Source organism: Chaetodon trifascialis, chromosome 8, assembly GCF_039877785.1.
Source record: "Chaetodon trifascialis isolate fChaTrf1 chromosome 8, fChaTrf1.hap1, whole genome shotgun sequence".
Classification (NCBI taxonomy): Eukaryota; Metazoa; Chordata; class Actinopteri; order Chaetodontiformes; family Chaetodontidae; genus Chaetodon; species Chaetodon trifascialis.
The window spans coordinates 30,069,625-30,213,803 of NC_092063.1; the positions used below are offsets into that span (position 1 = coordinate 30,069,625).

The 144,179-nt window shown below is 42.9% G+C and overlaps 1 pseudogene; it reads right to left on the reverse strand.

Annotated features, from left to right (window-relative positions):
* Positions 1 to 128,233: 128,233 nt before the first annotated feature.
* On the reverse strand, positions 128,234 to 130,109 carry LOC139334581 (uncharacterized; annotated as a pseudogene).
* Between the last annotated feature and the right edge of the window lie 14,070 nt (positions 130,110 to 144,179).

Sequence of the window (144,179 nt, forward strand, 5' to 3'; positions counted from 1 at the left end):
CAACAGCCAGCAGTTCAATGTCCGGGCAACAAATACGTTCCTTGATGTTAATGTGACCAGGATTACACCAACAGTTGTTGACTAGAACGGCGAGCCCCCCTCCTTTACGCTTACCGCTCTGCGTGCAGTCCCGGTCGGCCCGAACAGTCTGAAAGCCACTGATGGAGACGTTGTTGTCGGGTATGTCCGAATGCAACCATGTTTCCGAAAAACAGATCAGACTGCACTCCCGATACTCCCTTTGACTCCTGGCGAGTGTCAGCTCGTCCGCCTTGTTCGCCAGCGACCGCACATTGCCCATGATGAGAGAGGGGAGACACGGCTTATACCTCCTCTTCTCCGTAAACCTCTGTTGTCTCGACCCAGCTCTTTTCCTCCGCTGTTTCCGTCCTCCCCTGCATCCTCTGTGTGTTTTTCTCCAGATTTCAGCGGGGATCTCTGTTGTTCTAGCTGACAAGCCAGCCAGCCTCAGCGCGATCAGCTAATCTCTGGCGTAAACAATGCGCTGCACATCGGTGCTGTGTCCCAGTGAGAGTAGTATTTTCAAAGTGAAAAAACAAACCAGAACTTTCTCAGCCAGCATGTTTGGAGAGGGCACAGTTTCAAAATGACGGTCCTTACGTTGCAATATATTAATAATAAAGAATAGAGCAAAAGAATTGTAAAAACTCAGAAAAGAAACAGGAGCGACTGCAACAGGCTGCATGCGCGGTCGGCGCATGCGCACATGCAGTGGGACAAGATTGACAGAGATTGATAAGATAGAACTTTATTGATCCCACACCTAGGAAATTAAGTTGTTACAGCCAGCTACTATTCCAAGGCAAAAACAGTGGCACAAAAGGGTCGAGAGTCGCCATCGCCAAAATCTTGAAAAAAAAAAAAAAAAAAATTGGAATTTCCCCTTGTGGGACTAATAAAGGTATATTGAATTGAATCTCACTCTGAACTCAGTTCAAAACTTGAACCAGGCCAACCCCGCCAGGCATGAGGGTGCATGTTCTTCGGTTGTTTCAATTTCACCCTCTCCTTCTGACCTGGTTCCATGAATGTCAAACCTGATGGCCTCTCTCGGCAACACAATGCGGATAAAACTAGTCCTTAACCCAAACCCATCCTGTTCACTTCATGTATGGTGGTGGCTGTCAAGAGGGAAATCACATTTGTTGTCATTCCAACAGATATGGTCTCTTACAGAGGTCCACATTTCACCTCTTCAGTCTGGAAGGAGTTCTGCCGGGCACTGGGTTCATCAGTCAGTCTGTCATCAGGTCTCCATCCCCAGACCAATGGACAGTCGGAAAGTACAAATCAGGCCCTGGAATCAGCCTTAATTTGTGTCTCAGTCTCAAATCCCACTTCCTGGTCTACCAGTCTCCCATGGTTATAATACATTCACAATTGTCTCACTAGCTCTGCCACAGGCTTATCCCTATTTGAGGTTCCTCTCGGAGTACCTGCCCCCACTGTTCCCAGCCCAAGAAGAAGAGATCTCCATTCCATCAGCTCAGCTCCATCTCCACCACTGTCAGAGAATCTGGAAAAATCCTTGTGAGGCTTTTTCCGATCAGCAGTGAAAAAGCAGATCACTGTAGGGGAATTAACTTAATTTAATGTTGCATTCGTTGATAACCACCTTCCTCAGCTAAGAAGGATTGCAGAAATTAACTGCCATAACACTGATGAAATACTAACGAATGAACTTACAGTGAACCAGTCAGATAATCTGAACTGTAAACTATGGGTACCGGGATCGTTTATATTCAGCTCAAAAGGACATCGTCCGACCACGACTTGAATCAAAGCCTTATTTATTAAACACAACTATGGATAATGAATAATGCACCATGAATAGTATGACAGAAGATATAGGTGATATGGCATAAAGAAAGAGAAACTTACGGCAAAACAATGGCAGAATGAGTTTGGCAATAGTGAGAAGTAGTTTTAATGGGGAAAATGGGGACGGAAATGGAGAATTAATTTCTTGAATAAATGGTTGAGAGAATTTAGGTAAATTAACAGTATCATAACCTCACGGCCCAACTCTTATTCAAATCCGCTTAATGCATGCCTATTTGTCAGCAACGTTCCAGTAGAGGCCTACTCTGAACTGACACGAAGAGGCTCCAGTAGTCATCCATAACTTAATATGCTCGGAGGTCCAGTGGACGAACCAGTTGAGAGCTGATGTTGGACAGAGATGTTTCAGGAGCTGGAGCTCTACGGTGTCGGCAACAAGCAAGGAACAGCTTTGGATGGTTATCTGACCTGGACCAGTGGGTTAGCCGCAGGCTGCAGGTCTTTAGCTTGGTTGGTAATCGCAAAGCAAGACTTTAGATTTAACAATAATAAGATTGATAACCTCTTCGATGGCTAGTTGAAAAGTGTCTCCAAAATTATTACTTGACGAGAATTTTACAAAAAAAACGTGGCGAGTAAAAATTGAAGTTTTAAGGAGAGCAAACTAGAAAAATACATCTGTGAAGAATGAAATCAGTACAAGAGACTTAGAAAACGACAGAACAAAAAACACAGACAAAAGGACAACTAGACAAGAAGAAACAAAAGACAACTAAAAACTAACTGACAAACTAACTGAGTAACGCGCACTGAGTACCCGCTGCTACTGCAGACATTTAAATCTCGCTCCAGGGCGTGTCTAATCAATAGGCCATCGCTCACGCGCGTAGACACGCAATTTCATTTTATGAGGTGAGGAGTAACGAATGATTTACACGAGGGGCTCATCTGCTTCTCACTATGGTCAATCACATATATTTTGAATTGGATGATTTTCAATGGCATTTTAACACTGTTCCTAACACACATTAGGCAATTCTGATGAGTGGATGACAATATTCAACAATAATCAAGATAACAATCTCTAACACTCATCATAATATGACAACATTCAACAATAATCAGACAACAATTTCTAATACTCATCGGAATATGTATGTGATTGTTCAAGGTATAATTATCATAACATAGCAACGAAATAATAGAAAGGCAGACTACATTTGCCCGAAAAGATTATCATCATTATGACTACTCCTTAATAAATGTCTCATAAAGCACAATCAACTTAACTGCTATGAACTCCTAGATAGCAGGATGACTCCATGTTGGAACCTCAGACAAATTTTGTAAGAAAGTTAAAATCACAGCTTTGTCAATTTATAAGCTACAAACATGGGAAAAGCATTGATATTATACGCATTTCGGAATTTCCCCCCAAGGGACGAATAAAGGAATATTGAATTGAATTATGAGCTTAGTAATGTGAAAACATCCAGAGTTAAGTCAAATATAGAGATTCAGTTATCCTAGTATACTAGAAAACAAGGCACCCAGATCTACAAACAGTTTGTTTCAGGGCTGTCTAATTTACAACCCATCAGCATGATCTGGTTTGTGGATTCCCTGAGGCCTGGCCTTTGTTCTCCCGGCCAGTTTTATTGTCCGTATCTCCTATGGGCTATCACGAGGGAGCCTTAGAATCATCCTGACAAACATTGTGAGCAAGGTAATCTTTGATGTGAAGGTGTTGGTAATCCCATTTCCTTGAAAGAGTGTGGAGATGTCTCTGAGCCAGACATTCCACTGCATGAAAAAACACATTTTCAACCCGTAAATCCCCGCGAAGTTCGTTGATTTTCGGCGATTTACGGCAAGTTTACGGGGAACTTCGCCGGCTCCGAAAATTGTCGGAAACAAACCATCTGTCGGCGGGGGGTGTGGTTAATCGCGCCTTCGTGAAGGTGCGAATAGCTCTAATTAGCACGTGAATGCTACCGACTTTGATCTACTCAGGCTGGCCTGCTGACTTCACAAACAACCATTGGATGATTCCACAGGCATTTTAAAAGGAACCCATCATGTGATTGGATAGCAACTCCAATCACATGAGTGAGTGATCATGTGATTGGATAACAACTCTGCTGCTATTGGTCATCTGTGCGCCACAAATAATAATAATAATAATAAATACATATTAAATTCATTATATAATAAATTAATATATTAAAAATAGTTATTATATTGTTATATATATGTATATATAAAATATAAATGACATACATATTTTATTTGATTGATGATTCATTGATTTATTTGGCAATCCACCTTCTACATTACCACAAAGTAGAACACAAAGAACACAAGAATGAAATTGTGACACACATATTAACAAGGATCAACCAAGTAAAATCAGTGACTACTGGGGAAAAAAAGCAAGGAAATGTGCAGAGGGGTTCACTGATAAGAGTCTCTGGGTTGGGCCATGCCGCTGGTCCATGGTGCATAAAAAAGAGTCTAAGGCCTATGGAAATGCTTCTTTGCTGCCTCTGGGTCATACTGAGTTGGCGCCTGTCGCTTTGAAGGGGACTCGATGCGAAGCCTCTTGCGGTGTGTCGCCACATACTTTGGGTCGCTCTCCAGCCGCTCTTGCAGTGTCTGGCAGAGTTTGGAGAGCTAGGACACTCCTTCTTGCTTCCAGCAGCTGTAAATACAGGTATTAATATAATATTAGTACTGCTAAGAAACAATAACACATGATAACATATGTGAGCATGTTTGTCAAAAACAATGCAGATAATAAATAAAATTCAGCCCATTTTTACATTGTTGTGAAAATAAAGCGGCATTCATGGGACTCTTACCCACTTCCTTCTCTGTCTGCTGTGAGCTGAAATCTTCACAGCTGCTGCCTGACCTGAAAGAGCTGGCTGGGCATACCTGAAGCTCCTCCACACCATCTCATAATATGTCTTACAGGCTGCTGGAAGAAAACATATATTGGTTTGAAATAATTAAGACAGGCTTCAGTAAAAACAACAACAAGAAACAACAGAAAGGGTTTAAAAGACTGCTGTCCACACCATCCATGTCTGGACTCTCAGTTAAAGTCGCCATCAAATATGACGTCACCGTTTCGTTGTGGGATGAGTTTAGTCTGTAAAACACAAAAAGTACAGGTCATGCAACGTTTACGTTTACTTATATTCTGCAGAATATTTCCTGTGTATTTTATTAACTTACCCCTGCTCGGGTTCATATCGCCTGTCGTTTCCGTCACTATTGTGCAGACGTCGCACCTTTTCCTTTAAAATACAAAATACATTGTAATGTTAAATGTAACGTGAACGATTACCAAACGTTCGGAACGTAGTGCAATAAGAATAATAAAGGTTTGGCGCCCTAAAAACTGCACAATGTGGTACTAAATGCTAACGTTACTTACGTAACTTACGCATCCGTCTCTTCGTCTCTGCAGCTGCAGTTCGGGGCAGCTCCTCCAGAGCAAGCAGTCTGGCTTTTATCACGGTCATTCTCCTCGCCAACTGCGCGATCAGCTGCGTTAGCAGCTGAGACAATCCACTGAAGACGCTCAGCAGTTTCTTCTCTAAATTGTTTGGACTTTCTGGATATGGTCGCTCCGCAGCCAGGCCGTCCACTCGTCGCAGAGGAGTGCCTTCTGGGATGAACTGAAGACGACGTCTGGCCATTGTATGAACAGAGTTAAAGTTTAGCAGGACCCGAAACGTAACTGTTGTAATTCAAGCTCGATTCGCGTTCACAGGCGCGCCGAGGTTGTTTTCTGCCGACGTCATTGCTTCAGAGGAAGTGTCCAATCATATGCGAGGTCGCGCTCTCGCAATTTCTCACGAGACCATTTTTGTTGCGTAAATGAAAAACATGCTGTGATTTTGTTAGGTACTTTGATTTTCTGTTTTTGTACCTGAATATTTTATAAAACATGTAAACTTCTTTAATGTGACATCTTCGAAAAAAAAAAGAAAAGTTACTTTGGTGTATTCCCTTTTTATTCCTACTTAAAGAATCATCAGTGGACTGACCCTGCTGGAATTTTGCAAGATAATCACACAAGCATTGTTCATCTGGTGTTGTGGTGGCAAAATGCGAAAAATTGTGACCAGTGTCCAAGAACTGTAGATGCTTTAATTTTCACAATTTGATTCAGCAATTTAAGTGGAAAATTAAAGACCTTTGAGAGTCAGGACACTTATCCTGTATGTAACCTATAAAATTATTTAAACACACTTTTAAATGCTCATGAAAAAAAAATTCCACAAAAACACAAAATCCCATTTGCATTTGTATAGCTTTGCAGCATTTACATTTGCATTTTAACACCTCATGGTCACAGTGGCTGAGGGAGAACTTCCACGGCAATTTACAGTGACGGAAATTGACGGAAATGTGACTTTTCATGCAGTGTTCTGTCTCTCTCTGAAATAACCTCTACCTGTAAGCATTCCAGATGGTAAATAATTCTTAAAAGTTAGTCTGTTTTACAACTGCATTTCTCCTGAGAAATGCAGAGACGAAAAGAGAAGGTCAGTTAGAGGCCAGTTTTGCTACATCACTGATCACTACTGCAGAGAGTCTCCCGAGTACAAATCAGGTCAGAGAGTTTGGATTTCTTTTTAAAATACTCTCCTGAAAACTGATTCTAAGAAATTATCTCCCCACTTCTTGGGGCCCCGTACTGTTGACTTGATCATTAAGCACAGTTGCATTCAATCAAGAATCATCTACCTATACAGTGTATAAATACCAGGTTTCCAGCCAGTGTTCATTGAATCATCTGCCTACCTGTGTGGTAACAACCAAGAAAATAGTAGCTTTTGTTAGTTTACCTGCGACCTGCACTTCCTGGCCTTCCTTTCCTTTTATGCGTCTGTGCTCAGTTGCCAAATCCTCACCTGTCCTTGTCTGCACCCTGTCTGGTCTCAGTGAAGATACTGGGCCGGTCACTTCCTGTACTTGGTCACTCAGTCATTCTCTGTTTAGTCTGGATTCACTGATGACAAAGTCTCTCAATTTCCATTAAATTGTTAAACTTTCATCTGTCCATTAATCTACCAGTTCTGGGTCAGAATTTTTAGTTTTTCTCTGAGGTTTATAAGAGGATGTAAGGCCCTCTTGTGCCTTGTCTGTCTCCCTTTGTTTGTCCAGGTCCATGCTGTGACTACACCTGTCACTCAGCTTCTCCAGCCCCGCCTCCTCTCACACCTGCAAACCATCAACTCATTCACAGACAATCAGCAGTTGTATTTAAACCCGGCTGAGTCTGCCAGTATTCGTCGGATCGTCTGCTTCCCACAGTGGTACTCCGTCCGTTCCTCTGACTGACCGGTCATTTTGCTTTGCCTTACCTTCCACTCACCTGTGCATTCATCAGTACTCATCAGTGCTCCCTGCACACATACAACCAGCTCTCTTAATGGGCATGGTGTTAGCAAAAAAAATATTCTAAAAAATTGGAAAACACCAACTTCACCATGCTTCAAAAACTGGTTGCATGAATTGGTTTCAGTCATTCACTTTGAAAAACTGCGAAACAGTAATCTTAAATTTCAACTCAAATTGGAGAAAACATGGGGTCCCCTTCTGCAACATTTGTATCACATTTGTATTCATTGTTATCTTTCTTTTATTGCTTGCTGTTATTCTCTGTACAAAGATGTTTAAGGATTACCATGGAAGGCTTAATGTATATTTTCTGTACTCTTTGTCAAGAGTCACTATGGATTCTTCTTTTTTTTTCTGTACCCCTCCTCATCAGTAAGAAGTGTGTGTGTGTGTGTGTGTGTGTGTGTGTGTGTGTGTGTGTGTGTGTGTGTGTGTGTGTGTGTGTGTGTGTGTGTGTGTGTGTGTGTGTGTGTGTGTGTGTGTGTGTGTATATTGGTGACTGTGTTGGTTGGTTGGGGGGGGGGACTGAGAATGGGGTTGGGGACATGATTGTTTTCCTTTTTGTTACCACAAATCTGTTAATAAAAATAATTAAAAAAAAAAAAAAAACTTTCATCAGTCTCCTCTTCTATGTCTGAGCATGGTATTTTCAGTCCTATATGCATTTCCCACTCTCATTCTTGTTGTCTATGTTTAACTCAGACAGACATAGAATTATAGACTGTGATATAGCAATATACCAGATAATGGAAACGTAGGTTTGGACAACAAAAGTAATTAGGGAATTCTTTGATCATAACAATAACAAGAAAATTTAAAAAAAAAGAAAAAAAAAAGTAACAACTGATAAGAAAATGATTTGTCAGCCCTCCATTATTATATTGTTTACACAAACAATATGATCAGTGAGGAGATTTGAACTCGAAATGCCTTTGCTAAATTAAAAAATAAACGTTAGTTAGGCATAACAGAAGAACATAAAGAGTAGGAGAAACTTTCTTCAACATCATCTATGTTGTTGTGGAGATCCAGATGAGTCCTGCACCTACCTCCCACACAATTATAGAGCCTCTGCAAGAAGCCCCTGTGATATTATTTTCATAGTTAGAGATTCTCCTCTCATCTTAATTAAATAAAAGGCTGATAAAGGACACAGAGAAATATACTGACATTTCTTAGATGATTGAAAATATAATGCACAGGTCATATCTGCTGGAGTTCACTCTAGAATTTGTATGTCAGGAATAACAACTGCCAAATCGAAAAGTGAGCAGCTTTAAAGACAATAAATGAGGAAGCCCTGCTGTTTCCTGCAATATGCAAACACTATTCTATTGGCATCGTGTAGATAAAAAGCTGACACAAGCATCTGATTATTATGGTACTGATGACAGTTGTATTTTAAATGTATTTAGACTTTGCCATTATAGTTGTTTTTCCTACATATATGTCAACTGAGAGCATTTTAAGAGTGCATTTTTTGAATTATTTTGACAAAATATTAATAATAGACAAGACAAAAAGGAAACATTGCCCTAACTGAGATATTATTCATGAATAATAAAAAACTGAAGGAAAGCATAACTGATAGCATAAAAATATTTTCTTGACTTGAAAATAATCAGTATGAAGAATCAGTATGATACAGGAGCAGGAAAATTTCTGAATTTTTGATTTGTCAGAGGAACAAGTTGCACACAGTCCACATTCTTTTGTTTGTTTGCTTGTTTTTTATATTAGGGGCAGTGGGGCATTTTTCGGCAGGGGGGCATTTTTCGCATTTTTTGCAGTGTTGCAACACTGTTTGCAACACTGCAAAGATGTAGCATTAAGGGTAACAATTGCTATCAAAGTGCTCATCAGACCATATTTCTGCTGTCATCTTTTCTGGCATCTATTCTGCACAGACAGTTGCTAAAATTGCAATATATTGCATTCACTTAACATATGCTTTTGTCCAAAGCAACTTACTGTGTGCAAAGTTATATGTTTAGCTTTCTTTAATAAGCAGGTGGACAATGGTGAAGAGGTTTCTCTCCATGCTGACACTGTAAGAAAAACACCTCAGCACACTCACACATGCTTATCCGGCTGCTTACAGAGAAGCTTAACACTGGTTTCATGTAAACAATGTTTTCCTCTCTTCCACAAAACACAATTTACCCTTTTGACAGTGAACATGGACTTGATAATGAGAGCTATTTACACTGTTCAGAAAACTTCCGATTTTATCTGTTGCAGTTTCTAAAGGGCTCTTGAACTCTCAGTGTTTGTTGAGAGGAATAATGGCAGAGAGAACTGTGCCATGTTTAAGGCCTTCCTCAAGGTCTGCACTGGCTGTTTTTCAATTTGTCAATTTTTGCATCTTTATACACTATCTGAGCCCAAAACGTCAAATGTTGCTTGAAAAGTTACTTCCTCTGTTAGACCTTCATAAATTTTGTACCTTTTAGAGGGGAAACAAGTAGAGCATAAAGGACAAGGACAACCCCCTGCTTCTTTAAGGGGTTTAATTTCTGCCTGTTTCCATGGAAACTATCTCCTTGGTCTTTGCTCAAGCATTTACCTGACAGAGTTCCATTAGTAACTGTATCTTCTGCCTGCTAAGGAAATGCATGTGAGATCAGTGCATACAGGCCAGTAGACTAAAGTCAGACATTTTGCCACCTTAAAGTAATATCTTCAAGTTTCTGTAGACAGAGTCTTAATGCTTATGAAGAATGGTTTCTCTTATGCTGGGTAAAACCCCAGAGAAAGAGATGAAAAGTCTGTCAAGTGTCAAAACTAGACAGTCTGAAAGTGAAGTAAAAGTTATTGTTGTTATACAATAGAATTATGCACAACATATGTGTCTTATTTCCATTGATTTGCTGTCATTTATATTAATTTGCTTGGTAATAAAATGTTAGGTATGGTAAATGGCATGATTTGAATTGACAAGTTAAGTGTATTCAGTTGACTAAGAGGCTCCCACAGAGCAGATGCCGGACAAAAAATCCTCAGCATTTATTTGGGTCAACATCAACAATCTGCCTGGCTATACATGAATGTAGATATGATACTACAAGGAAAAACAAACAAATATCTTTAATAAGTAAAAATCATCTACATTCAGCATATGGATAAACTACGGAACCCTCCTGGTGTCAGGTGAGAAAAAAAAGTAAATCAGTGCTCACAGTACAAACCGTTACCATGGATTAGTAAACCGTTCTCACAGATTTCCAAACAGTGCCTGCTGATGCGTAAAACGGTGCCCACGGAAGCATAGAAGGAGAGTACCAGCTTGGCAAACGAGTGTCACCAAGCTTTAATTCCTTACTACACAATTAATATGGAGTTAGATCAGTCTCATAATAAATGCACGCAGAAGGATTCACAAATGTATATTGGGATTTATATATAAATGTCTCTCAACACACAAATATTTTTCAATGCACACACAAATATTTCTCATTCTATATAAATGTAAAAATAATCCACATATAAATTAATAAAGTTCACAAATGTATTTTTGATGCACACACAAATATAACTTGTTTTAAATATATATCACGGAAATCCACAAATATCTTTATCTAAAAACATTTGCAATTTTCATCTAAATCATATATGTATATTGTGACATTTATTCACGAACTGTCGAATCTGCATTTGCGAACCGCTCTCCATTTGTGAACTTCGCTGCATTTGTGTGTGAATGTTTTTGAGACTCCCCTGCCGTCTCTCGATCCACAAATGCATTTTTTTTAACAGGGAAGTATCTGTAGCCAATCAGATGTCGCCCTCTTTTCAGCCAATCACAAGAACGTGCCCCACATGGGGGTGGGATGTACTTTTCAGCCAATCATATGAACGCGCCCGCACAGCACTATAAATGCCTGCCACAGCCAAGGACAGGCCATTGTTGACCATGAACAAGGCGTGTGGCAGTGGTAATGCGGAAAGTGTAAGTGAAACATTATACAGGTTTACTTAGTTTTCCTAAGTTGTGAGGTTTCCCCATATAGTTAGAAAATTGTATGAAATATATAGTTACGTGGTTTAAGTGTGTATCTAGTTTCATGAGCTAGCGAGCTATTTAACCCTTTGTGAGATGCTAACCCTGTTTTGTTCAATGTTCAAGCCTCTGATTGTAAATGAAACATTGTTTAATAAAAAAAAAAAAAGCTAGCGAACTATCATAGCATCAGCTAGCAGCGTATGCTAGCGGGCTATGCTAGCGTTCCCGCATGCTAAAAAGGTTAAGTTAACATCTTGCAATCAAATTGAAGTTATAGTAAATATAATGACTGTTTGACAGGGTCTGTCGCCTCAAGCCGAGTAAGCAGCCCGGACTTTTGTCCAGTTATTGGCCCGGGAGCTGTCTGCCCCAACCACATCTTCACAGAGCAGCACATCAGTCAGGGCTGGAGGCAATGCTACAGGGCCTGTAAATTATGGTAGGGTGAGACAGGCCATGACAAAGTGATTAATTGTATTTATGCTGCTATAAGAACTTACAGTGTCCCATACTCTTGTTAGCATTTAGTACTGGTCTCTGTAACACTGCAGTCATTGTGGTTATATCTGTAATGAATAATTTTGGTATATTGTATACTTCTCAAATCATTTATATTTAAAATGAAGTAAACAATACAATAACAAAAACTTGCTGGTTTCCATTACAAATCCAATTCAATTCAATATACCTTTATTAGTCCCACAAGGGGAAATTCTAAATTACAGCAGCATCAGTAAGAAAAAATAGACGAGGTAGACAATCAGTAAGTATATACAAGTATAAATAAAAAAAAGTGTGATAGAAATAAGTGTCTCTAAATTAGAAATTGTGTTTGCAGACTGTTATGTACAGATACAGATAAATTATCAAGATGTACAGATACAGATAAGTTATCAAGATGAAAATTATAAATTGTGTTTGCAGGCTGTTATGTACAGGATGTATTGTACAGATTATTGCCCCAGTAAAATTTTGCTCAGGTTCTTGAACAAATAATTCACAAATAAATTTCAGATAAATGCACAGATTATTTCACCAGTTGTCATCCTGTCACTGATGGAGCTCCTCAGTGCAGTGAGTGTGTGTTGGAGGGGGTAGGAGTCATTGTCTGTCAGGGAGGACAGCTTGGCTGTCATCCTCCTCTCCCCCACCTCCTCCACCTGTTCCAGAGGACATCCCAGGACAGAGCTGGCCTTCCTGATGAGTTTGTCCAGCCTCTTCCTGTCAGCTGCTGTGATGCTGCTCCCCCAGCAGACTACACCATAGAACAAGGCAGAGGCCACAACAGAGTCATAGAAGGTCTTCAGGAGTGCCCCCTGCACCCCAAAAGACCTCAGCCTCCTGAGCAGATAGAGTCTGCTCAGGAGTCATTCCCATATCAGGCAGTTTCCCAGTATGTTTGCTAATGACCAGCCAAGAGGGAAAAGAAGGTTTTTGATCCCCCCACCTTGCATCGTGAAAACGACAGACTTTAAGGAAGGATTGCACAATGACTTTTTGTTAGCTGCCAGCTAAGAAGGCAATTTTAATTACTAATTAATGCTAAGTTTTCTGCTACTAATGTGACATAAGTATATTGGCCAGGTACGTTGCTATGTTTACTTACTGAAGCGCTAACCTCTAACCTCTCTATATCGTATTTTTGTGTGTATAGTTTTACTGGTGCAAGGAAATAAAAATAACAACAGTCTGTCTTATTTCCGCCTAAATTCATGTATTCTTATCATGTTTGTCTCATAAAGCACTTAACAAGTGTATATGTTTTCAATTCCATTTACATAAAACCAACATATGATTTATGAATCATGGTAAAAATGATGAATAACATTCATTTTGGCTATCTCATCATTTATAGATACAGGCTATTGGGAAACTCTTCACAATGATTTGCCATTTTTAAAAGGTGAGTCCCCAGAAAAATAATTTGGGTAATACTGGTCTAATGTTACTTGGATCATATAATGGCTGATGTTAGGCAGTTAATGATCCTTGGTTGTCTGTAAGCATTGTATAGCTTACTTGTTAGCTAGCCATGATGTCACATCTATAATGTCCCAAGTACTCATAACTAAAACATACTTAATCATGCATGCCAAGGCCAGGCCAACAGCTGGACAAATGTCCGGGCTGCTGCCTGACAGACCCTGTCAAACAGTCATTATATTTACTATAACTTCAATTTAATTGCAAGATGTTAACTTAACCTTTTTAGCATGCGGGAACGCTAGCATAGCCCGCTAGCATACGCTGCTAGCTGATGCTCGCTAGCTCATGAAACTAGATACACACTTAAACCACGTAACTATATATTTCATACAATTTTCTAACTATATGGGGAAACCTCACAACTTAGGAAAACTAAGTAAGTAAGTAAGTAAGTAAAACTAACCTGTATAATGTTTCATTTACACTTTCCGCATTACCACTGCCGCACGCCTTGTTCACGGTCAACGATGGCCTGTCCTTGGCTGTGGCAGGCATTTATAGTGCTGTGCGGACGCGTTCATATGATTGGCTGAAAAGTACATCCCACCCCCATGTGGGGCACGTTCTTGTGATTGGCTGAAAAGAGGGCGACATCTGATTGGCTACAGATACTTCCCTGTTAAAAAAAATGCATTTGTGGATCAAGAGATGGCAGGGGAGTCTCAAAAACATTCACACACAAATGCAGCGAAGTTCACAAATGGAGAGCGGTTCGCAAATGCAGATTCGTGAATAAATGTCACAATATACATAATGTCACAATATACATATATGATTTAGATGAAAATTGCAAATGTTTTTAGATAAAGATATTTGTGGATTTCCGTGATATATATTTAAAACAAGTTATATTTGTGTGTGCATCAAAAATACATTTGTGAACTTTATTAATTTATATGTGGATTATTTTTACATTTATATAGAATGAGAAATATTTGTGTGTGCATTGAAAAATATTTGTGTGTTGAGAGACATTTATATATAAATCCCAATATGCATTTGTGAATCCTTCTGCGTGCATTTATTAATTATGAGACTGATCTAACTCCATAAATTAAAGCCATGAAAAGTCTAATTCAAAACACAATAAAACATTAAATCAACCCTTAAATCGGGATAAATTGGACTTACTCGGATGTCGTTTCCCATTCCATGGTGACACTCATTTGCCAAGCCGGTACTGTTGTTATACGCATCCGTGGGCATGTTTTATGCATCAGCAGGCACCGTTTGTAAATCCATGGGTACAGATTGCAAATCTATGGGAATGGTTTGCAAACCAGTGGGTACGGTTTGCAAATCCATGGGTACAGATTGCAAATCTATGGGAATGGTTTGCAAACCAGTGGGTACGGTTTGCAAATCCATGGGAACGGTTTGGAAACTGTGTGCACGGATTTTCTTTTTTTTTTTCTCTCTTTTTTTTTTCTCACCAGACACCATGGGGGTTCCATAATAACTTAAACTAAACTACATAAAAAATAGTGATAGTGTTGGTCATGAACGAAGTGGCTCTTAGAGCCGGCTCTTTGAAGTGAACGATCAGAGCCAGCTCCTGTCTGGGAGCTGGACCTGGAGCCGCTTTTTTTTTTTGTTTTTTTCCCCACTTTTTTTCTGTTCAAGCCACATGTGATTGGTCAACAACATGATGTTGCCACACACACAGAACCGCGACAGACAAAACGCTGGAAAGGTGAGAAAATGAATGACCACAGGGAATGCAGAAAAATTTGACATAAAGTGTGTTTTGTACATTAGTAATTAATTTTACACATATTTTTACATTATTTAGGTAATAAATTAATTCAAGCCACAAAAATCTGAGGAGCCACTTGGGAGCCAAAAGAGCCAGCTTTTTCAAGAGAGCTGAGCTGTGAGAACTGGCTCTCTTAAAAGAGCCGGAAATCCCATCACTAATAATAAACAATCTTTCTGTAGGCACTCTACAGAAAGAATGTTTGTGAGATCAGTGTGAGCCCAAACCTGTTAACACATTGTGCCAGATTAAAACATTGTAAAACAATGTGTGCAGCTATTATCATGGCAAAATCTGTAAGGTGTCACAGGGTGACATGCAGTATGTGTGTGGGAGTGTATGGATGTGTGTGTGTGTGTGTGTGTGTGTGTGTGTGTGTGTGTGTGTGTGTGTGTGTGTGTGTGTGTGTGTGCGCCTTAATTGACACACATCCCTCTGGTGCGCAGCATAATTGTAATTTTTAATTGCAGACAGGAAACTAACCAGTCCCTTAGATCCTTCTCTCTTCGCCTTAGAGAACTGTTTCTTAGGTTGAAACTCAAAGATGATGCAGGCCTGGAACACAGTGACATCCTTTTGTGTGACCAATTATTTTGAGACTATGAGAAGGGCCCATTAGGCAAGAGCTGAGGCGTCCAGAAGGGAAACACCAAGCCCTGTCATTTGACGAGATAAAACTAGAAGCCCTTACATTAGAAGAAGAACAGGGTGATAGAACCTAGAACCTTCATGCTTAGTGGTAAATGGGCCTAATCCCCTTTATCAAAGGATGCTAATGACTGGAAACAAGAATTTCGTAGGGAGATACTAAAAAAGGTGAAAGAACAATTGACAGCAACAGCAAAGGTGCTTGTAAATGAGTTGCAAGCAGAGATAAATAGTCCTCCATGCCCTCCTGTACCCACATCTCGGCCTAGGGCCCATTCAGATGATTCTGGTAGGGCAAGGCAGAGATTCATGTAATTGTGGATGACCTTTGCGACCTCTGATATTTCACGGACACACTCTGCTCTGGCCTACTGACAGAAAAAGCCTGCTTGGCCTACCTACAGAAAAAAGCTGCTGGCAGCTAAAGCTAACTAGCACCAAGATGCCTCCTTTCACCTCAGATGACCTCTACAACTCCCAACTTCTGCAGCAGGTTGCAGTGTTGGAAACTACAGTTCAGCACCTGGAAATAAACGCAGAAGTGAACGGACCTTGTGGAAATGATCACTGCTGACTCAAAACAGTGGACTGGAGAATGCTAACATCCAGGTAATTAGCTCTGATACAGTTCCCACGAAACTAAAGGGCTGTGTACCGGATAATAAATCTGCCAGTATTAGTCCTCCCTGGAATGCTCTCGGGGCAAAGCCCAAGAGGAAATCAGCTTATATGGGGAGACCTCCAACAGGTAGAACCCAGCGCCCAGAGATCTGTGATGCGACAGGTTGGCCTGCATTATCATCCTCCTCAACACACTGGATGAAAAGCCACATTTCCGTCAATTTCCGTCACTGGAAATTGCCGTGGAAGTTCTCTCTCAGCCACTGTGACCATGAGGTGTTAAAATGCAAATGTAAATGCTGAAAAGCTATACAAATGCAAATTGGGATTTTGTGTGTGTGTGTGTGTGTGTGTGTGTGTGTGTGTGTTCTGTGCCTACAGAATACAAAGTTTTTTTTTTCATGAGGATTTAAAAGTGTGTTTAAATAATTTTATAGGTTACATACAGGATAAGTGTCCTGACTCTCAAAGGTCTTTAATTTTCCACTTAAATTGCTAAATCAAAATTGTGAAAATTAAAGCATCTACAGTTCTTGGACACTGGTCACAATTTTTCGCATTTTGCCACCACAACACCAGATGAACAATGCTTGTATGATTAGCTTGCAAAATTCCAGCAGGGTAAGTCCATTGATGATTCTTTAAGTAGGAATAAAAAGGGAATACAAAATTTTTTTTATTTTCGATGATGTCACTTTAAAGAAGTTTACATGTTTTATAAAATATTCAGGTACAAAAATAGAAAATCAATACAAAATCACAGCATGTTTTTCATTCTACGCAACAAAAATGGTCTCGCAAGAAATTCCGAGAGCGCGACCTCGCATATGATTGGACGCCTCCTCTGACGCAATGACGTCGGCAGAAAACGACTTCGGCGAGTCTGTGAACGTGAATCGAGCTTGGATTAGAACAGATACGTTTTAGGTCCTGCTAAACTTTAACTCTGTTCATGCAATGGCCGGACGTCGTCTTCGGTTCATCGCAGAAGGCACTGCTCTGCGACGAGTGGACGGCCTGGCTGCGGAGCGACCATATCCAGAAAGTCCAAACAATTTAGAGAAGAAACTGCTGAGCGTCTTCAGTGGATTGTCTCGGCTGCTAACGCAGCTGATGGCGCAGTTGGCGAGGAGAATGGCCGTGAAAAAAGCCAGACTGCTCGCTCTGGAGGAGCAGCCCTGACCGAACTGCAGCTGCGGAGACGAAGATACGGGTGCGTAAGTTACGTACGTAACGTTAGCATTTAGTACCACATTGTGCAGTTTTTAGGGCGCCAAACCTTTATTATTCTTATTGCACTACGTTCCGAACGTTTGGTAATTGTTCACGTTACATTTAACATTACAATGTATTTTGTATTTTAAAGGAAAAGGTGCGACGTCTGCACAATAGTGACGGACACGACAGGCGATACGAACCTGAGCAGGGGTAAGTTAATAAAATACACAGGAAATATTCTGCAGAATATAAGTAAACGTAAACGCATGACCTGTTTGTACTTTTTGCGTTTTACAGACTAAACTCGCCCCACAACGAAACGGTGACGTCATATTTGATGGCGATTTTAACTGGGAGTCCAGACATGGATGGTGTGGACAGCAGTCTTTTAAACCCTTTCTGTTGTTTCTTGTTGTTGTTTTTACTGAAGCCTGCCTTAATTATTTCAAACCAATATATATTTTCTTCCAGCGGCCTGTAAGACATATTATGAGATGGTGTGGAGGAGCTTCAGGTATGCCCAGCCAGCTCTTTCAGTTCAGGCAGCAACTGTGAAGATTTCAGCTCGCAGCAGACAAAGAAGGAAGCAGGTAAGAGTCCCATGAATGCCGTTTTATTTTCACAACAATGTAAAAATGGGCTGAATTTTATTTATTAGCTGCATTGTTTTTGACAAACATGCTCACATATGTTATCATGTGTTATTGTTTCTTAGCAGTATTAATATTATATTAACACCTGTATTTACAGCTGCTGGAAGCAAGAAGGAGTGTCCTAGCTCTTCAAACTCTGCCAGACACTGCAAGAGCGGCTGGAGAGCGACCCAAAGTATGTGGCGACACACCGCAAGAGGCTTCGCATCGAGTCCCCTTCAAAGCAACAGGCGCCAACTCAGTATGACCCAGAGGCAGCAAAGAAGCATTTCCATAGGCCTTAGACTCTTTTTCATGCACCATGGACGAGCGGCATGGCCCAACCCAGAGACTCTTATCAGTGAACCCCTCTGCACATTTCCTTGCTTTTTTTCCCCAGTAGTCATTGATTTTACTTGGTTGATCCTTGTTAATGTGTGTGTCACGATTTCATTAAAGACTTTTTTTCAAAATGTTTCTGTCAACTGTGTTCTTTGTGTTCTACTGTGTGGTAGTGTAGAAGGTGGATCGCCAAATAAATCAATGAATGAGGAGAATTGAATAATTTATTATATAGTATTTCATTTAATATGTATTTATTATTATTATTATTATTTGTGGTGCACAGATGACCAATAGCAGCAGAGTTGTCATCCAATCACATGATCACTCACTCACTGATTGTAGTTGCTAGCCAATCACATGATGGTTTCCTTTTAAAATGCCTGTGGAATCATCCAATGGTTGTTTGTGAAGTCAGCAGGCCAGCCTGAGTAGATCAATGTCGGTAGCATTCATGTGCTAATTAGAGCTATTCGCACCTTCGCGAAGGCGCGATTAACCACGCCCCCGGCCGACAGATGGTTCGTTTCCGACGATTTTCGGAGCCGGCGAAGTTCCCCGTAAACTTGCCGTAAATCGCCGAAAATCAACGAAATTCGCGGGGATTTACGGGTCGAAAATGTGGTTTTTCATGCAGTGACACCTATGCAGAGTAAGACACAGCCATGGATGAAAGCTAAAGGGAAAATGAGCAACAAAGCTCCCAAATCAGCTAGTGTGCAGTTACAAAATCGGTTTGCTCCACTACTGCAGGACCCTGGATGTCCAACTGATAACCTGGATAACTTCTCGGACTCACAGAGAAGGGTAAGGCCTGACAGGAAGTCAGAAGCTAGAAAGCTACAAGGAAAGCTACTGACTGGTCCTGAGACTCTGGTTGTTGGTGATTCTGCTATTAAAGATGTGGGACGAATGTACAGCAGAAACACAAAAGTGTTGTGCTTTCCTGATGATACAGTCTCCAACATGACCGACAGAATCCTCAGTATTGTTGCAGAAATTCCAACTTGAAATACCTTGTACTGCACACAGGGGCAAATGATATTGCGAAACGACAATCTGAAGTGCTCAAATGAGATTTAGGTAAACTGCTAAATGCAGTCAGCTCTATGAATGCTGAAGTCCTCTTCAGTGGTCCACATGTCCATGTGATGTGTATTTTATAGACAATTTTAACTTTTTCTGGGACTGCAGACGTTTTTTGAAAAAGAGACAGACTTTAGGAGTAAAGCTTTTTGCCTCCAACCTATCTTTCTTCCTGTGTCACACTGTTCCCACTCCCGAGGACAAGAGACAAGAGGAATCCAAACAAAAGCAGCAAATACCAAAACATGAAGGAGAACCGACTCTCCCCCCACCTGTATGCTCTAACCATGAGGGATGCCAGAGCAATAAAGGGATGCCTCATGTCCTCCACTAGGGGCCACTGCTCGTGAGGATTCACCGACTCCAACCACTAAAACTCCACCTAGGTCACCATCTCCAACTGCCCAAACTCCATCTAGCTCATCATCTTCACTGGGTATCCTATCACCCTCCTCCCCCCTGCTGCAGTTTACTGACCAAATGAGCAAATTTGTCAGCGCTGGCATCAGCCTTACTCCTCGCCCATCTGGGATCCTGTCCCCCCAAATTCCATCCCGTCCCCTACAACCACCCTGTCCCTCTCCACCACCACAGCGCCGACAGGCACCAGCTCCACCCCCTCCACAGCTTGATCTGAACCTACTCCAGTCCCCTTGTAAGAGCTCAGCACAGCCACCTATTTGTGTTGGTAACTGATGTGTCCGGGTTTCAGCTTTTAAGGCAAATGTTATGCCTGACTTTTCCAAGGAAAAGCCAGGGCCCATTGTGCCGGAAGCTGCATTGAGTCATGTCACAATAGGTAGGAGGAGAAGATCGGTCCATCTCTCCAGAAACATCACATCATCAACTTTAACATGTATTCCATGTCAGCCACAGTATGTTCTAAAATATGGGGATGTTGCACTTTTTAGCACATTTAACTTAGCTCTTTTAAATGTTAGGTCTTTGGCAGGTAAATCGTTCTTAATCAATGACTTTATTATCAAGTGACGGATGTTGCTCTTTCTGATCATTACTGTGTGTCATTTAAAATGGCAACACCTGCTGTTCTTAACAAAAGTGGAACAGAGGTAATCAAAAAGCGTTATATTAATGATAACACCTGCGCAGTCTTCACTCAGTCTTTTACACCATTACCAACACTGCCCTCAGCTTCAAATGATGATCTTATAAATAGTTTCAGTTGCAAAGTTATGACTATTATTGACTCCATCGCCCCAATTAAGACCAAAGTTTTGTCAGGAAGGAAAACGGCACCTTGGAGAAACACCACACTGGTCAAAGTCCAAGTCCAGAATTTTCTTCAGTTTAATGCAGATAAGACAAAAGTGATTACATTTGGCCCCAAAAATGAAAGGTCAAAGATCAGTGCTCACCTTAACTCCATGTCACTGACAACAACAGATACACACAACAGATCTTGGTGTAATTATTGATGATGACGGTGATTAGCAACCCGTTTAGTATTTTAATCGGATTTACGTGCGTTGCTGTGAGTGACATTGGACATACGTGTTTTTTAAATAATGCGTTCCAATGATGTCCGGTCATTTACGAGCCTCGAGTCTCCCGTTCATGTCCCACTAAATCCGTAAACTATTGATAGCAGGCTATCCTACATTTCCACATAGCACATTACCCTAATCTAAGATTTTTTTGGTATTTTGTGTTGAAACCAGATTAGTCCATATAGGCGAAGAGTCATCTAATACTGTATTAACGCACATGCATCAGTCTGACTCGGTTCAAGGAAATCACAGAGTTTATCGTCTATCGCTTCACTGCTGCTGACCCTCCTCTCTGCCTCAACTGCTCTACTGTATTTTACTTTTGCTATTGCACATAGCTCCTCTAACGTGAGAGACATGTCTAGCCTGAAAAGGAGAAAACGTGCACATAACAGACACATCAGACATCAATGAATACATCTCGGTCAGTAATCTAACGTAAACAACACTGTCATGGTTATAAAAAGTTTTTGAACGGCATCGCTCAATGCAAGGACAACATTAGCCTAGCGTTAGATGCTATAATAAGTCTGCCAAGTACTGACGGTATACAGTCTGTGTTTACGGACATGACAAATCATCTGATATACAGGCAACGCCAGAGGCGGGAGATACGCGCATTGATGGACACTTCTGACACCCAATGGAGATACGTGTTAAATATATGATGTAATAAAACGTCTTTCCATTGGTCACTTCATCCCCAATGCTACCTGTTGCTGGGGGAGAATGTGAATATTCATTAGCCAATGGAAAGTCAAAATCGTTAAAAGTGGAGATACGTGTTTTTTATCGGACAGCGACGATATATATATATATATATATATATATATATATATATATATATAATATATATATATATATATATATATATATATATATATATATATATATATGTGTGTGTGTGTGTGTGTGTGTGTGTGTGTGTGTGTGTGGCCAGCACATCATGAAGTGGGTGTGAGATGTTGTCCATAATAGTCTTTAGCTTATTAAGCATCCTCCTCTCTGACACCACCATCAGAGAGTCACACTCCATCCCCACAACGTCACTGGCCTTGCAGATCAGTCTGTTGGCGTCTGACATCCTCAGCCTGCTGCCCCAGCATAGAGAATAGCACTTGCCACCACAGACTCATAAAAAATCCTGAGCATAGTCCGGCAGATGTTGAAGGACCTCAGTCGCCTCAGGAAATAGAGACAACTCTGGCCCTTCCTGTAGAGAGCATCAGTGTTCTTTGCCCAGTCCAGTTTACTGTCAATATGTACCCCCAGGTACTTGAAATCCTCCACAATGTCCAAACCGACCACCTGGATGGAAACAGGGGTCACAGGTGCCTTGGTTCTCCTCAGGTCCACTACAAGTTCCTTAGTCTTTGCCACATTTAGTTGCAGATGGTTCTGCTCACACCATGTGACAAAGTTGTCCACAGCAGCCCTGTACTCATCCTCATTGCCCTTGCTGATACATCTAACTATCGCAGAGTCATCAGAAAACTTCTGAAGGTGACAGATCTCTGTGCAATAGTTGAAGTCCATGGTGTAGGGAGTGAAGAGGAAGGGAGAGAGAACAGTCTCCTGTGGGGCCCCAGTGTTGCTGACCACTCTGTCTGACACACAGTGTTGTCACCCAGTAGAGCTGGACGAATGGTGTTGAATGCACTGGAGAAGTCAAAAAACATGAGCCTCACAGTGCTCGCCGGCTTGTCCAGGTGGGTGTAGACACGGTTGAGCAGGTACATGATGTCGTCCTCAACTCCAAGTCGGGGCTGATATGTGAACTGGAGGGGGTCCAACAGTGGCGTGACCATGGGTCGGAGCTGCTCCAGGACGAGTCTCTCCAGAGTTTTCATAATGTGGGAGGTCAGTGCCACAGGTCTGTAGTCCTTTGAGGCCCTGGGCCGTGATGTCTTTGGCACAGGAACGAGGCACGATGTCTTTCACAGCATGGGGACCCTCTGGAGACTTAGGCTCAAGCTGAAGACGTGGTGAATAACTGCACACAGCTGGGGGGCACAGGCTTTGACACCATCAGGGCCTGGAGCCTTGTTTGAGTGAAGTTTCATCAGCTGTCTTTTCACCTGGTCAGTAGTGAAGCACACTGTGGAGGTGACAGGTGGGGGAGGTGTGGTGTGGTCCTCTGGTTGGTGAGTGAAGTTAGTCTGACAGTCTGAGAAGGTGTGAAGAAGGCTCACACAGGAAGATGGGGGGGTGTGAGAAGGAGGAGGAGTGGGGGGGGGGGGGAGTGGATGATGATGGTCGTCCAGGACAGACAGCAGAGGAGCCAGAGGAAGGATGAGCCAAGCCTGAAGTCTCAAATCTATTAAAAAACAGATTCAGTTCATTTGCCTTGTCAACGCTGCCTTCAACTCCTCTGCTGTTGTCCCAAAGCCAGTGATGGTCCTCATACCACTCTAGACCTCTCTCAAATTGTTGTGCTGGAGTTTCCACTCCAGCTTCTTCCTGTATTTCTCCTTAGCCTCCTCGATTTTCACCTTCAGTTCCTTCTGTATCGTTCTCACCGCCTCCCTGTTACCCGCTCTGAAAGCCCTCTTCTTCTGATTGAGGATGTCTTTGATGTCCTTTGTCACCCATGGCTTGTTGTTTGGATAACAACGGACAGTCCAGGCTGGGACAGTGGAGTCCACACAGAAAGTGATATAGTCTGTGATGCACTCTGTAAGCCTGTCATTGTCCTCCCCATGCGGCTCAGAGTGCCTGCCAGTCTGTCACCTCAAAACAGCCCTGCAGTGTCTTATATGTCTCCTCTGACCATCTCCTCACTGTCCTTGTAGTCGTAGGCTGACTCTTCACCAGAGGCACATAACAGGGAGTGAAGTGCACAAGATTGTGATCTGACCTGCCCAGAGGAGGGAGGGGGGAGCAGCTGTATGCATCCTTGACGTTAGCATACATTCCAGGGTTCTCTCCTCTCTTGTAGGACAGCTCACATACTGCGTGAAATTGGACAGTGTTGTTGCCATGGTGATGTGGTTGAAGTCACCCAAGATAACGATGAATGCACTCAGGTGTTAAGTTTGCAGACGGGCCAGGGTGGAGGGAATGACGTCACATGCCGCCATTGGGTTGGCAGGGGGGGATGTAAACAGCAACCATGATGGCATGTGAAACTCCCTGGGCAAATAATAAGGCCTGAGTCCAACAGCCAACAGTTCAATGTCCGGGCAACAAATACGTTCCTTGATGTTAATGTGACCAGGATTACACCAACGGTTGTTGACTAGAACGGCGAACCCCCCTCCTTTACGCTTACCGCTCTGGGTGCAATCCCGGTCGGCCCGAACAGTCTGAAAGCCACTGATGGAGACGTTGTCGTCGTGTATGTCCTGATACAGCCATGTTTCCGAAAAACAAATCAGACTGCACTCCCGGTACTCCCTTTGACTCCTGGCGAGTGCTGTTAGCTCGTCCGCCTTGTTTGCCAGCGATCCACATTGCCCATGATGAGAGAGGGGAGACATGGCTTATATCTCCTCTTCTCGATAAGCCTCTGTTGTCTCGACCCAGCTCTTTTCCTCCGCTGTTTCTGTCCTCCCCTGCATCCTCTGTGTGTTTTTCTCCAGATTTCAGCGGGGATCTCTGTTGTTCTGGCCGACAAGCCCACCGGCCTCAGCGTGATCAGCTGATCCCTGGCGTAAACAATGCGCTGCACATCGGTGCTGTGTCCCAATGAGAGTAATAATTTTAAAGTGAAAAAACAAACCAGAACTCTCTCAGCCAGCATGTTTGGAGAGGGCACAGCTTCAAAATGAAGTTGCAGATACTCACAAAGAATAAAGCAAAAGCCATTTGAAGCTTATTACCAAATCAGCCTACTCCCACCTGAAAAATGTAACCAGAATTAAGGGATGTCTGTCCAAAGAAGACATGGAAAAATGTTACGAGACGTTCTTAATAAAGGCCAGGAAATGCAGACACCAAGTAACCAAAAATTTATTGAACAAAGTATCAACGAAAATATCACCTGAACCAGGCAAAGCGCTGCAGCGGAGAGAACTCAAAATCACCTCTAGGGGAAAAGAGTATCAAAAATAAAACAGTCCAAAGGCAAACAAAAAACTACCAAAAATAGCAACGTAAGAAGAACGCAAAATCACCCGACAACTGGGGAATAGAAAATGCAGAACAAAAGGCGACTATGAAAAAACTCACAGTGATCAATACAGTAATGTCGGTAAAAGGCACTGGAGGCAAGAGGACCGGGACAAGAGTCGAGCAAAATAGCTTAGGAGCAAGGTGCATGCAACTGGTAGACAAAGAGTATAGCCTGGGGAAGAGCATGAGATGCCTTAAGACGCCGAGTTGATTAATGGATGACCTGCAGGTGTGTCTAATGATGCTCGCTCCAGGGTGATTTGGCTCCGCCTCCGCCCCGCTCCAACTTGCTGAGAGAGAGTGAAGGAAAAACAGAGTATCAGAGTATCAAGTATCAGAAAAATAAAACACATAATGAACCGAGACCACAGCCATCACAGAAAAAGTTGTTCATGAATTCATTTTCAGTAGGTTGGATTATTGCAATGGAGTTTTTACTGGCCTAAACAAAAAACCAATTAGGCAACTACAGCTGATTCAAAATGCTGCTGCACGAGTCCTTACAAAAAACAGAAAAATGGACCATATCACGCCAGTCCTCAGATCACTACATTGGCTTCCTGTGAGTCAAAGAATAGGCTTTAAAATCTTACTGTTGGTCTACAAAGCATTAAATGGTCTAGGACCAAAATATATTCTCGATTTATTAACCCCATATGAAGTATCCAGACCTCTCAGGTCATCAGGGACAGGTCTATTGTGTGTTCCCAGAATCAGAACCAAACAAAGTGAAGCAGCTTTCAGTTATTATGCTCAACCGTGGAACATTCTCCCTGCACACCTGAGGTCTGCACGAACTGTCAGCTCATTTAAATCAGGGTTGAAAACATTATTATTTGCTAAAGCTTTTACTTAAAGTAAATATATCTGCTCAATGATTTTAATCATTCTAAATGCTAAATTATTTTCTTTTACTGGCTTCTGCTTTTAATTTTCCTTTAAATGTATTTTATTTTATTTTGAGCTTTCTATTCTCTTCTAATTTCTTTTTTTCTTTCTTTCTTTCTTTCTTTCTTTCTTTCTTTCTTTCTTTCTTTCTTTTTCTCTCTTTCTTTGAAATGTCTGATTTTAAGGTATTTTTATGCTTCTGTAAAGCACTTTGAATTGCATGGTATATGAATTGTGCTATACAAATAAATTTGCCATTTGCCATTCAGAGCCCCGTCAAATAACCAAGAGTTTAAATGGGATCCACGTGGCTGCCCCATTTGCAATCAGTGTGTGGAATCTGGACATATTAGGCATCACTGCTCCCACAGAGAGGCGCCACAGAGTTTTTAGTTCTGCCAGCCACTGTGGGTCAAGTGGCTGGACCCCCCAAATGCGACCCTATCCACAAACTAGAAGAAGCCACCATTGCTAGACCTTGTCCTGTAGCAAAGATCAAAGAAGACAATGTAGATGTTAAATGTTTGGTAGACACTGGTTCACACGTCACATTATTTAGCGGTGGTTTATGTAAAGAACTCTTTGAAGATAAACAACGGAGACCTCCCATGGTTGACCTTATAGGCTGCCAACAGACTTAAAATTCCTTACGTTGGCTATATGATTGCAGATTTCAATGTTGGGGTGGTAACAGTGCCGTCATGTGGGATTGTCATAGTGAAGGATGACTGTTTGGGGGAGCAGAAAGCCCTTCTGGGGATAAATGTGATCTGGGGCTGTTGGGACAAAATGTTTAAAAACAGAGGTGGACTCTGCCCCAATCCTCAGGTATGAAATTTTGGAAAAGAGTGGAAAAATGTGTTTGCAGACTGCAGGAGGATCCAAGCTGATGAGGCTAAAGAACAGTGGGAAGGCACCGCCTGGGTTGCCTGCCGGTATGCCGTGACTGTTCTGGCCCAGAGTGAGGCCCTGCTGTGGGCCAGGGTGTCAGCACAATCGGACCTTGAGAACCCCTGGTCGGTGTCCTGGTGGAGCCTTTTGGGGGAGACATAGGAGTTGAGGTATCCAGGGCCCTAGTAACAGTAAAAGGGGAGAGGGTTCCTGTGCGGGTGCATAATGTTAACCCTTACCCAGTCTACCTGTATAAACTCCAAAAGTTAGCAACAGTCTCTGTTGTGGACCCATTGAGTCTGAGGGAGGGCACTAATGTCTCCCTCATGGAAGTGAGTCCGGGGGTGGTAGAGGTGGGGGTCATCCAGGCTGGTCAGGGGCAGGACCCAGTGGGGACGAACAAGTGGACCAGTCCTTTACCCCAGGGGAACCAACTGAGTAAGGAGCAACAACATCAGTTTAACCAACTCTTGACTAAGTGGCAACATATACTGCTTTTTCTGCCCATGACTGCACTGACATTGCTACACATCACATTCCTACAGGTGACACTGCCCCTATCTGAGAGAGGTTTAGACCGCTGCCCCCTACCCTCTACAAGGAGATGCGCACCCTGTTACAAGGTATGCTAGATAAAGGTGTTATCAAAGAGAGCTGTAGCCGCTGGGCTGCACCAGTTGTCCTAGTGCAAAAGAAATGTGGCGCCAGGCGGTTCTGTGTGGATTACCGCATGCTGAATAATGTGACACACAAGGATGCTTTCCCGCTCCCATGCATCGAGGACAACGTTTACAACCCCACTTGGCCTCTTCCAGATTGAACGGATGCTGTTGGGGCTGTGTAATGCACCAGCAACAGCCAGAGACTGATGCAAAGGTGTTTGGGTAATCAATTAACTGAATCAGCTCTGGTTTATCTTGATGATGTGGTCATTTTTTTTCCCCCTGATTTTGCAACACATCTGCACCACCTGGAGGCAGTGTTCCAGTTCATGGCACATTATGGCTTGAAGCCCAGACCAGAAAAGTGCCAATTCCTTCAGAAGGAAGTGAAGTTCCTGGGACACGTGGTGAGTCGACAAGGTGTTTCACCTGACCCGGAGAAAGTGACAGCAGTCCAAGAATGGAGCCCACCAACCACATCAAAGTAGGCAAACTCCTTTTTGGGGTTTGTGGGGCATTATTGGCGCTTTATTAAGGACTTTTCTAAGATTGCTAAGCCCCTTCATGAACTTTTGGTGGGTAGAAGCCGCAGGCAAAGGGGTGGGTCACTGTCCATTAACTGGGCTAATGAGTGTGAGATGGCCTTCCAATTGTTAAAACAAAAACTGCTTAAAGCACCAATACTGGCCTATGCTGATTTCACGTGCCCCTTCACCCTTTATACCGATGCTAGCCATTTAGGTTTGGGGGCGGTCCTAGCACAAGAACAAGATGGCCAAGAAAAAGTCATAGCCTATGCCAGCCGCAGCCTTCATCCTGCAGAACGCAATGACTCTAACTGCAGTTCATTTAAGCTTGAATTGAACAATGAAATGGGCCATTGTGGAAAAGTTTAAGGACTATCTTTGGGGTGCCAAAGTGACTGTGGTAACTGACAATAACTCACTGCACTTGCAGACTGCAAAACTGGCAGCTGTTGGCGGGCTGCAAAACAAAGGTGGGCTGCTCAGTTCGCAAATTTTGATTACACCATAAAGTACAGACCAGGAAGGGACCACACTAATGCAGATGTACTGTCCAGGATGCCTGTCTCACACCCAGAACAGGGCTCAGCAGAACCGGTACCTGAAGAAGGATTGCTGGTCAGTCTAGTGGTGCTGTACCTACAAGCTGGGGTGGGACCCGAGTCACTGGAAGGAGCTGCAAGGGAAGGATGACACACTCCAACTTGTGAGGGAGTACCTCCACAGAGGTTGGTTACCTAGAGGCCCTGAACGTGTTAAACTCCCCGAAACAGTAAATACATTTTTGAATTATTGGAGGCGGCTGTACATGAGAGATGGTGTGGTATGCCGCAATGGAAAAGACTCGCTAACTCATGAGACTCTCCATCAGGTGGTTGTACCTGCAGATCAAGGCCCTGTGGGAGGCCTACCACTTTGGAGCGGGCCATCAAGGTGTGGAAAGGATGATGTCGCTTCTCCGGAGGAGGTTCTACTGGTCAGGTATGGAGGAGGCTGTTGTCAAACCTGCCCCCGGTGTGTATTGCGAAAGGCTAAGTCAGATACTTGGGCCCCATTAGTCCCCATTGTGCCCAAAGCACCATTAAACCTTGTCTCCATGGATTTCCTAACCCTGAGCCATCCCACTGACCGTTATCAGAACAATTTAGTGATAACAGACCTATTCACTAAATATGCCTGGGCTATTCCCACTACTGACCGAACGGCCACTGTCACTGCCTGCGCCCTGTGGAACCATGTGATACAGCCTTTCAGCTGTCCAGAGCCTTTTGACTCAGATCAAGGCCCCAATTTTGAGTCAAAAGTGATGTCAGAACTGTGCAACCTTTGTAAGAGTCATACCACTCCTTACCATCCCCAGGGCAATGGGGTGTGTGAACGATTTAACCAGACCCTGTTAAATTTGCTTGGCACTCTAGAAGCAGAGACGCATAACAAATGGCCTGAATACTTACCTGGATTAGTCCATGCCTACAATAACAGTATTCGTATTTCCACAGGGTATGCACCAACGTACCTAATGTTCGGCCACCATGCAAGGCTGTTGATTCAGATGGTGATCGTCATAACAGGGGCACAAGCAGTGACCGCTACTACCGAGTGGGTTGTAAGGCACGCAGAACAGCTGTCATATGCTTACAGCAAGACATCTGAAAACCTCAAAAAGGCAGCAGAGAAAAATAAGAGACTGTATGATAAAACTACTCGAGATGCCCCACTGCTTCCAGGTGAACGGGTCCTAGTACTGGACTACAGAAGACAAGGCAAAGAGAAGCTGAGTGGCCTGTGGGTAAATCAAGCCTATGTGGTAGTTGGGCACCAGCATGCAAGCTTCCCTGTCTACAAGATCAGACCAGAGGGGAAGGACGGGCCCGAGCACATTCTCCACCGCAACCACCTCCACCCCTGCCTATCACAGGGTGACGTGCAGTATGTGTGTGGGAGTGTATGGATGTGTGTGTGTGTGTGCGTGCTTTAATTCACACACACCCCTCTGGTGCGCAGCATAATCGTAATTAGGTCACAGGTGTGGGTAGTTTGGGGCCCTTCTCCTTGCACCTATTTGGACGGCGGCAGACAGGCAGCAGGGGGTGAGAGAACTGGAGAGCGGCGAAGCAGAAAGCGTGCGGACACGCTGAGAGGGATACTGTCGGCCAGACGCTAGTCAGATGTCTGTTACAACGGAACGACATCTTGTCCCAGGTTCAGGGACAGTGTAAGAGAAGCGATTCAGACAGACCTGCTGCCAGAGCCAAAGGAGCTGTTGCTGCAGTGCCAGGAGCCCAAGTCGCCAGCACGTCGAGAAGACAACGGAGGCGCACGGTGCGAGAGGGGGAAGCCTTGTAGTAGTTGATTTAATTTTAATTGAATGATTTGTTTTATTTGATTTAATTCCCATTGTATGGGATCTTTGATTTGTTTTGTTGTTTTGTATATTCGTTTCCCCACCCAAAAGTGCTAGTTGTACGTAAATCAGCCTTAACTGTTGAAGACTGGTAGGTTGTTGATTACCCTGATGGATGTTTCATTATTCTTTTTGTAAAGTGATTGGCTGCAGCTGTACTGGCATCCACCTGATCCACCATTCTGGGAACCAGGGGCAAACTGTTAGACTCTCGTCTAGACCAAATCCTCCAGCATATCTTTTCATCTATTGTTTTAGATTTTATAATAAAGGAATATATTTTTATATCTTTTAAAGGTCTCCCCTAGTGTTTGTTGTTGGTTGTGGTCGCTCCTCAACAGAAACCAGTGTTTTTTCTTACACACTGCCACAGTCATTCCACTCGGCGGTGACACAACCACTGTTTAAATGACAATATAATAAGTAAGCCTGACCAATACAGAATATTTTTGGGTCCAACAGTCTACTGGACTTTTTTTTTTTGTCTACATATACACCTAAATCATGACGGTACAATAATTTGCCAGTTCATCAGCTGAGTTTTACAACAATGAGAAGAACTCCCACAAACTATCTTACTTGTTAGGACCTGGCAGTCTGTCTCACCCTTGTGTTTCCTCTTCCCTTTTCCCAGTGTGGTTTTGTCTGTCTGTCTCCCCCTGTCTGTGCAGCTGGGTGTGTCTGCACCTGGCCAGCTCCGCCTACCCTGAGCACACCGACAGCTCATCAGGCTTATTATGCACAGTTTAAAAGGAGAGAGCTCTCTCCTAGTTGTCGCCTTTCCAGGCCTGGTTGCAATTCATTATTGTGAGTACTTTCTCGTTCCATCCTGAGTGTGCTAATGTGTTTTCTTTGTGCCACCACTAAAGGTGTGTTTCTTTGTTTCAGTTGCCACTTCATCTGCCACTTCCACGTGTGCCTTGCCTCAGACCAGTCGTTACGGAGCTCTGTTAGAGTGCATTTTTTGTTATCCGTTGTTGTTTTCACTCCTTTTGAGTGCGCGTTTCGTTATTAATACATTTTTGTTCTTTTACCTGTCTTCTCTCTGGTCTGCATCATTGGGTTCTGTTAAAAGCCTTGTGAAAACGATTACATTACTTGCTGCTGAAATATTTTTGGGGGGGCTGTACTGTGGACTGTAAAAGTGATCAAACAAATATTTCAGCAGTAAGAGTTTTTGAGTTGATGCCTCCAATACACTTGTCACACATTCAGAGAGTGCAGAGATTAAATAAATAAATAAATAAATTAATAAATAAATAAATAAAAAATCAGTTTGACTTTATAATTTTCAACTTTCGAAATAAATAAAATTCTTATTTTGTAAAAGAAAATTCCAACCCTAACCTTTTGTTTAATATCTAATCCTGAAACAAAAGCTTTTTATTATTTTGTAAACATGATCAGGCTTGATACAGAGCCAACAGGCTGACAAGCGCAGAGTAGTTTCGTTCAGTAAGCATAATTCAAAAGGAATGCCTTAATTTAGTTAACATTACAATATAAAGCAAATAAATCCACTGTTATAAACAAGTTAGAACCAATGTCCATGTTAACACACTGTAACAGTTTTCAGTGGCTTCAGGGTAGTTCAATTGTAAAATATGTTAGCCCAGGCAAGGTGTAAAGTGCTTGAGGTAAGTTTTGGAAAACTTATCGGGCTGTACTGAATGGTTTGAAAACTCATTCGTAACTCTGAAGTTCAAATTCTCAATCAACATTGCACATCACAGGGCTTTGCAGAGTGTTGTGTGGGAAGGAAGAGGATCAGGCGAAGTGGAGAGACAGATCCTGGCAGCTGCTGAGACACAGGAACTCTGGAGGAGGTGTCTGCCATAGGATCATCATCATTGGAGCCCCTCAGGGATCTGTGTGCTTCTTCCTATACACCAACCACTGCGCCTCAGCAGATCAATCTGTTAAACTCCTAAAGTTCGTAAATGACACGATGGTCATGGCTATCATCATACATCAACAACACTATAGGAAACACATCAAACACGAGAAGCCATTTAGCATATCGCAACCCAGAAAAGCTCAACAGCACAACAAGCACAACAATAACAAAGCCTTAGCCAGGCCAAATGAACCTATGAGAAGCATTTGGAGCCCTGCCTCTATTACAGTCCCAGAGCTGAAAAAATAACAAGATGCATCAGTGAACATACAGCCTGTGTGTCTGTCTGTGGCTGTCAACAATGGATTTCAGAGGCTAGTAAACATGTTGGAGCCAGAGTATACATTTCCATGAAGGCCACACTTTAACTGCACAGTAATAGTAGTTCTGTACCAAGACACAAAAGCTGAAGTGACACAGAGCCTGCTAGGGGACAGAGTTCAGCAGGGTAACAGCTCTGGGGAAGAAGCTGTTCCTGTGCTGCGGGAACGGAGGCTCCTGAACCTCCTACCAGATGGGAGGTCCATGGTTGGAATGGGAGATGTCTCTGTTGATGCTGCATGCCCTAGCTGGGCACCAGCAATGTACTGGCCAGTTTTCACCACCTGTTGCAGGGCTTTCTACTCGGAGGCTGTACAGCTGCTGTACCATACTGAGAGGCAGTTGGTCAGGATGCTCTTGATGGTTAACTTTCTTCAGTCTCTTCAGGACGTAGAGGCGCTGTTGAGCCTTCTTTGTCAGGGTGGAGGAGTTGAGGGTCCAGGAGAAGTCCTCGGAGATACAGATGCCCAGGAACTTGAAGAACATTCTACTTCTGCACCGTCGATGTAATTGGGGGTGTGACTGCAGCTTTTAGTTTTCCTGTAGTCCATGATGAGCTCCTCGGTCTTCTTGCCGTTGAGGGTCAGGTTATTCTCACCACACTGCCAGCTGCTGAACCTCATCCCTGTAGGCTGACTCGTCGTTGTTAATCACGCCTATCCCTGTGGTGTCATCTACAACTTAATGTTGGAGTTGGAGCCATGCACAGGCACGCAGTCATGGGTGAAGAGGGAGTAGAGGAGAGGGCTCAGCACACAGTCCTGTGGGACGCCGTTGTTCAGGGTCAGAGTGGCAGAGGTGTGGTTGTCTAACCTAACAGCATTCTCACGTAGGTATTCAGGGTAGGTGTTCAGGGTAGAGTGCAGTGCCATGGAGATGGCATGCTCCGTTGACCTGTTTGGGCAGTAGGTACGCCCACTGCAGCTGACTGCTTTGGTACTGGCATGATGGTGGTGGTCTTGAGGCACATGGGGACTGCTGTCAGTGACAGGTTGAAGATGTCAGACCCCAGCAAGTTGTTCTGCACAGGCCTTGAGCATGCGGCCAGGTATGCTGTCAAGGCTACAAGCCTTATGTTTATCCTTATAAGTGCAGTGTTGCACTAATCATGGAGGATGGAATTCAGGAGCTTTGAGAGTTGATTGCAAAGTTAAAAGCCGATAATGAGCGGTTGCAGAAGGGACAAGCTAGCTCTAGTGCTCAACCATCTACCAGGCACCTGCTGCTCCCTCCGCCTCTAGTCTCCCTGTAGCACAGAGACTCATTTTCGCCTAGAGATAGGAAGTGTCCCATCTGAGTGAGTAGATGGAGGAGGTGCAAGCATGTATGAGGGCTTGGCATTTATCCTGGTCCAACCAGACATTTTTCCTGTTTGACCACCTAGAGGGAGAAGCCAGAGATAAGATCAAGTATCGCTCTGCCACGGAGAGAGAGGCCCCTGTTAGAATACCAGCCCAAGGCCAGAGGGCACCCAAGCAAGGTGGCTCTGTGTATACTGTTGTGCCAGTAGACGGCCAGCCCAAGGCCAGACAAATTATGGCCTGATCATTACTTGCTTGTTGATAATCATCCTTTAGGGAAGATTATCAGGAAGCACCCAACACATTTTCATTGCTATGCAGATGATACCCAGCTATATTTATCAATGAAGCCAGAGGAATCCAGTCAGTTCACTAGACTACAAGCGTGTCTTCAAGACATAAAGACCTGGATGGCCTACAATTTGCTGATGCTGAACTTGGACAAAAACTGAAGTTATAGTACTAGGCCCTAAGCATCTTAGAAAGTCACTTTCTGATGACAAAGCAGTTATGGGTGGTATTGCGCTGGCTCGAGGCCAGCACCACTGTAAAGAATCTGGGAGTTATCTTTGATCAGGATATGTCCTTTCACTCCCATGTAAAACAAATTTCAAGGTCAGCTTTTTTCACCTATGTAACATTGCAAAAATCAGCCATGTTTTGTCTCAAAATGATGCAGGAAAAACTAGTCCATGCACGCGGAACTTCCAGGCTGGATTATTGCAATTCCTTACTATCAGGCTGCCCAAATTCATTGCTGAATATTCTCCAGTTGCTCCAGAACGCTGCAGCATGTGTTCTGACAAAAACGAGGGAGATCAAATTTCTCCGATATTAGCGACTCTGCACTGGCTCCCTATAAAGTTTAGAATAGAATTTAAAATTCTCCTCCTTACTTACAAAGTCATAAATGGTCAGCCACCTTCTTATCTTAAAGAGCTCATAGTACTTTATTGCCCCCCTCGAACACAGCGTTCCCAGAATGCAGGCCTACTTATGGTTCCTAATGTCTCCAAGAGCAGAACAGGAGCCAGAGCATTTAGCTATCAAGCTCCTCTCCTGTGGAACCATCTTCCAGTCTTTGTCTGGGAGACAGAACCTGTCTCTAGATTTAAGAGTAGGCTTAAAGCTTTGCTTTTTGATAAAGCTTATAGTTAGGGCTGGCTCAGGCCTACTTATGCTGCTATAGGATTAGACTGTCAGGGGACCTCCAAAGATACACTGAGCTCCTCTGTCCTTCTCTCCCTCTCCATCTGCACATTTTCATGTCCTATCACGGCGTGTTACTAACTTAGCTCCTTCCCCAGAGTCTCTGTGCTTTGCCATCTCACAGGTCACCATGGATAGTGGCTGAATCTGGATTGTGGATTACAGCTGCATCTCCTGCCATGGCCCTGCCTGACATCCACTGCAACTGCTACTACTGTTATGACATTCACTGTCATTGTTACTGTGATTGCATTTCTGTCTGTCTCTCTGTGTGTGTGTCTGTCTCTCTCTCTCTCTTGCTCTCTCTCTCTCTCACCGAACCGGTCGAGGCAGATTGCCGCCCACCCAGAGCCTGGTTCTGCCTGAGGTTTCTACCTGTTAAAAGGAAGTTTTTCCTCGCCACTGTCGCCAAGTGCTTGCTCTTGTTGGGTCTCGGTAGATAAAAGAGCTCGGCCTGTACCAGCTCTATATGGAAAGTGTCCTGAGACAACTTCTGTTATGATTCAGCACTATCCAAATAAAATTGAATTGAATTGAATTGAATTGAATTGAACTGAATTGAATTGAATTGAATTGAATTGAATTGAATTGAATTGAATTGAATTGAATTGAACTGACAAGTTTGCATGTTCCCCTGGGGTATCCTATTCAAGAAGATCACGACCTGACCAATGGTGACAAAGGAGAACTGGGTCGATATGTGTTCATCCAGGGGCTCAGCGAACAACAAAAAGGCAAACTAGTGAGTCGTGATGAGCCCTCCAAACTATCAGAACTGGTTGACTTCACCATTAAACTTGATAACTGTCTCTGAAAGACGGTCGGAGAGATCTGCCTGCGTCCTCAGCCAGTTTACTCCACGCACCAGCCGACCTCCACCTCCCAAACCTTTGGTGATGATGAACCCATGCAGTTGGGGAGAGCTTGTTTGACACCTGCTGAGCACCTCCGCAGGATCCGGGCAGGTGAATGCATGTACTGTGGCCAAATATTTAAAATTTAATATCTGGTTATTCCATTTGACCAAAGAGTCAGGCTCGTCAGTAGATTTGGGGTACTGACAAGCCTGAACTCACCAATTTATCATTCCCCTAACAAACACAAATTCCAAGGGCTGAAGACAACCTGCTGGACGAGCAGTTAGCAACACAGGCTGGCTGCATTTTGGAGGCACTGGAGAAACCCATAAGAGCTTACGATGTAAATGGCAAGATCTTTATGGAGGTAATACACTGCACCACTCCTATTCATTAGTCTCCATCTTCACGACACTGGACCTGCGTAATGCTTACCACCTAGTCCGCATAAGAGAGGGGAACGAGTGTAAGACGTCATTCAACACTCACTTGGGACACTTTGAGTATCTGGTAATGCCTTTTGGGCTCACCAATGCCCCAGCCATTTTCCAGGCTATCATCAATGATGTGATCAGGGACTTCCTGAATAGATTTGTCTTTGTCTGTTTCGATTCTCATTTCTCATTTTCATCCTCATTTTCTCTCGTTCAGCAGAAGAACATGAAACCCATGTCCACAGGTGCTCGCCCGCTTGCTGGATAATAAACTATTTGTGAAAGGTGAGAAGCGTGATTTTCATGCTCAAATTGTGTCTTTCCTCAGTTTCGCCATTCTCCTGAATGATGCCTAAAGCCTGAAAACTGACCCCGAGAAGGCGAGGGCAGTGAAGCAGTGGCCTGTCCCGGAGACCCATAAGGAGTTGCAACAATTTCTGGGGTTCGTGAACTTCTATCAGCGCTTTGTCTGGGACTATAGTAAGATTGAAGCCCATTGACAAACTAACTAACTTCTTCTAAATGCTGAAGGAGCTTTTCACCTCAGCTCTGGTGCTTGTACAACCCAGTCTTAACAAACAATTCATTGACTGCGCTTATATGCGGTCAAGTAACCCTTTCATAACCGGAATATCAACAATAACCCGGTTGCGCACTGCCATGTAAACACCAATAATCCTTTTGAAAAACCGGAATATGCTCATATGACCCCTGGGTTACTCCTTTTCTAACCCGAATATTTGGTCATGTATACGCCTATCGGAATATCCCCATCGAACAGAACATTAATTTGTGTTCTGTGCATGTTCTATTCGCAGGTCTTTTGAGTGCAGGTAGCATGGATATGGATGGCACAGCTCCAGCTCCATTTCCTATTTCTTCACGTTCTCGCCTTCCATTAATGAAGAAAGTGAGACAGAATAGTGTCAAGTACTGGCGGTGGGTCAGTACTAGCACCAAAGCGCAAACGAAAGTGACTGCTACCGGCTGTTCATTATCTGCTGTACTGCTGTTGTTGTTGTATTTGGATACAGGAAGAAGAAGCTGAAAGGACGCCCATTGCGTCATGACATTCTCCATGCGTCGACATGTTGTCCATGCGTCGTTGTTTTGATCGGGATGTCCCAATTGATTACAATTACCATGTATACAGGAATAACCCTGTTTGCTCACACATGTAAACAGGTTATTCCAAATGTTTCATAAACCAGAATATTGACCATAACCTGAATATTGACTGTATGTAAACTTACTGTATGTCACTGTTGAGGTGGATGCTTCGGATACCAGGGTGGGGACAGGTCATCCTTATGCCTTCTTCTCTTGTTGTCTCTCCCCTCAGAACGCATCTACAACGTGGGAGTTGTGGCTGTTAAACTGCCATTGAAGGAATGGAGACACTGGCTTGAGGGAGCTGAGCAGGCTTTCACTGTCTGGACAGATCATAAGAACCTTTTATATATCAAGTCAGCCAAGAGACTATGGGGTATGGGGTGGTACATGTGCTCACATCCATGACATCCTGTGTAATATGATGCAGTTTTTACTGTTGCTTATTTTCCTTTGTACTGTGCAATTGTACAAACACTATTATAAATATTTGATCATGTGTAATTCAATATTTTTTAGCCAACAGTATTTTTTTCAGGTTCAATTCAATATCAGCAACAGTATTCTTATAATGTACATATACTGTATATCATTGGTTTTTATCTTTATTCTGTATTCTTTTTGTCTTCATTTTTCTGTGCCTCTTATTTGTCCTCTCTGTAACAATTTAATTTCCCCAGCGTGGGATTAATAAAGTTTTATTAATCCCATGCAGGAGATGAAGAAGACGAACAGGTCAAACAAGAGACCCGTGTCCCGTGTGAAAATGAAAGTCAAGGTTGACTAATTTCAATGTATTTAACACACATATTTTAACCCAATGGTCCTCCTAAACCAAACCAAGTAGTTTTGTTGCCTAAATCTAATCAACCAATTTTGTGTCTTAAACTTAACTAAGCAGTTTTAGTGCCAAAACCCAACGAAGTACTTTTGGTGCCCAAATCTAACCATTTCATAACATTAACCATATGATGACAAAGGTGTGTCATAAACTGTAGGTCACTTTGGAAATCGTTGGCAATGGACCAATTCAGTGCTTTAAATGAGGATTTTTTTTTTGTTTAATCTATATTTGTGTGTTTTGGGGTTTTTTTTGTTTTGTTTTGCAATCCCAATCAGTGCTAGTCTCCTGCAATATTTTCTATATGTGACCACTATGGAACATGTGATAGCTCCTATGCCAGGGCAAAGGGGAAAAGGCTAGTTAGTTAGTTACTGTACCTGTGAATTTTCTGTTAAACTAATTACATGTGCTTACAATCGCACTAAGACCACCTGAAAAGATTCTTTTGTGAAACAAAGCCCTGATCAATAATGTGGACAGGGCAATAACAAAACACAACTACAACATTGTCAAATTATGAGACAAAACAAACAAAAAAAGTTACACAGGGAAATATGAGCAAGTAACTGTTGAAAGTTTTGCACTGAAAGGATGTACAAACATGTTGTGATTTAAATTTGACTTATAATCAACTCAACAGTGAACATAGCCTGAAAGGCTCAACAAACACCTGAGGTCAGCCCAGTTACCAGAATAAAAAGGTGACATATTTCTGCAAACAATGGATGTATTACATTTTTATGTTTCATGTGTATCATAGCAACATTCCATGCAGGTATGTGAGCTGAATTTCTCATCAAGAGGAGAAGGGAATGCTGATGGCGTGACAGCTAAGTGAGATGGCTGCAAGTAGCAGACCATGCTTCAAAACCAACAAATAACAATATTTTTTAACAGTAACCACATATTTTTTAATTAGACATTAGGACATTTCCAGCCATGTTTGTGTGCTGGTATTTGATGCTCTGGGGATGAGAATGGGCTGTCTGTCCAAGTATTTTTTTATGCCTAAACCTAACCACATACTAAACGCAGTATTGTCAAGACATACAATTGAAAATTGAAATGTAAAAAAACATGAAATTTGAACATTTCTGCAACATAGGAATATACAAATTTGTCAAATGAATTGTGCAAATTAAACATATATAATGCCAACATTTATTCTGGCATTGGGTTGTTGTATAATTCAAATGATGGAAGCACTTAAATAATGCTATAGAACATCATTTGGAGTTCCTGACCAAAGTTCAGAGAAATGAACACCACAGGCTAAAAGAGCCTGACAAAGGTTGATTTAGATTTATTCCATTAAGTGCCTGAAATGTTGAAAATTAATATTGCAATAATTATCAGTGCATCACATTTACATTAAACTTATGTTATACTCGTAGTCAAATGGTATTCAAATTCTGGTTGAATGAAACTTATTTAGACCTAAAAACTATGAATCATGCATCTTCATGGGACACAGTTGTGACCTGTGTGTTGCATGCAAATGTATCATGCCCAAATGTGTGATTTGTAGCCCAAAGCAGTGTCAGTTTTCTCAGTAGCTTTATATTTTTTTAAGTAGTATGAAAACAAACTTGGTTTAAGGTTGATGTTTGTAATTTGTCCAGACAATTTGGCCTGTTTTCAGAGAGGTTTAGGAACCTGATAGAAGGAGAATAACATACAAGGTTTATAGCCTAATCTTCAACTGACATGCCTGGTTTTCATTGGACAGTAACGAGAGCAGCTTGACCTTCAGAGCAGAGGATGATGGTGTTTGAACGCAGTACTCTGACACGATATCAACCACTGACTGCAGAGCTGATGTAAAGACCATTTACTTTACACAGTCATTACATTTTAATTCAAAACTGATTAAATGAAACTGTGTCCTTCCCTTAATGTAGTCCTTAACTCGTGACTGTGAAAATGCGTCATGCATTGATCTTTTATTATGCTATGCATGACGCTTTGGAGGCATTGTTTTGTTTCTCAGGCTAGAAACTGGATTTAATCCTTGCTCATAGTGTGTTTTTCAATATTACCAAAGTATAGGGATATTCTATTGGCTGAATTTGACAGATTTCTAAACCTAGTCAATCAGACCTGCGAGCTGCTCAGACTGCCGTTAAAGCTCACTCTCTAGATGTTATCTGAAGACAGAGGGCAGGAAAGAGGTTGATACACACAACGATAAATTCTGCTCAGTCTACATTGTTAAAATACAGAAATGAATCAAATAAAATGATTATTTTAATCATGCATTCCCTTGCCCACAAGTTAAGCATAACTTAACCGAACACCCCCCACCCAACCACCCCGTTACCTTTTGCTTTTCACTAGCCGTGAGATAGAATTTCCACTTCACACGTCAATCGAAACACTGCCAACATACATAATACCAGTTAGGACAATTCTGTTCAAAATCTATACACAACACATAGCACATCAGTAGGCCCATATCCACAGCATGGGAGAAAAGACCGGGATGACGGGGGTCTATATTGACTGGACCACCTTCATATTCGATCACTAATGTCAAGTCAGCGGAGAGACAGAAACAGTACAGCTGCGTTCCAATACGGACAAGATTCTGCCAGCTCCCTGAATATTGTCCCAGCTGAGAGTCAAAATAATTAAAACATGCTGTGCAGCAAAACAGATTCATTGTTAAACAACCAGAATATGCTTGGTAGAAAACCCAGCTGTTGGTAACAGGACGGTCACATGGTGACCGTGCTGTGGCTGTACAGACAGCCTGCAACCATTAAAATCTGTGTGTAGAGCTTCAATGACCTCTGCTGGGCAAACACCGCAATATGGTCACGGATGCTGCCTTAAAGTGCTGCTCAGAACCTTCCACTTTACAGTCCATGCATTATAGGCTTTTAACCTGAAAACAAATGTAATTATTTCTGCAACATCAGAGTGATAAGCTATTTGAATTACATGTTTGTTTGTTTTTTAAAAAAAGTCTTTTTTTTCTGCTTTCCATGAAATAAACTTGTTGGCAATGAACTTCACCTTGCATGGAAAGTGGATGAGAGCAGGTAGTAGGATGCAGTGACAACAAGCTGTGGTCAAGACAGGCAGTTTCCAACAGCATACTGTGTATTTGCAATCTGCAGATAGACATACTTGGTCTCACAGTCTCGATAGTCATAGTCATAAACTCTTACACTTACATACTGTTAGATCAGATCTTGACTTAATAAAATATTATCGTACAAATCCGTTCAGTCTGACTCCATGTTGTCTCAGTTATGATCTTTTGAAAACGTCTGGAAATAAACGCAGAAGTGAATGGACCTTGTGGAAATGACAGCACTTTGCTGTTGACTCAAAACAGCGGACTGGAGAATGCTAAAATCCAGCTAATTAGCTCTGATACAGTGCCCATGAAACTAAAAGGCTGTGTACCGGGTAATAAATCTGCCAGTATCAGTCCTCCCTGAAATGCTCTGCTGATATGGGGAGACGTCCAACAGGTAGAACCCAGCGCCCAGAAATCTGTGATGCGACAGGCTGACCTGCGTTATCATCCTCCTCAACACCTGTGCAGTGTAAGACACAGCCGTGGATGAAAGCTAAAGGGTAGATGAGCAACAAAGCTCCCAAACCAGCTTGTGTGCAGTTACAAAATCGGTTTGCTCCACTACTGCAGGACCCTGGATGTCCAACTGAAAACCTGGATAACTTCTTGGACTCACAGAGAAGGGTAAGGCCTGACAGAAAGTCAGAAGATAGGAAGCTACAAGGAAAGCTACAGACTGGTCCTTAGACTCTGGTTGTTGGTGAGTCTGCTATTAAAGATGTGGGAAGCATGTACAGCAGAAACAAAAAAGTGTTGTGCTTTCCTGATGATACAGTCTCCAACATGATTGACAGAATCCTCAGTATTGTTGCGGAAATTCCAACTTTGACATACCTTGTACTGCACACAGGGGCAAATAATATTGCGAAACAACAATCTGAAGTGCTCAAACAAGATTTAGGTAAACTGCTAAATGCAGTGAGCTCTCTAAATGGAGTGGACCTTTACCACCAGTCAGAGGAGGAGAGAGATTCAGCAGATCGTTGGCAGTAAACAGATGGCTTTCAACTGTATGTGATGTCCACTCAGTGCATTTTAACAATTTTAACTTTTTCTGGGACCGCAGACATTTCTTCAAAGGAGACAGACTTTCACTAAACAAGTCAGGAGTAAAACTGATTGCCTCCAACCTATCTTTCTTCCTGTGTCACACTGTTCCCACTCCGAAGGACAAGAGACATGAGGAATCCAAACAAAAGCAGCAAACACCAAAACATGAAGGAGAATCGACTCTCCCCCCGCCTGTATGCTCTAACCATGTCCTCCACCAGGGGCCACTGCACGTGAGGATTCACCGACTCCAACCACTAAAACTCCACCTAGGTCACCATCTCCAACCACTAAAACTCCACGTAGGTCACCATCTCCAACTGCCCAAACTCCGTCAAGCTCATCATCTTCACTGGGTATCCCATCACCCTCCTCCCCCCTGCTGGAGTTTACTTACCAAATGAGCAAATTTGTCAGCGCTGACACATGGACTCCTCGCCCATCTGGGATCCTGTCCCCCCAAATTCCACCCCACCCTGTCCCCCTCCACCACCACAGCGCCAATGGGAACCATGTCCACCCCCTCCACAGCTTGATCTGAACCTACTCCAGTGCCCTAGTAGTGGCAGTGCTGAACGTGCGCTCGCTTTTAAACAAAACCTTTTTAATGAATGATGTGATTTTAGATTATAAATTAGACTGTCTTCTTTTAACCGAGACATGGCTTGGCACTGACGCATCTGTTGTTCTCACCGAGGATTCCCCACCAAATTTTTTTTTTTTTTTTTTTTTTCTTATAGAGGGGGGAGAAAAGGAGGTGGAACTGCATCAATTGTAAACAACACACTGACTTTTACTGCAGTGTCTTTTTACAGTTTCACATCATTTGAGCATCATGCCTTTGTTTTTAGCAATTCTTTGCATAACTGTATATAGACCACCCCACCACTCTAGCTCTCTTATCAGTGAATTTTCAGATCTTTTATCCATCATTCACACCTCTTATAACAGGATTTTAATAACTGGTGATTTTAATCTACATGTTGATGACACCTCGAACCCAATGTCCAGAGAATTCTTAAATCTTTTAAACTGTCTAGATTTTAAGCAGCACGTCACAGAGCCAACTCACAACAGGGGACACACCCTGGACCTGGTCATAACCCATGGCCTGTCCATTGGTGTGTCCTCTGTTGTTGACCTGGCTGTGTCTGACCACTACTGCGTGTTTTTTAACATCACTAGTTTTAACCAGCGCGAGACCCCAGTGAGAACAGTGAGGAGGCGCTACCTGACTTCTGAAGTGGCTGCAAATTTTATTGAGATTTTACAGAGTTCTCCTGCTGAAATTTTACCAGCACCCTGTGATTTTATCGTTGATAATTTTAACAGCAAACTGAAGTCCACTCTTGACTCACTAGCTCCACTTTTAAACAAAACAATCACAAGAAAACCTACACCCCCGTGGAGAAACAAGGACGAAATACACAAACTGAAAAGACAATGCAGGAGTACTGAGAGGGGATGGAGGAAGTTAGCAGTCCACCTCGAAGCTCTGCGGCTACAACTCAAAATCTACAATATAGCAGTTAAACAGGCAAGAATTTCTCATTTTTCACAACTCATCATAAACCACAAAAACAATCCCCGGTTCCTCTTCTCCACCTTTGATATTTTACCTAGCACAAATTTTAATTAAGTTCTTAATATGCCATCTGACGCTCTTTGTGAGAACTTTGCAGACCACTTCAGAACCAAGATCAAGGACATCAGATCCAGTCTTTTATCCCAACAAGTTTTATCTGTTAACACACCTGAATTGTTGTTCTTGCCTGAGGAAATACTGGAGAGTTTTGCCCTTGTTGATGCAAGGACACTTGGTCGAGTATTCTCCCAAGTAAACCCAACAACTTGCCTTTAAGATCCAATTCCCACATCACTTTTAAAATCATTTTATGGATTCTTCAAGGAACAGCTTTTAAACATTATGAATTGCTCTCTTCAGACAGGCGTCTTCCCCACTGCTTTTAAAACAGCTGTGGTGAAGCCCCTTCTGAAGAAGAGCAATTTAGACCCCAATGTTCAACATCAGTCTGGTTTTAGGATGCACCACAGTACCGAGACAGTACTTTTAAAGATTTTAAATGACATCAGGTGGAATTTAGATAACAAGAAACTCACAGTCTTGGTTCTACTGGATATAAGCGCCGCCTTTGATACAGTAGACCATCACATTTTATTCACTAGACTCAGACAGCTGGTTGGTCTCTCTGGTACTATTTTAACTGGTTCCACTCTTATCTCTCAGACCGATGTTTTTATGTAAGTATGGATACCTGTTCCTCAGGAACCCATGAAATTAAGTGTGGGGTCCCCTAAGGCTCAATTTTAAGTCCAGTCCTTTTTAATCTTTACATGCTTCCTCTTGGAGACGTCATCAGGAGACATGGCATCAGTTTCCATAGCTACGCTGATGATACACAGCTGTACATTGCTGTGTCTCCTGATGACACCGGGCCAATAGATACCCTTTTTAACTGCATTTTAGATATCAAGTCATGGATGGCAGGGAATTTCCTACAGCTCAACCAGGACAAAACATAGGTTTTAGTTATAGGTCCTGAAGGCCAGACTGAGAAACCTTTACCAAAACTACAAGATTTTAAACCAACACAATCTGTAAAAAAACTGGGCGTGATTTTTGACTCTGAGCTGACTTTTATCCCACATATCAAAAATATAACAGAGATAGGCTTTTATCACCTTAAGAACATAGCCAGAGTCTGCCCGTTTCTCTCTCAGGCCAGCACAGAGGTGCTAATGCATGCTTTTATTTCCTGTCGTTTAGATTACTGTAATGCCCTGATCTCTGGTCTTCCCAAAAAAATTATTTCAAATCTCCAATTACTGCAAAACCCAGCCTGCTGACGAGGACCAGAGGGTGGGCCCACATTATGCCAGTTTTACAGTCACTGTATTGGCTCCCTGTCTGCTTCAGGATCGATTTTAAGGTTCTTTTACTAGTTTTTAAATGTCTTAATGGCCTTGCACCCTCTTATTTATGTAACTTGCTTTTACCATATCAACCCTCGCGGTCCCTGAGGTCCTCCAGCACCGGCCTTTTATCCATACCAAAAGCCAGAACAAAAACCCACGGTGAGGCGGCATTTAGCCACTATGCTCCTCGCCTGTGGAACAGCCTGCCGGAGAGCCTCAGGACTGCAGAGACCGTTGATATTTTTAAGAGAAGGTTAAAAACGCACCTTCTTAATCAGGCTTTTTAAGTGACCGTTAAATTCTTCTTATGTTTTATCATTTATCTGATGTTGATGCCTTTTAGTTTGTTGTTTCATATTTTGTATTATTTTATCATATTTTATCTTTTAACTGTTTCATTTATTTTTTAACTCTGGTGTTTCCTCAGGGGGGTCCTCCACACTGGGAGCTGTGTCTGGTCTGCTGCCAGTGCCGTCCTCGGGGCCCTTTGGCCCGGCTTGTGGGGGGGCTCCCTACCTCGGTGTGGGGGTCCGCCAGTCTGTCAGGGTCGGGGAGCCCGGGTGACCAGCGCTCCCTGTGCTCATAGTCCATGATGAATCCTCTCGGTGTGGACGGCCCCAAAGGTGGCATTATCCTCAATCCTCAGTGTACTGCCATGTCTCGTTACTCGTTGCTCTGCTTCATTACTCATTACTCTTTTGACCATTTGACCTGTCTGTGTGTGTGTGTGTGTGTGTGTGTGTGTGTGTGTGTGTGTGTGTGTGTGTGTGTCTGTGTGTGCACATGTATCTCAGGGTGTGTGTTAGTACATACAAAGGGTGGGAGGGATGGTTTTTTAATGTTGTTCTGTTTTTATTTATATTGTTTTTAACCCTTGTAAAGCACTTTGTGTTGCATTTCATTATGTATGAAAAGTGCTATATAAATAAAGATTGATTGATTGATTGATTGATTGATTGATTGATTGATTGATTGATTGATAATAGATAGTTGATAGCCAGATATTTGTCTTGATAACTGATGTGTCCTGGGTCCAGCTTTTAAGGCAAATGTTATGCCTGACTTTTCCAAGGAAAAGCCAGGGCCCGTTGTGCTGGAAGCTTCATTGATACATGTCTCAATAGGTAGGAGGAGAAGATCTGTCCATCTCTCCAGAAACATCACATCATCAAATTTAACATGTATTCCATGTCAGCCACAGTATGTTCTAAAACGTGGGGATGTTGGACTTTTTAGCACATTTAAGTTAGCTCTTTTAAACGTTAGGTCTTTGGCAGGCAAATCATTCTTAATCAATGACTTTATCATCAAGCACAAGCTTGATTTTATGTTTTTCACTGAAGCTTGGTTAAGACAAGATAACAGTGCAGCAGTTCTCAATGAGTCAGGCCCTCTGAATTTTAGTTTCAGAAGTGAAGTAAGAATGCATAAGAGAGGAGGTGGAGTCGCCATTTTGTTTAATGATAGCATGCAATGCAAGAAAGTCTCTTATAGTCAGTTTGAATCTTTTGAATATGTTGCCATTCAATCAAAGTCTTCCTATCGATCAGTCTTCGTAACCATCTTTAAACCCCCCAAAATACTCTGTTGTTGCTGTCTGTTGTTTGTATTGATTTTGACTATGTTGTATTAGTGGGTGACTTCAACATTCATGTTGATAATCTCAAAGATGGATGTGCTAAAGAACTTTTAAACATTATGGATCATTTTGGTTTATGTCAGCCATCCATCTTCTCCCGCTTCATCCGGGGCCAGGTCGCGGCGGCAGCAGTCTGAGCAGGGACGCCCAAACTTCCCTCTCCCCGGACACTTCCTCTAGCTCTTCCGGGGGGATCCCAAGGCGTTCCCAGGCCAGCCGAGCGACATAGTCACTCCAGCGTGTCCTGGGTCTTCCCCGGGGGCTCCAGTGGGGCATGCCTGGAACACCTCCCTAGGGAGGTGTCCAGGATTCCATGTCGCCATAGCCAGAGTTGTCCAGGGTTTGGGTCGTCGGGGCACCCGCCCATGACTGCCACTCATAACACAATGCACCAGCCCCTTCTGATCCTTCCTGCGGGTGGTGGGCCTATGGGAAGGCGCACTGGATGAAAAGTCACATTTCCGTCAATTTCCGTCACTGAAAATTGCCGTGGAAGTTCTCTCTCAGCCACTGTGACCATGAGGTGTTAAAATGCAAATGTAAATGCTGCAAAGCTATACAAATGCAAATTGGGAATTTTTTTGTGTGTGTGTGTGTGTGTGTGTGTGTGTGTGTGTGTGTGTGTGTGTGTGTGTGTGTGTGTGTGTGTGTGTTCTGTGCCTACAGAATACAAAGGGTTTTTTTTTTTCATGAGGATTTAAAAGTGTGTTTAAATAATTTTATAGGTTACATACAGGATAAGTGTCCTGGCTCTCAAAGGTCTTTTTTTTTCCATTTTTCCAATTTTCCACTTAAATTGCTAAATCAAAATTGTGAAAATTAAAGTATCTACAGTTCTTGGACACTGGTCACAATTTTTCACTGATGATTCTTTAAGTAGGAATAAAAAGGGAACACACCAAAGTAACTTTTCTTTTTTTTATTTTTCGATGATGTCACTTTAAAGAAGTTTACATGTTTTATAAAATATTCAGGTACAAAAATAAAAAATCAAAGTACCTAACAAAATCACAGCATGTTTTTCATTTATGCAACAAAAATGGTCTCGCGTGAAATTCCGAGAGTGCGACCTCGCATATGATTGGACGCCTCCTCTGACGCAATGACGTCGGCAGAAAACGACCTCGGCGCGTCTGTGAACGCGAATTGAGCTTGGATTACAACAGTTACGTTTCGGGTCCTGCTAAACTTTAACTCTGTTCATAAATGGCCGGACGTCGTCTTCAGTTCATCCCAGAAGGCATTCCTCTGCGACGAGCGGACGGCCTGGCTGCGGAGCGACCATATCCAGAAAGTCCAAACAATTTAGAGAAGAAACTGCTGAGCGTCTTCAGTGGATTGTCTCGGCTGCTAACGCAGCTGATCGCGCAGTTGGCGAGGAGAATGACCGTGATAAAAGCCAGACTGCTCGCTCTGGAGGAGCAGCCCCGACCGAACTACAGCTGCGGAGACGAAGAGACGGGTGCGTAAGTTACGTAAGTAACGTTAGCATTTAGTACCACATTGTGCAGTTTTTAGGGCGCCAAACCTTTATTATTCTTATTGCACTACGTTCCGTACGTTTGGTAGCCGTTCACGTTACATTTAACATTACAATGTATTTTGTATTTTAAAGGAAAAGGTGCGACGTCTGCACAATAGTGACGGAAACGACAGGCGATATGAACCTGAGCAGGGGTAAGTTAATAAAATACACAAGAAATATTCTGCAGAATATAAGTAAACGTAAACGTTGCATGACCTGTACTTTTTGTGTTTTACAGACTAAACTCATCCCACAACGAAACGGTGACGTCATATTTGATGGCGACTTTAACTGGGAGTCCAGACATGGATGGTGTGGACAGCAGTCTTTTAAACCCTTTCTGTTGTTTCTTGTTGTTGTTTTTACTGAAGCCTGTCTTAATTATTTCAAACCAATATATATTTTCTTCCAGCGGCCTGTAAGACATATTATGAGATGGTGTGGAGGAGCCTCAGGTATGCCCAGGCAGCTCTTTCAGTTCAGGCAGCAGCTGTGAAGATTTCAGCTCGCAGCAGACAGAGAAGGAAGCAGGTAAGAGTCCCATGAATGCTGCTTTATTTTCACAACAATGTAAAAATGGGCTGAATTTTATTTATTAGCTGCATTGTTTTTGACAAACATGGTCACATATGTTATCATGTGTTATTGTTTCTTAGCAGTACTAATATTATATTAATACCTGTATTTACAGCTGCTGGAAGCAAGAAGGAGTGTCCTAGCTCTCCAAACTCTGCCAGACACTGCAAGATCGGCTGGAGAGCGACCCAAAGTATGTGGCGACACACCGCAAGAGGCTTCGCATCGAGTCCCCTTCAAAGCGACAGGCGCCAACTCAGTATGACCCAGAGGCAGCAAAGAAGCATTTCCAGAGGCCTTAGACTCTTTTTCATGCACCATGGACCAGCGGCATGGCCCAACCCAGAGACTCTTATCAGTGAACCCCTCTGCACATTTCCTTGCTTTTTTTCCCCAGTAGTCACTGATTTTACTTGGTTGATCCTTGTTAATGTGTGTCACAATTTCATTAAAGACTTTTTTCAAAATGTTTCTGTCAGCTGTGTTCTTTGTGTTCTACTGTGTGGTAGTGTAGAAGGTGGATCGCCAAATAAATCAATGAATCATCAATCAAATAATATATATATCATTTATATTTTATATGTACATAAATATAACAATATAATAACTATTTTTAATATATTAATTTATTATATAGTATTTAATTTAATATGTATTTATTATTACTATTACTAGTATTATTATTATTGTTATTATTATTATTATTATTATTATTATTATTTGTGGCGCACAGCAGCAGAGTTGTCATCCAATCACATGATCACTCACTCATGTGATTGGAGTTGCTATCCAATCAAATGATGGTTTCCTTTTAAAATACTTGTGGAATCATCCAATGGTTGTTTGTGAAGTCAGCAGGCCAGCCTGAGTAGATCAACGTCGGTAGCATTCATGTGCTAATTAGAGCTATTCCCACCTTCGCGAATGCGCAATTAACCACGCCCCCCGCCGACAGATGGTTCGTTTCCGACGATATTCGGAGCCGGCGAAGTTCCCCGTAAACTTGCCGTAAATCGCCGAAAATCAACGAACTTCGTGGGGATTTACGGGTCGAAAATGTGGTTTTTCATGCAGTGGCGGGCCCAGGTCGCTCCTTCGGGCTGTGCCCGGCCGGGTCCCATGGGCAAAGCCATCAAAGCCAGCAGGCACTTGCCTGCGAGCCCCAACCCCAGGCCTGGCTCCAGGGTGGGGCCCCGGTGACGTCAATCCGGACGACGTGTGCTTCCTTGTTTGATTCTCTATCTCAGCACGTAACACATTCAACACATAACAAAGGGCATTTATTAGATTTGGTTATTTCCAAAGGGCTTAATATCTCTGAGGTTGTGGTGACGGATGTTGCTCTTTCTGATCACCACTGTGTGTCATTTAAAATGGCAACACCTGCTATTCTTAACAAAAGTGGAACAGAGGTAATCAAAAAGTGTTATATTAATGATAACACCTGCGCAGTCTTCACTCAGTCTTTTACATTATCACCAACACTGCCCTCAGCTTCAACTGATGACCTTGTAAATAGTTATGACTATTATTGACTCCATTGCCCCAATTAAGACCAAAGTTTTGTCAGGAAGGAAAACAGAATTTTGGAGAAACACCACACTGGTCAAAGTCCAGAAAAGAGTCTGCAGACAGGCAGAGCGCAGGTGGCGAAAAACCAAACTCCAGGTTCATTATGAGATTTACAAAAACAGTCTCCACACCTATAACCATGAACTAAAGAAGGCAAACCAAGCATTCTTCTCAGAGATTATCAACAGAAACTGTAATAATGCCCACACTTTGTTTTCTGTTGTGGATAGACTGACAAACCCCACAGCATCAGTCCCTCCTGAACTGCTATTCAATAAGACATGCAATGATTTTGCAGCCTTTTTTACAAATGAAATTTCAAGGATAAGACAAACAGTGTGCAGCTTCAGCTCAGGCAAAATGATAAGTCCATCTGTGCCTTCTTGTTCTCCAGTTAATCTAGCACCCTCTAGCAGCCTCATACAAGGCTGACAGAAACTGTATCACAGTTAAAATCCACAACATGCTGCCTTGATACTCTGCCATTTTAAAAAATGTTTTTCATTGCATAGCTCCAGATGTGTTGCAAATAATAAATATTCTCTTCAGTCCGGTCAGTTTCCCCAGGCCTTGAAAACTGCAGTAATGAAACCTCTCCTAAAAAAGACTAATCTGGATGCTTCAGTGATAAGTAACTACAGGCCAATATCAAATCTTACCTTTCTAGGAAAAAATGTTGAAAGGGTTGTTTTCCAACAAATGCATGCATTGCTGAACAATCTTTTTAATGCATTTCAGTCTGGATTTTGTCCACATCACAGCACTGTGACTGTACTTATCAAAGTTTTAAATGACACACCATACATCTGAATAATGATGCTTCCAAAACCTCAGTCTAAGTATTATTAGATCTCAGTGCTGCCTTTCATACAGTTGATCATGACATACTTCTTGACAGACTGGAAAAGTGGGTGGGACTTACTGGCACTGTACTACACTGGTTCAAATCCTATTTACAAGATAGAGACTATTTTGTGTCAATTGGTGAGCATGTGTCTGAACGCAAAAAGATAATGTGTGGGATGCCCCAAGGGTCTATTCTCGGACCACTTCTTTTCAATATCTACATGTTGCCCCCATCTCAGATTATGGAGCATCTAATATTTCTTATCATACTTACACAGATGATTCACAACTTTATATTTCTGTGTCATCACATGACTACAGTCCCTTACTTTCACTGAGTGAGTGTATTCATCAAGTCAGTGAGTGGATGTGCCAGAATTTTCTTCAGCTTAATGCAGATAAGACAGAAGTGATTATATTTGGCCCCAAAAATGAAAGGTCAAAGATCAGTGCTCACCTTAACTCCATGTCACTGACAACAACAGATAAAGCCAGAAATCTTGGTGTAATTATTGATTCTGACCTGAATTTTACCAACCATTTAAAGCTCATTACCAAATCAGCCTACTACCACCTGAAAAATAAAACCAGAATTAAGGGATGTCTGTCCAAACAAGACATGGAAAAACTTGTTCATGCATTCATATTCAGTAGGTTGGACTATTGCAATGGAGTCTTTACTGGCCTAAACAAACAAAAAACAAACAAAAAAATTAGGCAACTACAGCTGATTCAAAATGCTGCTGCACGAGTCCTTACAAACACCAGAAAAATGGACCATATCACAACAGTCCTCAGATCACTACATTGGCTTCCTGTGAGTCAAAGAATAGACTTTAAAATCTTACTGTTGGTCTACAAAGCATTAAATGGTCTAGGACCAAAATATATTCTAGATTTATTAACCCCATATGAGGTATCCAGGGTGCTGTCACGGTTGCCTGGAGACAGACATCACACACCGGCGCTGCTCACAACACCCATGCCTTTTAAAAATGTCCACTACACCCGATACTCCACCACGTCCTCAAAAGAGAAAACGCTTGCAAAAGTACTGATGTGAGTGGGAAAAGGCACATCCTTGGCTGGACAGCGTCAGTGGAGATGATTACTCTTACACTATTGTGGTTTGATTCATTGTCTAGGATGTTGAGTTTTTAAAGTTGAATGAATGATCATTTATTTAATATACAGCATTATTAGCCAATATAAATGGCCATTTAAAGAACAAATCATACTAATGGATTAAGAGTTAATGAATTAATATTGTTAAGAGAAAACGTATATTTTTTAAATATACATTTCCTAGACTAAAAATGTTTGTAGAGCTTTCTGTGTAATCTATGTCAAAATGTTTATATTTTTGAGGAATACAGTGTTCAGTGACGTGATGACCTCATCTGACCTATCTCATTAACTAGGTTAATTCATTGTGCAATAACTAAGTTGTGTGCATATGGCATATGTGTGCAATTTTCCTCATTGTATGTTAATAATAATTACTAATTATACTAATAATTATAATTAATAATTACGGCTTTATGTAGCCTAATTAATAGCACTTTATATGCAACAATGTTGCACAATAAAGAATGTGTTCACTGGTAATAAGGCATTTCAAGCTTTAAGTATGACTAATTGCTTTCTTGATCACCCCTTTACTAAAAACAGTGGCACAAAATAAGACATACCACTGCTGCGGGCGCCCCACCCCGCGGGAGTCAGCCCGTGGTGGTCATGGCCCCAAGGGGCTGTGGTGGGCATCCCTTATTTTCATTTCTGAAAGGTGGCAACCCTAGCTGGAGTTACGCATCCTTTTAGTAAATTTCCAACAAAAGCCCACTTTAAAAAACATGTGGAAGACTGATGGAAATAACAACCCATATATAAATGTATGACTCAATGTCAGTTTTATAACTAAGTTCAGGAACAAAAACCAAGCCCCAAACACATCCTACCCTGCCTTTCTTTCTTCCCTCAACCCTCATCCTGATGTATTGTTATTCATTATCTATGCTCTCCTTCATCCATAATATGCATTAAAACTTTGTAAATCTGTATTTTATCAACGTGGTCCTTTTGAGTGAAATTAACCCTTAAAAGATTTCGTGGCCATTTGGTTTTTTACTCTCAAGCCATTTTGGCTGTGTTGAATGAATATAGCCATGAATATGCCAAAGGATATTCATTTTTAAGACATTTTAGAATTTTCATCTCAGTTTCTTAAATTAGCCTAAAATGGCTAAGCTACACGAAAACTGACACATTTTATACTAGGGACAAAAAAATGCCCCATTGAAAACCATTGAAAATGCCTTTTTTGATCCCACATTTATCTTAACATAAACAAATGTATTCCTATATGTTAGGATTTCATTTTGGTCTACTATCTTTAAATTTAAAATTTTTAAATTTGTCCACCAGGTGGCGCTACTTTTAACCCCTTCAAAGCATGCAGCAAAATTTCACACTTTTTACTATTTTCTGTGAGGGTGCTTTGCCACTGAAATGATAAGTGTATGTCGCTTTGATGTTGGATAATGGTGTGTGTGTGTGTGTGTGTGTGTGTGTGTGTGTGTGTGTGCAAAACTTCAAAAGTCTTTTCTCTTAGAAGGCCACACTTTGCATTCTAAACTAATTCAACAATAAAAACAATGACTAGCTTGTTTTGGTTCTCGCTCAGGTTGTTTATGCAGGAGCACTGCAGCCATGGTTGTAAGTAAGAACAGTAGTGCGGGAGTAGTCATTATGGAGGTGGCAAGACATTACAGCACAGGAGGCTCTGGAAGTTATCATTCACTCTGAGTGTGAGGATGGCTCCTCATCCACCTCCGAGGACTCTGAGGCTGACACGGAGGAGGCCTCAGAGGTAGAAACAGTACAGCTGGAGTCCAATCTAGACTCATCTGAAGAGGAGGCCTCAGAGGCAGAAACAGACCAGCTAGAGTCCAACTCCGACTCATCTGAAGCCTCATCTGAAGCCTCATCTGAATATGAGAGTGGAGGGGAGATGGATGAAGCAGCAGCAGGACGGACTTCAAAAAATGGAAAAATGTTTTGGTCTCCAACAAACACTGAAACGCTCTACTACGTCCCAGCCGCCACAGGTTTGATCCTGGGACCTACACACTATTCCGGCGCCCGAATCAGTGACCCGACGTCCAGCTTTGCACTGCTGCTGATGGATGAAATCCTGCAGCATATTGTAGCCATGACAAATCTGCATGGGAGACGCTCAATCACAGACTGGTGAGATGTGGACACAAAGGAACTGCAGGCTTATGTGGGGCTGCTCATTTTGGCCGGTGTTTACAGCTCAAAAAAATGAATCAACCCTCAGCCTCTGGAGTGAGAAATCAGGACGGAGCATTTTCTGGGCTACGATGTCCCACAAGAGGTTTCACCACATTTCACATCACAACACCTATGTCCTGTGAACATCAATCGAGCCAACCTGGCAGCAGCAGAAACCATACAGGAGGAGGCTCTTCATTGAAGAGGTGGGAGAAATGCTGGTGATGGTGGTGGTGGTGCCCCCAGGGGCAGGGCTTGTGGACAGGCAAGACAGGCAGTTGCTTGGAGCTCCCAGGGGGGGCCCCAGCCACTAGGGGGGCCTGCCACTTATTTACAACAAAGATTGATAGGCCTGTGCTCTCAGGGTCCTCTGTTGGTTCCTGGACCTCACTTTGAGAACCACTAATGCATTTTTTCAGTATTCATCTCAAATGTCCCAAAAATTGTCCATTTATGTGTGCAAAAAACAAATTTTTGCAACGAGCACAGGTGGGGTGGGGTGGGGGCCCCAGGGATTTCTTGCTTGGAGCTGCAAGAGACCCTAGCAACACCACTGGGTGGACCCACACATCAGCTGCTGAAGGAATAGTCACAAATCTGCAAGGTGCTGCTGCAGGCCCCTCTCTCATGAGTAAATGTGAGGGCAGGACGCAGTGCGACTTTTGCACGGACAAAAAGAGACGAGTTGGCAGCACCTGCTGCAAATGTGGGAAGTGTGCATGCAAGGACCACAGTCTGTCCATTTGCAGCCTCTGCTCACCTGACCTGGACTCTCACACTCATACACATATGCTCTTTCTTTCTCTTTCTGTCTCTTTCTCTCGCTCTCTCTTTCGCTCTCTTTCTCTCTGTCGCTCTCTCTTGCCCTCTCTCTCTCACTCTCTCTCTCTTTTGCCCTCTCCCCATCCCCAACAACATACCTAAATGTTCCACGTTTCTATTTCAAAGTTCATCTTTCAGTGTTCATCATTCAATGTTCATTTTTCAGTGTTCATCATTCAGTGTTCATCTTTCTCAAATACATTTTTTTCTGGTTCAAACTGATCTTGTACACAGACAGGGTAATAAGCATTTAGTGGCAAAAAAAACCTTTTACTTGAGGTAGAAGACGGCCTACTGCAAATCATCATATATCATTACAGGCTAAGATTATTAAGTTTAATCTGCCACTGCAGAAAAAGTAATGATGCATCGAAATCAGTGTTGCTGCCAATCACTGACCCATCTCAGGGCCTAATCATAATAATAATCAAATACTCCTTGAAATGTATTTTATGGAAATTATTTTTGTGGGTTGTTTTTTTTTTCAATAAAAAACAGAGGAAATATGTAAACATACTGGCATTTAAAGGGTTAAGATCCCCAAAATATAATTAATATTTGATATGTATATTTCAGGCTGAAGTAGTTTTAAAAGATTGAATCGTTTAAAGGGGAAAAATATATGAATATATAATATTTTTACAGCAGTTTTTGAGAAGGTGGCATGTTTTGTCCTTAGGATAAAATGCGTTCGTTTTTTAAGGATCTTTTAAGGGTTAAGTTTTCTATCTAAATTCAGGACCATAGACCACACCCTGAACTCATCCCCTTCAACTCTGTCTTTCGTCCATCATTACACTCCATCCATCCATCCACAGCTGAGATCTCTCCTTTCATTCTCTCATGCCTCATCTCTCTTCCCGTACTCCATCATCCCTCTACCTTCATCCCTCCATCTCTCCTCCCCTCACCCCTCATCCGCTCATCCCTCATCCCTACATCCCTCACCCCTCATCCATTCATTGCTCTCTCCTTTCATCCCTTCATCTCTCCTTCCCTACACCCTGCCTTCCCTTCATCCCTTGACCCTCATCCTAATGTATTATCATTCATCATCTATGCTCTCTTGTATCAATAATAGGCACTCTGGCCAAAACATTCTATAACCAAAGGCCAAGCAAATGTGAGTCTATTATAAGTGAAGTCTGGCCATTGTTAACAGTCAAGTTGTTAGGGCAAGGTCTGTTGGCCTGCAAATCAACCATCTATCCTGCAAGTGGGTGATGGCACTGTATTGATACTGATGTTATTCATTTTATATATATAAGCATATGTGGTTTTAACTACTAAAATTCCTAAGACGTTCTTGTCAGATGATGACAAAATCAAATTGTTAAATTTCCAATTTGAATTGGATGAAATGTACTTGAGAAAAGCAACAAGGGATTTTTTTTAAGATTGGGAAAATGGGCAAAAGAGGGTGAGAGAAATTCAGCTTACCCTCATAGCAGAGACAGCCAGAGGGAGACTTTATTCGTTGAGCTAGCATATACACCGTGTTCCGAATATTATGCAAATTGAATTTAACTGTCATAAACATTTTATTTTTTGTTTTTCAATTAATCTCATGGATGGTATTGTGTCTTAGGGCTCTTTGGATCATTGAAATCATTCTCAGACACCTGTGATAAAAAGATTGCCAGGGGAGCCCAATCAAAGGAAAACTGCTTAACAAGGACGTTCCACATTATTAAGCAGGCCACAGGTTTCAAGCAATATGGGAAAGGAAAGGATCTCGCTGCTGCTGAAAAGCATCAAATAGTGTAATACCTTGGACAAGGTATGAAAGATATTAGATATTTCATTAAAAACTTAAGTGTGATCATCATACTGTGAAGAGATTTGTGGCTGATTCAGAGAACAGATGGGTTCATGCAGATAAAGGCATAATGAGAAAGGTTTCTGCCAGACAAATTCCTTGGATTAGGAGAGCAGCTGCTAAAGTGCCATTACAAAGCAGCAAACAGGTATTTGAAGCCACTGGTGCCTCCGGAGTCTCGCTAACCTCAAGGTGTAGGATCCTCCAGAGATTTCAACAGATTAGTTGTGCATAAACCTACTATTCGGCCACCTCTAAACAATGCTCACAAGCAGAAATGTTTGCAGTGGGCTCAGAAATACACTAAGACTAATTTTCAAACAGTCTTGTTTACTGATGAGTGCTGTGCAACCCTGGATGGTCCAGATGGATGGAGTAGTGGATGGTTGGTGGATGGCCACCATGTCTCAACAAGGCTGCAACGTCAGCAAGGAGGTGGCATGTTTTGGCCCGGAATCATGGGGAGAGAGCTGGTAGGCCACTTTAGGGTCCCTGAAGCTGTGAAAATGGCCTTGGTAAAGTATGTAGAGTTTCTGACTGACCACTTTCTTCCGTGATACAAAAAGAAGTACCGTGTCTTCCGTAACCCAAAACCCAAAAGGAGTTGCAGTGATTTCTGGGGTTCGTGAACTTCTATCAAAGGCTATAGGTCCAGGACTATAGTAAAATTGCTGCCCCATTGACCAAGCTAACTTCTACCAAAGTGAAGTTTAGCTGGTCAGACGAGGGAGACAGAGACAGGCTTTTCACCTCAGCCCCGGTACTTGTACAGCCCTACCCCAACAAGCAATTCATTGTAGAGGTGAATGCCTCGGATACTGGGGTAGGGGCAGTGCTGTCCCAACGGGCGGGTGCATAGAACTGCTTGCACCCCTGTGCTTTTTTTCCTCTTGTCTCTTCCCCGCAGAACAAAACTACAACGTGAGAAACCGGGAACTGTTGGTTGCGAAACTTGCATTGGAAGAGTGCAGACACTGGTTGGAGGGGACTGAACAGCCCTTCATTTAATCGACGGATCATAAAAACCTGGCATATGTCAAGACAGTGAAATGGTTGAACTCCAGACAAGGCAGGTGGACCCTGTTTTTTAGCAGATTCAACTTCTCTGACTTACAGACCGGGATCCCGAAACACAAAATCCAATGCCTTCTCTCATCAGTTCTCTCTGTCTGACACCCCACCCCAAATGCCATCCTGTCTGTTGATCGGGTAGTGTCAGCCCTCATCTAGGTAATTGAGCACCCTGACCCAGGGAACGGACCAGCTAATAGTCTTTTTGTCCACACACACTGCACACTTCATTCCCCTCCACAGACTTCCATCTGCTTTTGAGACTACTGAATTATTGACTGCATGTTATTCGGCTACATGGTATCCCCACAGACATTGTTTCTGACTGTGGTCCCCAATTTATATCTCAAGTCTGGAAGGCTTTTGCCAAGGCCTTGGGGGCCACAGTCAGTTTAACCTCTGGTTATCATCCCCAGTCCGATGCCCAGACAGAGAGAACTAATCAGGACCTGGAGACCACCCTGTGTTGTTCCCCTATGGCCCCACCCCCCTGTGGCTAACTGGAGCTCTCTCAACCCATGGATAGATTACTCGCACAACTAACTCCCCTCCTCCACCAGTACTCTCTCCCTTCGAGTGAGTATCTCCAGTCGTTTGCCAGCTGCTGTCTCAGTATTTTTGTACATCTTGGAAGAGGCTTTTCCTTTTACCACTCACGTGTGCGTCTTTCTTTTTAGTGCCTACCATCCACGTCCAGCGTTTGTTCTACCTCAACCCACCTCATGGTGTTTGTTTGTTAGTTCCACTCATTGTGAGGGCGTTTTGAGTTTACTTAGTTCCACTTGTTTCAAGCATGTCTTTTGTTAGTTTTTCCACTCCTTATGAGTGCGCCTTTTGTTTCTCAGTGTTAATAAACTGTTTTCTTTTCTAACTCTTGTCTCTGGTCTGTATCTTGAGTCCAACCACAAAGCCTAACAGCATTAGCCAAGATGCGAGTCCCTGCACAAAAGTTCAAGACAAAAACAATGGCAGTATTATTATTTCTGAAAAAATGACAAGTAAAATGGCTGTGAGGCATGTACTGATGTTAATGAGCATTCTGATGTGGGTGACAGGCAACCTGAGACAGGAGAAGCCAGAGATGGAAAGACTGCTGAGAACACCAAAGATGTTAAATGTGAGAGACATCAGAAAGTGACTCATTCACTTTGCAAGGAAGCCGGAGCCCATGAATCAGATGAGCATGATGCAAACACACATACCAACCCATGCCAGACTGGATATTGTGCTAGCATTGTCAAATAAGCCCACTCATGCTCTGTTTTTTTCTAATGAGACATGTGATGCCAAATGTAAAAAGAGAGAACTCCTTACCAGGTGGAGATGGGAAGTGATCTGATCCATTCTAACTGAACTGGGAGTAGGTGAAAAACAATGTGAAGCAGTAGTGTTAATAGACAGAACTTGGCTGTGTGGCCTAAGAACAGGCAGACAAGGAGCAAAATGGGGATTACATCAGGGTGTGGTAACTGTAACTATGGGAAACAAAGTTTCCAAATAAACATCAAGGGCCAACTGGATCATCAATGGAGCCCAGAGTATACTTTTTACACTGCACAGCTGCAGATAAGATATGTGGACATGCTAATGGAGTAGAAGACATGGTAGTACTGACAAAAGTATTGCCACCCTTCTGGAAGTGTTGGCTTTCTAGCAAAAGTCGCACACTTTTGGAGGTTTTTTGATAAAACCAAACCAGGATCATTTCAATAACACAACTAAAACAACAATTGGTTTCCCCAAATTCAGCACAAAATACCACAAAAATGCTGCAGGAAATGAAAACTGCATGGTCAAAAGTATTGGCACCCCTTCACAACAAGTACCTTTTGTACTGATAAAAGCACATTTCTCATTTTTAGAATCTTCTGGAAAAAGGATTTTGGATCCTTCAGAGCACACTCCATCACAGCCCCCTCAGGATGGGTCAGCCCCCACCCCCCCAGAGAAATCTCCAACCATGTATTTACAAGTAAAGGGTTAGGTTTGGGTAAGGGCAGGGGACAAAATTCCTTCTCTGGAAGGAGGAGGAAGGAGGAGGAGGGTGCACGGTCCTTCCACCTGTAGGAACCCCTGTACTGCTGATCCCGTGGAAATTTGGGTTGGCGGGTGCACTCGCATCTCCTGCCATAGCACACCTCAGTCCAATCCCCATCAAAGTTATAATTGGCCATTTATTTTTTTATTTTTTCCTTTTTAAAAAAAACAAACAAACAATCAACTAAGGGCACTTTCAAGATGGAAAGGATTGTGTCAATTACTGTACAAAATAAATGTTTTTCTAAAATGAAATTGTGAATTACAACCAACTAAGGGCGCTTTCCACAAAGGGAAAGGATACTTTTAATTAGTATAAGAAATGAACTTGTTTTCAAATGAAATTATAATATTGTTTTTAAAGATAATGAACTAAAATTGCTTTTCTCAAAAAAAAGGAAAGAAATCCAGTCAAATGAACTGTATATTGTTTTTAAGATAAAATCAAATTGTTTTACAATCAAAAAATAAAATTGTTTTTAAATCAAAAAATAAAATCAAATTATTTTTTAATCAAATAATCAAACACAAATAAGAGTGTGCCAAAAGTACAACATTTCGACCCTATACGGGTCTTCTTCAGGTCAGGCACACTGCAAAAAACTAAAGCTGGCTGGCTGTAGTCACTAGAGAGATGTTGCTCCTTGGGCTGTCTGAGGGAAAATGAGCTCTCTCTGTGACTGAGCTGTTTATATAGAGTGTGTAACTCCACCCCCTCAAAGTTAACTCTGCAAAAGCCAAATGAAATAAACTGTGTTTTGGTTCATGTATTTAGAAAAAATTAAGTGTCTTAGATTGTTTTTAACCTAACAAATATCTAATATTGATTTTAAGCAATGTATTTTAATGAAATTTAATATTTCAATGAACTTTTTAATGATTTTAACCTTAAAAATGTTCCATAATTGTTTCTGTTCATGTTTTTAAGGAAATTTGGTATTTAAGATTGTTTTCATCTTACAAATATCTAATAACTGATTTTTAGCCAATGTATTTTAATGAAATTTAATATTTTAATGAATTTTAGGGTTAGGGTTAGGACAAGACATTTGGGGATGACACGATCAGCGCACACTCCATCCAGCACCCCACCACGCGGATCAGCCCCACTCCCCACCCCAAGTCCAAAGTGTGTATGGATGTAATAAAACAGACACATGAGATAAACATATGATATATATTATGTATAAAATCCATCATACAGTATTCAGGTATGTGTATAATACTGTTATAAGTTATAGAATACAAGCTGCCTGGAGAGAGAGCTGTAGAGAGGAAAAAAAAAAAGAAAGAAAAGAAAAGAAAAGAAAAAGTCCAAATTATGAGACTAGGGTTAAAATTAAATGGGGTTAAGCGACCAATAAAATCAATAGGGTTAAAGAGGTTGGGGTTAGGGCCCAGATCTAAGGGTTAAGGTAAGGATAACCGTCTGGGCAGGGGTTAAAAGAGGGAGAATAATGGTTTGGTTTAGGGCCAGATTGAAATGAAGGTTGGGATTAGGCACGGAAATAAATTCTCTCATTAAGGCCCTGTGGGTTAGTTGTCCCCAATTTATGAATCCAGTCCCTCTCAGCTCTCCTCCTGTGAGCCGTGGACCAATGTGGATTTGATTCCAGGACCAGGGCTCGAACAGCATCCCACCCATGGGATATAAAATGCTGAACAACATGGCGGTAAGTATTCTTATATTTCAAGATATTATGTTTATGAACACTAAACCGAACATGTAAAGGGAGACTAGTTTCTCCCACATACCTCATTCCACATTGTCTGCAGGAAATCAGATATACACAATTCTTTGAAAAAACAGTCCCTTGTTTATCCGTTTTGAAAACAGTCTGTTTGGATAGATCATATACCCTCTCTTGTTGTTTGAAATAATCTCTATGTGGGCCAGAGGATTGTTGTGACCCAGATTTAACCTTTGACCTCACCAGGTAATCTTTAAGGTTCTTATTTTTCCTGAAAGCGTCAATAATTTTGATATCCTCATTTGGTAAATGTGACCTCATCCTGACCTCCAAATTGTTTTTAATTTTTCTCACCAGTTGCACTGTGGATGGTGAAAAGGTAGTGACAAAGGGCACGGTTGTGGCAACCTGTGTAGGTTTGACCTGTAAGAAAGTTTTAAAACAGTCCCTAAGGAAAGCCCTAGAGTATCCCCTGGTGGACAAAGCGGAAAATAGCACTTTTGTGGCCTGTTTAAAATCTGGCTGTGTACAGATCCTGTAAAATCTCAACAATTGGGATTTAATTAGGCCTGCAAAAGTATGGCTGGGTGAAAACTACTCCTGTGTAAAAGCGCATGGGGTTAGGGTTAGGGGGTTAGGGGACGACATATGCACTCTCCATCCCGTCCCCCCAGGCACGGATCAGACCCACATCCCCCAACCATCAGCCATCACTCAAATGTGGAGCGTGGGAGTTTTATTCAAGATAAATCATCAGTTTAATCATAATACAAATCCTGCGTCTTTCCGCACCGAATACACAATGCTTCACAATAGAATCATTGTTGAAAATAATAAACAATTGTCATCTTTTTCTTTTTTCACAGGTGAACCTCAACAGGAGATGGAAATTCCCTTTTTACCGGTAAGTGATCTATAGAGTTAACAAATTAAAATTGGATTATGTACAGGTAAGTGGGATGATTAATTATGCATCAAAGAATTTAGCATGTTGATATTAATATCCTTTTTCTTTCACAGGTGGAGTTCAACAGGAGACGGAGATTTCTCTCTTTCAGGTAAGAATGACCAAAAGAAAAATTGTGTGTATTTTATTTGTAGTTTATTTTTAAGTAAAAGAATATGTACAGGTAAGTAGGCAACACATTAATTATGTCCCAAAGCATCTTTAAACAGTCTATGAATGTTCTTTTCCTTACAGGTGGATCTCAACAGGGGATGGAACTTCCCCACCCTCAGGTAAGTATTAATTATTGACAAACAATGAACATAAATGGGAAGGAATTAGTGCATCTCTGCAGAGCCTCAGGCCTGTTTATATTAAATGGGAAGATCAGAGGGGACAGTTTAGGATGTTACACCTACTATTCAGCTCTTGGGACAAGTTTAGTTGACTATGCCATCTCAGACATGGACCCCTCTTCATTCATGCCTTCACTTTCAGAGCACAAACCCGCCTTTCAGATCACAGCCGGATCAATATTTACTTAAAACACACTAAAGATATCACAAACAAACCAGTAAGCTGTACGATCTAAACCAGGGCTCCAAACAGTGCTGAACATCCATCCATCCATTATCTATACCGCCTATCCCTTCCGGGGTTGCGGGGGGCTGGAGCCTATCCCAGCTACAATGGGCGAGAGGCGGAGTACACCCTGAACCGGTCGCCAGTCGATTGCAGGGCCACATGTAAAGACAGACAAACATTCACACTCACACTCACACTCACACCTACGGACAATTTAGAGTCATCAATTAACCTGATGAGCATGTTTTTGGTCTGTGGGAGGAAGCCGGAGTACCCGGAGAGAACCCACGCATGCACGGGAAGAACATGCAAACTTCACACAGAAAGGCCCCGCCTGACCCGGGGATCAAACCGGCAACCTTCTTGCTGTGAGGCACGCGCACTACCTGCTGCGCCACTGTGCAGCCCCAGTGCTGAACAATTTGTACAAATTTTGAATTCAAATGAAATAAAACATTCAATAAACTTGTTCAACAATTCACTCTACCAAAATAACTCTGAGGGTATTAAAAAAGCAGCAGAAGACATTAACCAAATCTTCAAAAAAGCGGCATTAAAGGTAAAGCTTGGGAAAACAAAAAAACCCCACCATCCAAACAGTCAACAAAAAACCTTTGAAAACGAATGGTTTGACAGTGAATGTAAAGAAATGAGAAAACACTTAAGCTTTGAAACTCTAAAACAGTATAAACAGATCATCAGACAAAAGAAATTCCATTACACCGACCAAACGCTTAAGGACATTGAAAACGCAGTAGACCAGGGTCAGTTCTGGGACATGCTGAACAGTTTAAAAACTGCAAAACCACAACAGCAATACAAGATGGAGACATCTGGAGAAATTATTTTAATAACCTCTATAAAAATATCCCACCTGAAGATCTAAACCTAAATCAAATTGAAATTCAAACAAAATTAGACAACCATGAATCAGCCATCAAGAATAACCAAAAAACCCATTAGACTACGCAATAACACAAAGAGTTAAGAGACAAACTGAAAACTCTTCATTCAAAAAAAGCTTGTGGCACAGATTGCATCAGAAATGACATGCTGAAGAACATGCTGGGCTACAAACTGCCATTGTTAAACTGTTCAACATGGTGCTGACCGCTGGCTGCTTTCCTTACATGTGGAACCAGGGGCTGATCACCCCAATATATAAAAATGGAACTTGACCCTAACAACTACAGAGGGATCTGTGTCAGCAACAACCTTGGAAAAATATTCTGCGGTATCCTAAATTCCAGAATACTAGCCTTTATTAAAGAAAAAAACGTTCTTAGTAAATGTCAAATTGGCTTTCTTCCAAATTACCAAACCTCCTATCATATATACACTTTACACACCTTAATTAAAAAACATGTCCACCAAAAAAGGGAGGGAAAATATTTGCTTGTTTCATTGGTTTTAAAAAAGCTTTTGATTCCATTTGGCATGAAGGACTTTTCTCCTCCTCCTTCAAAGTCTACTAGATGGTAAGGTATATGATTTAATCAAATATATGTTCAAGCACAACCAGTGTGCTGTGAAAATTAACAACCAAAGAACAGAATATTTTACTCAAGGACGTGGCGTCAAACAAGGATGCTGTTAAAGCCCAACCTTATTCAACCTGTACATCAATGAACTGGCAGACCAGTTGGACCAGTCAGCAGCTTCGGGCCTCACACTCCTTAACACAGAGATCGGAAACATGCAGAAACATGCTGATAACCTCATTCTGTTGTCCCTGACCAGTGACGCTCTTCAACACAACCTGACCGTCCTGGAACAATACTGTCATAACTGGGCCTTGGATATCAACTTTATGAAAACCCAAATTATGATCTTTCAAAAAAAGAAAAACAGATGTCTTGAAAACAAATGCCACTTTACTTTGAACAACACCCTAATTGAACACACAAAAAACTACACTTACCTTTGCATCAGGAAACTTCAATATGGCAATGAATACACTCAAAGAAAAAGCACACAGAGCAATGTATACATTAAAAACCAAATTATTCAACATTAATATCCCAGTTAGAATCTGGACAAAAATATTTGATAATGTAATCTTACCAATAGCTTTATATGGAAGTGAAGTCTGGGGCCCACTCAGTGGGTTGGAGCAAGACTCATGGGACAAACACCCAATAGAGGCCTTCCATACTGAATTCTGTCGAAGAACTCTAAACGTCCAAAGGAAAACACCAAACAACTCCTGCTGAGCAGAACGTTTCCCATTACTTCTAAATATACAAAAACGCATCACATTTTGGACTCATCTACACTGTAAGAAGTGATTTTGGAGAGTGATAAATATAATCTATGCAAACCGTATAAAATTTACTCGATTATTGTAGTCAGCCAAGGAATTATAAAGTAATGGGTAAATTTTACTCGTTACCTATTCGTTAACAGTAACAACTGTTAAATGGAAAAATAGGGTAAAATATACCCCAAAGCCGTGAGTCCTGTGCTCCAAATTGCGCATGCATCAGACTACGTGTTTGAGCGAGCGGGACAGGGAAAGCGACAGGCTGCCATTGAACCACAGAAGTGAAGGTAAGCTATTTACATAGGGCTATTGCTGTGTATAGTGCGAATGCAAATGGTAATTTTTGAAATGATGAAATATTCCACTTCACTTGTATTCGGCATGAGTCTGTCTTATGTGCCATTACTTGAAATGAAAGTTTGAATCTGTTCCTGGCGGCACCATGGCTGTTTTACCGTCTGGAAAAATCGCTGCATGGAGAAACAAACATAACTGATCCCAATATAAAACATAGAACTGCCAGCAAGTAGGGTTTGCAATGAAATGTGTTTGCGGTGTGGTTTTTACAAGATTAGTCAACATGTATGACTCTGCTTGCCCTACTCGAACACTGCGTTCCCTGAATGCAGGTCTACTTATGGTTCCTAAAGTCTCAAAAAGCAGAACAGGAGTCAGAGCATTTAGCTATCAAGCTCCTCTCCAGTGGAACCATCTTCCAGTCTTTGTCCGGGAGGCAGACACTGTCTCTACATTTAAGAGTAGGCTTAAAACTTTCCTCTTTGATAAAGCTTATAGTTAGGGCTGGCTCAGGCTTGTCCTGGAGCAGCCCCTAGTTATGCTGCTATAGGATTAGACTGTCGGGGGACCTCCAAAGATACACCGAGCTCCTCTGTCCTTCTGTCCCTCTCTATCTGCACGCTTTCATGTCCTACCACGGCGTGTTACTAACTTAGCTCCTTCCCTGGAGTCTCTGTGCTTTGTCGTCTTGCAGGTTACACAGTGGCTGAATCTGGATTGTGGATTGCAGCTGCGTCTCCTGCCTTGGCCCTGCCTGACATCCACTGCAACTGCTACTGCTATTATTACATCCACTGTCACTGTTACTGTGATTGCATGTCTGTCTCTCTGTCTCTCTCTCTCTCTCTCTCTCCCTCTCTCTCTCTCTGACTGCATTTCTGTCTGTCTGTCTGTCTGTCTGTCTGTCTGTCTCACTTTCCAATCCATCCAATCCATCTTTATTTATAAAGCACAGTTTAAATAAACTCAAGGTTTCCAAAGTGCTGTACATTAAAAAAAAAACAACAACAATAAAATAAACAATAAAATAGACATTAAAACAGAAAACATAATAAATAAAGGGTAAAAAAGCTGTGCACATAAAATAAACAATCTAGGTGGTGTTAAAAGCCAAGGAAAAGAGGTGCGTTTTAAGAAGAGATTTAAAAGTGGCCACGGAAGAGGACTGCCTGATGTGCAGCGGCAGTTCATTCCAAAGCTTAGGGGCGGCAGTAGCAAACGCTCGGTCCCCTCTGAGCTTCCACCTTGTTTTGGGAACCCTCAGGAGCAGCTGGTCAGCTGACCTGAGGGATCGAGTAGGTGCGTAAGGGTGCAGAAGCTCAGAGAGGTACACTGGGGCAAGGCCATTTTGGGCTTTAAGAGCAAATAAAAGAATTTTAAAATGAATTCTAAAATGGACGGGTAGCCAGTGAAGTGAAGCTAAAATCGGTGTAATGTGCTCAGACTTTCGAGTGCCAGTTAAGAGACGTGCAGCTGCATTCTGCACTAGCTGCAGACGTGCAATGGAGGACCCGCTGACCCGCATTGCAGTAATCAAGCCGAGTGGTTACAAAGGCATGTATTACTGTTTCAAAGTGCTGTCTGTGCAGAAAGGGTTTAATTTTAGCAAGTTGTCTTAGCTGGAAGAAGCTGGTTTTTACCACAGCTTTAATCTGGCTGTCAAACTTTAGTTCCGCGTCCACTTTTACCCCCAGATTATTAACAGTGGGTTTGGCGAACTGCGCCAGGGAACCCAGGTCGACTGGGGAGGTCACGGAAGTGCCACCAAATCACTTCCGTCTTGTTCTCATTAAAATTTAAAAAGTTTCGAGCCATCCAAGCTTTGACGTCATCCAGACAATTTAGAAGTGGCTTAAGTGCAGAAGAGTCAGCCTTTTTAAGGGGGACATAAATCTGGCTGTCATCCGCATAACAATGAAATAAAATGCCGTGCTTCCTGAGAATGGACCCAAGTGGAAGAAGGTATAAAGAAAATAAAAGTGGGCCCAACACTGAGCCTTGTGGAACCCCGCAAGAGAGAGGAGCAGTGGAGGACACCGAGTCACCATGTTAAGGGGCTGTATAGCCTATGTAATAGGACCCAGAGATGCAGACCCGAATACAGAGGTTGTGTGAAAACAAAACAAATTTATTAATAAAAAGGGAAACAGAAAACACACTCAACGAGCGGATAATACTAAACCAAAGACGCACTCAAAAGGAGTGGAAAACAAAAGGAGCACCGACGAAGCGGGTATGACACGAGGCACGCGTGGAAGCGGCAGGCAGGCACTGAAACAAAGGAAAACACAGCTCGCTAAGAGACTGGAGAAAATGTGGACAACAAACAAACGTAATTCTGATCAAGAGAGAGAGACTAAAGACATGTACTTACGAACCATACTACCAACAAAGACGAGGAGCTCAATGGAATAATCCGGCGACGAGGAGCTGGAAGTCCACGTCTTAAATACTCTCCCTGATGAGGGAGAGTGACTGCAGGTGAGTAGCAGTGGGAGGAGCTGGCAGCAGGTGAGGGGCTGCCCAGCCACGGATCCAGGGGTAGACAGACAGACACACACACAGGGATAAGGGAGAGGAGACACACAGGGAGAGACAAGAAGCCAGGATCGTAACAGTAACCCCCCCTCAAAGGTCGCCTCTTGGCGGCCTAGCAGGACGATCTGGGTGTGTCCGATGGAAGTCATCGATGAGGGATTGGTCTAGGATGAAAGACCGGGGTACCCAGGAGCGTTCCTCCGGACCGTAACCCTCCCAGTCGACCAGGTACTGGAAACCCCTGCCACGACGTCTTACGTCCAGCAGGCGGCGGACAGAGAAGACAGGATCCCCGTCGATGAGTTGGGGGGGAGGAGGGGGCTCGGCTGGAGGGCACAAAGGGCTAGAGGAGACCGGCTTAAGCTGAGAGACATGGAAGGTGGGATGAATCCTCATGGAGTCGGGGAGCTTCAAAGTGACGGCTTGAGGGTTGATAACCTTGGTGATGGGAAACGGACCGATGAACCTGGGGGACATTTTCCGTGATTCAGTCTTTAGTGGGATGTTTCTTGTGGATAGCCAAACAGACTGACCTGGCTTATAAGCAGGAGCAGGGGTCCTGTGGCGGTCTGCGGCACGTTGTTTGACTTCCTGGTTGCGCTCAAGAGCTCTGGTGGCAGCCTGCCAAATCTCCTTAACCCTCCTGAGGTGCTCAGCGACGGAGGGAACAGCAATCTCAGACTCCTGTGTGGAAAACAGAGGTGGCTGATAGCCCAGGGAGACCTCAAAAGGAGAAAACCCGCTGGCCGAGGAGGTGAGCGAGTTGCGGGCGTACTCCACCCAGGGGAGAAGAGAGCTCCAGTCCGTAGGATTCTCGGCACAGATGCATCTCAGAGCTGTTTCCAGGTCCTGGTTGGCTCTCTCGGTCTGGCCGTTGGATTCCGGGTGGAAACCGGAAGTCGGGCTGACCGTGGCCCCCAGAGCCTTGGCGAACGCCTTCCACACCTGAGAGGAAAACTGGGGGCCCCGGTCAGAAACGATGTCCAAGGGGATGCCGTGAAGGCGAAAAACATTGCTGACCAGCAGGTTGGCAGTCTCTAGGGCGGAAGGAAGCTTAGGGAGAGCGACGAAGTGAGTAGCCTTGGAGAAGCGGTCAACAATAGTGAGAATGGTGGTGTTTCCTCGGGAGGGAGGCAGCCCGGTGACGAAGTCCACGGCAATGTGAGACCATGGTCTGCCAGGAACGGGAAGAGGACGGAGAAGGCCAGCCGGTGCCTTGTGAGACGCCTTGCCGCGGGCACAGGTGGAACAGGCTGCAACAAACTCCCGAGCGTCAGCCTCCAAAGATGGCCACCAAAAATGCCGACGCAGCAGGGAGATAGTGCGGTTGGCACCAGGATGGCAGGAGAGGCGATGAGCATGAGTCCACTGAAGCACCTGGGAGCGGACAGAGTCAGGGACAAACAGTTTATTGGGAGGGCCATTACCTGGGTCGGGATTCTGGCGCTGTGCATCCCTGACCACCCCTTCGATTTCCCAGGAGAGGGCAGCAATGATGCGTTCCTGGGGAAGAATGCTTACAGGCTCCCTGGAGTCCTCGGGGGGCGAAAACTGTCTGGAAAGAGCGTCTGGTTTAGTGTTGCGGGAGCCGGGTCTGTAAGTGAGAGTGAAGTTAAACCGGCTAAAGAACAGTGCCCAACGGGCCTGACGGGAGTTAAGACGCTTAGCAGACTTGATATATGCGAGGTTTTTGTGGTCAGTCCAGACCACGAATGGTTGTTCTGCCCCCTCTAACCAGTGTCTCCACTCCTCCAGGGCTAGCTTGACCGCTAGAAGCTCCCGGTTGCCGACATCATAATTGCGTTCTGCAGGAGATAGGCGACATGAGAAGAACGCACATGGGTGCAGACGATCGTCAGACTGGGCATACTGAGAAAGTACAGCCCCCACCCCAGTGTCGGAAGCATCAACCTCGACCACGAATGGTCTGGAGGGGTCAGGTTGGATCAAAACTGGGGTGGAAGTAAAGAGTGTCTTAAGTCTCCGGAATGCCTTGTCAGCCTCCACTGACCAGTAAAACTTCACTTTGGAAGAAGTTAACTTAGTCAAGGGTACGGCTATTTTACTATAGTCCCGGACAAACCTACGGTAAAAGTTAGCGAAGCCAAGGAAGCGCTCTAACTCCTTCCGGGTCTCCGGGACTGGCCATTCGGCGACGGCCCTGATCTTTTCGGGATCCGCCTTCAGGTTGCCCTCCTGGATAACGAAGCCGAGGAAAGAAACAGTGTTAGTACTGAACTCACACTTCTCCGCCTTAACGAACAAGCGGTTCTCCAATAGCCGGGATAGGACCTGCTGGACGTGTGACTCGTGTTCCTCTGGAGACTGGGAAAAAATCAGAATGTCGTCAAGGTAGACGAAAACGAACCGATTAAGGAAGTCGCGGAGCACATCATTAATAAGAGCCTGGAATACGGCAGGGGCGTTAGTGAGACCGAATGGCATGACCAGATACTCAAAATGTCCCAGAGGTGTGTTGAACGCGGTCTTCCATTCGTCCCCCTCCCTAATCCGTACCAGATGATAAGCGCTGCGCAGGTCCAGCTTGGTAAAGACCGAGGCCTGTTGGAGAGAGTCAAATGCGGAGTTAATGAGAGGTAAGGGATACTTGTTGCGAACAGTGATCTCGTTCAATCCCCTATAGTCAATGCAGGGACGGAGGGACTTGTCTTTCTTGGAGACAAAAAAAAATCCTGCCCCAAGTGGGGAAGTGGAAGGTCTAATTATCCCGGCTGCTAGTGACTCCTGAATGTATTTCTCCATGGCCTCCCTCTCATGGCGTGAAACATTGAAAAGTCTGCTGGAGGGGAGAGGGGCGCCAGGAAGGAGGTCAATGGCACAGTCGTAGGGACGGTGAGGCGGGAGAGATAGCGCCTTCTCCTTACTGAATACCACTCCGAGGTGGTGGTAGACCGCCGGAACCAGAGAGAGATCCAGAGGCTCAGGAGGTATGGTAGGGGCTTCTTTGTCTCCCCCTGTGGGAGGAATGGCTGAACGGAGACAATTAGCATGGCAAAAAACACTCCAGCCCAAAATTTTTCCCTGGCTCCAATCGATCTGCGGGTTGTGTTTCTGAAGCCAGGGGTGCCCAAGAACGAGAGGTGAGTGTGGAGAACGGACAACAAAGAGTGAAATTTCCTCCTGGTGATTACCGGAAATGGTGAGTCGGATGGGTGCAGTACGGTGGGTTACCTGGGCCATGATCCTTCCATTGAGGGCGTAGGCCTTGATGGGCTCCTCCAGCTCCTCCAGGACGTAGCCCAGGTCAGCTGCCAAGTGTTCGTCCAAAAGGTTCTCCTCAGCACCAGAGTCTATAAGTGCCAGACAAGAGAAAGTCTCCTCCCCCACCCCCAGAGAGGCTTGGGCTTGGAGTTTGCGAGCCTTGGGGAGTTCAGAGTTCTTGGTGATTGGGCTCGTCAGTACCCCCAAATCTACTGACGAGCCCTGTCTTTTGGCCGACTGGGACAAGCAGTGAGGAAATGACCAGTTCGTAACACACCAAGGCCGACACAGAATGACAGGTGTGATAGGTAGGACCTGAACCAAGCCAGCGCCTGACCCCTGATGCCCACCCACTGCTCCAGGCGAGCAATTAGGATATCATGGTCCACTGTGTCGAAAGCAGCAGTTAAATCTAAAAGGACAAGAATTACCGAGTGACCAGAATCAGTAGATAAAAAGATGTCATTAAAAACCTTTAAGAGTGCTGATTCTGTGCTGTGCAATGTTTTAAAACCAGATTGGAAAATTTCAAGAATGTTGTGGTCATTAAAAAAGTCAAAAAGCTGAGAATAGACAATCTTCTGCAAGATCTTTGATACGAAAGGCAGTTTGGAAATGGGCCTAAAGTTAGCCATAACAGTGGGATCCAGTCCAGGTTTTTTAATCAGTGGCTGCACAACTGCATGTTTAAACTGAACAGGAACCACCCCTGATGACAGACTGCTGTTAATAATACTGAGTAAGTAAGGCCCGAGAGTGGGGAAAACCTCTTTAAAAAGTTGAGGAGGAACAGGATCATTGGGCGAACCAGATGGTTTTAAACCCCCCACAATCTCTTGCACAAACGCCAGGGTCACAGGCTCAAATGAGTCAAAGACAGCAGAACAGGGGAGAAACACTGAGGGGTCAGAGGCTGAAGGTGAAATAAGTGCTCTGGTAGAAGAAACTTTATCAATAAAAAATCGCAGAAAGTTTTCACACACAGGGGGAAAACACACAGACACATACACAGACACACCCACAGACACAGACACACACACACACACACACACACACACACACACACACACACACACACACACACACACACACACAAATACTCACAGAAATATTTAACCCTAACTTTTAAGATTTATGTAAAATAATTAGATGACAAAGTTCCATTATTTTTTTTTTAACATAAACCTATCTAATAAACTTTACATGATGCATATGCACCAGTGTAATAAAGCCTATTCATTTGAAATGCAAATTCACCAGGTTTATGTATTCAGTATTAATATAATTTATTGAATTCAAATGCATATTAATGAGATTATGTATTCAGAATATATTAAGTCTATTTGTTTGAATTGCATAATAATTAAGCTACCTATTCAAGATGAATAATGTGTATTTGTTTGAAATACATAATAATTAAGCTTAAATTGAATCAAAATGCATTAAATTTCAATATTTTTATGATTAATATTCTTTTTTTTCTATTTTCCATTCAACAACATCTCAATGATGCATACAATCAAAAAACCTTCATGATTCAACAAATTTATTGACATGATAGATGATGATATGTTTTCTAACTTAAATAGAACAGAGGCAGGTTAGGAAGGTTAAACAAAGTCTTAACTCATCACCTGACAGGAAAGGGTTTTCCTTGAAGTATACACCATCTCTTATGGAGCGATACTGCTGGTTTTCAAGCGGGTCAGTGTTACTGCCCTGTGTTCTGTGGCTGTCAATAACTCTACTCAACACTTCTGTAGAATCAAGTATCTGCTGCAACGATCGCAGTAATGGGATAAACTGAAAGGAACTGCTCTTTTTTTTACCAAGAAGGAACTCTACTGGCTCAACAACATTTAACACTTTTTTTAAAGTATCCTTTGTGACATGAGAACACAGAAAGCTAGAAACGGCATGTGTTCAGTCAACTGTGTGTTCAATATGTGTGAATCTTCCAGGTCATGAACGTACAAGAACACTATATACACATGGTTATCGGCATGTATGGCCAGTCTCTTCCTCAACTTCCTCCTTCCATCCCCACACCACCCCAAAAAAGAGTCAAATGAGATATTTGAGTGCTCAAATTCTTGTTTGTTTCAGTGCTCGTACTTTGTTGGAAAGTTTGGTCGATTCCAGGTCCATCAGGATCTTCTGGTATGCTTCGAATGTATTCTTCAAGATTTTAGGATAGCTTAAATTAAGTGCATAGATCAACCCATAAAGCATCATGCATGCATGGACACTCTGGAGGTTGTGAAGAACTTCGACGCCTTCCAGGGCCACACCAACATCTGCAAAGCGTCCACCAGGATCATCACCATCACCTCGAACAGTGTAGATTGCCATGGTCGCCCCTGTGACGTCTGCCTTGGCCTCATTGCATTCAATGTCCTGGAAGATGGAAAGAACAGAGAACAATGAGCTGTGTCACCCTATCCTTGACCTTTGACCACCAAAATCCAAGCAGCTCATCATTGAGGTAAAGAGTATGTTCATTTGAAGAAATTCCCTCAAGGCGCTGTAGACATAGCCTTCATGAGAATGAAATGGACACACAGACCTCTTTGACCCCCTAAAAGCCTGAAAAACAAAAGTCAAAAAGTTACATTATGTATAAATGGAGTCAGTACATTCAATAATCATCAACAATTTAAATACGATAAAAAGTAGTGTTTGAGCACAACGTTGTTCCAGAGGTAAATTCCACTTTAAAGATCTGACAATTAAAGCTACGCTGTGTTAGTAGAACCAGACCAACTGCTAATTGAGCAAGGAGGAGCTCCGGAGCCCCAAGAGACACATTTTGACATAGGACACAGCATGCAAGCATGACTCGCTGGACCCCAGATGTGTTATCAAACTACTTTCTGAGGGAGCTGAAATTAAGCAGAATGCATTAAGTGTGAGAGCGAATTTGCCCACATCATGACAGCATTTTATCATGTTGTTAGTCATAATGAGGGTTGCGTTAAAGAATCTCGATACCATTCTTTACCGTGTTTGTGGGTCCTTGTAACGTCGTCAAACACAGTAAAAAAAACGGCATGTCGTGTCTCATTGCTTAAAAGTAATACTCTTAATCCTCTGATTTTGTGAATTTTTAATGGTGCCCATGAAACATAATATAGTAACTTACATGTTCATAGGTTAGTCGTCCTCTGAGGGTAAGGTTCCGTGCTTCTAGAAGACGCAATGATTTCCAGAGAGACAGCAGAGACTGAACTTTATCCAATGAAACCTTTGACCTGCCACAATAAAAATGGAGTCAACAGAACATCCCAACTTAAATGTAAAAAAAGAAAAAATACAACACCAGGAACCCATTTTATTCAGAGATCCGTGAAGTAAATGAAAACCTTCTCAAAAATAGCCAATATCTGAAAGAGCCAAATAACAAACTGTTGATACAAGGTAGAGGAGAAAGGACAGTAGGAAAGAGGCAAACCTCTTTTGTCCACCACCCGCTCCCTCACTCCTACCCTCCGCCATCTCTCCTCACCTCCTCTCTCCTAATCTCCTTTCATTTGGTAAGTTTTACTTGTCCCTCCTATCCAACCCTCTATCGCACTGTACTCCCTCTCTCCTTACCTCCTTCTGTTTCCTGCTAGGAATTAGAACAAACTAACTTTCCCTATCCTGACCTTCTCTCCCCTAACCCCTCAACCCTTGGAATATTCCTCTTCTACTAAATAGAATCAGTCCCAACAGCCAAAACAAAAGAAAGTGTCCTTACAACTACACTGTTTTATGACTTACCTCTTGCCATTGCCATTACCTCTTGCTTTGGCTTTACCGAATACCTCAAATCCTCAGCTGCCTTTTGTCAGAGAAAAACAATAATTATCCCATTATTTCTCTCCATGGATATCAGCCCTTAATACACTACAAGGTATGGTAAAGGAGGAAGACAGGAATGGCATTATCTTTGTAAACTACATTGTAGAAAAAAAAGAGAATTAACACATTTAGCATTTAGAGAGGGAGAAGGCGGGGGCGGGGGGGGGGGGGCGGGGGGTCTAGGGAAAGAGAGAAAAACCAGGACTGAGAGACAGAGAGTGAACGTAGGTGGAGATAGACAGAGAAAGATGGATGGAGAGAGAGAGGAGATGGCCAGACACAAAAAGAGGGAGGGAGACAAAGTGTGATAGGGATAGAGAGAGAGCAGTTGATCAGTCTTGCGTTGGTTAGATATCCAGTCATGTCCACTCACTTCCAATAACTTCAAGGAAGACAAGAAGGCTTCTTTCTGTCTGATGTTCTCAAGGCCTTGGAGTTCATAAGCAGACAGTCCACAACATCCACAACATCCATTGGTCAGTGTCAGAGGCACACTAACACGCATGTGCTGAGGCCAGCCAAGCCACTGACATTTCCCTCCTTGACCATCCTGAACTCACCTGGTTTCACCCCACTCAGTTAAAGCTCACACAGGTCTGAGCCTGTTCACCACACAGTATTTTTGAAGTGCCTATCCTTTTCCGAACCATTAACAAAGGAGCTCTCCCATATGGCTGAGTCAAACAAACCATATGCATATTCGGTTAGACCAAAAAATACTTACATTATCCATCTCTGCCATCACATCTCTGATCTTTTTTCCTGCGGCCATACCCTTGGGTATGGAAAACCCTGATCAGGTCGTCAGTCAGGTGATCCAGTTCTCCAAGGAATTTGGAGGTCAGAGGTACAGTCGTCAGTCGCATAAACTCCAAGTTTACAGGGGTAAACAGGGGTGGCTGTAGCTCAGTTGGTAGGGGGTCATTAATAGGCCGAAGGTCAGTGGTTTGATTCCGGGCTCTGACTGTCCACATGTCAAGGTGTCATTGAGCAAGGCTAGCACATAGCACGGCAGCTGGCTGCTGCCATTAAATTGTGAATGTGTGACCTGGGTGAATGAGAGGAAGCCATTGTAGTGCTTAGGGTTGGGTCCAGAAAAACGCTATTTAAGTGCACATTGAATACATGAGTTACTACACTTCAGATTCACACTTACCTCACTGACATCAAAGAGTGCTGGCCATTTGTTTAGGAACTCTGGAATCTTTGGCTCCTGGAGAATCTCCTGTCTCCTGAGCGAGAAGGTACGGTGCATCTTCTCCTTGATCATGACCTCATTCCCTTTCTTCTTTTTTTACCTGAAATCGAATGAAACTTCATTGTTAAATTTGGTAAGAAACTCTCTGCACTGTTTCTCAGTACAATTGAGAAACAGATAAAAGAAAGGGAAACACTAAGCTAGATGCTAGACAATATGATTAGGGAGTAAAAAATATTTATATTAACTGAGTGCAATAGATAAAGAAAAATTAACTGTGCAAAGTAACCAGAAAACAGTTGAAGTGTCATGGATAGGTAAGATACAATGTATTGCACATTATACCCCTGTCAGTAGAGCCACCCTTTCCACCTCTAAACTGTCTCTTGTTTCATCTCCCTTCCTGGGCTTCTTGATGTTGGCTGCTGGAGTCTGCTGGCCTCTTTGCTTATTTTTCAGGGAGTTGATGGCAACCTTGGGTTGTCCAGCTCAGCTGAGAAGAATATTTATGTTTTTTCAGCACCTTTCACTGACCAGGATCGCAAATTGCTTCACAATTTAAACACAATGGGCTCTATTTTGGTTTTGTCCTAAGCGCCATCTCTTTAATACATTTATGTATTAAATTTTTTTTTATCACATTTATGTAACAAAAGAGAACCCATTAAATAAAACACAAACCTCAGCTTGGTGCGGAAGTTCATTATTTTTATTTTCAGGTAATGCTTCCAGCCACAGTATCCGGTTTGTGTTGCTTTTTCAAGTAAACATGGACGTGACTGTGTCAGAGCCTTTGCCACTTCTTCTAACTGCTCATCCCTCGGGTAAGCTGTGTACTTTATTATTTCCTCAGCAAGGCCTTCAAGAATATCTGATTGTACTTTTGGCGTAGGAGACTGGAAATTTCTGTGTGCCTTGAACTCATCATTTCCTGTCTGGAGCATAATCTCGGCACAGGATGAGAAGCGCAGCACGACAAAGGGTTTCGGCCAAGAGCAGGACCGGGTCTCTGGTGATGACAAGATGATGGTATCATTGCTGGTGTAGGAGTCTGAATCACTTGGTTCTTGTGATGTAAAGCTGGCATTGGAAGGAGTACTTAGGATTGCGGAGCAGGCATCTTCTGTGAGTGAAGCGGACCAGGGGTCTCATTTATAAAACATTGCGTGGAATCCATACTAAAAGTGTGCGTACGCCCAAAAGCTGGAAATGGCGTACGCCAAAAAAATATTCGGATTTAGGTCAGACCCACATTTTACCATGAATGATCAATGCAAAGTACCTCATGAATGTCTTTGCATATAAATATGCCTGCTGATCAATGGCATTTTACGTTCGATCATGGTAGAAAAAAGAAAAAGAACGGAGGGTGAAATCAAGGTGCTTGTGGGTGAGGTGGAGGCCAGAAAAGATATTTTGTTTGGTGGTCACAGTAGTGGCGTCACGAACGCATCTGCTACTGGTGGGGGCAAGGACCCGAGCCCACACCGCTGGACACCAAGATAGCCTCGATCCTTGGTACGGCCAGCGTGTATGGCATAGTGTCAGAGAAGGAAGGAGACACCGATTTGGCAGAGACCACAGAGGAGACTGGTAAAGTACAGTTTTATCTGTTTATTAAAGTAAATATTTTAAGACTTGTGAAAAGGTAGTTGACTTCTTTGTGTCCCCAGTCATTGTGGAGTTGGAAGCGGTGGGTGACGAGGAGGTTCCGGGCACAGCGTGTCCTGGCACCGTGGCTGAAGGCCTGGCTGTCCCCAGCACCAGTGCGTCCCGACCGCATGGTGCACCTAGAAGTGGTCGGATCCTGACAGAAAAACACAAAGGGACACCATCAGTGCCATTAATGAAGTCCATGATGAGCTCCAGCAAATACGCACAGTGATGGGCAACATGTGTGAGGTCATGTCTGACATTGCCAGCACCATTAAAGATCTTGTTAAAAAATTAATCATACTTGCGGTCTTCTTTAAAACGCCGCATGACACCTTCACGGAGCCTTGCTCCCTGCTGAAATGTCGGGGGAGGTGGTTGTGGATCCGGGTCCTCGTGGTGTGGGGGAGGGAGGCCATGCGGGAGGGGAACAGCATTCCCCAGTGCCACATTGTGCAGAACTCCACAAGCCATTATTATTTTACACACCTTTGTAGGGTAATAAAGCAGTATGCCCCCCGAGGCATCCAAACACCTCCACCGAGCTTTGAGGAGACCGATGGCTCTCTCCACGACGCAGTGCGCGCGAGAGTGTGCCACATTGAAGCACACCTCCTCTGCGCTCTGCGGGTTGGTGAAGGGGGTGAGGAGCCAGCGCTTTAGGGGGTAGCCACTGTCACCTGCAACGTATAACAGAAGAGTAATTATACATCAGGCTTTAATGGGTAGAATCTATACAATGGTGTTTATCCTTACCCAGGAGCCAGCCATCACGCGCAGCGCCTGCCTGCAGCCTGCTCCCTACACTACTGTGCGTCAGGATGAAGGAGTCATGTGTCGAACCAGGCCACCGTGCCACTACATTCGTCAAGATCATGTCCGAGGTACAAATAATTTGTACATTGAGTGAATGCACATTTTTTCGGTTCACATAAGCAAATTCATTTTCACTCGGAGCCCTTATAGCAATGTGAGTACAGTCAATTGCGCCAATTACGTTTGGGAAACCGCACATTGCTGCAAATTGCCTTTTAATGTCGGCCTGTTCACCCACAGTGTAAAGAAACCTGATGTATCGACTGGTCATTTTTATAATGCCATCCAAAACGGCTGGCATTATGGCGCTGAGGGATGGCTGCGATATCCCACAGTTAAGGACATAATTTAACTGAATTATATCATACCCAAAAGGGGCTTTAGACAGACAATGTAACATTATATAATATTAATCATATCAAACACTTGTCGGCTAATTCCCGCTGAAAGGAGCCAGTCGCCAGGAACCCCAGAGTGGTCAGCACCTGGATATGCACCGGGATGGCGTGGTTCCAGCGGGTGGGTCTATCTAACACTGGGACCAGTTCAGCACATAGATCCAAGAGCACCGCTCTAGGGAATCTAAATCGGCTTATTAGCCAGTCATCATCACGGGCCAGGAAATCTCCGTGGTCCCTAAAACTTCTCTCCATCCTGATCCTACCATTTGCGTGATCTTCCAGCAGTGCCAGCGCATCCATTGTGCAGCATTACGCACGAGTGTCACCGCACTATTTATATGCTTACTCAGCAAATTGAATGATTGTTACACACCTTGTCACAATTACTACTAATCAATCAGTGCCATCCACCGTTCTGTATCATTTGAAGATGGAAGTATGATATATGAACCTTGTGCATAGAGTAGTAGGCCTAACGGTTCAGTAAAGGAACACATGTATAACACTGCAGACTTGGGTGTTTATGATTACGCGGGTCTATAAGTCTGATATGTGATGACATTAAATGTATGAGATCAGTCTGGCTTCAATTCACCACCTCACCATCTGCACCGCCAGTTCCCCCGGTCTCCAAAATGTTCGTAAGCAAGCATCAAAGTTGGCGCACCGGTACGCACATTCTCATGCTAAGTTTATTTTTATAAATCACAACCTTTGCGTAGGAAGTTGCGTACGCAACTTTTATGCCCCGTTTTGTGCGTAAGCAAGTTTTATAAATGAGACCCCAGGACAAACTCACGCTAAGTTTATTTTTATAAATCACAACCTTTGCGTAGGAAGTTGCATACGCAACTTTATGCCCCCTTTTGTGCTTAAGCAAGTTTTATAAATGAGACCCCAGGTTGTCTCACAAAGTATGTACACCACTTTCAAAGTACCTTTATCTTCAAGTTCTGATGTTGACAAGAGATTCATGAACTGATCATCCATGTCTTTGTCTTTGTACTGAAGTCTGAACTGCTCAGTGACTTTAAAGAAAGTCTTGATTTTAACAGCCAAGTCCTCCACAGTTCTTGGTATTCCGGATTCAATGGTGAGTTTTCATGTATCGTCTTCACCTCCAAAAAGGACTCTGAAGGTTACTCATCCTGCCATCCTGCTTAGCTAATCTAAGGTGGAGACACAAACACAGAGTAGACAGGTATTAGTCTTGTTATTCAAATACTCAATCACTCAGGCAGAATACATGGCCAGGACACGGTCATTGCCTAAATCTGATGAGGCTGGGAGAGTGAGGACTTAAGTAAAGAGCAGAAGCTAAGAGAGGTTAGTAGAGTGCAAGCATGTGTACAGAGAGGTACCCATAAAACTTATGTGGTAGACAAAAACTAAATTTATTGCTTAAGAATTTTACATGACACTGTAACTTCTGAAATCCAAACCTCTGATGACGATGTATCTCTTCAGGGTCACCACACGTCTGGATCCAACTGTGTAGGCTACAAGTGGATAGCAATCTGTCGGCTCCTCAAGCTGAACAAGGGCAACCTCTCTACCTGGTGACAAAGTCAACTGAAAGGCTCTAAAATGGTCCTAATACCAAGCAAAATATAAACGAACTATGAAGGTCAACTCATCTTCCACTATACATATTTGTAGGATCTCTGCAAATTCAGGCATTCCAGCAGTTGAGCCACATGCCAAAATCATCCCATTTCTGTAGTTGATCCCTCTAGTGGTGACTTTCTTTTACTTGACTAATGTCTGAATTCCTCTGTCTGAGAGCCAATACAACCTCCTCATTCAGAACATCAAACGGCACTATGGAGACATTTGTAACTTGCACATTTGATGCAATGAGACTGGATGAATGCAAGTCATAACTGATCAAATGCTGGTGTTTGTTTGCCAAAGTGAGTGCAGCATTCTTAAAATTATTTGTGTGTTGAGCAACTTGTTTAAAGAAGCTGTGTTTTGCTTCAAACCTTATCGTCCATACACCCACAAGAGGCCCAAAGCACCTGATCAAGTGTGGATAGTGCTCGAGATAGTGCTGTTTAGGTTTCAGCGTCTCACCTGGGATAAGCTCAAGTAATCTGTGTCTGTGCTCAGACACTTTGACATCAAGGTAGGCAATTGTCTCGTGGGTGTGAACAGGTGCCACAACTAACTCTACGATATCTTACGATTTAACTTGCCAAGCCAGCTCACCCTCTGGTATAAGGTCTCCTATGAGAAATGGAAGGAAACTTATTGAGCACCAATTCTCATGGGCGTTGCCACCTATTGTCTTCCTACTGGAATAGCTGTGTGGTATGATGTGAGGCTGATTTTTTTTGTCACTCCACTTGAAAGGAATTTTGAGTATACGCGTATTAAGAGAATCAAGACTAAAATACTTCTTGGAGATCAGAATGCTCAAACACTGTGCTCGTTCATATGGGACAATACCCTCAAACAAATCGTGCACTATATCCTGGAGGTAGCCTGTGCTGACGTGAAAATGTTGAAGATGTTCAGTTAAAGGGCAAGCTCTCTTCACTCCACAGCAACTCGTTTCAGTATCCTGTGCAATCTTCAGATGTACGTCATGTATTTCTTTGGTTCGTATAGAAAAAGCACCTGAATGAACATCCTTTCACTGTATCTCTACTTTCTGGGCAGTACAAAATCGACAAATATATGGCCCAGAAAAGCTCTCTATAAAACCAGGGCCCATCATCAGTAGGAGCAGACAGAACAGTAACCTTAACTACACCTGCCTTAAAATCTGATTAGGGGATTATGTTTCTGATTTTTATGTAACTTAAAAGTACCATATATTTTTGTCTGAAATGCACATCCCCCCAAAAAGTTACATTTTCATACTGTCTGAGATGTTGATAAGTATGGCTAAAGTAATCCTTCTCAGTTGAAAGTTCTTCACACCCACGTCTGACATGTGAACGTAGTTGACTGAGCACCTGCTGTTTCTAACTTTCTGTGTGTTATGCGCTCCTCAGCCTGCTGGTGGTGGGCTGTAAGGTGACCAACCTTTTTCTTTTGCTCTGCCCCTTTTAAGGTGGAGACGGAGGGTTCCTGATTGGGGGCAGGTCTTAAAAGGCGCTGCGGGACATGTCTCACTCTCTCTCCTTCCTGGGAAGCAGCAGGAGCTGCAGCAGACTTCAGTTGTGTTGCTATGTTGTGTTCAGTTTGTTTTTCTCTGATGGGTCCAGTAGTCCTGTTTTTGCGGCTTTATTTCCTTTGAGGGTTTAGTTGTTATGTTTGTAGGGTAGAGGAAGGATCCCGGATCCGACGGCCCTATGTGGGTTGGTCTGGAGCTCCTTCCTTCCCTTTTGTTTTGTTTGGCTGGCCCATCAGTTCTTTTGTTTGGTTGAGGTTGATGTTTTTTTTGGTGGACTGGTTTATTTGTATTAATAAACTTATTTTTGGCTGCTGCTAAAAAAAAACCTCCTCATTTTTATTATGTTAGACCTCCTTGGGTGAGCCTTTTTAGGGGGTCGTAACACTGTGTGTTTAATATATGTGACTCAAAAGGTTCTTCCAGGTGCTGAATGTGCAAGGACACTCTACATATACACATGGATATCGGCATGTACGGCCATGGTGAAAATGTCTCAGCCTCAAATGTTTTATCAACTCATACCTGGAAGATAGTAAACTGTGACAAACAGGTCTGTCCCCAACTTTTGCCATGGTCTTTCAGGGCACTCTGATGTGGCTCTTTGGGATTGTGCCACTCCTGCATGCATGTCCTGCAGTTGAGCACCATTTCGTTCACTTGCTGGCTGAGTCCCGGCCACCACACAGACTGACGTGCACATGCTTTGCACTTCACTACACCAAGGTGTCCTTCATGTAGTTTAGCTAGAACATCATTCCATATTGCTGAAGGTATTACGAGCCGTGTGTCTTTCAGCAGTAAGCCGTCTTTCACTGTGAGTGTAGCTCGCTCTGGCCAGTAGTTTCTCAGCACTGGTTCCTGTTTTGCATGCACTGGCCATCCTTCTGTGCACAGTGTCATGATACATGAGCAGACACTGTTGGCTTTCAGCTGCTCTTTCAGATTTTCCATGTATGATGAGCTGACAGGTAGACTTTCAATGACACAGTCCATGTAAATGTTGGTGCTCTCCATCAGCTCCTGCTCATCAGTGGACATGCATGATTTCACAGGTGAATGTGACAGTGTGTCCACTGTCCATAGTGACTTTCCTGGTACATGCTTGATGGAGTATGAGTAGCGCATCAGCCTCATCCTGAAGCGTTGTATTCTTGGTGGCAAAAGATCAAATGCTTGAGCTCCAAGCAGGCTGACGGGTTTATGGTCGGTCTCCAGGCAAAAATGCTTTCCTATGAGGAATTCCCAGAACCTTTCGCAGGCCCATGTGAGGCCCAGGGCTTCCTTCTTTACCTGTGCATATCGTTGCTCGGTTGGAGTGAGCGACTGAAAAGCATAAGCCACAGGCTTCCATTCTTCCTCCCACCTCTGGAGAAGAACGTCCCCCAAGCCATATGATGATGCATCAGCAGATACTTTGGTGTGTCTGCCTGAGTCGTACATGGCGAGCACTGGAGGAGAGGATAGAGCTGTCTTTAGCACTGCAAACACTGCTGCCTGGTCCACATCCCAGACCCAGCAGTTTTTCTTTGAGAGAAGGTCACAGAGCGGTTTATCTTTTTCCGCTAGCTGGGGAATAAACTTTCCCATCTGGTTGACCATACCGAGAAAAGTCCTTAATTCACTCACATTTGTGGTCTCTGTCATGTCTGTTATGGCCTCTGTCTTTCTTGGGTCAGTGCGGATGCCTGCAGTTGTGATGATATGACCCAGGAAGGCTACCTCACTCTTAGAGAGTTCACACTTGTCCACATTCCGTGTGATGCCTGCTTTTTCCAGTCTTTGTAGCACGGCATGAAGTCGAGTGTCAGCAGGATGGCTAGCTCCAGTGTCACTCATTTGACTTGCTCACCAAAACTCCTCTTTTTCCTTCCAGATGGACCTTTTCCCGTTCGGGTTACAGTTTCATGGCACTTCTGACACCATGTCATGTTCTTAAAGCAGTATTAAAAAAGTAATAAGCTCGTCAGACCAACTGTGCAGTACACAACTGTTTTTTATTTTTTCCTTGCTCGGCAATCACCCTAGACAATACAATACAGCCTGACGCCACAGCGCCCCCACATGGTAACATGACTCAAGAACTCCCATAGCAATAAACCATACAATGAATCAACACACAAAAATACCACAGAATATATACATAAATGTGAGGTAAATTTAACCCAATTTATTTAAGTATTTCATAGATTTTTATTTTAATTATTTTCTACTCAATATATGGAATTAAATCTACCCCCCCCCCAAAAAAAGTCAATGCAAATTATTAATTAATCAAGCCCAAAAGACACACTTCCATTCAAGCACTAAAAATCCGATTAGTCAGCTGATGGTGAAGCTAACCAACCAGACCCCCATCAGCACTGATTCAACACAACACAACAGAATTATGGCTCATGTAAAAGATCTATATTTAGAACATTGGAGAAATGAAACAAAAACCCAAAGCAGACTAAATTGTTATCTAACTCTAAACAGAGAATATAAACTGGCTGAATATCTCCAGTCTGTCAGAGATACAAAGCAGAGACAGATCCTGACCAGATACAGGCTCAGTGACCACCAGCAGGCAGTTGAAACAGGAAGACACAGACAGAAACGGCTGCCCAGAGACAAATGTATATGTGGTCACTTCCCGACAGGGGAGGTGGAGACAGAGATGCACTTCTTCCTCCACTGCAACAAGTTCTCTGCAGTAAGAGACTTCCATTACGGGGAAATAGCCAAGGAAATCCCAGATTTCCTCACTGCATGAAAAGTAACATTTCCGTCAATTATTGTCACTGTAAATTGCCGTGGAAGTTCTCTCTCAGCCCCTGTGACCATGAGGTGTTAAAATGCAAATGTAAATTCTGCAAGCTATACAAGTGCAAATTGGGATTGTGTGTGTGTGTGTGTGTGTGTGTGTGTGTCTGTGTGTCTGTGTGTCTGTGTGTGTTCTGTGCCTACAGAATACAAAGATTTTTTTTTTTCATGAGGATTTAAAAGTGTGTTTAAATAATTTTATAGGTTACATACAGGATAAGTGTCCTGACTCTCAAAAGCCTTTAATTTTCCACTTAAATTGCTAAATCAAATTGTGAAAATTAAAGCATCTACAGTTATTGGACACTGATCACAATTTTACACATTTTGCCACCACAACACCAGATGAACAATGCTTGCGTGATTAGCTTGCAAAATTCCAGCAGGGTCAGTCCACTGATGATTCTTTAAGTAGGAATAAAAAGGGAACACACCAAAGTAACTTTTCTTCTTTTTTTTTTTTTGATGATGTCAGTTTAAAGAAGTTTACATGTTTTATAAAATATTCAGGTACAAAAATAGAAAATCAAAGTACCTAACAAAATCACAGCATGTTTTCCTCTCTACGCAACAAAAATGGTCTCGCGAGAAACCTCGCATATGATTGGACGCCTCGGCGCGTCTGTGAACGCAAATCGAGTACGGCTGTGTCCCAATTCAGGGGCTGCATCCTTCGGAGGACCCTTCCACGGAGGGCGCGGCCCACGGAGGACGCGGAGGCTCCTCTGTTGGCCGCATCAACCATCGGTAAATGGGACGGTCTAGCCTTCGGAGCATTTCCCGATTGCGTCATGACGTCATAACTTCTTCCCTCCTAACCCGGGAAAAACACATGTACAGAGACAAAAATTTAACAGACAACAAACGACACAACAGAAACATAACCGACAGACGACGGAAACATAACAGACAGACGACAGACGACAATGGAGCCAGAGGTTTTTAGACACTGGCGGCTCGTTTATCTCTGGCTGGGAGAGGGCCGTGGGGAGGTAACATTAACCGGCTATTTTAACCCATATTAATGTTCATACATTACCCGTTAATAAACGAAACCGTTTAGTGACAAACGCTTGCCATATAAACTACAGACTGACATATATGTCATTTAACCATGAGTCTTGATACTTCTGTATGTGGTAATTTTAATGCTATGTTTTCAAGATCTGAAAAGTGCTTGAATTGAATAGTTAAATGTGTACGAACCCTGTAAATAACCCTGACATAATTCAATAGCCTATTAAAATGTTGTGTTATTAAACATCAGAACCATATTGAGAAGCCAAAGTGTAATAGAATGAGAAATGAAGCATTATTGGTCTAAGCTTTAACATTCACTAGAGTTGTCGTATCAACTAAAATTCAGTTGTGCTTGTTTAATCCTCCTGTTCTTACCCTCCCTTCTCCATCCAGGCAAGGGCGATGTACTGCTGCATAAACATCAGTGCTCCTGAGCTGCTATTATTTTTCAACGATCATGACACCAGACAAGAATTTAGGCTGAGCAGAGATTCCCTGGTGGTGCTGCTGGAGCTTCTCCACCAGGAAAGGCGACACGGATGCCACAAGAGACAGACCTTGGTCTGTCTCTTCTGGCTGGCGAGTGGGACATCCTCCAGTTGTGGTGGCAAGGGTGTTTGGGATGCCTCGCTCCACTGTTCACCGCATCATCCATCGAGTTACTGAGGAGGTGGTGGCCATTCGCCACAGGGTCTTCTACCTCCCCAAGACCACAGAAGACCTGGTGGCAGTAACTCATGGGTTTGCAGAGCTGGCAAGACACAGAGCTTTTCGAAAAGCTGCTGGAGCAATCGACGGCTGCCATGTGAGGATCAAGCCTCCAAGCGGTCCTGATGGTCACTGTTATCGGAACAGGAAACTGTTTGCTTCAATAATCTTGCAGCACGACCAGGGACTCCTGCTCAGCCTCAACTGTATATGTTCTAATCTCTGTAAATCTGCAAATCTCTGTAAATAGTCATTTCTGCTGATCTTTTGTAAATAGTTATACATTTTAAGAATGGCCACTTGTAAATAGAAATATTCATATTGTATCTTTGTAAATATCTGTAAATATCACAGAAAAAATAAACTAATTGTGTTTTCACAGAGGAGTAGTTCAATAGTCTACTTATATTGTAAATAAGAAATGGAATAGATAATGTAACAAGGTTATAAGATTTTAATTTAGAACACAATATTTTTAATTAATTGAAATCTAACAACACAAAACATAATCAAACATAAAAAAAAACAAAAAAACATCAGCACCTGTCAATCATTTTTTGTCAATCCCATTTTCTACAGGATTGTTCTAAACATGAGTGAAGCATGACAAAAGGTAAACACACAAGATCACATTATCACAGATATGTACAGATTCACAAACAGTGACATCAGGACAGACATAAATCCCATCCGAATCCCATTCCGAATCCCATCCCCACCCAAAAACAACATTCATTTAATGTGATCCAAAGATTATATTTGTTCCTTTATGTAACTTTCACATACAAATACAAATACAGTATGTATAGAGAACAAATGGGCATTTATGCCTCAACAGTTACCTCCATCCGAGTGTGGCCATGTTTTTGGCGCCTGTAAACAGGTGGTCGTTTTGACCACGCAATTTAATAAACTCCTCCGTCTGCTCCTTGCTCACAAAATGACATGCAAGCCATATTTTCTGTTGTGTCAACAGACAAAATTATTGTTCGATATAATAACGTCAATAACAATAATAATGGTGCTGCTGGTGCTGTTGGTCGCTATTGTTAAAAAAAAAAAAGGTGCGTAACACATCTTGGGATATGTGAGGCCGCGAAGGATAATAGCGATGCATCCTCCAAAAACAGGGAAAAGGAGGACGCATTTATCGGCTGCATTTGGAGGACCCTTCGAATTCGGACAAATTGGGACAGCCTTCGCGCAGCCCTATGACGTAATCGGCCTTCAAACGCGTCCTCCGAAGGATGCAGCCCCTGAATTGGGACACAGCCCATGTATCAGAACAGTTACGTCTCAGGTCCTGCTAAACTTTAACTCTGTTCATACAATGGCCGGACGTCGTCTTCTGTTCCATCCCAGAAGGCACTCCTCTGCGACGAGTGGACGGCCTGGCTGCGGAGCGACCCTATCCAGAAAGTCCATTTAGAGAAGAAACTGCTGAGCGCCTTCAGTGGATTGTTTCAGCTGCTAACGCAGCTGATGCACAATTGGCGAGGAGAATGGCCCTGATAAAAGCCAGACTGCTCGCTCTGGAGGAGCAGCCCCGACCGAACTGCAGCTGCGGAGACGAAGAGACGGGTGCATAAGTTGCAGTAAGTAACGTTAGCATTTAGTACTACATTGTGCAGTTTATAGGCCGCCAAACCTTTATTATTCTTATTGCACTACGTTCCGAACGTTTGGTAGCCGTTCACGTTACATTTAACATTACAATGTATTTTGTATTTTAAAGGAAAAGGGCTGCGGTAAAGTTAGAAATATATTCACAGATTCGAACTTCAATCAATAACTCCCACGCGAAAATTTGTTACACAGCAAACGATACCTCTTTCCAACCGTGGTAACACAGACAACGAGCTACAACCTACTTTTTATCAAAATAAGCCGTCCTCTGTGCAGTATGAATTACATTGGTCTCTACGAGCAGCCGGCAGCGAGACCGGAGCGAAGGGACCGTCTACAAATGTCTATACCGATAAGAAACAATAAACGATTATTCAATAGCTTTACATCTGTTAAGTATAGTGCCACCAAAATCCCCACACACATCAATGGCCACCTCTTGTTTATACTACAATACTTAGTTTGGGAAAAGGTGCTTTTACATAATTTTGGGGAATTTTTATTGGGAATAATATTCAATAACTTCATATTAATAACATGTAGTGCCACCAAACTCCCCTCACACATCAATGGCCTCCTTCTGGTTACATCACAACACTTAGTTTGGAGAATTGTGCTTTTGCATAATTTTGGGGAATTTATATTGGGAATAATATTCAATAACTTCATGGTAATAGACTGTAATGCCACCAAAATCCTCTCACACATCAATGGCCTCCGCCTGGTTATACTACAGCACTTAGTTTGGGAAAAGGTGCTTTTACATAATTTCCGGGAATTTTTCAAGGGAACAACATTCAATAACTTCATGGTAATAGACTGTAATGCCACCAAAATCGCCTCACACATCAATGGCCTCTTCTTGGTTGTACTACAACACTTAGTTTGGAGAATTGTGCTTTTGCATAATTTTGTGGAATTTTTCAAGGGAACAGTACTCAATCACTTCATATTAATAACATGGAGTGCCACCGAAATCCCCTCACACATCAATGACCTCCTGCTGGTTATACTACAACAAATAGTTTGGAGAAATGTGCTATTACATACTTTTTGGGAATTTTTAAAGGGAATGATATTCAATAACTTTGCTTCTGTGAAGTGTAGTGACCCCAAAATCACCCCACACATCAATGACCTCCAGCTGGTTATACTACAACACAGAGTTTGGAGAATTGTGCTTTTGCATAATTTTGGGGAATTTTCCAAGGGAATAATATTCAATAACTTCACTTCTATGAAGCGCAGTACCACAAAAATCCCCCCACACATCAATGGCCTCCTCCTGGTTATACTACAACACTTAGTTTGGGAGAAGGTGCTTTTATATAATTTTTGGGAATTTTTCAAGGGAATAATATTCAATAACTTCACTTCTATGAAGCGCAGTACCACAAAAATCCCCCCACACATCAATGGCCTCCTCCTGGTTATACTACAATACTTAGTTCAGAGAATTGTGCTTTTGCATAATTTTGGGGAATTTTTATTGGGAATAATATTCAATAACTTCATGGTAATAGGGTGTAGTGCAACCGAAATCCCCTCACACATCAATGACCTCCTACTAGTTACACTACAGCACTTAGTTTGGGAAAAGGTGCTTTTGCATAATTTTGGGGAATTTTTATAGAATTGGAATAAAATTGAAATGAAGGGAACAATTGAAGGAACACTGATCAGTTTCAGACTTGTACAAAACATAGAATACAGAAAGCTTACACATACTGTACATCAAAAGAAGAGCTATCACAAGTTGCTCTGGAATTTTAATACACAAATAAATAAATATAAATTAAAAAAAATATAGGCAACACCTGTTTCAGTGTTGATATGGACACCTGAGTGATGTTTCACAGCATAGAGAATAAAATTGAAATGATGGGAACCATTGAAGGAACACTGATCAGTTTCAAAATTGCACAAAACAAAGAATACAGAAAGCTTACACATAATGTACATCAAAAGAAGAGCTATCACAAGTTGTTCTGGCATTTTAATACACAAATAAATAAATATAAATAAAAAAAATATAGGCAACACCTGTTTCAGTGTTGATATTGACACCTGATCAGTTTCAGACTAGGGCTGAACGATTTGGGAAAATAATCTAATTGCGATTTTTTTTCCCCCAATATTGCGATTGCAATTTAATATGCGATTTTTTTTATTTTATCCTCTTTCCCCCCCCCCAAAAAACATAATGATTGATTTAAATCTAACCAACACAATATTAGATACATTTTGTATAAAATGTTCTTTCCCATAGGCTGGGCCAATTTGTTAGAATTAAATTAAAAGATGTATGACTTGAAATAAAAGACATTTTTATTTAAGTGCTCATTTCAGAATACAGATACATTTAAGTAATTTAAACAAAGTCACTGTAAGAAAAAGGTAGTGTATAAAGTAAAAACACAAGGCACTTTTTAAACACTGTGCAAAGTTTACATTCTTATGAAAACAATAATAAATTAAAATTATATGTATCTTACATTTCACACTACAACATAGAATTTGCCCCTACTACTTTGAAAATATTTTGTAGAATCAAAGTAAATAAAGTTATAAATAAAAAAAACAGAGAAATTCACTGTTAAATTAGACAAAAAATTCAATATTATAATATAGATCAACCTCACTTATCAAAAGAACACAACAACACACCACACAGACTAAAGTTCACATTGCGTATGGCACTGCCATATTGTTCTAACAGTTTTGTTCTCAGTGGCTCACAGGTTTTTTGCTAAGAAAACTAGCGTATTGACTTTTGCTGGCTTCAAAGATGAGCAAGTGCAAGTCACAATATTCCCTCCTGTGCTAAAGAGACGCTCTGAGTGAGCGCTTGTGGCAGGTACACAAAGATACTTGCGGGCCATGGTGCACAGATGTGGGTAGCTTATCTTGTGCACCCTCCACCAAGCCAAGGGATCATCTTCTCCATCAATGGCAGGAGTCATCAGGTAACTGTTTACCTCTGCCTCTGTGACATCTTCAAGTTTTACAGGCAAAGATGGAGAGGCTGCACTGGTCTTGAAAAAACTGCCAAGAGACCTCTTCACCTTTTCTTCCACGGGCTGTGCACTTTGAGGCATCTGAGCAGTTTCAGTACGGGACCTCTTCTCCTATTGGATTAAAAAACAAACAGCCATTAGTTTTCCAGTTAGATTTTACAGAAAAATTGTGTTTTTGGGAAATATGTAATTATCATTTACCTGATGATATATACGTTTTGCTGAGTCTACCATCTCTGTCTTCAGTCAGGTCTTGATAGCAGGAATGTTGTCAGTACTGATATACTGTGTTTTGAACCTAGGATCCAGGAAACAGGCAACATCCAAAAGCTCCTGGATGTTTGGGTCTCCGTATTTGTTGTTTAGGTATGCTAGGACTTTGGTTTTTATTGATTTAGTCAGGTCAGTGTCCTCAGCATCTTCAGCCAGGACTGATGTGGCAAAAAGGTGGCTTGGGGTAGGAGATGCTCACATACTCCTCTCCAGAAAGAGCATCTGTAAATTCCAGTAGTGGATGCAGTGCCTTGTGAATTGACTCCAACACGTCAATATCCTGCCAGGTTGGGATGAGGGTGCGCGCATATCGTTCACCAGACAATACCTGAGAAATGGCTTTGGCCTGTTCAAGCACTCTAGCAATCATCATTTCCTTAGATCCCCATCTTGTTGGGCACTCAGTTATGAGGTTGTGCTCAGGGAGTTTGAGCTCCCTCTGTGCCTCCGTCAGTGCTGCCTTCTTCTTCCAACTGTGGGAAAAATGCCCCACCAGCTTCCTGCACATTGCTGTTGCCCTTGACACTCTGAGTGCATTTTCTGAAAGACATAAAAAGTAATGTAATACATACAATGAGTTTTGTGATACAAGGCAATCAATTACCATTACACACTCATATTCTCTGCGCGCGCACGCACACACGCACACACACACACACACACACACACACGACATGATAACTTACCAACGGCAAGATGTAATCTGTGTCCAAAACACTGGAGCCTCATCCATTCATTCAGCTGTGCAGCCAGCACCATATTTGATGCGTTGTCTGTCGTGATACAGACATGTTTTTCCTCATGGAGATCCCAACTGGCAAGCCCCTCTCTTAGGCCGGCTGCAATATTATCCCCTGTGTGGTCGTCTGGGAAATAGTTTGCTTGTAGGCAGCGAGCTTTAAGGTTGAAGTCCTCATCAATAAAATGTACTGTGAGACTCTGGTATGGCTCAGCTGTGCGGCTTGACCACAGATCAGTTGTTGTAGCAAAAAACTCCACGGTTTTAAGCTCCGCGGCGACTTTATCTTTGCACTTTTTGTACAGCTCCGGTATGGCAGTCTGGCTAAAGTATGTGTGGGATGGTATACTGTACCGTTTATCCAGTGTATTTATCAATGCTGTGAACCCAGGCTTGGTCACCGTGCTGAGAGGCGCCATATCTTTTGCAATAAACTCCGTTATTGCCCGAGTGATTTCCCCGTGCCATTTTGAAGTGCGCTCATACGGGGTGACACTTTCAAACATTTCGGTCAGTGATCCCTGCCTTGAGGTACTTGGCTTGCCAGGCGCGCTGGTGCTCGGCGTTTTGGCCAGACAACTGTCATATATGGTTTTGTGGTATTTTTGTAAGTGCTGGAACAAGTTCGTAGTGTTACCCCATGAAGTAGCAACGGTAGCACGGCATGTTCTGCACAACACCTGCCGCTGCGCAACATCTTTTTTGAAACCAAAATGGTTCCACACCACCGACGTGCTGTTCCTCTTCGAGACTAAAGTCTCACGTGTGTCAGTTTCTGACTGCTCCGTTGAGCCAGAGGCCATTGCGCAACAGGCTAAAGGGCAGGATGAAAAATTGGTGCGTCCGAGAGCTCCGCTGTAGCTCGCGTCTCGTGACCAACTTTTAATCGCGCAAGTTGCGGTTAGGAAATCTCGTTTTATCATATCGCGATATTATCGCAAATGCAATTAATCGTTCAGCCCTATTTCAGACTTGTACAAAACAATACAAACAAAACAATTACAAAACAATACAGAAAGCTTACACATACTGTACATCAAAAGAAGCCCCAACAAACCAAACTTACAGTTAGGGGCTGCTGCACAGCACACAATACCATGGGGTATCTTTGTTTGGTAATTGTGCTGCTGTAAATCCAAGGCAGTGTGTGTGAAACCACCTGAAACAAGTTCCACACTGAATCTACACGGGGATGAAAACATAACAAATAATTAAAAAAAAGATAAGAGTTTACCTTAAGTAAACTGTAATTCATACAATATTGAAAAGTATAAGTCTACAGTGATTAATGCTAACCCTTTCACTTTTGATCATCTTTAGATTTTATTGATGTTTTAAAACAATTAAACACTGAGTCTCACCCAAACAGTATCTTCGTCAGTTTGCAGCAAATCCTCGTTTCCACAAAGGGAACAAAAATTCTCCTTTGAAACTAAAAAGAGAAATGATAATAATACAAGCATATTACATTTCACTTAAAAAGAGGCTTTAAACATATTCATTTAAAATTTTGAAAAAATACCTGATCCTTCAAGAATTTCTTCTGACATTTCTCATCTTAGATTTCGAACGGATTTCTTCAATGACTTAATATGGAATGTCTGTGGTATGTTCGGAAATACCATCATCGTCATCTTGGCCATCTGTTTCAGATGGCAACAAAATCAAATCTACTGTTATACTGTGATCTTACATAGTACAACACCATGTTGTTTCTTCTGTCATAAAGACCACATTTGTCTTTGAATCACCTGCATCACAAACAAACCACAACTACTGTCATCGTTTTGGAAGGTGTGCGTTATCTTGCCAGGCTGCCACTTGATGTTAACCCAGTCCTCCTTTCCAAGTCTGTTCCGTCGCATCTTGAAATACTGTCTGCAAGACAAAAGAAAAAATTGTTGTGGTTTACATTTGAGCTTACTCTATGCCTTGACTAAATTTGTGTGTAGCTCATTTATTTGTTATGTGTTCATTTATTTCTATATACCCAAATCTGTTGCCAGCCTTTCTGGAGTCCTCGAGCTCATTTGACCCTTGCAGGGGATCAACCACAAAAATGTGGCTTGATGGGGCATGAAGATACTGTTGGAAAAACAAATAAAAAGTACTTACAGCAACTAGCTATTTTTGAATAGTGTCAGCAGCAGCAACAACAAGGGGGATCCTGTGGGGGTACCACAGGGATCAGTCCTTGGCCCTTCTTGCTCTACATGACCCCTCTTGGACAGTAATTGTAATTTGCCAACTGAACTCTGCCAAAACTGAAACACTGAATATTGCCCCTGACACTGCCATTCCCCTCATAAAGCAGTATTTAGGTCAATTAGCTCTCTCTGTCCAACCTAGCCTATGTAATCTAGGAGTTTTGTTTGACAAGGACATGTCCTTGGATCACCACTGTAAACAGTTGGTGAAAAACTGCTTTTATCACCTGCAAAATATTGCGAAACTGAGGTCCATGATCTCAAAATCTGAAATGGACATGATAATTCATACCTTTGTTTCATCTCGTATTGATTATTGTAACACTCTTTTTATGTGCTTTAACAAAAAGGCTGTAAATCGCCTTCAGACTGTGCAAAACACAGCAGCAAGGCTCATAACTGGCTCCAAAAAAAGGGATCATATAATTTTATACTCTATACACTGGTTACCAGTTACTTTTGGGATTCATTTTAAGAATTTAGTTCTTACTTTCAGAGCCCAAATCACCAAATCACAACAGAAGTTGTCTCAGGACACTTTCCATATAGAGCTGGTACAGACCAAGCTCTTTTATCTACAAAGAAACCAACAATTCCCCCATGAGCAAGCACTTGGCGTGCAGTGGCGAGGAAAAACTTCCTTTTAACGGGCAGAAACGTCGAGCAGAACCAGACTCTGGGTGGGCGGCCATCTGCCTCGACCGAGGCAGAATTATCAAGCTCCTCTGTACAGAACCAAGTTACTGAGACCCTACTCTCCCTCATGTTCCCTAAGGTCATCAGACCAGAAACTCTTGATGATCCCCCGCACCAAATTTAAAACACGAGGTGATCGCTCCTTTCAGGCTACTGCCCCTCGCCTCTGGAACGCAATCCCAGTGACCTTACGTTGCATTGAGTCCACTGAAGTTTTTAAGAGAGAACTTAAAACTTTTTAAACAGACATTGTTAATGTCTCCGGGGCCTCTGTGAGGTTATTTGTTGTTGTGTCGTTGTTTGTCTTTATGCTGTTGTCCAATATCCTCTGTATTTTATTGCTTTTATCCACACTGTAAAGCACTTTGTGATTGTTATCTAAGAAAAGTGCTCTTTAAATAAAATTTACTTACTTACTTAACATTCATAAAAATGCAGCTGTATTTATGCAAAACTTCAAAACCACAGCCGAAAGATTGTTTTTTAGTCATGAATTTAAAAGAAATATTAAAGTTTCATTTAAAGTTTCTGAACTGATGTTACAAAGCTTAAAAAGAGACATTTATGTGCACTTGTATTAAGTTAAACTACACAAATAGCTAGGTGTAAGCTTACCACAAACTTCCAGTGGATATTTCTTATGTTGACAAATCCAATGACTCCATGATAATCATCAAATGAGACCTGAAAAAATGAATCAAATGAAAAAAAAAGCTGAATTTTAAAATAATGTACAGCAGCAAAAAGGTTGTCATACACACTGTGCACATTATGCAATTTATTCCGCAGAAGCAACAAAAAGAAAGAGAAGTTGCAATTCCAAAACTTGTGGTTACAAACAAACATATTACAAGAGGGTCTGTTTGCACATATTGAACCATTCAGTCTCCTGTTGGAAGCATGCTGACAGTAATCCAGACTGCAATACAAAAGTGAAAAAAGAAAAAGAATAAAGAGTGCACTTGTACTCACCTTTTTAGTCCTTGCCTGGCCATCTGCTCTCTTGTGCCATGCAATATTGAACCCATTGTGTAGTTGTTCATTTGGTAGAGTCGGCCTGCAGTTCTTGTCGAGTTGAGGAGAGCTCCTAAGTAACATTCTATCACCTTTTAGAGACATTGTTTTTTGGGGGGGGGTCATACATAAATGGCAAGTAACAAAATTAAGTCATGTTAATTCATGTTGCTGTAAAACATGTTAGAGCAACACTTCTGTGCTTCTGTCTGTCATACTCCAAACCTTCTGTCCTGACAGTCTATCTTTTTTTTTTAATTTGCAGCACAAGTCATTACAGTACTGGAAAAAAACAACAGTTGTCAGCATTTTTGTTTCATCTGATGGATCCACTTAAGTTAAGGAATCTAGTACCATGAAAGTTATAATGATCAACTTGCCTCGCCTATGATGAGTTCATCAGGCCTCAAACTCTGAAATTCCCTGTGCCGCAGGGTAAAATTCTGCTTCTGGTCAGCAGGTTTTACAACAGCAACAACAACCTCAGTTGGTTTGCATGTCAAAAGGGCGTCAACCTACAGGGATATGAAAAATAAGACTGTAATAATTTCATGCAGGATTAACAAATGCATTCTTTTTTCAGTTTTACAATACTCTGCTGAAAATTGTGTTGTTCTGATAAGCTGTCATTAAACTATCCCTAACCATTTTCTATTAATGACTATTTGTTCCAATTTTGGAATTTTATTGCGACAAATTTACACAAGCAGAACTTTATCCAGGTATGAACACACTTTCTGTGTGAATACAGCTGACTCACAGATGATTTGATTATTTCTTAATACTCCTTTAATAATGATAAATGTTATAGTGCTAAGTGGTTTAAGGCTCTTAAGATTACAATGACTTGATTTCAATCTTAAGCATACATTTTATTTCAGTGATCAGCCAAACATTACCTCTGCAGAGGGCTCAGATGCTTTACTTGAGAGGCCATCTCTACTTTTCTTCTCATCTGTGCTCTTCGGATGATCTTTTTCTGCTATTTGAGTTGACTTTATTCTCTTCGGAACTGGAACAGTCTTGGGAGCAGTGTAAAATTTGGATTTGGCAGTGTTGGGTGTTGCTCCATTTCCCTTTGCCCAACCCTCCTGAGACTGAGTGATGTCTTTTGGCTCCGAGGGTTTAAGGAGTAACTGCTCAGAAAAGTTATGAGTAGGGCTGTCAGTTTAACGCGTTAATTAGATTAATTAATTATGCTGCAAATTAACGTGCTCTAAAAATTAACGCAATTAATTATGAGTGGCAAGTCAATGCGCAAGCATTTTAAATTTGGCCCTTTGAGTGACCCGTAGGCTGCAGTGGCAGGTCGCATCCTACCTGCGCCACTAGTCAAAAGCAGGGTGACAACAGACATGCATGCGACACCGGAGAGCGAGGCAAGCCTACTTGGACCTTTGAACGGCAAGTTTATTTATAAAAAGAACAAAGACGGGACTATTAACAAGAACGCAGTGATTTGTACCTTGTGTAAAAAAGAATTTTCCTATCACCGTAGCAGCTCCAGCCTGAATTATCATCATCAACATGTAGTTGCTGCTAGTGCCGCTAGTGCTACCGTGAGCTCACTCCGCCAACCCACACTTGCTGAGTTAGGAAAACGAATGAGCAAAGCCACGACAGAAAAACTGACAAACTCAATCGCAAAGTGGGTTGCTGCTGATTGCAGGCCAATTTCAATCGTGGAAGACGAGGGCCTAAAAGAGGCGTTTCAGATAGCGTCATCTGACTCTAATTTCCAGCTACCGTTTTATTGCATTTTTGAATAATGCACCTGGCCTAATTGGTTTGCTGATGTGCTTGACCTTTTTTCTTTTGAATTTCATTTATGAAGCACACTTCACCAATAAAAATGTGGATATCAAATCTTCTCTTCTTGGTGTATTCAATTGATTAGTCATGCACTACAATTTTGTTATGTCCTAGAATTCAAATTCTTTATTTGGGGACCTTTAGCAGATATGAGATTAAAATGTGATTAATTAGATTAATTAATTACAAATCCTGTAATTAATTAGATTAATTTTTTTAATGGCCTGACAGCACTAGTTATGAGACGTATTGTGTTCTCTGTATCTTCCCTGTAGAGAACCATACATTTTCCTGACAAAGGTCCCGGCCTCAGTTGCCTCTGCTTTCTCAGAATTGACTGTTTTACAATTCTAAACCATCTCTCTACATTGCAGTTGGTGTCCCTTGTTTTGCCCGGGCCAAAGGTGTCATCTTCTTTGTCAGATGCATACCTTCTCAAATTCCCCAACAGCAGACCACTCCAAAGGGGAAAAATGCCAATGTAGTTTTCAAAAAGGACATCGACAATGCCAGGGCAGAAGTACGGTTTTTCCTCTTCATGTGTACCTTCAGCACCCTCTTTTTCCAAATCATTCTGCACCTCCTCCAAGACCTTCTTGAACTGATGTGTGAAAGGAGATCTGCCAATGATTGTGTGTGCATTTCTCCTTTCTTCATCATCTTCCACCTCAGCTAAGGGGCTGTCCTCTACCTTTTCAACATCTTCCATGTTGGAGAGGTTGCCTTTGTTTATTAAGTCCTGCATGGCTTTAGGTCAGGTTACTCTGGACAGTGTCGGTGTTGTGTTTGCCTGTTAATACAGTGCACAGAGAGCAGAAGATTTTGAGTGCTGCAGTCATTGATGTACTATTTTGCAGCCTGGCAAATGCAAATGTTGCAAATTCCTTCAGACCTTTGTCAGCTGTTTTTCTTCCAATTGACTGTGAGACAGCTTTGATTATGTGTGCAGAGTGTAGGTGTAGCACTGTAAACATTTTGATGTCCTTCCATGTCTTCAGTTTAGAACAAATAGCAAAAGCCTGGTCCAAGTCTGGTATTACTCTCCTTGTTGAATGCCAGAAGAACGCTTTGGAGTAGTGCCCAGCTGTAATCAGTTCAACCTGATTTACTCTTAGCTTTGTGTACTGTGACAGTTTTCGAAGGAACTTCATCAGCCAGAATGTTATTGGTGGTATAGAGTGCTCATTTGTCAGCATTTCACAGACTGGTAGGGGAGGTGCGTTCCGACCACCTCCAGGAAGGGTGAGACAGTAGTAAAGGAGTCTTTTGGTCTGACCGGGAACTTTGGATGCAACATTACATTAATTACACTACACATTATTGAAGTCATATTCCTTCATAATTGTCTGAGTCAGATACATCTCCATGAAAACATCGTCATGAATTCTTTCTCCCTTTCTAACCTCTGAACTAATAACTTTAAGAACACTTTTGTTCAAACTTCGGGTTATGTTTCCTGATAATAGTTCAGCAATGGGAGTTTTTTTAAGTTTACTATAGTAGACTTGGCTCACTCCCTTTTGCAAAGCTCTTGCAATTCTTCCTCTTCTTGTGTATGCAGCTGGTCGGAATTTTCTTTCAGTTTTTTTGTGTGATTTTTCCTCTCTGTATCACAGATATCTTGATCTGAGTTTTCCCTACTGGCTCTTTCATCCTTTTAAAGGAGTATTTTGCATTGCATGAGGGGAATGTACAAACTGCACTGATATTCAAATATGGACCATTAATTTTACAACTTTGAGGAGATTTGACATGCTGACTCTTGAAGGCCAGGGTACAACAGGGATTTTTTTTTCTGAAACTCTTGTATAACACATTGGTCCATGGTTGCCTCAGTTTTGTTCAACCCGGAAGTGGGACTATTTTTCCCCATTTTTTTCTATCCACTGTAATGTTAAACTTCTTTGATATAACTGGCAACTTCCTCCATGTTTTTTTGTTCCGTGTTTTTCCATGTTTACGTTTGGCTTCTTTCTTGAACACCACCTTCTGTTGCTTGTCTTCTGCATCACTTTGTTCTGTATCTTTATCTGATACCTGTTCTTCAGTTTGTCCCACATTCTGCAGTGGTACCTCTTGCTCGTCTTCTGCATCCTTGCATTCCATGTCGTCATCTGACATCTCAGTCTTTTTTGTCTCATTTGCAGGTAGTTTGTTTGTTTCACCAGCTTCAGCCCTCTCTGACCTTTCATGTTGTGAACGGATTAAATCTCTTACTCCATTTCTATTTTTGGTCCAAATGACCCACAGCCAATGACGGTTTTTGTTGAGATCTTCACCAAATACCTTTAGGGCAAGTTCAGACCACATTGCTGAAGAATAGCTTGCATCTCTGTTTAAAATACCAACACTCCTCATTGCTTCCACGAAAGCTTCTAGTCCACCAGACATTGCCCACAAATCTTTCCTCTGAGCTCTGTTTCCTTTTTTAAATCTTCCCATTGTCTTTTACCTAGTGAAAGAGGGACAGGGAAGGCTAGAATCTTTTATGTAATAAACACAATTAGCAATAAGAAAAACGTAATTCCAATTAATGATAAATAGGTATAACATCAATACTTTTACACATTGTGAACAAGTTCAACATGTATTGTGTCTTTGGCTTTGTATGCTACAGTATTTACTTAAGATAAATACCTACAAAAGTAATACCGTTGTTTAGCACTTCAATTTCTTAACACTTCTGTAGTGACATACAAAGAAGATAGTAGGTCAAAAGGCATGTGTATTTCAAAGTCTGAACAGTTCTTAAAGAATGAAAAGGAGAGGAACAGCAACAAAAACGACAGAAAGAGAAAAAAAAAATACTTACTATTAATCATGGAATGGAATTAATTCCAAATGAATTAAGCATCCAAAGGTTTCTTTTTCCTGTAGTGGAGTGGTTTTGCAGACTGAAACGCAACTGCACCATCACTGTAATTAAAGCTTATCCTGTTTAGCATGAGCGTTATTGAATATTATTCCCAATAAAAATTCCCAAAAATTATGCAAAAGAACATTTCTCCAAACTCAATGTTGTTGTATAACCAGCCGGCGGTCATTGATGTGTGGGGTGATTTTGGTTGCACTACACACTATTAACATTAAGTTATTGAAAATTATTCCCAATAGAAATTCCCCAGAATCAGGCAAAAGCACAATTCTCCATACTAAGTGTTGTAGGACAAGCAAGAAGAGGCCATTGATGTGTAAGGCAATTTTGGTGGTACTACACTCTATTAACATGAAGTTATTGAATATTATTCTTTGAAAAATTCCCCAAAATTATGCAAAAGCACAATTCTCTAAACTAAGTGTTGTAGTGTAACCAGAAGGAGGCCATTGATGTGTGAAGGGAGTTTGGTGGCACTACATGTTATTAATATGAAGTTATTGAATATTATTCCCTTGAAAAATTCCCCAAAATTATGTTGAACCACCGTTCCCCAAACTAAGTGTTGTAGTATAACCAGGCAGAGGTCATTGATGTATGAGGGGATTTTGGTGGCACTACACTTAACAGAAGTAAAGCTATTGAATATCATCCATCCATCCATCCATTTTCTCCCGCTTATCCGGGGCCAGGTCGCGGGAGGAGCAGTCTGAGCAGGGACGCCCAGACTTCCCTCTCCCCAGACACTTCCCCCAGCTCTTCCGGGGGGATCCCGAGGCGTTCCCAGGCCAGCCGAGTGACATAGTCACCCCAGCGTGTCCTGGGTCTTCCCCGGGGTCTCCTCCCGGTGGGACATGCCTGGAACACCTCCCTAGGGAGGCGTCCAAGAGGCATCCGATAAAGATGCCCGAGCCACCTCAGCTGACTCCTCTCGATGTGGAGGAGCAGCGACTCTACTCTGAGCTCCTCCCGGGTGACAGAGCTCCTCACCCTATCTCTAAGGGAGTGCCCCACCACCCTGCGGAGGAAACTCATTTCAGCCGCTTGTATCTGGGACCTCGTTCTTTTGGTCATGACCCAAAGTTCATGACCATAGGTGAGGGTAGGAACGTAGATTGACCGGTAAATCGAGAGCTTCGCCTTTCGGCTCAGCTCCTTCTTCACCACGACAGACCGGTACAGCGACCGCATTACTGCAGCTGCTGCACCAATCCGCCTGTCAATCTCACGCTCCATCCTTCCCTCACTCGTGAACAGGATCCCAAGATACTTAAACTCCTCCACTTGAGGCAGGAACTCTCCCCCAACCTGAAGGGAGCAAGCCACCTTTTTCCGGTCGAGAACCATGGCCTTGGACTTGGAGGTGCTGACTCTCATCCCAGCTGCTTCACACTCGGCTGCGAACCGCCCCAGTGCATGCTGAAGGTCCTGGCTCGAGGGAGCCAACAAGACAACATCATCTGCAAAAAGCAGAGACGAAATCTGGCGGCTCCCGAACCAAACCCCCTCCGGCCCCTGGCTGCACCTAGAAATTCTGTCCATAAAAATGATGAACAGGGGCAGCCCTGCCGGAGTCCAACATGCACCGGGAACAGGTCCGACTTACTGCCGGCAATGTGGACCAAGCTCCTGCTTCGGTTGTACAGGGACTGTACAGCCCTCAATAGAGGGCCTCCAACCCCATACTCCCGGAGCACCTCCCACAGAATGACGCGAGGGACACGGTCGAATGCCTTCTCCAAGTCCACAAAACACATGTGGACTGTTTGGGCAAACTCCCATGAACCCTCAAGCACCCTGTGGAGGGTATAGAGCTGGTCCAGTGTTCTACGGCCAGGACAAAAACCGCATTGTTCCTCCTGAATCCGGGGTTCGACTCTCGGCCGGATTCTCCTCTCCAGTACCCTGGAATAGACTTTCCCAGGGAGGCCAAGGAGTGTGATCCCCCGATGGTTGGACCACACCCTCCGGTCCCCCTTTTTAAAAAGAGGGACCACCACCCCAGTCTGCCAGTCCAGAGGCACTGTCCCCGTCTGCCACGCGATGTTGCAGAGGCATGTCAACCAAGACAAACCTACAACATCCAGAGACTTGAGGTACTCAGGGCGGATCTCATCCACCCCCCGTGCTTTGCCACCAAGGAGCTTGCGAACTACTTCAGTGACTTCAGCCCCGGTGATGGATGAATCGGCCTCCAAGTCCCCAGTCTCTGCTTCCTCTATGGAAGACATGACAGTGGGATTGAGGAGATTCTCGAAGTATTCCTTCCACCGCCCAACAATATCCTTAGTCGAGGTCAACAGCTCCCCATCTCCAATGTAAACAGTGTTGACAGAAAGCTGCTTCCCCTTCCTGAGGCGCTGAATGGTTTGCCAGAATTTCCTCAAGGCCGACCGGTAGTCCTCCTCCATGGCCTCCCCAAACTCCTCCCAGACCCGAGTTTTTGCTTCTACAACCGCCCGAGCTGCCACGCGCTTGGCCTGCCAGTTCCCGTCAGCTGCCTTAGGAGTCCTATGAGCCAGCCCGGCCCAATAGGACTCCTTCTTCAGCTTGACGGCATCCCTAACTTCCAGTGTCCACCACCGGGTTCGGGGGTTGCCGCCACGACAGGCACTGCCGACTTTACGGCCACAGCTACAGACGGCTGCATCAACAATGGAAGTGGAGAACATGGTCCATTTGGACTCAATGTCTCCAACCTCCCTTGGAATCTGGTCGAAGCTCTCCCGGAGGTGGGAGTTGTAAACCTCCCTGACAGCGGGTTCCGCCAGACATTTCCCAACAGACCCTCACGGTACGTTTGGGTCTGCCAAGTCTGTCCCGCCTCCCCCCCTGCCAGCGAATCCAACTCACCACCAGGTGGTGATCAGTTGACAGCTCAGCCCCTCTCTTGTGACCCGAGACATACTGCCGAAGGTCAGATGATAAGACTACAAAGTCTATCATTGACCTCTGGCCTAGGGTGTCCTGGTGCCACGTGAACTGATGGGCACCCTTATGCTTGAACATGGTGTTCATTATGGACAAACTGTGACTAGCACAGAAATCCAGTAACAGAACACCACTCGGGTTCAGATCGGGGAGGCCGTTCCTCCCAATCACACCCCTCCAGGTATCACTGTCGCTACCCACGTGAGCATTGAAGTCCCCCAGCAGAACAATGGAGTCCCCGGTTGGAGCACTTTCCAGTACCCCTCCCAGGGACTCCAAGAAGGCCGGGTACTCTGCACTGCTGTTTGGCCCATAGGCCGACACAACAGTGAGAGACCTATCCCCGACCCGAAGGCGCAGGGGAGCGACCCTCTCGCTCAGCGGGGAGAACTCCAACACATGCCGGCTGAGCTGGGGGGCTATAAGCAAGCCCACACCAGCTCGCCGCCTCTCACCGCAGGTAACTCCAGAGTAGAAGAGAGTCCAGCCTCTCTCAAGGAGTTGGGTTCCAGAGCCCAGACTGTGTGTGGAGGTGAGCCCGACTATCTCTAGCTGGTACCGCTCAACCTCCCGCACTAGCTCAGGCTCTTTCCCCCACAGTGAGGTGACATTCCATGTCCCCATAGCCAGAGTCGTTGTCCAGGGTTTGGGTCGTCGGGGCCCCTGCCCACGACTGCCACCCATATTGCATAGCACCGGCCCCTTCTGATCCTTCCTGTGGGTGGTGGGCCTACGGGAAGGTGGGCCCACGTCGCTCCTTCGGGCTGTGCCCGGCCAGGTCCCGTGGGCAAAGACCCGGCCACCAGGCGCTCACCGGCAAGCCCCAACCCCAGGCCTGGCTCCAGGGTGGGGCCCTGGTGACGCCAATCCGGGTGACGTACGCTTCCTTGATTTAGTCTTTTTCATTGCTCTTAGTCTGACCCGTCACATAGAACCTGTTTGCCTTGGGAGACCATACCAGGGGCATTAAGCCCCAGACAACCCAGCCTCTAGGATCATTCGGGTGCTCAAACTCCTCGATAAGGTGTCGGTTCAAGGAGGAGTGAATATCATCCATCCATCCATTTTCCATGCAGCTTATCCCTGTCGGGGTCGCGGGGGGCCGGAGCCTAACTCGGCTGTCAACGGGCGAGCGGCAGGGTACACCCTGGACTGGTCGCCAGCCGATCGCAGGGCACATACACACACTATTCACACTCACACTCACACCTAGGGGCAATTTAGAGTCACCAATCAACCTAATGAGCATGTTTTTGGTCTGTGGGAGGAAGCCGGAGTGCCTGGAGAGAACCCACGCATGCACGGGAAGAACATGCAAACTTCACACAGAAAGGCCCTACCCGGGAATCAAACCTGCAACCTTCTTGCTGTGAGGCACGCGCACTACCTGCTGTGCCACCGTGCAGCCCGGAGTGAATATCATTCCCTTAAAATATTCCCAAAAAGTATGTAATAGCACATTTCTCCAAACTATATGTTGTAGTATAACCAGCAGGAGGTCATTGATGTGTGAGGGGAATTTGGTGGCACTCCATGGTATTAATATGAAGTTATTGAGTATTATTCCCTTGAAAAATTCCTCAAAATTATGGAAAAGCACCATTCCCCAAACTAAGTGTTGTAGTATAAACAGGAGGAGGTCATTGATGTGTGGGGGGATTTTGCTGGCAATACACTCTATTAACATGAAGTTATTGAATGTTATTCCCAATAAAAATTCCAGAAAATTATGCAAAAGCACAATTCTCCCAACTAAGTGTTGTAGTATAACCAGGAGGAGCCCATTGATGTATGGTGGGATTTTGGTTGCACGGCACTTCATAGAGGTGAAGTTATTTAATATTATTCCCTTGAAAAATTCCCCAAAATTATGCAAAAGCACATTTTCCCAAACTAAGTGCTGTAGTATAAACAGGAGGAGGTCATTGATGTGTGAAGGGATTTTGGTTGCACTACATGTTATTAATATGAAGTTATTGAATATTATTCCCTTGATAAATTCCCGGAAATTATGTAAAAGCACCTTTTCCTAAACTAAGTGTTGTAGTATAAACAGGAGGAGGCCATTGATGTGTGAGGAGATTTTGGTGGCACTACACCGTAAAAAATGATTAGTTGTCTCAACTTAAAAAAATGAGTGAACTATTTGCATTAATTATTTTGAGTTTCACCTACTCTTCCATTAGTGGTGTCAGCATAAAAAAATCTGTTACGCGTACTAATGCATATTTGTCCCTTCAATTATTAAGAAGTTTTCCTAACATGTAATACTATGTTTTCCCAACAAATACTATCAAGTCTTCACAACTAATGTTAAGTTTTCCCAACAAATACTATCGAGTCTTCACAACTAATGTTAAGTTTTCCCAACAAATACTATCAGCTTTAAACAACTAAAATTAAGTTTTCCCAGCAAATAGTATCAAATTTTAACAACTAATATTAAGTTTCCCCAACAAATACTATCAGGTTTAATCAACTACAAGTAAGTTTTTCAAGCACAAGATTGTACAAAACAATACTGCTTAGTTTGTAAATGATGAGAATTTCAAATTTCAAGTTCTAATAGCATTTTATTCAGTATATTCACAACATGACCAAATTAATTCCTGAAAGGCACTTGCTGTTTCTTTCAGACCCCACGCCATTAACTTATCCAACAATACAATTACATTCATGACACATTTAACATTGCCCCATAAAAAAGTTTTGGGCTTAAGAACAGTGGTGACGGAAAATTTGATCTGTCAGGATTCAAGTTAAAACATTAAATGATTGAACAGTTCCACAATGCATCCAGCTCTTTAATTTCAGAACAAGTAACTGAAAGTCTGACTGTGTGTGAGTAGGTGAATGAGTGTGAGTGAGCCTGTGTGTGCACGTGTGAGAGAGACTGTGTTTGTGTGTGACTGTGTGTGAGTCTGTGAGAACATAACAAATGAGCATAAACAAATGACACTAACATTTAAAAATAAAATGATTGAACCATTCCACTAAGTATCCAGTCTGTGAGTGTTAGTATGAGAGTGTGTGTGAGTGTGTGTGTGTGTGTGTGTGTGTGTGTGTGTTCCTATGCATCCAGCTCAAGGATTTAACAACTGGTCCAGCTAGTGACACTCAGTGACTGTCTTACTGGAGCAATTTATTCTTCAATCCATGTACCTTTGCACTGCAAGCCTCAGAGCCTATCCCCATGAAAACACGCTGGATAGTTTCAAATGTGTATTTCATCGCTTTTGGGTAGTCAATGTTAAGTATGTACAACAACCCCATCACTGTTGCCACAGCGTTTGGCATATCACGGAGTGCTTGCAGAACAATTTCTTCCTCCAGAATGACAGCAACATCAATGACTTCCTCAGGTTGTAGGAAGGCTTCTTCCACCTTTTCTGTGACAACAATAATTCCAACGGCGATGCCTCTTGTGACTTCGCCCTCAGGAACTGTTGGCTTAGAGATTGAAAATCATTAAAGATACTATATTCATTCATACATTTTGAAGCAATGTTATGTAAAGAAAACAGTTGTTTTATTTGGAAAAGCGAGATTGTAGTAGACACATATGCACTTCCATATAGGAATATGGGAGTTATATCATTTTGCTGTGCAGCAAAAAGCTTAAGTTGATAATGTTCCAAATATGGTGTGCAGTTAAAAACTTTTTTGTTTGCATTCGTTCACATTTAATTGTTTACAGAACATTGACAGGTGTGTGTGAGAGTCTGTTTGTGTGTGAGAGTCCGTTTGTGTGTGTGTGTGAGTCTGTAAGAGTCTGTGAGAGTCCATTTGTGTTTGTGAGTCTGTGAGAGTCCGTTTGTGTGTGAGAGTCTGAGTGTGATTCTGTGAGAGTCCATTTGTGTTTGCGAGTCTGTTAGAGTCCATTTGTGTGTGTGAGTCTGTGAGAGTCCGTTTGTGTGTGTGAGTCTGTTTGTGAGATGTGAGAGTCTGTGTGTCTGAGTCTGTGTGAGTCTGAGAATCTGGTTGTGCATGTGAGTCTGTAAGAGTCTGTTTGTGTGTGCAAGTTTGTGAGTCTGTGTGCGTGTCTGTGAGTGTCCATTTATGTGTGTGAGTCTGTGAGAGTCTGTGAGAGTCCATTTATGTGTCTGAGTCTGTGTGAGTCTGTGTCTGAGTCTGTGTGAGTCTGTGAGAATCTGGTTGTGTGTGTGAGTCTGTGAGAGTCTGTGTGTGAGTCTGTGAGAGTCAGTTTGTGCGTGTGAGTCTGTAAGAGTCTGTTTGTGTGTGCAAGTTTGTGAGTCTGTGTGCGAGTCTGTGAGAGTCTGTTTATGTGTGTGAGTCTGTGTGAGTCTGTGAGAGTCTGGTTGTGTGTGTGAGTCTGTGAGAGTCCGTTTATGTGTGTGAGTCTGTGAGAGTCCGTTTGTGTGTGAGTCTGTGAGAATCTGGTTGTGTGTGTGAGTCTGTGAGAGTCTGTGTGTGAGTCTGTGAGAGTCTGTCTGTGTGTGTGAGTCTGTGTGATACAACCTCTAGCACAGGACAGAGTACATACCGCACATATCTTCAAAAAATTAGATGGGTCCTCTTTCAGGAAGTATGGCAGCCCCAGTAAGGCTGCTGCTCTCCTGCACTGGTTTGAGTCCTAACAACAAAATAACATAACCACAGAAAAATGAAATGTAATATACAATTAGTGGGCATTCTCAAGGAAAAACTGTAGAAAAGGGGGTGGCAAAAGCAAAGGCTGAGGCAGAAGCAAGATGTGTGGACCAAGTTTAAGTAGTCCAATTACAAGTTGCTACACTTACATTCCTCGATAGACTATCCATCAACTGCCGAAGCTTCCAGTTAGCCTCAGACTTCCGATCTGCATACAGTTCAAGGAAGCGGGGCATGTGCTGGTCTAGGCCATCAAAGAAAGCCCTCTTGAGGTCAACGGAGACCAGTCTGGTAAACTCAAGTGCAATCTCAAAGACAAAAATAAACAGGTAGAAGCAACACTTTAATCACTAATATAATTTAATGAATGTATCTGCACCATCATACAACTGGGATAAATTTCAAAAGGAGGACACAATATACATACCTGTGTCTCTGTGAAGAGTGCCGGCCATCTTGTTTTGATGTGAGATACCTGTGGCTCTTCCTCCACTATTTCTTTCCTCCTCATGGAAAACGTGGCTGTCATGGCATTGTCAATCAATGCCCAATCAGGACGTCTCTTCTTGACCTCAATCTGTATGAAGTCCCTCTCCTTTTCTTGACTTGATGCTGTCATTCCCTTCGGCGACATCTGAAGAAAGTTGGTTTCAGATCGCCTCGGTTTTTTCAGTTTACGCTTCTTTCCTCCAATATCTTGTGTATTTCTATCACTGTTCACAGAAAGCTCAGGACACCCTGCAATGCCAAGTCTCTGTCTGAAGATCCCCATCTTAAACTGCAGGCTCAAAGTCCATCCATAGTAGCCATGAGCTGACCCTGGCTCCTTCAGGCAGGGATGCCTTTCCACTAATGCCTGTGCAACTGCTTTCAATTGAGAGCAAGTGGGATAGGCAGAGTAGCTGTAGATCTTAGAAGCAAGTTTTTCCAAGACATCAGCCTTGATGTCCTTGGTCACAACCATCAGGGAACCATCTTCTTCAAACTTCCTATCTGCAGCTTCAAGTTTGAGGGCAATATCATGTCTGAACGTAGGTGTAATAAATTCTGCTGGCCAGGATCCAGATCTGCTTGACACAGATGATGATGAAGACATGGTTGCAGAATCATCAGCAGGGGCATTAGCAGGATTATCTGAAAGATCCTCAACTGGAATGGAAGCATTTCTGAAAATAAGCTGTAGTGTGGCTTTCTCCGGGGCAAGAAGACTAATGTTGGTCAGGTTACAAAGTTCAAATCCAAACTCAGGATCTTGATATTGAATGACAAAGGCTCCTTGGATTCCAAGCTCTCTTGCTAGCACATTTTGTAGTTCATCAACAGTTGCAGGAACATTCATGAGGTCAAGACGTCTGATATCATCTGCAGCGACTATGACACGCAACAACATCTTCACTGTGAACAGCAGCTGGGAAAAGAACAAGGACAGAACGTGTTTAAAAAGGACACAAGGAGAGAAATAAGGAGGAGTATCCACACACTGAATTAAGGCTCCCAAAATCTTTAATCAGCAACGTTTCGACCAGTCTGGTCCTCCTTTTTTTCTCTGTTTGGATCTCCTGATTATCCGGCACCTGACCTAAAACAGGATTGGATGTGCGCACAACTACTGTTTTTGTTTTTTAAGGACACAAGGGACACAAATTTAAGACATCCACAGAAACATATGCATGTGGAAAACAGAATCCATCAGACAATGACACTAAATGACATAGGCCTGGACGATTATGGTAAAAATACTAATCACAATTATTTTTTGATTGATACTGAAATCACGATTATTAAACACGATTATTAACAATTTTGAAAAAGCACTTATAAAACCAGAACTCAGCTTTGAATATAATTGAACAGACTAACCAGAAATAAATTAAAATCAAGTAAAAATTATGATAAACACAATAAAAGCAGCATGTAAAAACAAGATGCACCTGCTGCACCTGAAAACAAAATTATCCCGTTTTTATAATAGTCAAAAGCCAAAATCGAAATTACAATCAGAATTCGATTAATCGCCCAGCCCTAAAATGGCAGACCGCTGGATATGTCCTGTACAAAATTAGACTGTTGTGATGATTTGAGATAGTTATCAGGATCTGCAATTAAGAGTAGGTTAGTTATTTTGCAAATGTCGCCCAGAACCTGCAAAAAAGACCAAATCCTGGACTCCCTGATTTTGCAGCTTTGACAAAAAAGATGAAAACACACCTGGAAAGTGAAATATGACTGAAATATTTAAATGTCCATAAACCCAGAGGGTACAAAATTTGAGGAGGGCACAAGGGTTAATACATATGAATAGCGCTTCACCGTCTCTCATCTCTGTCAGTCAACCACTCCACCATAGACATAATATACATAAACGCCTCATTGACTGACGCTTCCTATTGGAGCTGACATTCAGCGCGGCCGCCATCTTGGATGGGTCTCCCATGCGTCCCCAGTGCATGCATTTCTACAGAGGAAGGTGTATGTCCACCTACTATAATCATCATAACTCCTCTAATTTTTACCCGATTTTCACACGGTTTGGTTTGTTACAAACGTCAGAGATGTAGTTATGATACAGGACGCTGTCACACATTAAAAACAAATGCTTTCATGCTGAAATACTTTGTCTTTGTTAAAGAGCATAATACAAACATATGGTATGGCATATTAATAAATGTATAAATTAATTAATTTTAGATTTTAATACAGAAACAGTTTGATTGTTTATTTGATTTCTCTCTCTCTCTCACACACACACACACACACACACACACACACACACACACACAAAATCATGGCCCTTCTGTACACACCAATAACACAAGAATTTCTTCATTTTTGTTTTTGAGCGCAGAGTTTATTTAATGTAAAGTTAAGCACAGGCACATGCACGCGTGCGTGCGCGCGCACAACACACGCACAAAAACCAGACATCTCGCATAACCTGTTGACATGCGTATTAAACTTTGAGTAAGTTTTTATTCTCATTTGTGTTGGAATAAAACACTACCAAAACAAACTGTCGAAACGAGGAAGGTTTTTTCTTTTTGGCCAACTCATCATGTGTCGGCCCACACACACACACCCTGTCCGGCCTGACGTGTCTAAATTTAAACAACTGTTCACAGCTTTAGGATGACAAAGATTCTATAATAGCCTGGACTGAAACTGCTGATGTTTGTGATATACACTGATTTTAATACATACATACACACAAAGCTCCCATATATTCCTGTTCAGAACATTTTTTCCTTCTTTCTTTTTTTTTTAAGGCCTGGAAAAGTTAGCTTTAAAAGTCCAGGTCATTCCAGCGTCTTACACTACCCTGTTAAGCTTGTAACTGGGGCTGGGAAGCTAAATAAAATAAAATAAATAAATAAAATAGGGGCAGTGTTGCGCTTGGCTCTGGTGCTAGCGGAGACCCACCCAATATGGCGGCGACGCTGGATTATTCTCCAGCACGTAATGAGGCGTCTACGTATATTATGTCCATGCACTCCACCTGACGTCTCGCTCTCACGCGGAGGCACAGCACAAACACACACGCACATGCGCGCGCACACTTACGCACACTAACTTAAATCGCGCCAAAATATTCACATTGACCTGTTTTAAATGTGACCCCATATACACGACTATGAAACCTCAAACATCCGCAGACAGTGTGCGCGGAGTCAGCAGCACTCAGTAACATTAGCTTAGCCGCTCACGTTAGCACAAAACTACATTGACAACAGCAATGCTAACTGGATAAACTTTAGACTATATTGTTAAATCATGTATGTGTCAGTTGCCACTCACTAGGAGCAAGCTGACGATGATTACCCCTGACTAACGGATCAAAGGTTGTAATTGACACTAAAGTTAGCTTGATATGAAGTTAGCAAGACTCCTGACAATGAACCTGAAGCACGCAATGAAGACAGTAAATGTAGACTCTGTTGCTGGCAGATAAAATCACAATACACACACAAATAAACTATCAAATTATTCTCAAATAATTGACTCACCGTTTTAGTGTCCGTGAATCCATATATCCGTGTGTCAATATGTCTGTGTCCTGTGCCAGTGTCCGGGTGCTCCCTAACATCTGTTTCCCGGGGTTATGCCAGAGGCTGCACATACAAGTTCAACCTGCAGGGGCTTTGCACATACAGGTTCAACCTGCAGGGGCTTTGGACATACAGGTTCAACCTACAGGGGCTCTCAATCATTTTCATACCACGTGACCTGTCACAACTTAACAGAAGTTTTCAAAACTTAAAAATATTTGTTGAAGATCAAGTTCTGGCAACTAGCCATTAAAATAGTCAGAACAACATAATATTTCAAGTCCCATTAATATATATATTTTTTTGGTTGACACAACATAACATATTATGTATTGCTGGCAAAAAATAAAAAACCTTTTTTACAGTGTACATGTTATTAACATACATTTCTTAAATATTATGCCCAATAAAAATTCCCCCAAATTATGCAAAAGCACAATTCTCCAAACTAAGTGTTGTAGTGTAACCAGAAGGAGGCCATTGATGTGTGGGGGGATTTTGGTGGCATGACACATTATTAACATGAAGTTATTGAATATTATTCCCTTGAAAAATTCCCCAAAATTATGCAAAGCACAATTCTCCAAACTAAGTGTTGTAGTATAAACAGGAGGAGGTCATTGATATGTGAGGGGATTTTGGTGGCACTACACAATATTAACATGAAGTTATTGAATATTATTCCCAATAAAAATTCCCAAAAACTATGCAAAAGCACCTTTTCCCAAACTAAGTGTTGTAGTATAACCAGGCAGAGGTCATTGATGTGTGGGGGGATTTTGGTGGCACTACGCTTCATAGAAGTGAAGTTATAGAATATTATTCCCTAGAAAAAATCCTAAAAAATATGTAAAAGCACCTCTTCCCAAACTAAGTGTTGTAGTACAAACAAGAGGATGTCATTGATGTGTGAGGGGATTTTGGTGGCACTACACATTATAGAAATGAAATTATTGAATATTATTCCCTTGAAAAATTCCCCAAAATTATGCAAAAGCACAATTCTCCAAACTAAGTGTTGTAGTATAAGCAAGAAGAGGCCATTGATGTGTGGCAATTTTGGTGGCACTACACTCTATTAACATGAAATTATTGAATATTATTCTTTGAAAAATTCTCCAAAATTCTGTCAAAGCACCTTTTCCCAAACTAAGTGTTGTAGTATAAACAGGAGGAGGCTATTGATGTATGGGGGGATTTTGGTGGCACTACACTTCATAGAGGTGAAATTATTGAATGTTATTCCCAATAAAAATTCCCTAAAATTATGCAAAAGCACATTTCTCCTAACTAAATGTTGTAGGAAAACCAGGAGGAGGCCATGGATGTGTGAGGGGACTTTGGTTGCACTACACACTATTAATGTGAAGTTATTGAATATTATTCCCTTGACAAATTCCCAAATATTATGCAAAAGCACATTTTCCCAAACTAAGTTTTGTAGTATAACCAGGCAGAGATCATTGATGTGTGAGGGGATTTTGGTTGCACAACAAGTTATTAATGTGAAGTTATTGAATATTATTCCCTCTAAAATTTCCCCAAAATTATGTGAAAGCACGTTTCTCCAAAGCAAATGATGTAGTATAACCAGCAGGATGCAATGAATGTGTGAGGTGAGTTTGGTGGCACTACACTTAACAGAAGTAAAGTTATTGAATAATCTTTTATTGTTTTTTATTGGTATAGACATTTGTAGACGGTCCCTGCGCTCCGGTCTCGCTGCCGGCTGCTCATAGAGACCAATGTAATTCATACTACACAGAGGACGGCTTATTTTGATAAAAAGTAGGTTGTAGCTTGTTGTCTGTGTTACCACGTTTGGAAAGAGGTATCGTTTGCTGTGTAACAAATTTTCGCGTGGGAGTTATTGATCCCGGAAGTTCGAATCTGTGAATATATTTCTAAATTTACTGCACCGGAAAAGGTGCAACGTCTGCACAATAGTGACAGAAACGACAGGCGATATGAACCTGAGCAGGGGTAAGTTAATAAAATACACAGAAATATATAGGAAATATTCTGCAGAATGTAAGTAACTATAAACGTTGCATGACGTGTTTGTACTTTTTGTGTTTTACAGACTAAACTCACCCCACAACGAAATGGTGACGTCATATTTGATGCCGACTTTAACTGGGAGTCCAGACATGGATGGTGTGGATGTGGAAGTCTTTTTATGTATGTTTTTTTTAACCCCTTTCTGTTGTTTCTTGTTGTTTTTACTGAAACCTGTCTTAATTATTTCAAACGAATATATATTTTCTTCCAGTGGCCTGTAAGACATATTATGAGATGGTGCGGAGGAGCTTCAGGTATGCCCAGCAAGCTCTTTCAGTTCAGGCAGCAGCTGTGAAGATTTCAGATCGCAGCGGACAGAGAAGGAAGCAGGTAAGAGTTACATGAATGCCGCTTTATTTTCACAACAGTGTAAAAATAGGCTGAATTTTATTTATTAGCTGCATTGTTTTTGACAAACATGCTCACATATGTTATCATGTGTTATTGTTTCTTAGCAGTACTAATATTATATTAATACCTGTATTTATAGCTGCTGGAAGCAAGAAGGAGTGTCCTAGCTCTCCCAGTTCTGCCAGACACTGCAAGAGCGGCTGGAGAGATGCCATCCAATCGCATGATCACTCACTCATGTGATTGGAGTTGATATCCAATCACATCCTTTTAAAATGCCTGTGGAATCATCCAGTGGTTGTTGGTGAAGCCAGCAGGCCAGCCTGAGAAGATCAACGTCGGTAGCATTCATGTGCTAATTAGAGCTATTGGCACCTTCGCAACAGATGGTTCATATTCGGAGCCGGCAAAGTTCCCCGTAAACTTCCCGTAAATTGCCGATAATCAACAAACTTCGCAGGGGTTTACTGGTCGTAAATGTGGTTTTTCATGCAGTGCCTGATGCTGACCCCATAGGGGAAACTGTCCGCCCTCCTGGGTGAAAGGACAACAGCTCCTCTGGCAGCTAAATATGTCTCTGCCTGCCACAGCCTGAGAGACTAAAACCACCATAAGATCCCAAAATGTAAAGAACTGGACTGTATAACAATGGACTGCCTCAGTAGAACATGCATATATGACACCTGTTTATTTAATATGTATATAAAATATGTCATATATGTGTGAATTTTTGTGTTTCATGTTTAATGTGTGAATCTTTTCTTAAATGTTTAATATGTAAACTTACTTCTGCTTTGGCAAGAACATATCTTTGTTCATGTCAATAAAGCTATTTGAATTTGACAGCCAACACTGTCATAGTAAACAGGGTTGTAGTGAAAGACAGATTTGTCCCGGTGAAAAGAGCGATGCTGTCAAACATTCCTCTGTTCATAAGTGATGAGTTGATTGTAAAAGAGTTGGCCAGATATGGGGAAGTTGTGTCTCAGATAAAAAAAGGCAATTCTTCATGATCACGAACAACAGCAACCGTGAGATGGGTTTAAGTACACATTTTATGTAACAACAGAGAACATGAAGTGTTATGGCTGCGGAAAGGAGGGGCACCTGGTTAGGGATTGCCCAGGAGAGTCTTCAGGTGCTTGGAGGAGTGATGCTGGGAAAAGTGTGAGGGGAAAAATGCCATGGGGGCAAAATGTCGACGGTGGAACAGAAAAGGGAAATAAGGATGGAGAGGTCTCTAAGCAGACCGATGAAACAGAAAATCGCAATAAGGATGGAGAGGGGTCTCTGCAGCCAGACGAGAATGAGGGGGGTGGAGATGTGGAAGAAGCTCAAATAGTCAGGGAAAGTGGTGGAGATGGTGGAAGAGATGTGGCTTGTCAGTAGAACTGAGGCTGATCAGTGCACACAGAGTGAGGAGGTTTGTGACAACAACAATGATGCAATACTCAGGAATACAGCAGTCCTACTGTAAAACAGGTACATTCAAGAAGAAGTGATGCAGGTAGGGAGGGTGGGGCGGAGGAGGGGCTGGCAGTAGATATGGACATAGTGGAGGAAAAGGAGAGTCTGAAGATGACTCGGCAGAGAAGAAAACTGAAAGACACAGTAACTGGGTCGCAAGCAAAAAAAAGTGACTGGGGCAAAGAGAACCTAAAAACACAGAAGGATACAGGGCCTGAGCTCAGCTCAGGGGAGGGGTCTGATGACTGGGGAAGAGACGTGTCCTCTGATGGGAAAACAAAGAACGCTTATGGGGTGGAAGAAATGAAACTGTTTCTACAGAAAACAAAAATGTGAAAGGTGTGAAAGTGGAGCATTATTTCCCAGACAAAGAGCTGTTCATCAAGTCAGCCAGGTTAAATATGAAGTACAGAGGGAAAGGAGGTCTATCTGAATGAAAAAGAGTACAGGCTGAGGAAATTTGTACACAAAGTCAGACAAGAACTGAATAATGATGATGGAGAGGAAACAGAATAATGTCTTTGTTCTTTTGACACTGTGTATATGGGTAGTCCTCTCCTCTTTTCTCATTAGTAAGTTTGGAGTTGCCACTTTGAATTTAAGTGGAGCAAGGGATGTGAGGAAAAGAGTACTTTTGTATGAGTTTACAAAGATGAAAGGAATTGATGTGATGTTGGCACAGGAGACACATAGTGATGCAGTGAATGAAACAGACTGGAAGGCAGAATGGGAGTGTGAGTTGTGTCTGAGCTCTCTGACTTCACTGAGTGGGGGGGTTGGCATCCTAAAAGTTTTTTACCAATCTCATATGAGGTAGAGCACAAGATGGAGGGGAGACTCATGGTTGTCAAAGCCAAGTTTGAGCATCACACTGCTGTCTTCATTAATCTATATGCACCTGTCGTTGGTCCGGATAGAGCAGGAATCTCCAATGTGCTGAATGACACACTGATGGGTTGTAATTCAGATGATTTTTTTTGTTCTTGGGAGGAGATTTTAACTGTACTCAGAATGACCATGTAGATAGGAGCCATGTTGAACCTCATAGAGCATCACAGAGAGTGCTGAACCACTTTGTCAAAACACAAGATCTGGTGGATATCTGGAGGAGACTGCGTGACAAAAGGCAGCACACACAGGCTCATGTCAGAGACAACATTATTTCTTTAGCTCGGCTGGACAGGTTTTATTGTTTTAATCATCATTTATCATTTATTTTTCATAGGTATTCTGGGAGGAATTGGGTGAAGACATGCTGGCAGTGATGAATGAAAGCTGTAAAGAAATGTCTTTGCTCTGAAGTTGCAGGAGAGCTGTGATAGCCCTGCTGCCCGAAAAAGGAGATCGACAGGACATAAAGAACTGGCAGCCAGTTTCTCTCCTCTGCATAGACTACAAGATGCTGTCCAAAGCTCTGGCTAACAGACTCAGAGAGGTGCTGGACCAGGCCTTTCCTCTAGACCAAACCTACTGTGTGACTGGCAGGTCTATTGTAGACAATGTGTCTTTTATTAGGGATGTTTTGGACATCTCTAGTTCTTTGAGTTTAGATGTTGGTCTCATTTCATTAGATCAAGAAAAAGCGTTTGACAGGGTTGCACACCTCTACCTTTGGAAGATCTTGGAGTGGTTTGGTCTCAACCCAGGTCTCGTAGCTATGATCAAAGTTTTGTACCAAGACATTGAGAGTGTGCCGAAGATCAGTGGAGGGCTGATGTATGGAGCCACCTAGTGGCTTAATTAAAAACAATACAGGCAATTTTAGTAGATTTTTTTGGGACAGACTACACTGGGTACCTCAGGCTGCTTTTTTCTTGCCTACGGAGGAAGGGGGGCAAGGTTTAATACACGTTGAAAGCAGGATAGCAACTTTTTGTATTCAGTTTATTCAGAAATATCTCACATCTTGAGGCAAAGCTTTTGTTTGGAAGGATGTTGTGAGTGCTATTCTGAGTCAATGGTCTTGGGATTGATGATGCTTTGTTTAATGGATGTAAATCTTTTAAACTTGTCTGAACTGTCTCCGTTTTAAACACAGCTTTTTAAAGCATGGAATCTTTTTAAGTGGAAAAGGCTGGGGCCTGCTGCTACATACAAATAGAAATATATAAATATATACACACACACACACACACACACACATATGTGTGTGTGTGTGTGTGTGTGTGTGTGTGTGTGTGTGTGTGTGTGTGTGTGCGTGTGTGTGTGTGTGTGTGTTGATGTTGAAGGATAAAATTGGCGAACTGCAGGAGAGTCATCAAAATAGCACAGTGCACTGTAAAAAAAAAACAACTAAAAAACGGGAAAAGCACTGGCAGCAAAGTTTCCAAACAGATACCGTAAAATTACAGTAAATAACAATATCACAGAAGTACATACAATAACTTTAAAAAAACAGAGCAGATTTTTACAGTAAAATATAATTAAAATACAGCATATAATAGTTGATAAATGCCCATTATACTGTAAAATATCATACATATTATGTCAAAAAAAATTAAAAAACAGATAACCTTCAGGTTAATCTGTGTAATTTTACAGTATTATAAAAACTGTAAAAAAAAAACTGTAAGAGCACTGGCAGCAAAGTTTCCAAACAGATACCGTAAAATTACAGTAAATAACCATATCACAGAACTACATACAATATTCAATAGTCAAATTTAATTAAAATGCAGTGTATTACAGTGATAAATGCCCATTATACTGTAAAACAACATGCATATTACCGTAAAAAACATTAAAATCAGATACCTTTCAGATTAATCTCTGTAATTTCACAGTATACATTATTTATTTTAGGAAATAGCCAAGTCTATCTACAGTAACTTCATGTTAAAATACTATTTTTTCCATGTACAATAACAAAGTTAGAATGTATATAAAAGAACTAGGTTCATAAAACTGTTCATAAATGTCTGCAAATTAACAGTATTAATCTGTGGACAGTGGAAAAACAAGCTAAATACATTACACATACATCGAAAATAGCTACATTTAATGCCTCTCTCTTTAAATTAAGGGTATTTAGTATTTTTTTAATGGAGTGGTCTCGTCTACCTAGAGTAATTTCCTGTTTATTTATTGTTCTTTCATGTACAATCACTAAGAAATAATGTATAAAAATGCTAAAAATGCATTAAACGAACGATAAATGTCTGCCCATTCACAGTATTAATTTGTCATTTTAAAGAATTTAGAGATTTAAATATGTTTATTGGACAGTAGAAAAAAAACAGAATATATTAAAAATACATCAAAAATAGCTATATTTAAGGCGAATCCCTGTAAATTAAGAGTATTTAGTAGTCATTTCATGAAATTGTTTTGTCCATCTACACTGATTTGCTGCATTATTGTGGTTTCCCCAAGTACAAAAACAATGACACAATGTATAAACAAAATATGCACCTTTAATCAAATAGGAATTTCTGCACATTTACAGTATTAGTTATTTTAAACAATTGGACAATGGAAAATTAAACGCTGTACATCAAAATACATCAATATGTACATTTAAGGATAATATCTGTAAAAACTTCACAGGGCAAAACTGGAAACACCCTTCATCTATAGGTAACATCAGCATAAGAACTACCTACCTACCTACAAAACAATTTAATTAAAATAATAAACACGTACTCCGGAGTTTTTTTGAGTTTGGCCCATGTTCCACTTGACAACATCGAGAGGGTGGACTTTAAGTCCTATACTACAGCCAGCCACCAGGGGGGTGATTGAGATGTTTTGGCTTCACTTGAAGAGCTGTCATGCTATCCATCATACTGTATTACTATTGTGTGTACTATTACCATGTACTACCATGTACTATTCATACAAAGCATGTTAGATTGATTATGTAGTGATCCAGCTGCATAGTATGTGGATTATGTAAGCAGGAAACGCCCCTATGTATACTAAACTATCAAGAATTTTTGAATATGCAGTGTGAGCTGACTGCACATACTCAACTTAATGCATTGCTGGCCTGATTGGCTATATTGGATTGGCCGATATTTGGCATTTTATGCAATTTCTGTGATCGGCCGTAATGTCTCAATTCACCGATCCGATCAATGACATTGTTGTGTTGAAACTTTTTGCAGATGCTCCCGTTGCATAGATTACAGATGGCTTGTGTTTTATCTGTCTCACTTACTCCAAAGAAGTTTCATGGCACAGACATGTTTGTTTGTATCTGAGAGCTAATGATTTAAAATTGAAAAAACTTTATTATCCATCTTTGTGGCTTTTGGTTTTGACTCCTGTCACTATGTGACAGACAATAAAGTTTTTTGAATCTTGAATCATTAGCTGTCAGACGCAACATCCATGCTGTCAGATACAAACAAACATGTCAGTGGTGTGGAACTTCTTCAAAGTGAGTGAGACAGATAAAACACAAGCTATCTGCATTCTATGAAATGCTACAGTACCTCGTGGGGGAGCATCTGTAAAAGGTTTCAACGCGACAAATTTAATTAGGCACCTGGATAAGAAACACAAGGAGGAGCATGCCGAGTTCCAGAAACGGGGCACGGAAAAAGAAAAAAACAAAAAAAAAAAACCACAGAAACTAGGGATGTCCCAATCACCTTTTTTTGCCCCGAGTCCGAGTCCGAGTCATTTGATTTTGAGTATCTGCAGATACTGAGTCCCGATCCGATACTTCTATAAAACATTATGAAACGAACTAAGAGCAGAGAATAAGATCCAGGCTGTCCTTTTTATTTTTTTTAACCAATGGCTCTTATATTAACATGTAACACTTACGCACAATTGTGCATACATGCAGTGTGTTGTACTTCTATGAAGTAGCTTGAATTACAGTCTGTTTGTTTTAATGTTTGTTTTCTTCCTTTAAAATCTTAAGTTTTTCACAAGAAGCGCCTGAGTGGACTATTTAATATCGCTCGATGTGACGCGTTGTCATGGTAACCGGCTCTGGCCGCAGCTGTTATATTAGGCCTAATCAGTGGAGGGAAGTGAGATGATTGCTTAACATTATGTTACTTGATACAAAGTATCATTTCAGAGGGCAAGTGCACCTCTTACCGCGTGTGTGACCTCTACTGCCTTGCCGTTGTGATTAATAAATTGTGAAACAACGTATGTTAACGTATGTTCTGAGTTTCTGTTGCCACGGTTACCAACTAGTGTTTGAGCCAGCGCAATCGTTGTTTACTTTGAAATATTTCCACACAGCAGACATAAGCAGCATATCACGCACCTCAGCTTCCAAACAAACTGCTGCATTGTGCCATGTTCCGCGCATGCACTGTTCAATGGCGTCTGTCACAGACACAGACCCGCCCTGTAAACGTTGGTATTTAATAAATACTATTTTATTCTCATTTATTTTTAATCACTAGCCCATATATTGTAAATGTGATTAAAAATAACAATAAATATACATATATATATATATATATTATTTATCCGATACCTGATCAGGACATAACGTCCGAGTCTGCAGTCACATGATCGGCCCCGATTTCCGATCACGTGATCAGATCGGGACAACCCTAACCGAAACGGATGCTAAAGCAAACATCTTCAGACAGTGCCCGTCCGTATAGGCGTGACAGTGAGAAGGCAAGGGGTAGTACAAGGAAGCTTAGGGAATTTATGGTGCTGGCTGACCTGCCTTTCAATGTTTGCTGGCATACTTTGATATAGACATATTGCTACCTCACGTGATCAGATCATGATCCGTTATCAGTTTATTTAAACTCACTGATCAGCTATCGGCCCAAAAATCCTGATCATGTAAAGCTGTGTAAAGTCATATGGTAAGTCAACATTGCATATGTATGGTATGAATTCTTTTTTCACTGCAGTGAAAAAGTAATCTATCCCCATGGGATGGCGATTAAAATTTGACATAATTGCATAGGTTTTTGTAAAATATAATAGCAGAATCTACTTATTGCATGTTATTTGCAATAAGAGTAATTTTGAGGCCTTTTTCTCAATGCAATGAATGTGTAGTAGGAGCTGGACTCTGTTCCACAATTGCCAAGCACAGGAGCAGCTTATTAAGATGCACAGTAATATTTGGACTTAGGTCATGGCCATTAAACTTTGTAACTATTTCTTGCAAAAGAAACAAATGTAAAAATCATTTTAGGACACATTTAATTTGGGCAATACATACTGTGTGTGAGAAATTGTTGTCAGATCATTTCAAACTGTCTGTTCACTTGCTTGGCTGCTGGGGCCTCCTTAAATATCTCTGATTGTCCATCTAGGGAAAAAACAGACATTTGTTTAGACATTCCATGTGAACCTATTGGCGTTTTACAGTCAAACATGAGAACTGAAATTAGCATTTCTAATTTGAGTTGTTTTTTTCTTATCATACATTACCAAAGTATTTACAGGAATCCTGAAGTTAATTTCAATGCCTTTTCAAAAGACCTTCTAAAAATATTTTAAGACCTCATCACCACTTCAAGCTGTAATCAGCAACACATCTTTAACTTACTAAGCAGTTGTAGTTTGCAATTAAATTTATAAAGCACAACCATACAACAGAACTCAGATAAGCTGGGAAAGAACAAAGTTCAAAAGAACAAAACAAATCAAAGGCAAGGATTGGACTGAGGAAGAACTGATATATGGAGAGAGAAATTTCCAAATAGTCAAATTTAAGTAATAAGGATTGTTCCAGATGTCAAATGTCACAGGTATGGTGTGTGGGATGCCTTCTCCTGTTTTGCTGCGGAACAAATCTACCTATGGGTACCAATAAGGTTAACTTGAACTTGATTATGCATAACAAGCTGATCTGGCAAGGACTCTGACTGTGAGAAAAACTCTAAGCCATCTTTCCTGTGTATCACTGAGGATAGGCTTCTATCTGGCCACTCTGCCATAAAGCCCATATCGGTGGACTGTTACTGTGATGGCTGACCTTCTGGAAGTTTCTCCCATCTCCACACAGGATCTCTGGAGCACAGCCAGAGTGACCATCAGGTTCTTGGTCACCTCTCTTACCAAGGCTCCTCACCCCTAATTACTCAGTTGTGCTGGGGGGCCAGCTCCAGGAGGAGCCCTAGTTGTTCCAAACTTCTTTGATTTAAAAATTATGGGACCACTGTGCTCTTGGGAACCTTCAATGTAGCAGATTTGTTGGAGAGGCTTCCATTGGGCCACTCTGCCATAAAGCCCCGACTGGTGTAGGGCTGCAGTGATGGTTGACTTTCTAGAACATTCTCTCATCTCCCGACTGCATCTCTAGAGCTCAGCCACAGTGATCTTTGGGTTCTTCTTTACCTCTCTCACCAAGGCTCTTCTCCCACGATTGCTCAGTTTGGCCGGACGGCCAGCTCTAGGAAGGGTTCTGGTCGTCCCAAACGTCTTCCATTTAAGGATTATGGAGGCCACTGTGCTCTTAGGAACCCTAAGTGCAGCAGAATTTTTTTTTGTAACCTTGGCCAGATCTGTGCCTTGCCACAATTCTGTCTCTGAGCTCTTCAGGCAGTTCCTTTGACCTCATGATTCTCATTTTGCTCTGACATGCACTGTGAGCTGTAAGGTCTTATATAGACAGATGTGTGGCTTTCCTAATCAAGTCAAATCAGTATAATCAAACACAGCTGGACTCCAATGAAGGTAGAACCATCTCAAGGATGATCAGAAGAAATGGACAGTTCCTGAGTTAAATATATGAGTGTCACAGCAAAGAGTCTGACTACTTATGACCATGTGATATTTCAGTTTTTCTTTTTTTTAATAATCTGCAAAAATGTCAACAGTTTTGTGTTTTTCTGTCAATATGGGGTGCTGTATGTACATTAATGAGGAAAAAAAATGAACTTAAATGATTTTAGCAAATGGCTGCAATATAACAAAGAGTGAAACATTTAAGGGGGTCTGAATACTTTCCGTACCCACTGTACATGCAGTGTCTTATTCATGTACAGATATTAGTGCTCATTTTCAGGTTGCGGTAAGTGATAAATTGATGAAGTGCACATTAGGAACTGACCAAACTCTGTGTATCCAAAAACCCTTAACTTAGACTAAACTATGTAACATCAGTGGGGCTATTCTTGTAAATTAGTCAAGGAAAGTTTACCACTTTCTACGACTTTTCCATAAAATATTGCAACAACTTTTCCTCAGAATTGTTTTCATGCAAATTTAAAACTCTTGTGTGAAGTATTGCAACACACACACACACACACACACACACACGTGTATATGTATTTTATATATGTGTGTATATATGTATTTATGTATTTTTTTATTTATTTAATTGTTTTAATTAGAAATGCACGTCATTCACCTCATGCAATCAGACTAGGCAGATTCAAATTTCAAAGTTGGCACCTATTTCCAGTTTGCTTCGTCCTGCTCATAACGACCAACCGACCAAGCAAGTGTCCGTCCAATCAGGTTAATAGTGGGCATGTCATGAGTGATGCATGTGAAAGATTTGCCCTCATGGGCACGTGATCTTTAAGGAGGATGTATGAAAGAAAGCCACAACGGACATGTCAACCAAACGCCCCTTTGAGGTAAGTGTCCCAGATAACGCATGTAAACGATATTGTAATTCATTTTCATACCTGGAGTGGACAGCCTTGAAGCTAACGTTAGCATCCCTCTGATAAATTGCTACCATCCCATAAGCTGGTTTTATGCATTGGTGCACCATCTGTTGCATATATAGATGCACAGACCCCCACCTCTGCTCTTACCGGAGTGACTGTTGCGGTCCTCTCTGTAAACAATGCGGCCAGCTAGCTCGATAGCAGCATCCGGTGTGTTTGAATCCAGCCACGTCTCTGATATTATCATCACACAGTGCTCCAGGGAACCCGATGTAATCCGCAGTCTCAGCTCGTCCATCTTGTTGTGGAGTGACCGTACGTTGGCGAGGAAAAGGCTGGGGATCGCTGGTCTGTGAGGGTTAGCTCTTAGCCTAGCCTTTAGGCCTCCTCTCTTGCCTCTCCTGCGCCGCCGTCTCCGTAGAGCCTCTCTGTGGGTTGTTGTTTCGCTGTGGGGGCGCCGGATCTCCGGTGGAATAAAGTCCCAGTTAGACGACGATGGGACTTTTCCTGCTATCGCCAGCAGCTCAGCTCTGCTGTAGTTTCGAGCTTCAGTCAGTCTGGTGAGAGGTAGACATCCACATACAAACACAATCAAACAAAGAGTGCTGAGGCGAGAGCGCTTGGCTGCTGCGTCCGACCGCGCCGCCATAGTCAATCCCGAATTTGCACAGTAGAGCCATCAAACATTTTGTCCTTTTACCATAGTTAGCTTGGAATGGGCACTGGGAATGGCTGAGCAGGAATCCAAATAATGACAATTTCTGATAATGCACTAATAACTCATAACACTCATAACAACCAATGGTTCTGAATATCGTGCCATCATAGAGCCAATGGTCAATATTTAGTCAATATTTTACAGCAGCCCCCTGACACTTCACAGCTGGAATCCAGATTCTTGATTCTTCTGCCAATAGCAAGCAGTTTAATTTATGATGTCACAACATTTCATACTGCCTCTGAAAGAGGGTGGGGGTGCCTCTGCTGCCAAGAGGCCAAATGGTTCGATCACATCTCCTACTTTAACCACATTACAGGAGCTATAACTAATAGGTATCCTGTTTTTTATTCCAGGTTAATGATGACATAATGAGGTCCCCACTGTACAGAGGAGCATCTGTTACTCTTGGACAAACCATCCTACTTTTGATGGCTTTTGCTGGAGCAGTGGGATTGACACAAGATGGTCTGCAAACACTTCTCCAAATTGTGATACTTATTCTGCCACAAACTTTCCTCTTGCCATCCACCAAATATCTGCTCAAAAAACTTTTCAAAACAGGGAAATATGATTTTCATGTATATTGGCCCAACTGCTTTTGTGCTTTGGAAAACAATGCATGCAAGACTTGCCATCAGGTATTTGACAAAAATGAACTAATGAAAAATGGTAACTTTGTCTTTACCTTATCCCTTGTGGCCAACTGAAACATGCCCTAGAGACTCTAAATCTTGGAGAGTTCTTTCAGTACATACAGTACTGCATTACTTTCAAGACTACATCTGGTGTCATTATTTCATTCTTTAGTCCAGCTTCACTAACTCATTCAGTCAAAATAAATACTTTTAAATGCCTACCATCTTTGTAGTGTATGTATTGCCGTTATACAGATTCTATATGTATTTATCATTTATCAATATTGCTTTGTGTTTGTCAGTAATCAAAGTACTGCACTTGTTTAAAATGTTATGGTGAGACCTTGAAAATGTGCAGTATTTCTTACATATGTGAGACAGAGGTCTTCCCAGATGTCCCGGGTCGTAACAGACAAAGAGCTGATCGGACTTCTGGATAGCCTGAGTCCGCCGAATGTACTCCGTCAAGGCCCTCACCGGGCACAGAGCAGACCGACCCTGCTCAGCGTCCTCACCAGCATCAGGAAAGGAGAGAGACCTAAGCTCTACTGATTGAGACAGGTGGAACTCCGTGAGGACCTTAGGCAGGAAGGCTGGGTTGGGTCTCAGAATGACACAACAACCATCCGAGGAGAACCAGCAGCAGTCGCCATGCACTGACAATGCATGAAGTTCACTCACCCTCATGGCCGAGGTAATAGCAAGCAGAAAGGGGGTCTTAATGGAAAGCGACTTCAAATCAGCACCCCCAAGGGGTTCAAAAGGGGGACTCTGAAGAGCCCCAAGGACGACATCCAAGTCCCACAAGGGAACCGCGGGCCCAGCAGCTCACGCCGTAAGCCTCTGGGCCCCCCGGAGAAACCGAGAAATGGCCAAGCCACCAGCCTGAGCCCCACTGGAAAGGGGTGGAACAGGGTGCCATTCACCTGGGAGAGAAGGTCCCTCCGGCACGGGAGCTCCCATGGTGGTCTGTCCAGCAGAGGTGGAATGACTGAGAACCATGCCATGTGGGGCCAAAGAGGCGCCACCAATATCACCCGCACATGCTCCACCAGAACTCTTCGAAGAAGAGGCTGGAGAAGAGCGAAGGGGGGAAAGGTGTAGAGTAGAACCCTGGGCCATGGGTGAGCCAGAGCATCCCAGCCCAAGGGGGGATTGTCGTTCCGCAGAGAGAAAAGGAGCAGGCAATGGGACGACTCCCTGGACGCGAACAGGTCGACCTCTGCCCTGCCGAAGCGACGCTTTATCTCGGAAACCACTTCCGGATGGAGCCTCCATTCCCCCAGCTGAGGGCCCCCCCTCGACATGATGTCCGCTGCGGAGTTCAGTACCCCCGGCACATGCACGGCTCTGAGTGAGAGGAAGAGGGGGTGAGCCCACTGCCAGAGAACTGTAGCCAGCTTGCACAGGACCGGGGAGCCAAGCCCCTCCTGCCTGTTGATGTAAGCGGCCGCCACTGTGCTGTCGGTGCGGACAATGACATGATGACCCCTCAGTCTCGGCAAGAAGAAGAGCCGTCCTCAGCTCCAGGACATTTATATGCTGACCCTGCCACCGGCCGGTCCAGACACCGCTGACCCCACAGCCTTTGTGTACCGCGCCCCACCCTGCCCGGGGATGCATCGGTGTACACCAGCTGGCGATAGACCACTGGACCCAGATCACGGCCCGCCCTGATGTTCACAGGGACCTTCCACCACCGTAGGGTTCTGTGGAGCCTCAGAGAGACCAATACTTTGGTCTTGTGGGACCTCTGAGGGCACAGACCCAAGCTCAGCAGACACCTCTGTACAGGCCGCATGTGCAAGAGGGCAAGTGGGACTACCTGCACCATGGCTGCCATTAGGCCCATGAGGCGAAGGCAGAGACCCCAGTTGACCAGAGCGCGCAGCTGGAACAAGGCAACGCAGGACCTGAAGGCCAGCTGCCTCTCCTGGGTCAAAGCAACTGTACCGCTCCTCGAGTCCAGGACCATAGCCAAGAAGGAGGTCACCTGGGCCGGTTCGAGCCTGCTCTTCTTGTAGTTTAGGCGCAGGCCTAAACTCCGAATGTGGTCCAACAGCAGGGCTACGTGTCAGCGGCATTGCTCCTGCCCTCCATGCCCTTGCACCTCAGGGGGGAGAGAACCGCATCCATACATCGAGTGAAGGTGCGTGGTGCCAGAGAAATACCAAACGGCAGCACCTGAAACTCGTACATTTTGCCGGCAAAGCCGAACCGCAGGAAGCGCCAGTGACCCCTCCAGATGGGTATCTGGAAATAGGCATCCTCCAGGTCTACAGTGGCGAACCAATCTCCTGCAGAGATTGCCTGTCTCACCCTGGGGACCGTCAACAACCGGCATCTCAGGGGCCGTAGATACTGATTCAGCCCCCTGAGGTCCAGAATAGGGTGAAGCACTCCATCCCTCTTCGGGGCCAGAAAGTAGCTGGAGAAAAACCCAGCCCGCTGATCCCCTGAGGCCACCTCCCTTATGGCCCCTTTTTCCAGGAGAGCGGACAGCTCTGCCTGCAGAACCGCCCCCTGGAGAGGATCGGCCATTGTTGTAAACATGGGTGTTCTTGTAACTGGCGGTCGGCGCAAAAACTGAATGGGGTACCCGTGGGTCATGGTGGAAACCACCCACAGGTCGGCCTCCAGGGCCAACCAGGGCACCCTGCGAGCAGCAGACGAGGAAACCTGGTTGGCCCGAGTCCGATGATTGTCAGGAGGGTTGAGGGTGCTTGGAGGACCCCTCTGCCATAGCAGTCAGTCCTCTGCCCCTGCCCTGGCGGTGGCGCTTATGCTGCTAGGAGGCTTCTAGCTGGAGTCTGAGGTCCCCTTGACCCCATGACAAGGCCTCAGGAGCTGGCGCTGGCCGAGAGCGATAATGCAATAAGGCAGTGGCGTGAGCGCCAAACATGGCTGTGGGTTCCACCGGCACTTTAAGCAGGCAGTCTCTATCCCCCTGTTGCAGCTGGGATTGAAACAGCCACAAGTGGCGTCTAGATACCAAAAAGGAAGCTAAGGCACTGCCTGCCGCCTCAGCCTGCTCCCTCATCACAGAGGAGAGGCATGAGGAGGCCATCTGCAGCCCCTCACCGACGCTGGTGTCGACCTGAACCTGCCAAGACAAGTCACAGAGGTAAAGGGACAAAATAGCGCCTGTATTTGCCAGCCGAGTCTGCAGCGACATGGCTTTATGTAGCCTGGCGAGCAGGCTATCCATGACACTGCAGTTTTTACTCGAGCAGGTGGCGTTGCCAAGTATGGAGCTAGAGGGGGACACCAATGGAGTGAGGGCTCGGTCCACTGGGGGAAGTGTCCCACAAGCAATCTGGTCCCTGTCGTGCATGTTTGAGAACCGGCGACATGCTGCAGACCACTTGTGGGCAGTGGCTGGAGTGTGGAACTGCTGGCACAACAGCTCCTTAAAATCAGGTAGGAGCGGCACCTGGGTAGAGGCAGGGCGCACCTCCGTACCCTCTTCAAACCAAGAGGATGTAGCCCTGGGGTTCTCGGGAAGGGCAACACCCAGAGCCCTAGTGGCCCTGCTAATTACTTCCTCAAAACGATGGGCTACCTCTCCCCTAGTCACCTCACTCATAGACGGCTGTGCGCAAGAGAGAACATTATCCTCGGAGGAAGAGATGGTCTCCACATCTACGTCCTCTTCCCCCGCCTCCTCTTCCTCTTCCCCTAAGGGAGGAAAAGAGCTCAGCGGAGGCCGAACCGTGATAGGCTGAAGAGGAGGTAATGGAGCCTGCCAGGCACCAGAACACTCCCCCCTCCCCTCTGAAGCCACCACCACTCTCCTAGTTTTAAGCCGTGGTCCCTCATAAACCTGAGCACCCATACACTTTGGAGCAAAAAATCGGCAACGGGCCTCTCTGGTACATGCAGGCAGAATAAAACAATCCATGCACGACTGAAGGTTCTCTCTCGAAACTAAAGCATGTTCATGCCCCAGATATAAAACACAACTATCATGCCCATCCTCTAGGGGCATTGCCACCCCGCAACCCACACAACAATGTCCCTCCTGCGCCATACTGACCCAGAAGTACTCTCTCACTTCCTGTTAGCCATAGCACCGAAGCTAACTCACTTATTTATCCTTTTTTTTTCTCGTTTTTTTCCTGTTGGAGAGGGAAAGGCCGGCGTTCGCTGCCAAGCGCGTTAGGCCGCGTTACGCCAGCAAGAGGACACCGCCAGAGCCAGGAGCCGGAGCTTCGGCTCTGGCCCGACCCTCAGACGACCAACATTGCAGCTGACACAGTCAGTACCTAACCACCGAACGCTTCAGCTCACGAGCCGTGAATAATACGTTGGGGAGAGATATATGTTGACCCAGTCAGAATGAGTCATGGTTGGTAAAAACTTTTCAAGACTGACTTTAGTGATGTAGTTAGGTGTAAAATATGAATAAAATGACATGCTGCATGACTGGCTTTATTTTCACTCTCACATTTAACTTCATTACGTACAAATTTACAAGTGGATCGCCGATATTGTCTAGTGTATTTTGGGTAAAATCGTCATCAACTGTCCACCACGTCATCATCAGTCATTTGTCAACAGAGTGCAAGCTAGGTGGAGCATTTTTACGGACTGAGCTAAACATGAGTGGCAGTTCATTTAAGCATAAAAGTGGAGCGACAAAGCGCAAAGAAAAGGAAAAAAGAGAGCAAGGAAAAGCCAAATTACAAAAACTGGACACATATTTTGTTAATCCTCCTGGAGATGAACCTGACATTGCTGTTGGCAGCGATTCAGGCCTGCCAAATCTGGCAGCACAGTCAGGGAGCCAGATTTTCAGGTAGCAATTCTAGCAAGCACTACACCACAAACAATGTGTGAGCTGTTGTGAACTGTTGATGGTTGTTATTTCTAGTAGCCCAGCTTATATCCCCTTCTTTCTGTCTCGGCTGTATAGTGGTGATGTTAGGGACTCAGCAGTTGCTAGATGCTCCAGGGTAGAGCCAGCAGGATGCCAACAGTAAAAGATATATCCTTAAGATGGGCCCATGCAGACCAAAAGGTCCATTTCCCACCGATAACTACAATCGGTGTTTTTCGGAAAGTTATTACACCTCTACCACTAAAGTTGGGATGAAACTTCCCCGCAGCTGGATGTGCTATTCCCCCAAATAAGACTGCTGTTACTGTGAGCCTTGCTGGCTTTTTGCCAACCGAAATGCCCCATATTACAACAATGCATGGGTAAATGGAATAAGAGACCGGAAACATCTTTCCGCCAAAGTTAGTGCATGCATCGTCTATGAGCAGTGGAAACTCAACAGCACAATAGACGCCAATATGGAGAGGAATGTGTGTAATGCAGCCTTCTTTTGAAGACAAGTCGTGGAGCGCATTGTAAATGTAACTCTCACTCTGGCTTCATGCAACCTGGCTTTCAGGGGGCACAGGGAGGTTCTAGGAAAGGGAAATGCTGGCAACTTTTTGTCAATAATCGAATTATTAGCTCAATCCGACCCTGTTTTGAAAGAGCTAATCAACCGACCAGAAGGGTCAGTGAAATACCTAAGTCACCAGATACAAGATGAGATTATTTACATATTATCTCAACGTGTGAAAGCTGACATAATTAATGAAATAACTAAGCCCCGTTTTATTCCATTATCATGGACACAACGCAAGATGTGTCAAAGATAGACCAGCTGAGCCAGGTTTACCGTTACGTTACTGTTGTTAAGAATGACATGGATATTGCAACAGATATACAGATCAATGAAGTGTTTTGGGGGTTTGAAGTGATTGTGGGCTCATCAGCGTCAGAACTTGAAAACCAAATCCTGGGCTCTATAGAGAAAAATGGAATAGATCTGTCAAAATGCCGTGGACAGGGCTATGATGGGGCTGCAAACATGAGTGGTGTGTATTCAGGCGTACAGGCAAGAATATCAGAGAAGGAGCCCCTTGCCCGTTATGTTCATTGTGCTGCTCATAATCTCAACCAAGCTCTCAACGACTCTGTTAAAAACGTCCCTGGGATGAAGCAGTTCTATGACACTGTAGAGAAGCTGTACAACTTTTTTGGTCACAGTATCAAACGATGGGCGCTCCTTGGTGAGTTAATGACGCCAGAGAGCAGAAATGTCACATTAAAACGCTTCTGTCCCACTCGCTGGTCTTCTCGACATGATGCGCTTTTTGCGTTGAGGCACAGATATGGAGACATTATAAAAGCCCTCATCAAAATATCTCACACCAGTGCACTCAAGAATGCCATAAGCAAATTTTCTTTCATATTTTTGGTCAACATGGAAACCAAGATTCTGGAGTGTATCACAGTTACTGCAAGCAAAGGATGCGGACATTCTGAAAGCATCTACTCTACTGCAAAACGCCATCATGGAATTTAAGGAGCAATTTGATGAGGCTGCCAATTTGCATGAGGATGAAGTCTGCCACTCTTGCTCTAGCTTCTAAATGGGGAAGTCAAACGTAGTTTGAAACAACCAGGGCCAGAAAAGTTAAGCGTCACTTTGATGAACTGTCTGAGGACAGCCGCCTCACTGACGCAGAGTGCAACTTCCGGGTGAACTTTTTCAATGCCTGTCTTGACATCATCATCCAGCAACTGTCCCAAAGATTAACCATCTTAAATGGAACTGTGAAGATGTTTGAGGCAATTCACCCCAACACAATGCTGAAAGCAGGAGATGAGGATTTATATCAAGCTGCCCAGCGGCTTAGTGAGCACTACAATCGGGACATCGCCCCCAGTTTCCCTGGCCAGCTGCTTTCTTTTAGAACCTCTTTCAGGAACCAGATACCAAAGCAAAAGTCTGTTGCGGATCTGGCAAAAATGCTCATTGTCAACCACCCTGCAGTAACTTCTACATTCAGTGAGGTTTGCACCGCCCTCCTTTTATTTTGACTCTTCCTGTCACCGTTGCAACCTCTGAGCGCTCATTCTCCAAATTGAAACTCATTAAAAACCACCTGAGGAGCACAGTGGGACAGGAGAGACTGAGTGGACTTGCCATGTCGTCCATAGAGAATGAGAGAGCAAAGAAAATGGACATACGGCGCATCGTGGACGAGTTTGCGGAGCGCAAGGCTCGTCGTATGCCCTTCAAATAGTGGTGAGTAGGTCTAGTACTTCATATTGAATTTGTGTTTGTACGTGAACATGTGGGCCGCTGTGCCAGTTTTACTAAACTTTATAGCTGTTGATACATTAGCCTACTGTGCTCTCATTAGTTGAAATAGTTCAAGTGGGTGTCTTGGGTGAATGTTGTGGTCGCTATCCGCGGTGCTGAACTACTTTGAATTTGTGGTGTTTTATTATTAGGGGCCATGTAGCCTAATGTTTTGTTCTCTTGGTTTGTTAGACTTCATGTCAGTTTGATTGACTTCAAAATGACACCGTTGCTCTCCGTGGTGCTGAAGTCGGGGCCACACAGCACGCCTAGAGCTTGTGCATGACATTGCTGAGCTGCTGCGTCTTTCGCGTGTGTTCCTGTTCACATATCCTGCATCTCATCTGCGTGTCTGCAGCAGCGCAGCAATGCTGTAAAGCGATGTTAACATGAGCTTTACATCATGAGCCGTTCATGTGCCCCGCCCCCAGCCCAGCACTGATTTGTTCTGCTACTGATCAGGAATGTATGTGCAATTCAATTCAATTCAATTCAATTCAATTCAATTCAATTCAATTCAATTCAATTCAATTCAATTCAATTCAATGTAGCAGAACTGGCCTCTAACTGACCTTTTCTTACCCTCTCTGACTTCTCATGAGAAACGGAGTTGTAAACCAGTCTAACCGATTGAATTATAGACCATCTGGTTTGCTTATAAGGAGATGTGATTTCGGAGAGAGACAGGATGTCCGGTTCAGTGAACTCTCCTTGACACTCTTTCAGAGGGGAGAGCGGAAAGGTCAACGCCTTTACCTCATGGGCTATCTCCTACCCAGGATGTCCCATGTCAATGCTAATTCTTCCCCGATAGCCCCTAAGGGCTCAAGACAATTAAACTGTCTGGAGGGACAAATGCCATGCCTCATAGGAATCCACAAACTGGATGGGGCTGATGGGTTGTAAATTGGACATTCCTGAAGCAACTTGTGCTGTATGTTGTGTGCTTTTCCTACTACACCAGGATAACCAAATCTCCATGTTAAACTTAACTTCTGATGTTTTCACCTTGCAGGACTCATTTTACGCATAATGTTGATGTTTTTGAGTTCCTCTAACTTGAAGAATGACGAAATTGCGATTTGAACTGTTTTATAAAATTTGTCTGAATTTCTACCATGGAACCATACTGCCATTTAGAGGTTCATAACAATATGCTTGACGTGATGCATTTATTAATAAGTAACCGTAATAGTGATAATCATTTTGGGCAAATATAGTCTGCCTCTTTTTCCTTCTTTATTTTGTGTTAGTTATACCGTGAGTCATCATACATATTAGGATGAAATTGTTACCATGATTATCTTTAATGTTGTCATACAATCATAGGAATTGCCTAATGCATGTTGTGAACAATGTTGAAATGTCCATTCAACATATATGTGATTGACCATAGTGAGAATCAGATGAGCCCCTCGTATGAATCATTAATTAATTCCAGCTCCATGAGGTGAGATTACAGATTAGATCACAAACCATCTCACGTGTGTGACGGCCTGCCCATTAGACACGCCCTGGAGCGAGATTTAAATGTCTGCAGCTGCAGCATGAATTCAGTGCGTGTTACTCAGTCTTGTCTTAAGTTATGTTACGTTATGTTTTAGTTTTGTTTGTTACTACTTAGTTGTCTTAGTCTTGGACAGTCGTTTTGCTCTTTAAGTTTTTCCCGTCTTCGAGCTACTCAAAAGCCATACCGAGTAGCGTGATTTACTTTTCAGAAGACGTGTTTCTATAGTTTTGCTGTAAACTTTCATTTTTCTAAGTCACACGTTTTTGTTTTAGTATCTGTAAATTTTAGTCAAATAATAATAATTTTGTAGACCCTTTTCGACCGGCCATCGAAGAGACCATCAATTTTGTTACTATCCGTCTAAAATAATCCCTCACGGACTCAACCGAACCAAAACCCTGCAGCCAGCTGTTGATCCTTGGTCTTAACAACCATCCGGAGCCGTCCCTTATCTGTAACCGACACCGTAGAACCCAGCTTGAGAGACATCACCGTCCAACATCAGCCCTTCACCTTGGTGTGCCTGGGCATCTTTGAGTTAGTTCTGACCAGAATTTACCAGGAGGTCATCAACCAAGTAGGCATGCTAAGCGGGTTTGAATAAGAGTTGGTCCGTGAGGTTAAGATACTGCTAATTTATCCAAATTCTCTCAACTGCTCATTTAATCCCTTAACTTTACGTTCGCGTCCCTATTATCCCCTTACAACTACTTCTCACTATCGCCAAACTGGTTTGTCATCGCGTTGCCATAAGTTTCTTTTGTGTTCTGTCATATCACCTCATATCTTCTGTCGTACCATTCATGATGTATCATTCATTATCCATAAATGTGCTTAATAAATGAAATATTGATTTAAGTCCTTGTTAGACGGTGTCCTTTTGAGCTGAATATATACGATCCCTGTATCCAGAGTTTACACTTCAGATTATCAGACTGGTTTACTGTTAGTTCATTCGTTAGTATATTTATCAGCGTTATAGCAGTTAATTTCTGCAGTCCTTCTTAGCTGAGGAAGGTGGTGCCCTGTCATTTTATCAACGAATGCAACATCAAATTAAGGTAGTTCCCCTACAATCACAACAAAAGTTGTCTCAGGACACTTCCATACAGAGCTGGTACAGGCCGAGCTCTTTTATCTACAGAGACACAGAGACAACAATTCCCTCATGAGAAAGCACTTGGCGACAGTGATGAGGAAAAACTTCCTTTCAAACAGGCAGAAACCTCAGGCAGAAGCAGGCTCTGGGTGGACGGCCATCTGCCATCTGCCACTTCTACACCAAGGGCTCTATTTATGACTCCGGCGCCGGCACGGCGCAGGCTGTGCCGCCAGCGCAGTGGTATTTTTGAGTGGCGCAGGCAGGCGCAGGGCGCATTTGGTATTTTGGTAGACCGAGGCGTACAGAGGTGCGCCAGGATGGGCGTTGTGGCACAATAGGGGGGAGGTGTCAGCATAATGAGCCGGTGCATTGGAATTTTCGACCATTTCAGTCTGCGCCTGCGGCATAAAAGTGCGCTGAAAGTTCGCCACCTCAGACCTGGACAACTCTGTGCGCCGGCGGTGCAAGTGGATTTTCGTAAACCGGCGGAGTCGGGCGCTCACGTCACCAACACCTCACAGTCAGGTTTCCACAGTGTCTGGCATTTCACTGCGATCAATAATTAGCAACAACCGCAATTCAATGCAACTATCTGAGTCAGCACATACAGTCAGACCTAAATTTGTATATTTTGATCAGTATCTCATCTGACCACATCGAACGCGCGTTCGGCACGCGTAATGGTCACTCAACCTGACCGAATGTACACAGGTGAAACATGGATGTCTGGTGATCTGTGACTCAAATTGCCTGGTGACAAACGTATATGCCACTTTCCCCGGGTTGGCACATGACTCGTTCATCCTGGCGAATTCTAGAATCCCTACAGTCTTTCAGGGGGACACCCCTCTGGATGGGTGGCTGCTAGGTGATAACAGCTATCCACTGAAAACGTGATTGATGATGCCATATATCCCACGTCAATAAGACGGCAGCGTGGTTTTAACGGTGTTTTCAGCAGTGCTCGGTCAGTCATCGAACGCACACTGTGATCAATAATTAGCAACAGCAATGATTCAATGCAACTATCTGAGTCAGAGCATACAGTCAGACCTAAATTTATATATTCAGTATCTCATCTGACGACATCGCAAACGCGTTCAGCATGCGTAATGGTCACTCAACCTGACTGAATGTACACAGGTGAAACAGGGATGCGAACTAATCGGTTAACGCCGCTGTGCCAACCAGAAACAGCCATGGCATCCTACAGAGCATATATACTGCATCTATCTCAGAGCACTGGAGAGACAGAGAGAGACAGACACATGAAAAAACGTAAGTGATGATCGTTGTCCGCTATTACCCACTTCATTTCATTCCAAATACAAATGTTACCGTTGTAATGCTTAACGTTATCTACAAAGATGGAGTACATCATTGCTTTGAGGAGGATGAGAAGGAGGAGGAGGATTTACCATCTAAGGACCTCATACTTAGACATCAGAATCAGAATCAGAAATCCTTTATTTATCCCCCGAGGGGAAATTGTTTTTGTTGCAGTGCTCCTTACAAGAGTAGAATTAGAAAAAAAATTAGAAAAGTAAGAAAATAGAGAGAACTATAAACATAAAAAGCAAATATAAAAACAATATATATATATATATAAACAAAATATACCACAAAATATAGAACATCATATAAAACAATATATATATACTGAGAAAAAATAAACAGTATATACAAACGGGTGTGCAAAGTAATACAAACAGATGTCAGGAGACATGAGTGACGTCAGTCTCCTGGAAACTTGTCATGTGCTTTGCCAGCGGTGTTCTTAAAGGTGAGGGGAGGAGCTGCTGTGATTGGTGAAGATTTGACTCGGCTGTGCCAAACCCACTCCACGCCTTCTCCCCTCCCTCTTTCCGAGTTGCGTTGCTGGGTGGGACTGAGATGAGAAGGAGGTGGAGATGCGCCAGGGCGCAGCTCACGAAAATACCAAAGACTGTGCCGCCACGCCCCATCGGCGCAGTGGACCTGACTTTGCGCTGCGCCTGCGCCTGCGCCTGCGCCTGCGCCGTGCCGCCGGCGGAGTCGAAAATAGAGCCCCAAGAGTGTGGATCAACCACACACTGTAGAGGCTCAAATTAAGTTTAGCTGTTTGTCATGCGAATTTTTTGAACCCTGCACTGAAAATGAATACTTTGCATATTTGTGGAGTACCCACCTACAAGTAAATCACAAACTTTTAAAGAATGTAAATTTCAGAGCAGTGTATCTCCACTTTCAATGTGCATAAAAGCCAAACACATAGAGAGCATACTTTGAAGATTTCTAGTCTGAAATAATTGTCAGAATAACCAATGATGCTTGTGATGAAGTAGCCCATGAAAGTCAAGGTGAGCTAGAGCAACTGGCAACTTCTGACATAGAAGACCTAGACGTCATGGAAGAAGCCATTGTCCAATACACCACCTACTGTCACAGCATGGGATCTACACTACAACAGACACCTATACATGAACACACAAAAAATGCCTCTAACAGCTTGTTTACACAAGATTATCTAAAATAAAACCACTGTGAATTATAAAAACCATAATATTTATGAAGACCATGAAGCTGATTGTAGACAAATTGCTGTGTGTCTTATTTGTTTTACTGAAATAATTCTACAGAGGACACATTTTAGAAAGTTAGAAAGGTTTGTTTGTTTGTTTTTTGGCCCTCACTGCACAGTTGTTCTTCATGCTACTGTTCTTAATGCCTGTGTAGCAGAACTGGCCTCTAACTGACCTTCTCTTACCCTCTCTGCAATACTGTAAACCAGTCTAAGTGGTTGAGTTATAGACCACCTGGTTTGCTTACAAGGAAGGTGTTAATTTCAGAGACAAGATGTCTGGCCAAGAGGAATTCCCTCCATGTTTTCTTTTCGGGGAAGCCAGAGACACAGACACCTCAACATCAAAGGTTGCCTTCTCCTCACCTTCTCCTCACTATGTTTCTCATGGCAACGCTAATTCTCTCCTGATAGCCCCATGAGAGATCGGGACAATAAAACTGTCTGAATGAATGGTGCCAGGCTCCAGAGGAACCTCCAAAAATCAGATAATGTTGATGGGTTGTAAATTGGGCATTCCTGAAGCAACTTGTGGTGTATGCTTGTGTGCTTTTTCCTAATACTCCAGGATAACCAAACTTCTATGTTGAACTTAACTTTTGATGTTTTCACCTTACAGGACTCCCAATATGTATAATATTGATGTTTTTCCAGTTTCTCTAATTCGAAGAATGACAAAGTTGTGATTTTAACTGTTTTATAAAGTTTGTCAGAATTTTTATCATGGAACCATACTGCCATCTAGAGGTTCATAACAATACGCTTGACGTGATGCATTTATTATTAAGTAACCGTAATAGTGATAATCATTTTGGGCAAATATAGTCTACCTTTCTTTCTTTCTTTATTTTATGTTAGTTATACCTTGAGTCATCATTCATATTAGGACGAGTATTATAAATTGTTACTATGATTTTTGTTTAATGTTGTCATCCAATCATAGGAATTGCCTAACGCATGTTGTGAACAATGTTGAAATGTCATTGAAAAACGTCCATTCAAAATATATGTGATTGACCATAGTGAGAAGCAGATGAGCCCCTCGTATGAATAATTAATTAATTCCAGCTCCATGAGGCGAGATTACATCGTGTGCCACAAACCGTCCTACGTGAGCGACGGCCTGCCCATTAGACACGCCCTGGAGCGAGATTTAAATGTCTGCAGCCGCAGCATGAATTCAGTGCGCGTTACTCAGTCTTGTCTTAAGTTATGTTACGTCATGTTTTAGTTTTGTTTGCTACTTCTTAGTTGTCTTAGTCTTGTACAGTCGTTTTGCTCTTTAAGTTTTTCCCGTCTTCGAGCTACTCAAAAGCCATACCGAGTAACGTGATTTATTTTTCAGAAGATGTGTTTCTATAGTTTGGCCGTAAACTTTCATTTTTCTAAGCCACACGTTTTGTTTTAGTCAGTAAATTTTAGTCAAATAATAATAATTTTGTAGACCCTTTTCGATCGGCCATCGAAGAGACTATCAATTTTGTTACTATCCGTCTAAAATAATCCTTCACGCACTCAACCGAACCAAAACCCTGCAGCCAGCTGTTGATCCTTGGTCTGGGTTAACAACCATCCGGAGCCGTCCCTTATCTGTAACCGACACCGTAGAACCCAGTTCGACCGTCCAACATCAGCTCTTCACCTTGGTGTGCCTGGGCCTTCCACCGGACCACCGAGCAGATCGAGCCACGGACAAGCACCTGAGCATCTAGTTCGGAGCAGAACTCACCGGGACCTCATCAACCAAGTAGGCATGCTAAGCGGGTTTGAATAAGAGTTGGTCTGTGAGGTTAAGATACTGCTAATTTATCCAAATTCTCTCAACTGCTCGTTTAATCCCTTAACTTTACGTTCGCGTCCCTATTATCCCCTTACAACTACTTCTCACTATCGCCATACTGGTTTGTCATCGCGTTGCCATAAGTTTCTTTTGTGTTCTGTCATATCACCTCATATCTTCTGTCGTACCATTCATGATATATCATTCATTATCCATAAATGTGCTTAATAAATGAAATTTTGATTTAAGTCCTGTTTAGACGGTGTCCTTTTGAGCTGAATATATACGATCCCTGTATCCAGAGTTTACACTTCAGATTATCAGACTGGTTTATTGTTAGTTCATTCGTTAGTATATTTATCAGCGTTATAGCAGTTAATTTCTGCAGTCCTTCTTAGCTGAGGAAGGTGGTGCCCCGTCATTTTATCAACGAATGTAACATCAAATTAAGGTAGTTCCCCTACAGTAGACTCCATAAATGTTTTCTATTGTTGATTATTTAAACCATTTAAGTATATATGACTTAAAATTGTTAAATTCTGTAGATTTAAGTTGACTATACTTGAACAAATTCATTTTCTCTACCATCAGTTACTTAAACCATTTGAGGCAATCACTTAACACAAATGGTTTAAGTACAATCAACTTATCCAGGTTTACAGTGCAGAGGGAAATTCTTCAAAAACCTATTTTGTCTTTTCTGTTGAATTTTCAAAGTCAATGTCTCGACACAGAGCATCCTCATCTGCTGGACCAAAGGCTTCAGATGCCCCGGACTGGAGGGTGAAGACATGGTGAAGTTACTGAAATAGGCCATTCACAGGAGAGGGGTCAGTCTGACTGCTGAGGCTTCATCTTCACTTCATCGCTGCATTGTTTACTCCAAAGATCAGCTGATCACGCCGAGGCCAGCCGGCTTGTCGGCCAGAACATCAGAGATCCCTGCTGAAATCTGGAGGAAAACACACAGAGGATGCAGGGGAGGACTGAAACAGCAGAGGAAAAGAGCTGGATCGAGACAACAGAGGTTTATGGAGAAGAGGAGATATAAGCTGTGTCTCTCCTCTGTCATCATGGGCAACTTGAGGTCGCTGGCAAATGAGGATGAGCTAACAGCACTTGCCAGGAGTCAGGAGAAGCACCGGTACCAGTCTGATGTGTTTTACGGAGAAATTGGCTGCACCAGGACAAATCTGACGACAACGTCTCCATCAGTGGCTTTCAGACTTTTCGGGCCAACCGGGATTGCACCGAGAGCGGTAAGCGTAAAGGAGGGGGGCTTGCCATTCTAGTTAACAACTATTGAGGAAATATTGTTAACATTATGGTGACACCTTGCACTGTTTCCATTTAAATAGCTGAGTAGCCACAGCCTGTACCTAACAGATGATGCCAATGTGGCCATATTCCCGGAAACGGATGGCCATTTCAGCACGGTTAGCCTTGTTGACAAAGGCCACTATGAGGTCCACGGGGATAGCACAGAGGAATCAACCTACCAGCCCACCCGCTTCTCATTTCATCGACAACCAAGTGCAGCTGGCTCAGCGTCATCAGTGAGGACTTCTGCCACCGCAAGAGCTGCAGTGGCAAAGGCATTTCAAAGGTGATTAAATGAACCTTGTTCTTGGTTTTATTTACATTTTGCAGCATCCCAACTTATTTTTGGAAAGGGGTTTTTAACAAGCAACTGTCAGACAAAGGTAGTTGAATAAACAAAAAAAAAGGAATATCTGGAAGGTAGTGGGGTAGAAGTCAGGACTATACCTTGACTTTGAGTTCAAGCACAGTAGTAGAGGACATGTATTCCATTTAGTGCCCATTCCCACAAGTCTTTTTGCATAATTTAAGCACATGCACTGTGTCACTGCAATAATGGCAAAAAATGTGAAATGAATAACAAAGGGCTGTTTTCACATCAAATTTTAGGAACATCTACTTAGCTGAACTCATCGGCCGCTCAACTGGGCGGTCAGATGGCGGCTCTGAACGACCAGCTCGCTCCACCTGCCGTTTCCGCCGCTCACCACCATGCGGACGACCAGCTGACCAGCCCAGCTCCTCAAGCCTGTGAGCCCTACATCCCAATACCGGCGGTATTCTGGGGACTTAGGCACGTGTTCTCAGTTTTTACACCAGTGTAGTTTGGTTTTCCACCAGCAACCCCACACTTATGCCACACCACAATCCAAGGAAGCTTCCGTAATGAGTTTACTCTCCGGACAGGCGGCAGCCTGGTCCCTAGCCATATCCTCCCAACAGCAAGAACTTATTCAGGACTATCACAAGTTCACCGAGGAAATGAGACAGGTTTTCGATCATCCTGTTAGGGGTAGACAGGCCGTGAGCCGCCTGCTCGATTTACAGTGTCTCAGTGTCGCAATATGCGGTGAACTTCCGCATTCTAGCGGCCGAGAGTGGGTGGGACAATTCGGCTCTTCAGGCCATTTTTCTTAAGGGGTTGGCGGGGGATGTAAAAGACGAGTTGTCGGTTCGTGAGGAGTGTAACTCACTAAATTCCCTGATTGATCTAGCCATTCGCCTAGATAATAGATTGAGAGAGAGATTTAGGGAATGACA